General features: G+C 41.1%; 7 protein-coding genes and 1 long non-coding RNA gene across 12 annotated transcripts; 4 read left to right on the plus strand and 4 right to left on the minus strand.

The window, feature by feature from the left end:
* Positions 1 to 3,862: 3,862 nt before the first annotated feature.
* Positions 3,863 to 19,076, minus strand: LRIT3 (leucine rich repeat, Ig-like and transmembrane domains 3). 2 transcript variants are annotated; one of them, XM_051619018.1, is made up of 4 exons: positions 18,641 to 19,076; positions 16,959 to 17,437; positions 8,932 to 9,237; positions 3,863 to 8,073 (listed from the first exon to the last, which is right to left on the minus strand). In XM_051619018.1, exons 1-4 carry the CDS (start codon positions 18,850 to 18,852, stop codon positions 6,971 to 6,973), a joined length of 2,100 nt encoding a protein of 699 aa, XP_051474978.1. In that variant the 5' UTR covers positions 18,853 to 19,076; the 3' UTR covers positions 3,863 to 6,970. The 2 variants fall into 2 exon arrangements, with proteins under 2 accessions (XP_051474978.1, XP_051474979.1); XM_051619019.1 differs by lacking the exon at positions 8,932 to 9,237.
* Positions 19,077 to 19,250: 174 nt separating this feature from the next.
* On the minus strand, positions 19,251 to 35,095 carry RRH (retinal pigment epithelium-derived rhodopsin homolog). Its single transcript, XM_051619021.1, has 7 exons — positions 30,101 to 35,095; positions 25,841 to 26,031; positions 24,112 to 24,211; positions 23,202 to 23,355; positions 22,761 to 22,929; positions 21,244 to 21,422; positions 19,251 to 20,330 (listed from the first exon to the last, which is right to left on the minus strand). Exons 1-7 carry the CDS (start codon positions 30,243 to 30,245, stop codon positions 20,225 to 20,227), a joined length of 1,044 nt encoding a protein of 347 aa, XP_051474981.1. The 5' UTR covers positions 30,246 to 35,095; the 3' UTR covers positions 19,251 to 20,224.
* Positions 35,096 to 35,174: 79 nt separating this feature from the next.
* GAR1 (GAR1 ribonucleoprotein) lies at positions 35,175 to 40,693 on the minus strand. 3 transcript variants are annotated; one of them, XM_051619026.1, is made up of 7 exons: positions 40,205 to 40,693; positions 39,393 to 39,580; positions 39,158 to 39,312; positions 37,642 to 37,701; positions 37,102 to 37,237; positions 36,138 to 36,245; positions 35,175 to 35,789 (listed from the first exon to the last, which is right to left on the minus strand). In XM_051619026.1, the coding sequence occupies exons 2-7, from the start codon at positions 39,568 to 39,570 to the stop codon at positions 35,776 to 35,778; spliced, it is 651 nt and encodes a 216-aa protein (XP_051474986.1). In that variant the 5' UTR covers positions 39,571 to 39,580; positions 40,205 to 40,693; the 3' UTR covers positions 35,175 to 35,775. The 3 variants fall into 3 exon arrangements, with proteins under 3 accessions (XP_051474986.1, XP_051474984.1, XP_051474985.1); XM_051619024.1 differs by having other exon boundaries at positions 39,393 to 39,583; XM_051619025.1 differs by lacking the exon at positions 40,205 to 40,693 and having other exon boundaries at positions 39,393 to 39,652.
* A 575-nt stretch (positions 40,694 to 41,268) lies between these two features.
* CFI (complement factor I) lies at positions 41,269 to 56,134 on the plus strand. Its single transcript, XM_051619020.1, has 12 exons — positions 41,269 to 41,416; positions 42,986 to 43,304; positions 44,591 to 44,735; positions 46,046 to 46,224; positions 47,220 to 47,330; positions 48,659 to 48,775; positions 49,951 to 49,989; positions 50,471 to 50,574; positions 51,203 to 51,318; positions 52,039 to 52,313; positions 53,427 to 53,528; positions 55,677 to 56,134. The coding sequence occupies exons 1-12, from the start codon at positions 41,366 to 41,368 to the stop codon at positions 55,892 to 55,894; spliced, it is 1,776 nt and encodes a 591-aa protein (XP_051474980.1). The 5' UTR covers positions 41,269 to 41,365; the 3' UTR covers positions 55,895 to 56,134.
* A 650-nt stretch (positions 56,135 to 56,784) lies between these two features.
* PLA2G12A (phospholipase A2 group XIIA) lies at positions 56,785 to 62,623 on the plus strand. The gene is made up of 4 exons (XM_051616802.1): positions 56,785 to 57,119; positions 58,157 to 58,233; positions 59,400 to 59,565; positions 60,549 to 62,623. The coding sequence occupies exons 1-4, from the start codon at positions 56,900 to 56,902 to the stop codon at positions 60,665 to 60,667; spliced, it is 582 nt and encodes a 193-aa protein (XP_051472762.1). The 5' UTR covers positions 56,785 to 56,899; the 3' UTR covers positions 60,668 to 62,623.
* A 2,568-nt stretch (positions 62,624 to 65,191) lies between these two features.
* On the plus strand, positions 65,192 to 74,646 carry CASP6 (caspase 6). Of its 2 annotated transcripts, none has more exons than XM_051616800.1 (8): positions 65,192 to 65,320; positions 67,001 to 67,042; positions 67,612 to 67,654; positions 69,817 to 69,963; positions 70,338 to 70,414; positions 70,843 to 71,018; positions 72,423 to 72,579; positions 73,202 to 74,646. In XM_051616800.1, exons 1-8 carry the CDS (start codon positions 65,251 to 65,253, stop codon positions 73,438 to 73,440), a joined length of 951 nt encoding a protein of 316 aa, XP_051472760.1. In that variant the 5' UTR covers positions 65,192 to 65,250; the 3' UTR covers positions 73,441 to 74,646. The 2 variants fall into 2 exon arrangements, with proteins under 2 accessions (XP_051472760.1, XP_051472761.1); XM_051616801.1 differs by lacking the exon at positions 65,192 to 65,320 and adding an exon at positions 65,584 to 65,627.
* Positions 74,647 to 75,023: 377 nt separating this feature from the next.
* MCUB (mitochondrial calcium uniporter dominant negative subunit beta) lies at positions 75,024 to 113,499 on the minus strand. Its single transcript, XM_051616799.1, has 8 exons — positions 113,173 to 113,499; positions 82,852 to 82,930; positions 82,552 to 82,722; positions 79,089 to 79,193; positions 78,705 to 78,865; positions 77,693 to 77,896; positions 76,159 to 76,275; positions 75,024 to 75,226 (listed from the first exon to the last, which is right to left on the minus strand). Exons 1-8 carry the CDS (start codon positions 113,281 to 113,283, stop codon positions 75,149 to 75,151), a joined length of 1,026 nt encoding a protein of 341 aa, XP_051472759.1. The 5' UTR covers positions 113,284 to 113,499; the 3' UTR covers positions 75,024 to 75,148.
* Positions 75,222 to 83,355, plus strand: LOC127383613 (uncharacterized). The gene is made up of 3 exons (XR_007889241.1): positions 75,222 to 75,754; positions 82,601 to 82,759; positions 83,283 to 83,355. It is a non-coding gene; the product is annotated as an uncharacterized LOC127383613 (long non-coding RNA).
* Positions 113,500 to 119,696: the final 6,197 nt, after the last annotated feature.

A 119,696-nucleotide genomic window follows, 5' to 3' on the forward strand; every position in this document is an offset into this window, starting at 1 on the left:
GTCTTTTGTCCTCCAGACCAGATTTCTCTTAACTATTGAAGATCATTCCTGGATCCATTCATGGGAGCTGGTGAATTCTCACTATTCTTCCTCCTTGCAGTTCTTGCTTATGATTTTATAAGATGAAAGACTGGTGAATGAAGTTCTTTCCACTCAGGGAACGGAGTAATTTTAGCAAGGTGTTTTTATTCTTGACTTAATCTGATGACTGCTTTTCCTGTAGGAACATCTTCTTTGCTACTTATGCATTCCCCTTCACCACAGCTTTTTTACTTGTTTAGACTCTGTGTTTGATCAGGTTGACAATTTAATGCTCTCTTCCAAGGCAGACTTGCACATAAATAGTTACACTAACAGTTTTTGTTTCATGTCGCAGCAACCAAACTATCATTTCTGCATTCTGCTTGTACTGAGCACATTTCCAAATGTCTACCTGTTGATTCTGGGCTCAACTGTTTAACCATTACTCCTTTCTTTGGCAACATTTTTGGCTGATCAACCCTTAAAAGAATTTTCAGGACCATTCTTATAATTTTTTATGAAGGCCACTGAGCTATAAGAACCACCATTTCTTCTCTCACATCATTTGATCCAGACTCCATTTCTATCTGAATCTTCAGTAGCAAGAAACTGAAAACTTAATAATCTTCTGACAGGCTGAATTTTTGCCTGTATCTATTCATGTTCACGCAATCTCTCGAGCTAAGTCATTGCTAAAGACACAAGAAAATGTCACTTTTTTTTTCTATCAATAAACAACAACCTTTATTAGTTACCTCTCCTCATGAAGTCCCCACAACAGTTTCAAAGAAATAGCTCATACAAATATCGGACATAACGTCTATTCAATCATTGTGCCTGATCAGGACAAAGACCGTTATTTTTCTGGCTTGTGAAAAAACGTGGCTTGCATTGTTTCTGCTGCTGATTACCCTATCCAAAGGGAATGTCTGCTCCTCTGTCAAAGACAAAAGAATGCTCTAGACAGCTAAGGAAAAAATCAGCAGCACTTTTGTGCACAAAAATGTGCCTCTGCCATTCTAGATTCTTCCCTGATGCTGAGAAATAGTTTTGGGCAATCTTCTACTAAAAAAATGTTATGCTCAGATTTTAGGTTGAACTCAGAGGGATTGAGAACTGAGTGCTTTGTGGATACTGATGCAATGCAGACATGACAGCAAACACTACAATTGCAAGGTGCAAGTGACCCTCAGCTATGACGTTTTGAGTCCCAGAAGCAGGAGTATGGCAAGTCCTGTTTCCACGCTCCTGTTTCAGCAGAAAAGAAATCACTCCACCATGAGACATCTATGCCAGAGAACAAGGAATATCAGGTATTTTACTTTTTTAAACCAGTTAGTGAGAAACCAGAACAGGCAGCTCAAGACCTGACAGTGTCTTCTGGAAAAATACCTATAGATAATGTCATTCATGGGTAATCTGAAACAAGAAGTACACTGCAGGTTTAATCTAACATAAAAGAAGGCTCTATCCAAAGTCAAGGATAAAATTTAAAAGACGAAGAAAAGAGATAAGTAACATTAAAATAGAAAGTAATATTATTCTGAATTTAATTGGCCATGTCCTATAGCTGGCTGCTTACCAGGCTCTTAATATTGTCCTCTATCTCCCTCTGTGATTTAACTTCCACGTGACCTTAAACACAAGAGACTGAGCTATGAAGCAAAAAATATAATTGGTACAAGTTATTTTTGGAGGCTCAAACATTTGGCCAAATGTTAGCAGCATGAAATTCAAGACACATGACTAGAAGTCAATCCAATCAGCCCATGGCATTAGACTTCAGCATCATTAGTTAAATCAGGTTCTTGCACAAAAAAGGTACTTACAGGTATCGGGTTTGACTTCCTTTTCTTTAACAAAGATGTAACTGCTTTAGAGGCTGGAAAATATTACAAAGCAGACTATACACCTTGTTTCATTCCTGGTTTTCAAAAGAATAAGTGAGAAAGAGTTTTGGCAGCTTTGTTTATGAATTCACTTTTTGAAGGATTAGAGATACAGTTGTTTGAGGACTCTAAAGGTTTCGTACAACTGCATGTCTAAGTGAACGAGAAGATTAAAGATGTACCAACAAAGCTCTTGCATAGTTGACTGAACAAGCATTTAGTTTACTAGTAATTGTCATTTTTGATCGTTGCTACTTTCATGTAGTCCAGTAGCTCTCTTGAGTACCAGCATACACATAAGAAATTACTTGAACTCTCTATGAGGCAACTGAAATACTCTATTCCTGCCCTCAATACACACATACATAAAGCTCTTTTCTTCTGTATCAAGACAGAAGAAAATAAATTCCAATTTAGCATTCTTGGCTAGAAATGAAATACGTGAAGTCTCTCAGTTCCCTTAGTTCCATAAAAAACAAGACAAAATAAAAAACCCATACCACTACGAAATATCTTTGACTCTTTAAAAAGATGTGTCAAACATTTGAATATTCATTCCATTTTAGAACAGATTTTTTTTGGTCAGAGTTTCTTTTCCAAAATGTAGTAATTGACATATTGTGGGTAAACTGGTATTCCACTCTTATGAGATGTTATAGTTGTTTGTATAGTCAGCTCCTTTTGTAACATTAATAAACCAACCAAGTGTCTTTCAAAAATATCTGACCTTCATTTAGACAAAATATATTCAAAATACATACCTGAAAGGTGCTACCGAACTTGCTGCAATAATTGGAGCAGTATTACCTTCTTTTCTACATAGGTCAGGATGTTATATCATAGAACACTGAGGGGAAAGTGCATCTTTTTTCCTTAGGTGTTGGGAAAGATGGTATCTTTTTGTTCATAGTTGCTTTCTGCCGTACCGATTGAAAAGTTTCCCATCCTGAACACTGATGAATAACATGCACAGCTTAGTAAAAAGAAATCTCTCCTTATTATAGGCCAGTTCAGACCGATAATTCAGCTTTCTGTTTAGCCAAGGAGGCTTTCAGAACTATAAAAAACAGGTTTTTAAAATGACACATTAATCATGCCTCCAGTCTGATGTGAATTTTTATATTCTGAAATGCAGAGGAAAATTTTTTCAGTGATTTAAAAAGAAAATGGAAAGCACCTATTCTACTGAAAATATGTCACATTCAGTGAAGGAAACTGACTGTGATAGCCTGGAGCTTCTGCAGCTGACTGTACCACCTAGAACAGTGCCAGTCTGAGAGAAGGCATCCAAGTCAGCTTGATTCTCGTTTACACCCAGTTAAGATAATTTTTAAAAGGTTCACTCTGAAATCTCATCGTGCTCATATAGGAAATTCAATTTGGCCTACCTTCCAGCCAGAAATCTAACAAACTGGCTGTTTTTAAAAAGAAAATCACAGCTTATTATGGATTATTGTGGTATATTACATCCACAATTCACACCCTAGCCAGAACTGCTAGCAATGCATACCCCTCTTTCTTGCATAAACTACTTGCTCCCCTCTTTTCAGTTTACAGGCAATGTTCCTCAAAAAGTTCTCATAACTTTAATTGGGACACAGGCAAGATTTAAGACCAGCTTCAAGTACTTTCTTCAGATTCCCCTAGTGCCTTTGTTGTACTCTCTAATTTTATAGCTGCTCTCACCTTGTGGAAACTGGGTACGTAGAGAGCCCCTGTCTTTGCAATAAGCTAGCAGTATCTTCTTCCATCCTGCTATAGCTACCTGTCTGCACACTCCCTTGCCACGTACACAGCAGCTCAACCTTCTTTTTGTATTTTCTCTCATTTCTTCTCCGAATTCCTCTTCTCCCCATAGCTACACTCATCACATTTGTCTAAAGGTATAACAAAAATCAAACGGTCAGGCAAACACACAGTCGTGTACAAAAACAGTATTTTATTTTCACATCAAAACAACTTCTATTTAATTACTTCTTTGAAAAGATAATTAGTTTAAATGTCCTTTGTTTAGTCTCTTCAGTATAGCCCAAGTCTGAATGTTTTTGCTATTACAGACATTTTCATGGTACACACAAGAGGGTTTTTTTTCTTAATTCCCTGCCTGGGAAAAGTACGAGAATCTGATAGTCCAAGGAATACAAAGCCCATTCTGAGCAACAAGGACTAAAATAGATGCATGGATGCCTAAAGCTGGGCTTAGTAAGTGCACATTGAAGCCAGGATTGTGGTTATCTATGACAAGTGCTGAGGCCCACTAAAGCTTTAAGTAAAAATGAGATCTATTTAGAATTCAGCTCACATTCCTCAGCTATTTCATTAACCATCCAATTTTGACACACCCATTGTAGCTAATGAATAAAAAGAAGTCTAACATCTTCTTGATGAACTGCAGGATTAACTGAGCTAACAAAGTGCAAAATATATGAAAGGCGATGCATAAACATTGGTTAAATCCTCTCCAAATTTTTCTACCAGGCAAACAGATTATAGACATCACTGTTCATTGTGATGATTAATTCAGTATTGCATTTCAGAAGACAGGTGACAAAAATATCTCTCACAATGATTCTATCATTAATATTAACAATTTATAATAAGAAAATTTCATCTGTCACCAGAAGTATTTCCTAAGCTCTTTAATTAGACTAAACCTGGATAATGCTGGGCAAATGTCTTCATTTTGTGATTTGACCTTTGCATCAAATTCCTATTGAAATTCCCCAGTAAATTTGCTGTTTTGACATGAGGTACAGAAGCATGTCTGGGTTATATGACTGTTGTCTCAAGAACTGTGGAAAAAATAATGTATCTCATGTTTTCTCAAAAGAACATGCCCTTTATAAAACATTCCATCTTTGATATTCCGATAGCACACATGATCATAGAGATTAATTTCTAACTTTAGGACACGCTAATTCCACAAGGATTAGTCAAACCAAAAGGCTTCACATTTGCAAGTGAGCTCTCTCAAATGAGCTTTGCACCACCTCAGTGTAATATATTTCTTTATCATCTACTAGTCAGGTGATAGCACAATTGAAATCCAGAATTAGATTCACATTTCTTGCAAAGCTTTGAAGCATGAAATCAAATATTCTCCAGAAATTAAAAATTAAATGTTAAAATAATTGCTCTCATTAATTACAAACAGCTGGAAACATCTTCAGCAACAAATACTGGTTATCTATACTATCTATATGGAAAATAGAAGGCAAGTACTGTAACCCTTCAGGTTCTGTTAAAAATTTAGTTTATCGTAAACTGCTTTTCAGGAAAAAAAAAAAAATCTGCTGTCCCCTAAAAGATCCCAAATTTCAAAAAAACCTGCCAAGGTAAAAAATTTCCATTCAGGAAACTAAAAACATTTTCACTGCAATCAAAATTACCCAAGGAAAAAGAAGAAAGATCACTTTTAAGCACACATATTAGTAACAGAAAAAACACCAAGGTTAATTCTAAAAGCAGATGCAGGTACACTCATTTTGCACTTTTGACTTCTCACCTGTTTCCTTGCTACAGCTCCCAAGGGCTCAAAAATTCATTCTACTACTCCTCACCACTGAACACCATCACGCAGATGCTATGGAGATTTTTCACCATGTTGTTTCTCTGTCAAAACATCTCCAACATAAAATCATGGCAAAGTGTTTTCCTCTTGCCAAGCTGTGCCTTACAAGATGAGCTCTCTAGCATTCTAGCAGACAAATGTAATCCTACACTAGTGACATGAAGAAAAGACACTTTTTTCAAGTAAACTCACTAGGCTTTGGTTTGTAGCTTTGAGTAACACTTCTTCATCTGGAAAGAGAAGACTGCCAATTTCCTAGCAAAACAAATAGTTCTTCTAAGCACAGAAAGGTCCAAGAACACAATGCAGTTGTAATTTTTAGTAAAAATTGTGGTTCTCAATTTATACATAATCCTAACCATAATATCTGAACCTAAAACAATAAAAGCTGTGTTATTTACTTCAGACAATAAATAAGTAGCCTCAGAATAGAGAATTCATTATTATCATTAATAGGCAAATTGGCATTCATCATTACCATCAATGAGAACATCTGGGTTTTTTATACATTGGGAAGCAGGCTCACAATTCACTTTCACTATGCTCAGTGAACTTCATTACACAAACATGACATTCTCTGACTGTGTTTGAAAATGTATTCCATTGCTACAGTGTAGTACATGACATTGTGCAATACCTATGCAATACATAGGTATGCAAGAGTGTGTGTTGTATTACGAAGTACCACAACATTCTCCATACAGCGATTCCTAAAATTGAGGTATATAGACACATGCATCCAAGTAAATTCTAAGGCTGAGATTTTACAATAAGATCATTTGTTGTAAATTAACATTATTGATATCTAGTACCTCTCATCCCTCAGAGTTACTCTTAATGATCTTACCTGAGCTTCAGAATACTAAAGAAGCTCCTTTGCTGTAGCATTTGCAAAATGACAGCATGATGAGTGTTGTACCTCTTAAGAGTCCGTCACCTGAGGCTACCTGGTTTCAGTCTTGATTGACCTGAGGTTGCTTCCAGTCCAAGATATCGTACAAACAGAGCTGTATGACATCTCAAAGCATAAGCTGATGTCAGAAGAAAACTTGTATTTTCAAATAAAGTTTTGACCTCAACAGTAGTTTCAAGTGTTTTCCTATTTTTGAAGTACATAGTTTTTATGAAGGTTGTGATTACTGTTTGAGACATGCAACAAGCACATCATGCAGTAAAATGAGAGAAAACAGAATGATATTTTAATCAAAACAAAAACCAGAAGATATTTAACCAGGCAACCACTTCATGCTGTATTTATCTTTTGAAGAACATCATTCCTTCACATCCAAAGTCACAAGCATAAGAAAAAGAAAATAAACAGGCAACAATTTTCTCCTGTTCTCCCTCCAACCCACCACTTTACCCATTCAGAATACTGCATAACATCAGATAATATTTTCTGACCATCTAGTATCAACCTGCTTTCAGAGGCAGTAACATTGTTTTTTATTAATTTTACCTATTGCATTTCCTCCACCTTCACCCATGTTCAACACAGATACTCAGACCTAGAGCCCTCACTTTTGAAGGTCATTTGAGAATCCATGCTTGACCTTGAACAAAGGAGAAGTCTCTCTGACTCATCTGTGTACCTTCGTGCCCAAAGCTGATCTCCTGCATTCATCGGTCGAGGCTTCAGAGAGAGTGTTTCAAATTTCACATAGGTCTCTCTTGCAAGTTCAGCTTCCTTTGCAGTTCGTGGTTTCAAATGAAGTTTTAAAACTTTGTAGATTAAGAAAATTATCAAAGGTAAAAAAACCACACATGCTGCACTGCTGGCCAGTATCAGAGTAGAAAATTGAGAGCTGCTTTCATCATTTAGACTATCAGTGGAGAAAATAATGCACTGCTCTTTTGTAGGTGGCACTCCTTTAGGTGATACACATGCCATATACTGAGTACTAGGATGCAAACCATCAATTGTGACTCTATTTTTGCTAGAATCAGTGCTCAGAGGCAGCATATCTTTCTCACCATACTTTGAGTATAACACAGTCACTGCAGAGTTGCTTGTGGCATTGACAGTTTTCCAAGTTAAGGTCACTCTTTCATCAGTTTCACTGATCACTCTCAGGTCCTTTACAGTAACATCTTGCTCAGCACTATCTGTTGTATTTAATGAAGTCTCCCCACTTTTCTTGCTTATCTCCCCAGCCTGCTTTGTCTCCTCACCTTTCTTGCTTAACTCCCCAGTCTGCTTTTTGTTTCCATTTGTTACTGCCTTTGAATTCTTCCTTCCATCAAACACAGGTCTGGATTGCTTCTTGTCAGTGAACCTGGTGCTCGTTGGCCTTTCAGTGCTAACCAGTGTTGTGGTCGTTGGAGTTGTGGGAAGAGGTGTAGTTGTCCTCTCAGGCTCCTGCTTGGATTCCTCCTGAGTGTTATTCTGTTTCTCTGTATCTTGCTTCCTTCCATACTTCTGGGGTGACACAGTTGTAGTAACTACACCAACTACTGTGACAGTAACAGCAGCTTCTGACATTCCTGCTAAATTCTTGGCTTTACATCTGTATTCTCCTGCGTCCTTGTATGAAATCCCTGTCAAGCTTATTATGGACCATCTGACACCCTCTCCAGGTGTTTCTTGAATTACTACAGGAAAACACAAAGAGTAAAACATTATGAAAGGAAGCTAAAGAGAAAAACTTCTTCCCTTAAGTTATTTCTGCCAGAAGAATTCACATGCATAAAAAAAAACAAACCAAAACAAACAAAAAAACAACCCACAAACAAACAAAACCAAAATCAAGAAATCCCCAATAAACCAAACCAACAAACCAAACTCCCCACATAACCTATAGAGCTCCTTGATATTATATATGATATGATATTATACATACTTCAGATTCTTCAGACCTACAGTTTAAGATAACTGCTAACTACTTGGCATTAGCAGGAAACATTTTTTATATTTAAGTTACTACATAAATATCTATCACAGCAGCTAGAACGATATCAGACAATCAAAATCTCTTTAGTATTCAAGATGAGTGTTGCAAATAAACTATTAAAGTTTGCAAATAACAGAAAACATTATTTTGGAAAATGTTATGTTTTCGACACTGAGTTTTAAGTGGCTCAGTTATGGCCTCACTAGGATTTTTATCATTAACATTTTCAACCATAATTGAGATTCCAGTGAAAAACTCTCCTTTCTGCTTTTCAGCTTCTGAGTTAGGGCCCAACTATTCTAACCTCCATTTTCCTTTATCCTTCCCTTGCTTCATCCATTTCCCCCCTTCACACACATTGTTCTTATTACAGACCAGATCCAGAAGCAGAACAGACTGTTGGACCTGTTCAGACCAAGACGTAGACAAAAAATTTCATGTTAGGTGGATACAATTGCCAGCTTGGTGCAATACCTGGTCCATTGTTACTCATTATAATTATCTGAAAGCACAAGCAACACAACAGGCTCTCCCATTTCCTATAAAAGGGCAGTTATACCTGTATAGTTCACTGGTATATTGTCTGACCTAGTCCAAGTAAGCTGTGGTGTCGGGTACCCAGTCGCATCGCAGCGTAGCAGAACGTTGCTTCCAAGTGGGGAAGTGATTTTTGTTGCTGATGTCATCACAGATGGTTTAAGACATTGCTCTAACTCAGCTCTCTGAAACAAGATTCCTGCCAGGCTCTCAGGTCCACTACACAAAACCAATGGATCCAGAAGAACAACTGAGTTGTCCACAATTTTGGAAAATTCAATTAGCTTTGAAATACGACAGTCACAAAACCATGGGTTGTCCTGCAAACCTGAAGTAGGAAAGGGGGGGAGGGGAATAATGGTCAGGCAATATACAGATATTGTGATTATTTATTAAGCTAAACTTTTATTCACAGAAGTTTACAGGACCAGAGTAATATATTTACACTACCTTTGCTTAACTTAGCTATTTATCCAGCAAAAAACACTTTCAAAAGATGTCTTAAGACTATTGATGCATTTTCACCTGCCTGTACCCTTCTGGAAAGACAGCTTCTCAGGGCTATTGCACTCTGCACCCTCCTCTGCTCTTAGTCCTTCTTTAGGCTCTTACAGTTTGATCTTCTCAGACCCTTTTTTCAATGCTGGCAGAGAACATGATGATTTATGGTTTTGGAGCTTACATCAACATCTGTACTCCTTGAAAAAAGGATAAAGGCTAAGAAGACAAAGCTTTAGGCCAATGTAATTCTTACCTGGTTCTGAAATATATCAATATTCTTAGAAATATGGCTTCAGTTTAGGACAACCTCTGAAAAACATCCAAAAGGAATACCAAAAGAGTAGAAAATGAGAAGGACCCTGAAAAAAGCTGATGACTATAATATTTTTATGATGGCACACAGAATGATATCTCTCCTCTCCTGTTAGAGTCTGTAACATTTGCTTCTTGATTCCAAAATTTTTGAATGAGAGGCTTCTCCCTCTAGGTGATCTTATTATGGTGAAAGAGAGTAGATATTTATGAGAAATAGAAGTCTAAATCTTCAGCTGGAATTGACATTCATAGAGCAACAGCAGCTTCACCAGGTAAAACACCACACAGCTCACTAACGAGTTCAAGTGTTTTCTCATTTGACTTAGACTTTTGGGCATACCTTTTTCATTTATTTTTTTTTAGCCTTAAAATAAACAAAATTCACAGTCTGAAATGAGGGATGTTATGCAAGAATGCCTTGCTATTAAATTTACTGATTGGTGCAACAGACAAGTCACAATAATTAAACCAAAACTAAAAGAAAAAAACAAACAAACAAAAAAACCCACAAAAAACAACCAACAAACAAAAACACTAAACACCTGCTAATATTGTTCAGTGTGTATTTTTAGGAATTATCAAAACAGCTATTGGAAAAATTTGGCTTTTTGTTCTGGAAGAAACCTCTAGGTGAAAGAATACAAGAATAATTTACTACTGCTTCCTTTTATCACCTGACCTAGATGAGGTTATTTTAAGCACAATGGCAGCGATTGGTTCAAACTGTGGTAAACCCTAATTAATCCCCACTCTTTAAAGCAAGACTTGACCTGAAGAGATTCCATGACTTTGACATCACAATCCAATTTCACCCCTGCCAGACATAAAATATTTTACATCTCTTCACTACTTATTGCCAGCTGGAGCACAAAAGGATAAATGAGGGGAACTGTATCAGCACCTGCTTTTCTTAAAAAAAAAAAACAAACAACCCTATATATTAAAAGAGTAATCTCCAAAATACTTTTTTTTTTTTCCCTGTGAACTTCACACATATATTCACCAGCAAAAGAGGTACCATCCAAATGTTTTCCATATGTCCTGGCACATCATCTTCTTGCACTCATGAAACTTCTGCCCAATCATGCACATGTATGTAACTATTTGTGCTCATCTTTTAAATTAGGCAAGATTTAGTTTGTTGTTAGAGACAACACTCCTGTAATTTTTTCTCATTCTTACTTGTTTATAAGGGGTCAATTTTCCTCACTATGTTAAGAAAGAAAAATAAGGCATCAACATCCAGAGCTTCTCTATAACAAATGCTGCTAAAATGCATGTGAACATCCAGCCCAGCCTCTGTGCTATCTAGGGGACAGAAGCACAGAGCAGCAGTGCTGCAAAAGTAGGTTGCAGAGCAGGAACTCTGGGTCCACAGCATTAATCAGGACAGATCTGCAGCATCAGTAGGACTGCAATCCCACATACCAGGCAGCAGATTCTCCTCTACATTGACTACTGAAGCTATTTTTTCTGTGACCTTTCTGCATCCTACAAGGTTTACTGCAGGAAAGGATGGGGTTTATTATTGTTTCTAATACTACTAGCAGCACTCAAAAGCCTTTCAAATTGAATCATTTTGGTGGAAAAGACCTTTAAGATCGTTGAGTCCAACCATTATGAGGAATGTAAGCCTAAATCCAAGTCCACCACTAAACCGTGTACCTAAGCACCACATCTCCCCATCTTTTAAATACCTCCAGGGATGGTGACTCCACCACTTCCCTGGGCAGTCTCTTCCAGTGCCTGACAACTTTCAGTGAAGATTTTTTTCCAAATACATACAAATACCATCTTTCATATTTTTCCAGTGTCCCAAAGACCAAAGTTGTTACAGTAAGTATTAGAAATTGACAAAACAGAAGGAATGCTGAAGCAAAGATTTGATAGTCCTTAGATTGAATGGTTATTTAGTCCAGTCTGGGACACAGGTTTGACCATCTCAGATCACTCTGAAGGCCTGGTTTCAGCTAACAGAAGAAAGCCACAGTCCCAGAACACTCTGTACTCCTGTACTTTAGTGCAAAGACAGAGTTATTTCAGTTAGTCACTTAATCTCCCCCATAAACCACGCTTACCAGTGGAATTGGCAAAAGAAGCAGGACTTATATAAACACATCACATATACAGCTACAGAATTTCCTTCCTTGCTTCTACAGCTCATCCCTTCTATTTGTCTGTGTCTTGCCAATATCTGGCAGCATTCACGTTATGTTTAGCAAACTTGCACAGCCATTGTAAGTCATTGAGTCATGTAAATTCCCAAAATGAAAAGATGAAAGCACTATTGAGTTGGAAGCAAGGATAAAACACTGAATTTGATTATACTTCAATTAGCTATTGAAGAGAACAGAAATGGGAATGTAAACCTCACTTCCAAACTACAAAGGGCATTCTGAAATTTAACAGCTAGTGTTTACAAGATGGTAAAAGTGAGAACAAACACATGAAAGAATAAAGAAATTGTTTCTAAAAAGAAAAAAAAAAAAACAATAAAAAATGGGGAGCTTTAACAAAATAATGAGATGGAATCTCCCCAGGAAAATAGTTTCCTAAGAAGAGAAAATAAAAATAATTATAAGTCTGCAATGGCATATGTATCTGATGGAACACCAAGTGTCTATAAACCCTGGATTCTTTTGTAGAAATATTGAGGCAGCTTTTTAGGCTGAGAAAGAAATACTAACCGAGGCAAAACAAACACTGATAATTACTTATGCATTACAGTACAACCAATGCAGTGTATTTTAACATTAAATATGGATTATAAATTGCTCTAAAAACCCTTATTTATTCTAGATTTACCATATTTTAAGTTTACTTTCACACACCTGGTAGAGTAGGGTTAATGGTTGGACTTGATGATCTTAAAGGTCTTTTCCAACCTAAGTGATGCTATGATTCTATTTGTATGCATGCTTGCATGTACAATGGCAAATATGTGTATATTTGTCTGTGCATGCCCATTTTTGCAGCCTTTTCCATAAGCAGGGTTTCCCTGTGCTGTGTCAATGTGACTTCAGCATTTGAAATAGCTACAAGCAAAATTTCTTTAGTAAATCAGCAACCAGTCTCAGACTATAACTTCTATAATATACTTCATTTTAGTGTCTGTAAAAGAGCAGTTTGTGAAATATTCAAGTTTTGGGCTGATAGAAATATTCACCACAGCTTGGGCAAACCTACCCTAGGCTCTCTTCCCAAAGAAGCTACAAAATTTTTGATCCACGGTTCTAAACAGTAAAGTCCACTTTTTGGATTGTGTCCCAGTGATTACCACAGACAGTAATTTCTAGGGAGTAATTTCAGGAAAAGCAGCATCTGCCCAATGGCACAGTATAACAGCTGGGAGCCTGACAGATCTGCAGCATTTCAAATTTTTGGCATCTCTACATACAACAGAGACAAGATCTCGTCTAGCTGCCACTCTATTAAATCCTGGATTCCTCTGCTCCTCTCAGGGACTCACTAGCTGCCATTTTCCATATGGAAAATGCTACTGCCATAATTCATGCCAGAAATTTCAATCTCTGTGCAGCAGGCAATGCTGACACTTGGCTGTGATTTGGATCGAAGCATTAGGCTATAGCTCCAGTGGTAACCAAGACAGGGCCAAATGAACTCACACACTGGTTTCTCAATCATTTCCACTGCTTAATTGCCAGCTCACTCCACAACTTTGTTTTGAACTGTTCCAAAGGGCACTCTTCAAGACAAAGTCAGATGTGGCTCCAAGGACAGTTCACACGCCAGGGATTGCTCCCTGAAAGGCTTGTGAAGGCCACACCAAGGACAGCTCTCTCCATCCTGTTCTTGCCCCTGACATAAGTGCAGCAGGCTTTGCACCTGCAAACTCTCCTGCATGCCTACCAGCCCCTCAGGCATACAACACTTGTCTTTTATATTACAAAAGCACAATTCTGTGGGTTGTCATGCAATTCTTACATTACTTCAGGCAGTTTGAACTGAAGAAAAAACATCTACACCCACAAAGTTACACTTTAGATTCATTGCAGCATCCCACCGAGCCCACAGAAATCCAGGGCTAAATCTTACAAAGTGTAGAACAAACACTCAGCTTTAAAAAAAGCAGATCCTAAACTGTGTGGAGATAGCCAGAGTGAACACCTCATCACAGAGCCAGGAATCATTCACTGACCCTCTTCTATTTAGCATAGCTTCCACAGAGAGGAACATCATACAGCAGCAGGTAATAAAAAAATCCCAAACCTTAAGCACAGAGATTATGAACTGGAATGTGATGCCAACCTGCCAGTCCCTCAGCAAAAGTAGTCCATGGCTCCTCCGAGAGTCCTTGAAGTAAACATGGGGAACCTGAACTTTCTCTTACATGTAACCTTCTTGATGCTCAATCAAGACACTGAAGACAAAGTTGCCTCCTGGTGTTAAAAAATACATACAGAGGAAGCACATAGGACACCCTTGAACACCAAAGTGCGCAATTGTGGGCATCACATTTTAAGAGATACATTTTTTTAAAACCTCAAGGAGTCCAAAGGGAACCAATGACTACAGTAGAAAATGCAAAAGAACACCCCACAGTCTATAAGAAACTGGTGAAAGAAACTGTGTGATTAGTTAAAGGCAGCAAACAGGGAAGGAAAACTTGTGAAAGGTTACTGTAAGAGATGATAATTAGTTTTTCTGTATGAACGTCTCATGTAGGACACAAGGTAATCAGCTTAGTTTTCAGTAAGGGAGATTGAGGTTAGATATTAAGAGTAACTTTCTCATTATCCTGACAGATTAGCACTGGAAGATGTTACCAGGGAAGGCCCTGGGATGGTCTGTCTGCAGGCTTTAAGAACAGCACTGACTTAGCCAGAATGGTTCAGTTCATCTGGATCTGTATCCCAACAGGCTAGGGGCCTTTTCAAAATCATTCCTGATCACATACCTCTGTGATCCTTATTTCCAGGTCAGAGGAGGAGGAGAGTATCTATGGGATACCCTTCTCCTTCTTCAGGCTCTAGCAATGCAGGCAGAGACGGGATGGTTGTCAGAGAAGAGACAATGGCACAAAGGACATCTTGCTCCTGTCATTCCAAGCTGACATTTCCTATGGTTGGAGCATTATAGAGACATCTAAACTGCTAGGTCTTCTTTCTAGACCAATAGTTTCTATTAACCATTCATTCCTGAAAACAACTGCTTTGGAACAGCCCATCAACAGCAACCTAAGGACAAGCCTCTGGCAGCAAGTGTGAGTGGTGAAACTACAGCTGTGCAAGCTCCAGTAATACAGATAATAAAATTAACACTTAGTGGAGACTAAGTAAGCTTGCCAAAATATCCCATGACACAAAGAGCACTGCACTTTCTAATCTCCAGAGGAAGGGGATGTTTTCTTATTCACTACGGAGTTTCTTATATAGCAAGCACTGTCTGTCTGCATTGCGATATACTCATCAGAGGCTATGACATCAATGAAAGAAAATTCAGCAAATTATTCACATCTTACCTGAGATATATTTAGTCAACATAATAAAATGAAAGCACTGCCTGGCGTTTTGCATTCTCAGCTCCAAATCTGTAATGACTGCACAGAGCCTCCCTCAGCACATAACACCCAAAAAAGAGAAGCAAGGTGCTGTTTGAGCCCCATGTGTGTTCTCCTCTGGAGGTCTGTGTCCAGGGCCAGTTGTATTTGACAAATGCAAATTATCCAAAGGTCACATCCCAGTTCTCTAGATAACTCAATATTGGCACCAAAGGGTTTGCCAGGACTAGAGGAGGCTGGCAAAACACCTGCACCAACAAAGTCTGCAGATGGTTGCCAGATGGAATGGAAGGTGAGAAGAAGGGGGTGGGAATGGGCTTTTTTGGTGTTCAGTTTCTGAGGTGTGATTTTGGATTTTCTTTTGCTTTTGTTTTGTAAGAGGTGAGGGCTATGTAAGACAACAAAACCAAGGAACTTCTGGGACTCCCACATGAGGTCATCAGAAGGATTAGATCTAGCACAGTCAACTCCTACTTTACTGCCTCCTGTAGTCTTCAGTGTGGGGACAGGGAAAGGGGTACCAAGCTGCTTTTACAGCTTTATCCTGTTAATCCTGCAAACCTACAGTTGCCATGCATGTGAGGAGCTTGTTCAGCCTTATAATTTACTTATATACAATCTCATCTGGATTAGAGTTTCAAATTGCAGCTTCTGCTGCAAAACAATGCAGCCAAAAAAAATGAACACTGAATACTGGGGGTTTAGATCAAGAAAATTGATACACTGGCCAGTACAACCCAGAGCAGATCTTTACCAGTGGGTGTAGAACCACCACAGTAGAAAAAGTCAGCTGGTTTTCCTCTCTTCCACCTGCTACACTACACAACAAAAACATCAAATGTGCACTTAAGTATAAACAGCAACAGAAGAGAACACTATTGATAGAGCTGTTCCAGCCATGTTCTGAGACCTCAGAAGATAAAGGGGTTACCTGCAAAACTAGGAAGTGGAGAGAAAGTATAAGATGAAGCACAGACTCCCAGACAAAACAGATGTGATGGTGTACTAGAGAAATGGAACAACATTATGAGAAAAAATATAATCTGGCCAAACTATTCTTAAATACTTAGCTTAAACACAATTAAAAGTACTGTGAAATCATAGGGCTTAGATTCATATTCTCTCATATTTAGCATGTAAATTGGGAGAAACTTCAGGATAATCAGTCAGCCTTAGACCAATGCAAGATCAACAGGAGTCATGCGGAAAACAGAGTTGCTCTCTTTCAAGCCACTGACACTCTCTGCAGCACTGTTGCCCAGGACAAGCTTCATATGAGCATTAACTCTAGTTACTTGTTTGGCTTGTGAGGCACTGTAAAATACAGTTGCAAACAGACATGCTTACAGCTGCAACCACATACAGTGATGAGGAAAACATAATCAGAAACACAATTTTTGGAAGCCCTGAATTTATATGTATAACTGAATAATACATCATATGGCCTGTCTTCCCGTAGACTGGAATCTCACAGTTTTTACTTCAGTTTCATAACCTTGAGATAACAAGATATGTGGACATCACTATCTTCATTTTATAGTTTTCTGTCACCAACATAAAACAAAAAAATAAATAATTGCAGAGCAAGCCAGGACACTGACCCAGATAAAACTCACACTCCTGAATCCCAGGCTGGTCCCCTACCTGCTCTCACTTGCAACTTACCATGTAGGTACATTTTTTAAAGGAATGACATAGGCTGTTCAACATACCCAAAATTACTCTCTCGGTCACCAGAATGTCTGTGGTCTTGGACAGAACAGCTTCCAAGAAGGGGGGCCAAATGTCCATCAAATCTGATGGCAAGGTGGTTAGTTTGTTGCTGGATATGTCCAGGTAGGTGAGGTTTCTCAGGTACCGGCCAGCATCAGCAGGAATGCTAGTCAATTTATTGTTGTGTAAATCAAGAGTCCGTAGGTTGGGCATCTCAGCCAGCGATTCCCAAGGGAAAGTCGAGAGCAGATTACCATCCAGCCGTAGCTCATGCAGTAGTTTCAAGTTATAGAAACTGCTGATATCAATGTTTGCTATGCAGTTGTAAGTTAGCCACAGGTATTTGAGGTCTACTAGGTAGTAAAAGGCTTCAGTTGGAATCCTTCTTATGACAGTTTTCTCTATACGTAGTTTTACAGTATCCACGGGAACATTCACAGGGATCTCATACATGTCAGGATCATTACAGAGCACAGACCTAACATTAAAAAGAGAGAGAGACACACATCAGAATTTCTTTATCAGAAACTTGTATTTCAGATTTAAATGCAAATGCTATTGCTTTCTGCAACACTCCTAGCAGAATAAAGAATGTCAAATCAAGAACAGTCCACTGCACTTAAAAATTGAAAAGACAAATGTTGAGTTTTTAAAGAGAAAAAGAATATGAAATAGCAATGATACTTTCAAATGAAATCTAGATTTTTTTTATACTAAAGCATGTAAGCACTAGCTTCTGTTCATCATTCTACAGACAACTGAAAAATGGAAGCCATTGTATAAGGAATAATATATGCATGTCTCTCAAATGGGAACTGCATGTCATCTGTCTTACTAAAATTCAGAATATTGGATTACTAATTTCTAATTCTTCTGCATTATGAAGATTCAAGGCATTTGTCTCTACTTACCTTTCAGAACAGACTGAAAATTGAAAAAGTTAGCATATTTCTCTAAAGGCAACCTTTCTAGCTCTCTTTCTGCTGTCTATGTAGAAAAGATCTGCATTTTAGAGGTGCTAAGAACTTTCTGCTCTCATTGATTTCACAGTGAAATGAGATTTCTCAGAATTCTCAAGAAGCAGTAGGTTTGCATTTCTCTGGGGTACATTGTTTGCACATATTAGCTTAAAGATTCCCCTCAATGAGCCTGTCTTTAATTTTCTCTCTCTTTTCTCTATATTCTTCCTCTATTTTACTTTCTCCTAATGCAGCTTTATACTAGATACGTTGTGACACTAAGTAGAAATGACAAACAGTATCTCCCCAAACCAACATGAAATACCCAGATAATCACATCGCAAATTAACCTCTTTATTACAAAAAAATGTATGCTTTCCCTGCAGATTTTAAAAGAAGAAATTACTGTATTTATTTAAGCCAGAACTACCTTACAATAGATACCTAGTTTGTAGAACAGAAAGGATATTACAATAGTGGGAAAATCATGGAGCAAGAAAGAAATTGCCTTCTGCAAAACCTGACGATTCAGAGAGGCTTTTTGGTAAGTACAAGCCATAATCACCATCTGGAACACTGATAGCCATAAAACACTAGTATAAAATATCCTTTACTTTTCAACTATGCTAGAACTAATTTGCAATGGATGAGAATGTGTTTTCCAATTTCTCCAACCCTTTTCCTTATAAATTGCCTTGTATAACAAATAATAAAATACATACCTTGTTCCAGTGCCATCACTTCTGCCATGGTAAACGCATGTGCATTGTGAAGGACAAAAACCATGCACTTCTTCAAAAAAGCTCATTAGGAGGTAGAAACAAATGAACAGATACATGACTTCCTCCCAGCAGAACTGATATGAAAAAAAAATTGAAAACTTGATTCCTAGGCACTCGTGCAGTGTGCTACAAATGTGAATGTAGACAGCCATTTAGTAACAGCAGATTACATCAGATTAGCTGAGATCTGTAGTTGCTTAACCTTCAAATGTATCCTGAAAGGGGTCAGTTAAACCAGCTCATTCTTTGTTCTGCCAGAAGAACACACTCTGTTTCAAATAACATCCAGCTATTTAAATATGTAGCTTGCAGGGTTAGTAGGTAATGAAATATCTTTTTGCTCCCTCTAAGAAGCAAAGCATTAGTTACTGCCCATAAATAGTTCCAAGGCTCCTGAAGGAAATCTAGTACAGAATGAGAATATTGCATGACATTCTTCAATACTGAAAAGAAGAAATTAATAAGAAGCCAAGATTCCAGAGCTTTTTAAAAAAATAATGTAAAAGAAGGTTTTTACCAAAAAAAAAAAAAATTCTTTAAAATAAGTTGCACACTGCAAAGCCAAACTCCAGATGCATGCACACATAATCATAGAAGATATTTATTCTCAAAACCTGAGAATCATCAAGAGTGCATATACCACCATTCATAAATAGATGTATACAGTCATCTTTTCCATCCTGAATAAATCCATTGCTCACATCGCCAAAGGTATTTTTTGAAAATTACACAACAGACCAACATAGCCATGAGATTTACTTTGAAATTATGAGAAATTACCATAAATATTTACTCTGTTTTATGTGCCTCCCAAATGCCAAACTTTAGGGTGCATTTTGTCTCATTTTGAGGACTTGCTGTGCAGTCACAAGCACTAGAAATGTACTACTACTAAAACAAAAGCTGTCTTTCCTACAAATTCATTTGGTTGTGTGAGCCAAAACTTTAAAAATGCATTAAATACCCTGAAATTCCTTCAAAATCCTAAAAGCTGATAACAGGTTCTATAGAATTAGGCTAGATATTTTGAAATCTTAACATATTGACAGAAACAGAACTTTGTAAAGCTTATCAACACGGACTCTTGGTATAGATACATATTCACACAGGAAGAATCCAGAATATTCCAAGTCTGGAAAATTTTCAAGGGAAGTTGAGGGAAAGTTATTCATGAAAGGTACAAAATCTACCTTAGTGAATATAAAATTTCCTGCTTCAGCCTCTCCCTGCCCCTATGTCACCTTGTCCAACACTGTCTGAATCACAGTGATGACTTCACTACCTTTTTTTTTTGAGGACAGACATATTGGGCCAATAAACCTCAATCTCAAAAATTAAAGTCTTAGTGGTTTTTGTCTTTTTGTTTTCTTAACCTATCTAAAAAGATTACTGTGATTAACAGAAAACAGCTGGTCTGCTGGGGTGGATTATTACTCCAAAAGATTTATCTCCCAAAAGATTAATTAACTTTAACCCTGATTTCACTCCTTTCCATGTAATTTATTCAGGCAAATGACATGAGCTCTATGGTCTCAGTGCATTTTGGGATGCACTCATGGGCAAGGCATTGCTTATAGTTATCTCTTGTCTTGTCTGACACCGCACCATTGCCAGGATTGCCCTCCGAAACCTGCAAATGATAAGAAAGGGACAGCAGAAAGATGGTTAGCTTGGGAAACAAAGAAAAACTGGGTAAGCTAAACTTAAGTATTACAACAGTTTTTAATTATAGTAAAACTTACTTAATAGAAAATGGTGTATTTTGAATTCAGAAGGGCCTGAGTCTTATTCACTTCCATGTACAGGAATAACTCAGTTAAGTTCACTGTTTCTTCTACAAAGGAGGCACAGCAGCTTTTGCTTATCCCACAATAGGGTATAGCAATGATGAAGACGAATTTACAGAAGAGGGAAAAATGTGGTGTTTTTCCTTGACTCAGCAGGATCAGATAAGTTCACCAAGACAGAGATGACAGGCTCTGCTTCTAGGTTAGCAGTAGAGAAAAGGAGGCTGCCTCTTTGCAAAACCCAGTTCTCAAGTCAGAGTCTTGGTTAGAGCATTTGATATGCTTGGTCAAAACAGAAGAATAGTCTGAGCTTATTTACTTCGACAAATGTGTCGATCCATCCAAATCAGTCAGCATATGACATATCCCAAATCAAGCAAGGAAATCTACAGAAGTTACATGTCACTAAGCTGCCACACATTTTGGCCATGGTCATTAAAATGAGTCTACTGTTGATGCAATGCAAATTCCACAATGAGCCCCTTTAGGAAACCACAAAGGGACTTTCCTCATTGTCTTACAAAAACTGTGGTAATGTGCTCTCAAAAATCTGTAGCAATTCAGTATGTTCTGATGATGTTTAAAACAACTTCTTTTAGACTTTCCTGTCCAAAAGGTTATCTTTGGTAAATCAATAGTGGCTTACCCTTTGATCTCTTCACTAAATGGTTCAACATATTTTACAAATGATCCTTTTATAGTTAGATGATATGCTAAAATCATGAAATCAACTGGTACTAAATTAAGAACACTTACTTTTTGTTTGCAACAACATAAATGCAGGGATTATAGAATGTGGAAGATTTTGCGAAGAGAGGAGCTATGATGGCCATTGCAGGAGAAATTTTCTTTGGGTCTCCAAAGGAAGACCATAAACACACAATAGAATATGGAGACCATGCCACCAAGAACATTACAATCATCACAACAGACATCTGTAAAACAAGAACACCACACACATAATTAGTATTACCTGAAGAGGATCACCAGAAAACCAAAAAAACCTGCAGGGCTCTTTGTATGTAGAAGATTCCCTAGTGCTGTTTACCTATACCCTTATCCAGTCTTTCAGTGATAAACAAAAAGAGAAACAAGAAGTACATGGCTTCATTGTATGAGCTGTTCTAGAGCATCCCCAATAAATAGTGACTCTCTCCATGAAAGATTCCTATTTAAATACAAATGCAATACCTACTGATAATTAAAAAAAAAAAAACAAAACAAACCTTTTTCATTTAGAAGTTTGTTTGGTGCACAGAAAGCTTAGAAGATGTTAATTTGTGAAAAAGCAAGCAGTTCAATTCTAAAGAAGAATCTAAAGCTTTGGGCTTTGTTTTTGTTTTTTTAATATAATTCAGCATCTTTAACAGCAAAACAGGAAAAATGTCTTCTCTTCACAAATGTGAGTCTATATTTGTAACTGAATCCTCAGTTTCAAGCATTCTAAAAGTTCTTCGGAAGAGTAAAATGCTGAAATTATTATTTTAAGGTAAAAATACCATTTCTTAGAATTCAGCAATGAGAAAGTTTTCCAAGGAATGTTAAGTTTGCTTTTGCTTAGTAATTCAAAAGCATAGGTACATACTCTTCAGACAACTTCCCTCTCACTTTTTTTTTTTCCAAGCCCAACTATATATCATATCTTTACACAAAATCAAAGGACCTAGTGAATTTCAAACTTTCTGAAGCACTTTTATGCATGAAGAGAATGTCAGCCTTCCAGGCAGGATATATCGTTTTATGCCATAACTCACATACGCTACTGTTTACATAAGAAAGAGATAAGCCCAACAAACTGAAAAGAACAAGGGACTGGAATCACACAGCTCAGGAGCTTGGAAATATGCTTTCATTTCTAGGCCATCAGTTCAAATCAGAGTTAATCAATTCATTTAAAACCAGATACACTTGGGAACCTAGCAGAAAGCCTAAGGACTCTGCAGTGCTTAGGAGGAAAAGGCCTCCTATGACAACTCTGAGGTACATTTCTATGTAATGACAGAGGGCAGAGGCAAGGAATATTCATGTTGTTCCCAGCCTTCAAAGTAACCATTCATCTGGAAAGAGTATTAGGCCAAAAGTAAAGAGTCTAGTATTACGTAAGTCAAGTCAAGTGTTATCACCAAGACTAAATTTAAATTAACATTCAGTATTAAAGGAAAAGGGGGAATGTGAGAAACAAAAATGCGTAAAAGACTGCACTGTTTCTTTTCCCCAAAAACCTGGACACAAAAGAAAATGCATAAAACAAAACATGTGCTCATTGACCATACCTTTGTCACATCTACTTGGTCAGACCAATCTACATTGATGCTCTCCAGGCAGTTACTACTGGCATACTGTTTCATTGTCCGGGAAACATTGTAATAACAGTAAAACATGACTGTTAAGGGTACAACAAAATTAACAGCAATTACACTCATTGTGTAGGAAACAAAGGACCTGACAAGACAGAAAAACAAAACACAGAAACTTACAAATAGCCTTCCAGGAAAAGTTACTAAAGAACTAGATAATTTGATTTGGTTCTGTGATTTTAAAACAAGCTTTTAAAGAATCAGGAAATTTTTCTTTAGCTTTATTTTTTTATCAGCAACTATAAATCTCACAGTTTTCAATTCAGAAAGAAGTTATGCACATATTGAGGTGAATCAAATAAACTTAGCCTTCAACGAGACAAAAAATGTAAAAGAAGGGGTGAAAGAGACTCTTACATATCATTCTTCCTCCAATTTACTGTGCATGTTGCTCCAGTGGGATCCGGAGCATAGCTAGCCCAGCCTACAGTGGGCATGGAAGCCCAAAAGACTGCATTTATCCAAGCAGCAAGGATTAGAATGGCATAGGTACGGGTAGTCATTCTTCTTCCTGTGGCCAAGCACAATCACAAACCATTGTCATCTTTTGCTTCTTTATGGTGTTTAACTGCAAGGGCAAGTGGCTTCCAGCAAGCACACACCAGGTTAATAATGATCCTTTCAAAGGCCTACACTCCCAAACACCGTAGCATACCTGTTTCATACTGCTGAACAACTCAAGCATTCCATCCTTAAATGCCACTTAAATACCCATTTAAACACCTATTCCAGCTCACAGCATATAGGCAATACCTGATCCTAACCCCGTGTGTGGAGAATGGCCTTCACGACACCATGCCCAAAAGCTTATTATGCAACAGTGCATTCAAGTACATATTTGCATGATTGCAGGGGGAGGAATTAACTGTTAGAATACAGCTGTAACAGAGAGGAATGTAAAACAATCCAGTACAGTCTTAACACAACACTAGAGGCATGCACCCGCTTGACATGGGTCAAAACCTCCTAGAGTCAGAGGCTTTTAGTGTGCTTCTGTATATGGATGTGGCCCTCTAAAGACTGGAAACAGCCATGAAAACACAACTTATAACTGAATAACAGTCTAATTGTGGAAATCTTGGCTTCACAAGCAGTACCATCCATGCCAACTAGACAACTTACTGAATCAAATACTGTAAGATCATGTCCTATATTCAAATTATGCCCAGGACTGTAATTATGGAGTAATTATTGAGAAAACAATACCCTTACACTCTTATTTTATAGAAGCCCAACAGAGAACAATTTTTGACCTGAAGTACAGTACCTATGTCAGGCCTGCAGATTGTCAGATATCGGTCAACTGCAACAACAGTGAGCAAACCAATACTCGCCATTCCAAAAAAGATATTTAACGCAGCATAGATCTGAAAGTGAAACAAACAAAAAAACTCTCCCTAAGAGACCTTTCAGAGGTATAAACACAAATTTGTTGACTGAATCAAAAGCTCTAAGGTACATTACAGTCAGCAAGTGTTCTTTTCCATAAGCAAGGTACTGAAGGAACTAATTCAGTGCAGGGAATTTGGAGCTGGCTCATTTAAAAATAAACATTTCAAAAGTGAACTACTTGTGTGCACATCAGAAATCCTAAAGACTGTAATCTAAAAAGCAAACAAACACCATACTTCACTAAGTAACTTTTGAGATTCAGAGATAAAAGAGTGTGGAGGTTGGGAGGTTTCAATTAATGTTTTTAATGTATGTTAAAGAAAACTGAAAAGCATTAGAGTAATCAAAAAAAGTTACGGCTTTAGTAAAAGTGAGGCCCTACATTGAATTGTGACTCTTTCCTCTGTTGTATAACTCCACTTTTGTCACAGATAAGGTACACCGACTTTCTCCATCGGCCCCAAACTTGATGTGTGTCAGATCTACTGCACAGTGACATACGCTGCAATCCCAACATGCTCCAAACAGACCTGTCCAGTCAGCATCCCGTGGGCAGCCCTATCAGGAAGGATGACTGGGAGCTGAGGGCTGTGTTACCATCGGCACCCCAGAAATACAGAGCCCTGTGCCAGACCACATGCCACCAGCAGTGATAGTAGAACCACATGACATTCAGCCTTCTCAGTTACAGGATTCACTTGGTTTGGGTTGAAATGAGTTATGCTTCAAGGGATCCTAACTCCCAAAGCATTGGCAGTGAAAATTCACAACTTGAACCCACTGCAAATCAGTCTAAATCTAAAGATGTTAAAAGTGAGGCTTCCTGTCAAACAGTGACTGAATTTTGAGCTTCTGTACTTCGGCAAGGGATGTCAGATTGTTACAAACATCCATTATATAAAAGTTAAAAATGTATAGAGTTACTAGTATTTTACTTGAGTCACATTCTCACTATATATCTTCACATTACTACTGTTTTTTCCTGGCACTTAAGCCCAACAGTCTCTATAAAAAGTAGATTAAAATCACAGTACACACAAGCAAAGGGCACCATCTCTGCTACAGAAGTATATTTTTTTCAAGCAGTTTATTGTTAAAAACAGACAGTTTTTAACTAGGCTATTTTTTTTACTGGAAACAAGTAGTCTTGCAGGCCTTCATTTTGGATATCCTAAGAGTTCCATCCAAAAGAACATATTTGCCAAGCAGAATTCATTTTAAATCTGTCAAGCTCATCACCAAAAGTGCAGCCACATCCAAAGTCTTCTAACGGTAAAATAAGTCATCAAATGTGCATGTGCACTATAACTTCCTTCATTTGGGGATATAATTTCCTAAGTCTTTCTTAAAGCTATTTTAAAATCTCTAGTTGATAAGTATAAGGTTACACTTCAATGTTTTTAGATTATAAGTTTGGAATGAAGTTCACAAAAAATCCTACATCCAAGAATGGTTGACATTGCAGAACATCAGCTTCAGGCCTATAGTCAAGTTTTACATCTCCATCTTATCTCTTAAAAGAACTAATATTAGGTAGAGCTACTACTTATTTCTCAGTTTGCTTTTAAGTGCTCAGAATTTTTTCTCTGACTGAATTGCAATACCTGGCACCCAGTATATCCAAATTTCCAGCTTCCATGCAGGTCGGAGGCAGCAGACATGGGGTAACCAATGCCACTAACACCAATGTCAGTAAAAGCCAGGTTGATGATAATTGCATTTGTTGCTGTCCGAAGCTCTTTGTACTTAACAAAGATGCTTAACACAACAATGTTACTGAAAATACTTATCACTCCTGTAAAAACAGAGAAAGGAAAACTTTACAAAAGAGACACAACAGCCAGTTAAATACTTGCAGAAGAAAAGGCAGCCTATTGTAATATCCACGTCCTAAATAAGTTTTGTTTTCAGTCAAGTGCAATTTTGCAAAAAGGATAAACACCTGGAAAGGAGAGAAAAACTTTGCCAATTAGGTTAACTTTCACTTGGATGCACTAAGGGTCAAATGTGGAGTGTTTGCTGAAACTGGAACTTCTGATACACTGACAAGTGTAACAGAAATTCAAAAGCATCTGGGATTACAATTCAAATACTCCAACCACTGAGTACAGTGCTGTCTTCCACGGCAAAAAAGAGAGCAGGTTGGTGACTGGCAAAAAAAAAGCAGGGCTTATGATGCAATGCTATGCAATCCATAGCTTTATAAATACCAGCACACATGCCAATGCAGCAAACTGAGGCAGACATTTCTAGAGTCAAATACAAGTCAGAAGTACCATTTGAATGCCTGTGCTCAGCAAGAGCTACGTTAATACCATGAAAGATATGAAAAGGGCAGAAGGAAAGCCAGGGCAATCATAACACCATGCATAAAAATGTAACAAGGATGACACTTTGGATAATTGGACACTAGGGACAACACCAAGTCTTCAGCTTCTAAATGGAGCTTCTCCATTTCAGTTACATAATTTTGTACCTTTTTTATCATACCCGAAACTCATGCAAGAAGCTTCACTGCAACATTTTATTAATCATATTACAGTTTCATATTACAGAATTCTCTTAACAGATTCAGCAATTTTAAAATTCTAATTCTTAGCTATGTCTCTTTCCACTCTTTTTAAAATCTTCAACTATGTCTGTTCTCAGGTGCAAGTCTCCTGCTCAATACATTAAAATGACATTATAGAAGTTGGAGGTGCATATTAATATAGATGCCACCAGCTATTATATTAATATAATCACACATTTCATGAATCACACTGGGATGCTATGAGCCCCTAAAATGAACAAAAGCAGGGAGCTGGGGATCTGATCTGAAACCAAAAACACAGTAAAAGCACTTGCAGTGCCAGCTCTCCTGGGAGAGAGGAAGTAAAATAGAGTTACAAGTTTACAAAACAATACAGGCTTCTTATGAGGCATGCTTTTACAGGTATTACAGCTATCATGAATGAAATCAGAAATACAACAGGACTGTAAACTGATATCCTCAAGGTGAAGCAAGGATCCTGCTAGACATACTTACATTTAGTGCTTCAGAACCCAATCTCAAAATGCAGAAGGGGAGGAGGGAGGGAACTGAACCAACCCAAACCGGGGAAGAGAAAACGGAAATTCCTACGCCTAGATTAATTAAACATTTTAGTACCATTGAAACAAATTAATAATACAGAAAAAAAAAATATGTGGGGAGCAAAATATAAGAAAAATGGATTCTAGGATTCTATCTTGAACAAAGTGAGAAAAAACACATACATTCCAGAAATACTCTCTTCACTGTTTCTGATAATCAGGCCAAGTGGAAGAACAAAGTTTCTCTGGGCAGCAGTTAAGCAGTGACCATTAGGAAAACAACAAAGCTGGTGAAGAGTCTACAGCACAATTCTTATGAGGAGTAGCCAAGGAACTGGGCTTGTTCAGCCTGGAGAAAAGGAGGCTGAGGGAAGACCTTATTGCTCTCTACAACTACCTTAAAGGAGTTTGAAGTGAGAGGGGGGTTGGTCTCTTCTCCCAAGTAGCAAGTGATGGGATGAGAGACAATGGCCTTAAGTTGTGCCAGGGGAGGTGTAGATGGGATATTAGGAAACATTTCTTCACTGAAGGGGTTATCAAGCATTGGAACTGGCTGCCCAGGGAAGTGGTTGACTCCCCATCCTGCAGGTATTTAAAAGGTATGTAGAGGTGGCATTTAGGAACATGGTTTAGTGGCAGACTTGGCAGTGTTAGGTTTACAGTTGGATTCAATAATATTAAAAGGCCTTTTCCAACCTAAATGATTCTATGATTCTATTATTTCTTAGAGGGCAGGGAGTGCAGACCCAGCCCAAGACTTGCAGTAACCTCAACTTGTCAGCTGGGATGAACTCACATCATGCAGAAAAAGCACACGGATGCCCTCACTTCGTCTGTGAAGCATCGTAGGGTTAGATAACTATTCCCGTATTTCCTTAATTAAACATTGTCGTTTTGTGAAGATGAAGATAAAAACCTCATGACCTGATGAAGGGAAGAAGACTTACTTATTTTCCTTCTTCTCAAGGAAGCAACAAAAACTCCAGGCAGACCAAGTGCAAACAAGCCCAAACAGAGTTGAGCGAGACAGGGCTAGTAGCATCAAAACAGTGATGAATGGGTCTGTGTATAACATGGAATTTACTTTTCCAGTTAGCATTTTAAAATTACATGAGAGCATTTCACCATTTTTAGTTGAATGATATCCATGAGGCAGTATTGCTTCCTGCAATCTGAGCATCCCTGTAAAATTAATATACTGACTGCAGAGTGCAATATGTAACAATTACTTCCTTCTCAGAAAACAAAGCAATTATTTGCAAAAGAGAGAAACATTCAAACCTTTTAAAAAGGAGCATAATAATGAACACTATACCTGTACTTCATTCTTATTCTTAGACATCTGCTGATTAACACAATTTAAATTTTCCAGATGTGAGATTTGCTGTGGTAAGGCATTTGCAAAGCAATCAATCATACTTTCTAGATGCAGACCTTATCAAGAACAACCCTCATTAAGAAAGCAAAGGTCAATCTACAGGTGAAAGATTTACTAAAATCCCTCAGTTATAATAATATGATAGCTTTGATGCCTAATACCAGGTGGTCAAAGTCTGAAAAGATCATCTTGTTACAGACAATGTATTATATTTTAATTTAAATATAACAATTACCATGCATATTTGCAGCACCTAATAGATCCAGTTACATGCAAGTAGTGTGGCAGCATTGTAGAGTGTATCTAACCTTCCAATACTTGACCATCTCCTTCATCTTCACCCATCATCCAGCTTCTTAACAAGTCTATCAATCTGTGTAGCTGTTCTACCAATTTCTCTAAAAACCTGAGATAAATAATTTATTTTGCATTTAAAAATACTATTTTTACCAGAACAGCAGCTTGGTACTCCCCACTTACTCACCACTTCAAACAGATACACTAAATAAAAAGTGACCATCAGCAAAACAACTTCATATAAAACTAAAATACATTTCTATTTTAAAATATCTTAAAAGCTAGTTATAACACAGAAATGTATGACACAGTTTATTAACAAAGTATTTATAAATGGATTTAATTTTCCATAATAAAGGCCTATTTTTAAACACAATAGGTTTCAGGTTTTGGTCCGGTTGATATTTAATTGCTACAGCACTCAATGATTAAGGAAAAAAAAAATTTTTAAATCACTGAAACAGTTTTGGTTGTAACAAACAATTTTTCAAGGGAAAAATAAAAATAATTCCATAATCATTCAAGGTTAGCCAAAAGCCCTTGCAGTCATTGGGAACGAAGACTATGTCAAGCCTTCCAGCATGCTTTTTCTAACGTGTGTCATCAGTGAAAAATACAGCTGCAACTGGTGTCTTCTCTTCTCTGATTAATGACCGGCTCCCTCCCTCCAAGCCACATTCCAACCCTTCCCCTTACATCCCCCTAAGACACCCGCTCACATGCTCAGACTACACATATAATTACTACAAACATGTGGCTCAGGAGAAATCTCAAGATAGCTTCAAGCGCATCACAGAAAAATGCAAGATGTGACAGCTATGCCCTATTTTTATCTCTTTTGCAAGCTGGCAGAAATGAGTTCTCACTCTCTTCTATAATTACATATCAACAAAATGTATTTTTCAAGACACAAGGCTGCCTTCAAATATAGAGCAGAAAACCTAGCTGTTTCTGCACACTTCAGTCAGCTCACTTGTCAGTAGCCTATGGAGAAAAGCCCTTGGACATTTCTGTAACACAAAATGAAATACCATCGCTGTTGCCATACAAAATGAGCATTCAGATCTACAGTTCTATTTTAAAAAGTTATGCAACAATTTGTCAATGCCCATACCTGCAGTTATTAAGTAAGCTGCAACTATGTTGTGCTCTGTCTGTGTAAAGGCTGAATGAGCTTCATTGTCACTTTCTGAGGAATTGGATGAATCATTCCAATGCATTTTGGACAAAAGAGACTTTCGTCTATCCTCCGCAATCATTCATCGAGGCGACAAAACACTACAAAACCTGTCAGGCAAATTCATTATTCAACTCACTGAACAATTAAAAAAAAAGGGAGGCAGGGGGGAGTTCCCCCCACCATTGACAGCCTCCAAGCATGATTTAATTGGACTAAGGTGTAAAGAAGTTTACACTCCCAATCTATGCAGGATATTGTTAATTAAAACAAAGAGCAGCACAGAAGTAAGTACATTTCCAACAGTGTGCTTAAACTTCATTCTTATTGCTAAAGAGATTAACTGTCACATGCCCCCAAACTTTTTTCCTTCAAGCCTCTTGTGCAACGCTTCAGAAACCTCAACAAAAGTTGGCTCAGGTCAGTTGGTCATCAGCCTGGCTTGGAATTAATTCCCATCACCACAGTGAACACACAAAACTACAGCACAATATAAAGACGCAAATGTCAATTTCTTTACAAAGCAGGATACACTTACTCTAAAGTCCATCCCTTTTTTTCTAGAACACTGCAGTTCATAAAACAAAGCCAAAAAGACAAAGCAAGGAAATAAAGCATACAAATAATCCAGAAAGTTGGAAGCAGTTCCTAAGCCAGATAAAATATGGCTTAACACACTGTTTTTTAATACTGGCATACAAAAAAAAAAAAAAAAAAAATAAACCTCCAGCTGTTTTTATCCTCCAATAACAGAATTACTAGTATTAGAAGAGCACTTTATAGCCTCAGTAGATGCTTTTTCTTCCCGCTTGTCTCAGACCAGCAGCAACAAAATGCAACTTCTCAGGCCAATGGCACCCTGTGGTTTATTAGAAAGGGTGTGGTTAGTAGGTCAAGAAAGGTTCTCCTCCCCCCCTATTCTGCTCTGGTGAGGCCACATTTGGAATATTGTGTCCAGTTCTGGGCCACTCAGTTCAAGGACAGGGAACTGCTTGAAAGAGTCCAGTGCAGAGTCACAAAGATGATGGAGTGGAACATCTCCCTTGCGAGGAAAGGCTGAGGGAGCTGGGCCTCTTTAGCTTGGAGGAGACTGAGGGGCGACCTCATCAATGTTTACAAATATGTTAGGGGCAAGGGTCAGCAGGATGGAGCCAGGCTTTTTCCAGTGATGTCTAATGATAGGACCGGGGCAATGGGTGCAAACTGGAACATAGGAGGTTCCATGTAAACATCAGAAAAAACTTCTTTACTGTAAGGGTGACAGAGCACTGGAACAGGCTGCCCAGAGAGGTTGTGGAGTCTCCTTCTCTGGAGACATTCAAAACCTTCCTGGAGACGTTTCTGTGTGATGTGCTCTGGGTGATCCTGCTCTGGCAGGGGGGTTGGACTAGATGATCTTTTGAGGTCCCTTACAACCTCTAAGATACTGTGATTCTGTGATTCTTTAAGTCCATTTTTCAATTGGTAGGTACCTGTATAAATATGGGGCAATGCAAAATTCATTACAGGGTTCAGTGTATTTCAGTTATGTACAAAGTACATTTCAATCCACAAGTGATGAGAGCAGAGAAACTTACCGTTTGCATTAAAAAAACCCACAAAACAAAAAAACAAAACCGCTTTCCTATTTTCAGTGGTAAACACACTAAAAAACAAAACAAATTCTAACCCTCCCACATTTGTTACACACATCACCACGAGAGGGCTCTGTAAGGCAGAAGTTCCCTTTAATCTTATTTTCACAGGTGCAAATGGTTCAAACCCAATGGAAAACAAATTATTAAATTATTTTCTTCCTCCCTCACAGAGACTTTTACTAGATTTAAACTGCTGATTAGAAAAGTTTTACTCTAAAGTGATTTTCAGCCGACTGAAAACATCCTGAAACATGTGACTCCACAAAGCTTTTTACTTATTAAAGTGACTATCCAGCATTGTTTCAGGCAGCTGCCCACAAATCCATGTCAGTGCTTGAGAGAATTCTTTCTGTTCAACTACAGGCAGTACTGCAGACATGCATTACAATATCCCAATTATCTTCTGCACTTCATCACATTTCTGTGTCAAAGTAGCACAGCAAATCTATTACCTATACTGAGCCATCCTATACCAGTAACCACAAAAAGCTAAGGAGAAAAAACACCCCTCCAAGAAGGAATGCAGGGGCACTGAAGCCATTCTCAATGGGTAACAGTTGAAGCTTTACAATGCACCTTCATATATTACCCTATTTAGCAAGGATTTAGATCCCATCTAGAGAAAATATAAACCCAGAATGTTAGTGTGGCACAGGCAAAATGCTTAAGGTCTTCTAAACACCTTAAAGCAATCTGATCCCAGTGGTTTAGCAGCTGTCGTTTTCAAAATCAGCTGAAAGACAGACCCCATTGTACTGGTCAAATATTGCAGGGGCTGACACACTCATTGTGACCACATCTGGGAAGTGAGACTTGCTCGCTGAAGGCTCTGCCAACAGTGAGGACATGCAGACACTGACAAGTGGATAAGCAGACAGGTAGGTGACACCACTAGTGCTGTGTCCTGGGTAGAAACCCAAGCACTCTGTGGTGCACTGAAGCCTACCTGGTTCCTGAGCTTCACAGGAGTATTGCAGGACAGCAATCTCTTTGTGCTGCAGGAGTGGGTGGCAGCTGAGGAGTCCCTAAGGTGGCCCAGCCATTTGCCCCAAAGGCTGCCAGGGAGGGGAAATCCAGCAAACACCAAACTGTCATTGAGAGCTAGGCTGCCACTAACACTTTCCCTCCATCCCCTCACTTCAGACTGCACTGTGCCCTTTTTCCCCAACACTACAGACACTGGAAACTTCCCGTTTCTGCCAACATACCTATTTCTGTCAAGAGTGCTTGTGAGCCCACCTTTCCTGTTCTCTGCAGCAAAAGCCTAGGGTTTCTGTAAGCACATATATAAAACACACTTAACTATGATCAGGAGCACAGTGACAGAGTCACAGACCACATTTAAATAAAAAGTTCAAGACAGAGAGGAAAGTGTTATAGAATTAGAGAACCTGTATTTTAGTTCATTGTAGCACTACACTGCAGGCAAGACATCTTAATTTTTTAAGACACTGAATTTTCATCTATTACAGCTAGCAACTACTTGCATTTGGAGGGCAGGGTCCTGCCATGGCACAGAGAAGACAATGCACAACAGGGACTGGATGGGCCTTGCCAGAACCAAAGCCGATCATTCCCCAGTATGGGCAAGGGAAAAAAGAAAAATAAAAGGAATCGCTATATGTTCAGGCACCGCTTCCTCATAGTGGTGGCTCATTTCACATCCAATCACTAAGGCTGCTCTTCCATCAGCATCTGAACATCCCACAACCTCCACAATGAATAAGATTATAAATTTTCTCTGGATATTTGTGCTAATCCCGCCCAACATTGTTTCTATTTGTAGGGCGTGCCATAATGCTCCTCACGCATTTCTCAGCTGGGACTGAAATCCAGCTCCCTAAAATCAGGAGGACGATCTTCCCTCAGGAATTTCAATGAATATTGTTCTTTAACTCCTCTGCACACAGATGTAAAAGTCTTTCCTCTGGCCTTGCAATGGTTTCACGCTGACTCTGCTCCATTTGCTGTAAGATTCCAAGCATACTCTTCTTGTCCTAGGCTGCAAGATGGTACTTCGTGGAACTGAAACATCAGCTGCCTCATCAGGCAATTTAAAGTTGATGGCAGTACAGTGTTCTGTTATCCTGGGAAAAAGGATGTCCCTAAAGCATACAAGTGAGAATAGCAATGCAGAGGATGTTTTCAGGTGTAAGAATGAGGCCTCTCTCTTACAGGTTAGTCTTCCAAAGCCAGAAGAATAAGATGAAAGGCACAACTAGTTAGTGAAGCATTAGTGAAGAAATAAAGCACAGCAGAGGATGCAATTACAAACATGACAAAAGTAGTGACAATTCAGCTTCACTGCAGATTGGTGGTGTTGTCCAACCACAATGTGAAGTGCCAGAAACACTGCATAGGATTTTGTCTAGATAAAGAGCAACTCTACAATTCCCCAAGTCTGAGCTCTTAGGTCACTTAGGCCTAGTAATACACAGCAGCAAAAGTCTAAATATTTTCATTAGTCTGGATTTTACTGTCCTGGTTAAAGTCTGCAGCAATACCAGGACAATAACTGGTATCCCTCAGTTCCTGAATGTGCTCCAGTTGAACAGCAGACAGTCTGTTCTCAGAAAAGCAGGTCTAGCAGAAATTCCAATGTTACGTGAGTTTTGTAAGCTGAAGAACTTTTTATCTATTATCCTACACATACCTGTTCAGACGTAATTGAATTCTCGAACATTTGTTTTGCTACCTTGTTTCAAGTCTTGTTCCAGAGATTATTTAAACTACTAGTCACTTTTGTTAAAATAACCAGTAACTGTCCCATCCTGGTGCTGACAAATTACCTGTTTTCTTTTTGCTAATGTTAACATAATTCATTTGCCTGTTACTGAAATAATTAATAAAAAGGTGTAACAGTATGATCAATTCTGAAACACATGTCTTTCCAAATTGAGCAAGATGTTCACAACACTCACGTAAATTACTCTATAGATTCCTTTTCAAAAGTGCTTGGTATGAGAGCCTGTGAAAACTCTCAGCTCTGGATGAAATCCAGAGACATTCTACTTTTCTATTCTTATTTTATTTCCAAAGTTAAAGAAAAGAGAGGCACCCTGTTCTCCTCCATCTTCAGGAAGAGAGAGTTACTAGCTTTTCAACTATCTTCATAATCCATCCAATTAATCAGACTGAAAACTTGTGCAGATTTTTTGGTACCTTCTTTCAGCACCACTTAACTGAAAGCACTGTGTGCAGAGGAGTTCTACAACAGGCTGTCTCATCTCAGCCCTATGCAGGCTCAGAGCACCACAGAGGTGTGTGGCCAGGACATCAAAACCTCAAGAGAAACAGGTTAAGGGGGGGTGGGGGCAGTTAAAAAACCCTTAGCAATTTTAGTATCAGTATAATTAGGTGACCTAAGAACAGTATTAACCTTGTCTTATTTATTAGATAGCACCTTCTAAGAAGAGTATGTCTTAATGTCTTTGGCTTTCATTGAGATTTATACAGAAAAAAAAATAATCAAAATAACCTTTGCTATCTTCCTTTTTTATACATTATTACTTACAAAAAACTTTCCATCAACACAAAATTGTGAAGACTAGTTTCTAAAAAAAGGTTCACAAAGATTATTTAAATTACATGTCTACTTAGAGCAAGATACTGATGATGTGCATGTATTGAACCCAAAGGGCTTTTTGAAAAAACATTGCAATCGATTGCTTACTCCAAACTCCCACAAGAAGTCAGGCATTGACTCTGTCACTTCTCAGAAACAGTTTAAGTATAAACTTAAATCCTGGCTAGTTTTAAAAGTTCAAGTATATTCTGAGCAGTCTTCAATTCTTCGCCTGGGGCTACGTTCTGCTCATATGTTGCCCAACAGTCAAGTGAAAAATAATTGTCATTTTACAGCTTCAAGTTCTTTACAAAAAGAACTTTTTCAGGGTCCTTTACAAAAATTTTTCTTGGTCTTCACTTTTGCAGGTGATATGGTAAGACAGCGGGGAGATACTTGTGGCTCCATTTTTAATGTCCTCTTCCTATGTTAAGGGGGAAGAAAAAGACACCAAATAATTCACATTTTAGGTGCATTTAAAGCAAATAAACGATATACACCAAATGAGTTGATAGAATAAAATAATTTACCACAAGTATCTATTCTCAGAGCCCTTTTTGAATGCAAAAAGCCTAGCATGGTCTTAAACAAGCATCAAAAAATGCAGAATACTGTGCTTTGGTTTAAGCCAGCTACTGTGATACATGGAAGCTTTTCACATAAAACTATAAACATCTATAAGAGATTTAAAAACACAACACTGTTTAATGTTTAAAAGCTTTAGAAACCAGGAGCCATTCTTATTACTGAAATATAAAAACCTCACGCTCACCCCGAAAGCCTCCTCCACCACCTCGTCCTCCTCTGAATCCTCCTCCACCTCTTCCTCCTCTGAATCCTCCTCCTCCTCTTCCTCCACCTCTTCCTCCTCCAAATCCTCCTAAACACAAGAAAGACATTACACTTTGAAGAGCATGTAAGTTCTTTGTTATACATAACAATTTAAAAGAACAAAAAAACAGAAACCGTCAATTGCTGGACAGTTACAAGGTCAACTACTGTACCTGATCGCTTTTAGGGACCACCTGCAGCATTTCAGGCATTGCTTAGTATCTGATATACCATGTCCAAAATACCAAAGACACAAATAAAACTCCACGACAAACTTACTCCATGAGAGCAAAAACTAATTACAACTACGAACTAATAATTATTAATTACAACTCAACAGAACATGAAAACAAACAAAACAAAAAACTTTGCAACACTTGTGCCCCACTGCAAAGAGGCAGAGTAGGGAGAAGAGGCAAGAAACTGCTTTAATTGAGGAGCACGTTGCAGGTGATGTTCAAAAAGCGAAGGATGATATCTACCAGGTCACTCATCTCGCTCTCAAACACTGCATCTCAGGTATTTTGCCCAAAGTAGTTTTTTAGAACATACTAAAAATACTCTTTCACTGACAATTTTGAGTGTGTATTATCTACAACATCCTACCACGAGTTTGCTCAGCGGTCACACTTTCTGTCTTTGTTACAAAGCAGCATACTCTCCTCCCTTTGCTATGGAGCTGTTATTTAGCTAGCTATAGAAGCCTAGGTCTTGCCGCTGGATAGGTATCAGTGTCTCTTCCACTGAGTCATCAAACAGAAATAGGCATAGCATTTTTCTTTGCAATGTAACTGTTGATATCCAAGTATTCAACTGAAGCTTTTTTTTAAAGAAAAAAAGGAAAATCTGTACAACTCACCCCAAAAATCCCCAACATTCTGCAGCTTCCATTTGTGGGATCTTACCTCTACCACCGCCTCTTCCTCCTCCACGTCCACCACCACGTCCTCCTCTACCACCTCCTCTAGGAGCACCTTTTTCTCCAGGAGGCCTCGGCAAAAACCTCTGAAGGGGAAGCAGCTTTGCTGGATCAATGTAAAACTGTAGGAAGAGAGTTCCATTAGGCTTTGAAAATACCAAGGCTAAAGAGGACAGTAGTATCTCCCTTTACAAATAACCACAAATTTGTCTTAACCCTTTAAGGCAAACTGTCCTCTGATAAAAGCGAATTGAAAAAAGCACATAAGAAGATACAGTGTTGTAGTTATTAAAATATAGATGATATTTGTATGAGTTTTATTTGTTACTTTTGGCGGGGGGGGGGGTGCAGGGAGAAGAAAGAATGTGGCAGATACAAAAGTGAAACAGGAAACGAATACTTCAATGTACAAAGGACAACAAGCTTTTAAAGTTAATTAAAAAAATAAAGCTTTGATTATGTGATGACATAGAGATTTATCTAATTGATGACATAAATTAGAATTATCTTACTGAGAATGGCTAACCTTTTGCATTTTTTTAAATGAAGAGGCCTTCATGTTCTCAGACAGTTTCACAGAAAAATACTGTTAGTTTCTTTAAGGAACACAGCAGGAATAAAACAATTGACATGGTAATTTTGATTATTACATGAAAGGCACATTTAGACATTTTCTAAATTAGTATTTTATAAATGAAGCTAAATATCATCACCACAAATGAAAAATTACAATTAAAAGATCAAGAGAAACTATTTTAAATTTTCTCAAGATTTTTTCCCAGCTACAAATATAGTGGTTTTTTATGGTCAAAATATTTTTTTTCTTCCACGTTATAAGGCCACAGGAAGAACACACCAGTGGAGGGAGTACGTAAAATCAAAATTGTAAAGAAACAAATTTGTATAGCAAGTGACAACCCCTTTAGGCCAAGGGTGACATCAAGGCTTATCTGGAACAATTTACATGGTGCAGGGGCTCAGCTAGTGCTGCTGCTGCTGGGTGCTACAACTGCCTGGCTGTGGAAAGGCAGGAGCCAGCAGGCACTGCTGGACCAACCCCATGCCCAGCCTCATCCCACAGCAAGGAGGCAGACATCCTAACCCCACATGCAGCTTTGTAAACAATCCTTTAGCTCTCCCATACGCAGGAACTTTAATATGCAGTTTCTAAGATCAAAAAGAGCTCTTGGCCTACTCTGCTTAATTAAATTGGTAAGCAAGGAGCTTAAAAATCCAGTAACATATTTTCTTAGTATGCTATTGTAAGAAGAAAATTTCTGAAATTGAAATAATTCTGATACAAAAAGCAAATCTGCAAGTTAATATATTCAGAGCATGAGAGTGATTTAAACCTGCAAATTTTACTTCACACAGTGGGAGGGGAACATGCATGCAGCCAGTTACTGACCTGCAACCAAGCAACACAGGCTGAGCCTTACTGCCATGTTACAGGGCTACTCCCTCAGTTGTGCTGCTTTTGACATGCATTCTGTCAATCAGCCACTGATAACAGAATGGACTCAGTGCCTCTGTCTCAAAAAGCTTGCTTTGCAAGAGCACATCCTAGCATAAGACCACTTGTACTGGCAGTTTGATGAGCTGGACAATGAACAACAGAACATTCTATCACAAACTCATCTTTATAATTAATAAACTGGAGCATGAACAAGGTCCCCTAATGCATAAAAAAACCCCACTCCCTTGATCCAACTCTGTTCCAGGCAAGTAACCTATAGCAGAAAATTAGACAGGTAGAAAAAATCACATCTTGAACCACCGTGGATCCAAAAGACATCTGCCTGTACTGGTACTGACTGGAAACCTCTGCCTGACATGAGGTACTCTGTCATACTGAAAAATTCTAGGTTGGGCACTTAATGTGAACAAGGCACCTACTGACAGCTAGTTACAGCCAGACTTGGGACTGTTTACATCAAATGGGTAGCCAAGCCTTGAGCTTTTTAAAAATTCTAGAGAAATTCCACTTAAAGATCTATCAGGCTTTAGGAAACAGTGTATGTCACACATCTCTTGAAGGATACAAAGTCTCTCAGCTGCCCAAAGATTTCATCCACTTTGCCAATCTGTTCCTTATTATCCAAATACACTGGGGCGTTGAAGTAAGGCACCTTGTTTTCTTCTGTTTTACATTTACAAACAATGTCATCTTCACACGGATGCATGAACTCTCCCAATACTGAAATAAAGAGCAAACAAGCTAAACACCTGGAGCAGTCATTCTGATTTCAATAAATCCCATCTCCTCACGTAACTTACAGACTACCCTTTCTGGAGGCCCCTGGTCATATCCGCCTCTGTTGAAGCCTCCTCGTCCACCTCCCCGTCCAAAGCCACCTCGTCCACCTCGATTAAAGCCACCTCTGTCACCGCCACCTCCTCCGCGACCGAAGCCGCCTCCTCTTCCTCCTCCGCCTCCTCTTCCACGAAAAGACATCCTCTACTGCCTCCTAGTAGTAGGACAAAAAGGAGCTGTGAAAGACGTAAAAGATACTTTACATTTTATTTACTCTACAAATTAAAGCCAGCCGCTTCAGTCCTCGCCAACAACAACATGTAGGCACATGAAAAACCTGACGCCCAACACGCCCCCCACTGCGGCGCCCACCGGTCAAACGCGGCCTGCCGGGACGGCGCGTTTTCCGCTCACGCGTATCGAGGGCTGAACGGGACAACATCTCCCGCCCCGCGGACGAGCGGCGCGCACGCGGGGCACACACATGGGGGGGCACACACATGGGGGGGCACACACATGGGGGGGCACACACATGGGGGGGCACACACGCGGGGGCACACGGGGCCCTTCCCGGGCACCTGAGGGGCGCACACGCGGGGCGCTCACACACGGGGGCGCACACACACGCGGGGGGCGCACACGGGGCACGCACACACACACACACGGGGCACACACACAGGCGAGGCCCTTCCCGGGCCCCTGAGGGGCGCCAGGGGGCAGGGCCCGCAGCCCGGGCAGGGGGTTCCCCGAGCCCCCCGGCGCCGCCAACGGCCACTAACGGCCCCTAACGGCCCCCCGCCCTTCCCGCCCGCTCCACGCGCGTCTCGAGCCCGACCTCCTCGCGCGTGGCGGATCCCCACGCGCGCGCCGCTCCCGCCGCCGGCCGCGTGCGTCAGCAGCGTGCGCCGACACCGGGACGCCGCCCGCGCCGCTGGAAACGAGGCTGCCTGCCGTAAAGCGAAAGCGCACCGCCGCCGTCGCAAAAGGCGCGCGCAGCCGGCCGCCCCCCGGGCCGCGGGGCTCCGGCAGTCCCGGCCGGGCCGGGCCGGGCCGGGCTCCCCTGCCGCACGGCGGGCTGCCGGCCGGAGCCGCGGCGCTCACGGCTGCCTGGCACCACGCACGGCGGCCTCCCCCGGCCCCGCCGCTCCGCAGGCTCTCGGCCGCCGCCGGGGCCCGCCCCTGGTAGAGGCGGCAGCCGGTAACGGCGGCCGGGCCCAGCGCTGGTGCCGCCGGCCGCCCGTGTGTCACAGCTCGGCTGGCCGCGGAGGGCCGGAGCGGGCAGGCCTGGGGGGCAGCTCTGCCGCCCGCCTGGGGCTGCCCGGCGGTGCGGGGAGGGGAGGCGGGGCCTGCGGGCTTCGGCTGGCGTGGCCACGGAAACCGGCTTTCAGCAGACTGCGACAAGCGATTGTCACACACTTGAGAAGTGTCTGGACAAATAGTGTGAGATGAGCGTGTAATCCAGCTGAGTCTGTAATGGATGCTACGAGGACAGGGAGGTTTGTGTGTATATATATTTGTGTACATATACACACAAATGTATATATGTGTGTATGTATATACATATATATGTGTGTATATCTATATATGCATATATATGTGTATATATATATATATGAAGACATATATCTCTTACATAAAAACACATTTATCTTTTGCAACAGCCTGGCAAAGATGAACTACTACAGCTTGATGGTTTGATCAGTCTCCTAGCAAAAGAAAGGACGCGTGTCCTTAATAAGTGCTTCCTTTTCGTCATTCACTTGAAGGGCTTTTTGTTACCTCGTATTGTGCTCACAGTACAACCAGTTACGTTGAGGCGGGATCCTTTTGGAGAGGTCAGACTTTTCGGTTAGTAGTTGAGGCTCCTGTACTTTATTTCTAAACACATTTAAAAATACTTTACTAAGGGTTAAAAATTAAACACAAATCTAACAACTGACGTTCAAAAGAATCCTAGCCAGAGGAATTAGCCTGCCAAGAAAGGGAAGCTTTCATCATGCGAGTGGTCCCAGTTTTCTTGACTCTCTTTTGGTTTTGTGGATTAGAGGTAAGAATTTGTTTTGTTGTGGCAGCAGTAATTATTTAACAACAACAAAAAAAAATAAAAAGCTGTTTATTGTTGTCAGGGTAAAGCTAGTTGATTTTTTTTTTTTTTATGTTTCCTTTCCCTTTGTGTTTTGTACGTTTGTTTTAGTCCAGCTTAAATGTTTGAAGTTTGCTATTTCTCTTCGATGTCTTGATTCTATCTGGAATTTATGCTAACAGGCTTCTGGAAAAGAAGGCTGACCACGGAAAGGTGCTGCAATTTTCTCTGCCCTCCTTTTTTGAGAAAAGACATGACTGTCTTCTAGCGTGGCAACACCACAGTGCAGCAGGGCACTGCCTGAAGGTTTGCTGCGGGTCTCTTCTGGCAGAAGTGTCCTGGAAAGCCCATGGGGCAGAGCGTTCAGCATGCCCCAAGTCTTTTAGAGAAACCCTGAGATTAAAGTCAGCACCTTTTGCTCCTGTTCAGGTGAAACACCTGGTACAATATGGGAGTTATGCCAAGCCGGATCTGGCTTACAGTTTGGATTCTGCTGACCTGGGAACAGCAGGAAGAATTTAGTAAGATTATAAAACTGGTAAAAGGGGGTTTGTTTTATTAAATGCTCCAACAGTGTCTCCACTGACTTTACTATGGCCAGGATTTCTTCATGAGAACTTTAAACTTCAGCTCTGTTGATTCAGTTGGCACAGTCAAAGCTAATAAATCACATTTGAGGACTAGCCTTCCTCTCCCATTTTTATGCAAAGTTCATCCATATTTATTTTTCATGTTTCAACACCCTTCCTACCCATGGATCTTACTAAGCACTCAGCCAGCAGTGAAGCCACCAGAGTGCTGCACACAGGTGCAGAGTCACTCACCTGGAGGCAGTTGGACAGAGGGACAGGATCTGTACGTGCAGTCTAGTGATGACCAGCAACCACACTGCAAATCCACTTCTGTGTAAGATAGAGGAAAAGAGCTGATAAGGAAGACACCTAATTCTCAAATTTCTTCAAGGTGCTTGTTATTTTAACAGTCACATAGTGAAACAATTCATTTTAGATTTCCTTATTTGCTTCTAAGTTATTTGTAAACATTTACAGGTGATACTTAAACCTAAAGCAAACCAAGCAAATAAAAAATGACCAGAAAAAATGTGAAGTTGTTATCTTTTTTGGTTTTCTGGTGTTTAAGTCAACTTATGTTTTGATTTGCTTGCAGTCCCATTGCTGTGGTGTGTTATAAACCGATGGCTTAAAAAATGTTTATAATCTACTGTGCACTTCAACTGATGTTTGAAGAGTAAAGAGTATAAAGTTTTTGGGAGACCAGTAAGAGTGAAGATCACACCTGGCAAATGATCAACAAAGGAAAAAAAAAAAAAGATCAGAAAAACTGAGAAAGATGAGGTGGCCAAAGACAAGGGAATAAACACTATAAGTTATATTTAGCACCTTTGTGCTTGTAAGATAGGAAAAGCCTCATGAATGAACACTTTGTTGAGATCACTAAAGGAACCTGCAAAGCTCTTGGTACAGTTTCTAGGCTTAATCCCTGTTTTATTATTTTGTATTTTGTGCCTTGCAGAATGTAGCATCTAATGAGGAAGGAAACCGGTTTCAGCAGGTCGAGCCTGCCCAGCCAGCTGAGCAAGACACATACCTCATAGAAGAATGCTTAAGCAACAAATACACACACAAGTCCTGTAAGAAAGTATTTTGTCACCCATGGGAACGATGTGTGGATGGAAAGTGCCTTTGTAAACTCCCCTACCAGTGCCCAAAGAATGGCTCTTCTGTTTGTTCTACCAATGGGAAGTACTTCAATACTTACTGCCAGCTAAAGAGCTATGAGTGTCAACGTCCTGAAGCAAAGTTTCTGCACAAGGGAAAATGCATGTCTGAAGGTATTGACACCTCATTTTCCAAAATGTATCAGTCATTTGTGGCCAAGGAGATGCTTACTCTTTACAGATCAAAAAGTCTGTTCATTTCCTTGCACTAGTAAGAACTTGAAACAGAAAATAAGAGGTCATTGAAAATGGGTGGTATTTGTTGATTTTCATAAAAACACAGTAACTGACAAGCCCAGTTCACCCTGCTGCTGGTTCATTGCTCAAATCATCAGAAAGGGAAGAAAGAGACACAAGAGAGTGCTCAAACATTTCCAAGTAGGGTGTTGGGCATGGTGGGAGGCACAGTGGGAGAGGAATGCAGAGAAAATCTGTAGTGAGGATATCTTTTAGAGAGGGACTGACCTCAGGAGCAAAGGTCCAAGGAATGGAGTCAAGCTGCTAAGGTGTGTGTGGGAGCGCACAGGGAGAACGTAAGCTCACCTCAATCATCTTGACACTGGATTTCATCAAAACAGAAAGCACTGCAAACCAGTGATGGTTTGTGCACTGACAAGCAGCTTTTTGTTCTCACCTGCTTTTTAGGCTGCACTAAGCTGCTTTGTCAGCTCAACTCCAGTCTGAGTGCAGGGAGAAATGGTTCCTACTAATTAGGCAGGTGCCCTCTTTTAGCAGTAGCAGTCACTGTTCCTACCTGTCCTCCAGCCCCACCTCCCCTGATCCCAACAGGAGCCATGAGTCAAGCTGGGTTCATGGCTCTTCTGCCCAGTCTCTGTCCAGTACCATCCCTCCCTTTCCCTACAGAAGCAGCAGCTCAGCCCATTGCCCTCAGGGTCACAAAATTCAGTTCTGCCTGTTCCACTGACAAGGATCAGAGAGCCTTTGTGTGTTCCAGGTGTGCTTTCCATATGGCTTCACAAAATTAAGCTGAGGGCCTTGACTCTGCTGCAAACAGCAGCACTTTTGCTGGACATGTAATAGATCAGGATCTGGCTATCTCACTTGTGTTACTGGTTATCAAAAGTCTCCTACTGAACACTGGTATGCTAAGAAGCTTTCCTCAGTAGACCTACAGGTACTCTTATGTGGTAGGAACCATTACCCTAATTTTTCATCAAACTGTTATATTTTGAAAAAGTGGCAGGCTCAAAGCTATTAATTCAATTCTCAAAAAAATCAAGAATAATACCTGAAGCTTCTGATTCTCAGTCTACTGTTCTTTCCATATTAACTTTGTCAATACAAAATTAGTCCTGATTTGATTCTGTGCTGTCTTTACACAAAATACGTCTATATAATTTGGGCTTGTTTGGTTTTTTTTTTCTCTTTGATTTTTTTAGAAACATTTTCAGTCTCTGTGGGCCATGGAGGTTCAAGTTTGCTTCAAGTAAAACCTGTGAATCAAAAGAATTACGTTTTCGTATGTGCTACTGAGTGGACTATGAACGAAGCAAATGTGGCTTGCAAACACCTAGGCTTTGAATTGTAAGTTTGGGGAATTTATGTCTGGATAACCACAAGGGATCTGAAAACAGAGCAATGCTTCCATAAGTGTCAGTCACAGTCAGCAGTTAAGAGAGAAAACTCACAAACAATGTATCCGTTACAATATTCTGATAAAAATTCTTAAATTTACACCGAAGAGTGAAAGCCAAAATATGGATTTCTGCATTCTGTTGCAGATTACAAGTATATAAACCATACTTGTTTATTTTTAAAATAAAGCTAAAGACCAATGCAGAGGTTTTCTCTCAGGTCTGTGTAAGGGAAAGTGCATACATAGCCAGACCATCCCCAAGTAGCTCTGAGCAATAACCTGTATGCAGAGGAGTTTTTTCTGCTGGCAGCTGGGCACAGCTCTGTCTTGCCACTTGCACGAGTAGGTCTAACAAGAACCAGAAAGATTTGGTTTTCTTCACCCCGTGCTCTTGCTGCCATTGCTTACCTTAGCCCCAGGGATGGCTGAAGCCACACTGAGCTTGTTCTTTCTCCTATGACAACACTGATGACCTGGGTTGCACATTCATAAAGGGCCCCTCATAAAGAGTCAACTCTATATCCTATACATAATTTACACTTACACAACAAATTTAACTTAGTTGAGTTGGGCTGCCTCCCCAAGCCTACCTGAAGACTAAAAATGCTGTTGCAGTGTCCTAAATTGTCCCATCGATGTGAGAAGCAAATATTTCCTGATCCTGATCAGAATCTCTTTAGATTGCAGAGGAAGGTTTGACTGAGAACAGAGCAGTTAGCCCTGGACTCCCATTGCAAGCCTCTCTAGTTACTTATTTACTCAACCCACATTTCTTGAAGGTAGGGGACACTGTTAGGAGACCGCTCAGGTAAAACCGAGGGAGAGAAAATTTATTAATCCCAGCCTTACAGTGGCCTGAGCTTCCACAATGTGCATTGGTTTTGATGACATCATGGATACCTGACTTCATGCAGGATGGTTTCCAAATGATGGCTCACAAAGAGAGAGCTTACAAGTTAAGCTGCATAAGCAAACCTTTATATGCATCATGATAAACAGTAACTGTCATAGAGCTACATAAGGAAATAGTGGCAGTTCTATGCAGCACCCTGCAAAAAATAGCACTTTGTTTTACTTTCTCTTCCAAAGTAAACATCTCCTACTTACCCCTAGATGATTCCATGGGAAGTCTGTTCTTAGACATCAGCAAAATTATTTAACAATGAGGAAAATAATAGAAATTCTAAACAATAAAAGTGGCAGGCAATCCATTGTGAAATGATGTAATTTGTTGTTATTATTATTTGTATCTTCACAGAGGTGCTGAGTATTACCAAGCCAATTCCAGCATCACAGAATCTACCTTAAATTCATTGCATTGTCTGCAAATAACTTGCAGGGGTCTAGAGACAAGTCTTGCTGAATGCCACATAGAGATGAAATCAAGAGATAGTAATGAGGGATTTGTTAGCCTCCAGTGCCATGAAAATCGCAGAGGTTAGTAGGTTTTTTAGTTTTGTATCTCTTCGAGGTTCTTACATTTTCCGTTAAAAAATTAGGACCTAGTTTGCTGAACTCTCAGCCATAGCAAACCTGCATTGAAACCTTTTGATTTTTCAAAACAATCCTTTTGCAGACTTTAATACAATGGGGAAAATCTTGAGTCAAGACAGTTTTGAGTTTATGAGTTTGGAAAATCATTGTTGCTCCTAAAGCATCTTCACAGGTATTTCCCAAAAGTAAATATATTTCACCAGTGGTTCCGATTGTCTCCCATCCCTTCCAAGGGTATCAAAGTACATTGTATCCCACAAGTGTTGGCTCACCTGTCTCTAACTGGTGAAGAGACAGGTGACAACCTTCCTACTCACCGCTTTGTCTATGAGGGAGATCCATTAGGACATTGCAGCCAGACAAGCAGAACTGTAGAACTACTCAGGTTTTCTGGGGAGTTTTGGGACTCCACCATTTCTCACCGACATAAAGGGAATCAAGTCCTTTTGACTTCTAACAACTTTCTATTCTCTGTAGTGGCCTTTCTTTGGGACTGATAAGCACCAGACCGAGATGCTGCTGGTTAGGAGAGCTATCAACTGTCTCGGGTTTTTCTTATGCCACAAAAGTAGGAGTTCACAGACCCTTCATTACTTCCTTCTAGAGGGGGAACATCCATCATCCTAATCTCTTGCATAATTTACGGTGGGTTTGAACCAATCACTTTTGCTTTAGTCCTTGTCCAGAAGAAATGAAGTTCACTCTTGCCAAGCTACTGCAAGTTGGAGGAGGAAAAGAAAAGGTCAGATTGACAGCTTGATGAGAAAGCAATTAAAACAATAAAAAAGATTCCCTATTATATTACTGGGCCCCAGAATGCCTACTGCTGATAGGCAAAACTACTGATAGAATAAAATGTGCAAGCAGAATTTTTCTGTGGGCAGTTTGTGAACCTATAGACATTTCCTCACTAACTTAATTTTCATTGTGCTGCACAGCATGTTCAGATGGTGAGTTTCATTGTGTCAACAAGAAGTGCATTTCTCTGAATAAAATCTGTGATGGAATCAATGACTGTGGAGACCTAAGTGATGAACTGTGCTGTAGAGGTAATAATTTCCTTTCCTGGCTGTTTCAAAATAATTTTAGCAGAAACCACCCCCAAATAATTTTTTACAATTATGTAACAGCTAAAGTCTCTGTTCCCAAAAAGTCAGTACATAGAAGCAATCAAACCATAGTTTATGTGTTTGCAACAGCAAAAAAAGTAGGCATAATATAATTTATTGAGGCAGGCAAGTGATCTCTGAGAATCTGGATTTCCTCAGAGGATGAGAAAATACAATAAGGCTGTTAAACATTGATTTAAAAAAAAATGCGCCATGTTAGAATGAAAATATATTTTTGTTGGGAAAAATCAATAGTAATTAAACAAAGACACCATTTTTTCCAATGAACTATCTTTAAACCAAAATAAGATCTCTCTTAAATGTATTAGTAATGTAGATTATCCATATAATAATATCTGTGAACAGTTCCTGTCACATTGCTTGTTCATGAGCAGTCATTTTTTCAGCATCTGCAATTCCAGCTGTAACAATTTTTATTAGAAACAGGGAAGCCATTCAGGTCATGCAGAATACCTCCAGAGGTTGGGTTACAGGTGCCAAATGGTAATGTGAGTTGCAAATCCCATCACTATCCCTAAATAATTTTAATTTTGTAGTTTTACAATTTTCAGTAAATTTAATCTGATAATTGTGGAAACACAGTCACAGGCATTTTATCCCTAAATAGTAGATTGATGTAAGATTAGAAAGTAGCTCAAAAAACACTGCTATACATTTAAGCTTTTTATAACATATAAAGTGATCACAAGAATTAAAAGGAAAGGGGTTCTCATTTTTGTAATAAAGTTTCATATAAACAACAATTTTAGAATAAATAAATTTTTAAATCCAGTATCTTCAATATATCCCAACCCTGCATTTTGCCATTTAGCTTGTTCAACCAAAGGCCAGCTTGGACTCTGATTTGGGGGAGAAATTTGACCCAAAAACCATATTCTTCTAATTTGATGTGATCAGTAATGCTGGCAAAAGTGGAGGTCCTTTGGCTAAGGTTGAGCATGGGCATGTGTTGTGGATAAAACTGGTAAGGAGTGATACCAAGTCTAGAAGTACAGTACTGAACTGGTAACAGAGATCCACATTTTTTAAATCTTAAAACTTCAAGACTGTAAAATGAGGAGAGACAAGTATTCATTGTATTTTAGAGTTACAGAGCCTGCTTTTGTGATCTATTTATGAACAGCCAGCTCCCCATAACATGGATATTATATTATATTGTGTTTGTATTTTAAAAAGCTTTCTAACTATGTGAGGTTGCTGATTCATATGATCCTGTGATTTACATTTGTAATTCTCCTGTTTTACAGAGTGCAGAGGCAACAGTTTCCACTGTCGGTCCAATATCTGTATTCCAAATAAGAATGTCTGTAACAAAGAACGTGACTGTCTCACAGGAGAGGATGAAGCTCGAGTTCTCTGTGCAGGTTTCCTTCTGAAAGATGTTTTCATTTCTTTTATTTCATTCTGTTCAGTTATAACTAGAGACTACACAGTGCATATTATTATTTAATAGATTAGCAAATCAAAAACACATGCAAGAATTGGTCTTCCCAATGTTATGTTATGGGCAATAGGAAGAAAAGGTTATGCAATTTTCCTCCCTTTCCTTCTAGAAAAGAACAGCAAGAAAATTAAAGGGAGGAAGAAATAGATGATGTTCTAGGGGGCTTAAGACAGATTATGTCTTTTGCTTACATGGCCATCTGTCAAACTGCTATTCCCTATTTGTGGAGAAAGCATAGACAGCAAGGGCAGGAATATTTTCCTCACAGATGAGGAATTCAACTAGTTTGTCAATATAATAATCCTTCTGTGCTGTTTCCCTCATTGTTGAAAGCATTTTTTGCTTTGAAATTGGAATACTTTTCCTTGCTCTGAGACAAAGTCTAAAGCCAAAAAGTAAACACTATTGGTAAATGGTAATTGGTAAAGGTAAACTGAACTCTTAAGTGTAAACATTACTGTCAGTAACATGAGAACAGACCCAATATTCAGCTTCCATTTAGGAACTTAATTCAATGGGCATATTGTTAGAATAAAAGCTGACAAACCAGATTCCAGAAGCATTTAATTTACCTCTCAAGTTGAATACCCTCCTTCACCCTGTAAAGGAGGCACACAGTACATAACAGCATTATCTAAACTGGGGGAAAAAAATAATAAAATTTTAAAAATCCTTTTACCTAACACTGCTTTGGGCTTTAGGAAGCTCCAAAAGGTCGATGGAGCAGGAGGAGGCATTACTGTTGTTTCCTGATGTAGGAGAATGTAATATCACCATAAAGATGAAAAACAAGCAAAAAAGGCCATTTCTTAGGGATTGTTTGCAGAAGGGCTCTCTAGGTGTAGAAAGCAGAGAAGATGTCATGTAGTTACTAATTGTTATCTGCTGGATGTAGGTCATTTGTGGGTTGAGGCACCCAGAGAGCATCTAGTAGGAAAGCCAAGAGCAGGCACCAGGCTGGACAAGTAGTGCTGTCCATGTGAAATGGTGTGCCCTTGTGAATTTAAAATATGTACCACAATTTTGGTACACAAACATACATTCAACTGAGAGAACAAATTTAAATGTATTTATTATTTTGTTATTCTACTACAGGCAAAGACAAAGGTGCTGAAAATCACAGTATGGATGAAGGTAAGCATAACTAAACCTCCAAAACAAACAGTATATCCTCTTATTAGTGGCTTGCTAGCTACCAGCCAGCTGATCAGATCCAGAACACTCAGATTTTGGACTTTGTGATTTAGTCATATACACTCTGGCACTTATTATTTGTTTTGTTTTCTACTTATTTCAAGAATGCCATAATAAATTGACCTAGCTGAGGACCCATGTTCTGGCAACTGGTGGAGGTAAACTCTCAGCAAATCTAGGGGAACTGTTTATTTGCCTGAATGCAAGCAGCAGTGAAAAACAAAAAGAAGTAATATCATGCTAAGGCATAAGCAATCTCAAAGCAAAAACAGAAGCCAAAAATTTTAGTCTTTGCTTTCCTGCTGCTTCAGCTACTGGCATATTCACAGCACTCAAATTTGCAGGATAAAGACAAACCTGTCTCCAAGTAGAGAGAAGGGGTACTTGGATTCTGAGACACACTTTTCCTTTTTTTTTAAAGAAAGAAAAATGATAAAGACAATTCTTCCTCAAGTATACTGTGGTCTTACAAATTATACATTAACTCGACGGAAAAGAATCGTAGGAGGACAGATTGCAAGAAAGGTAAAAAAGCACATTAGCAGATACGAGTTAATTCAGCATCAATTTAAATGGGCATTATTGTCATTCTGTTAAAATGTATGGAAATAACAAAATCAGCTACAACACTAATGTCAGGTTTTGCAGCAATCATGGCATTGCACTGAATGCAAGTAAAGGACAATGTATAAAGTAAAATACGGAGTTGCCAAATTAAGCAATACAGTACTAGTACATGTCAAAAATTATTCAGCAAAATACTTAATGCTATAGCTAGAAATAAGAGTTCAGACAAAGCTGAATTTAAATTTGTGCCTTTGAAACAGAAAACAGCAAAAAATGCTATACTCAACCATATCAGGTCAGATTCTACATCTGTTTCTCTGGCTACAAAGGGTTTTATGACAGAAAGTGAAAGGGAAGGAGGCATCACACAAAGTCAGGAGACTAAACACAATTATTGCATTTTAAAAGATATGTCCTTTATATCTGATGGAACCCAATTCGTAATTTCTGGATAGCAGATTTTTTTATTTACAATCAGACAGTTGAGGAGATGAGGTGATACAAAGAAGTGTGTTTCCCTTTATGCACTAAAAAAAGTACAGTTATTACTATTTCATTATTATGTGGATGTTTGTTGTTTGAATAGGCTGAATTCCCTTGGCAAGTGGCAATAAAAGACACGGGCAGTGAAGGTCCAACAGTGTACTGTGGAGGGGTTTATATTGGTGGCTGTTGGGTTCTGACTGCTGCACACTGTGTCAGGTAAAAACAACAAACTGGGAAATTATTTTCTTCTTGCAAGGCAGAAAGATTGATTTGGGTGTTAATGCCCTTTCTAGCCACCTCTTTGCTAATTCCTATTTGCTTCTTGAATAAAACAATTTGAAACACTGACTCACCCACATTAATGATGTGGAAGATTCACAGAAAGTAGAATAGAAAGATGAAAATGTAGTGACAAGTTGGAAGGGACACAGCATTTTTCAGTCAGATAGGAGGCAGGCAGGAAAGGTTCACCATAACTGCTTGGCCTGAAAATGAGATACAAGGGACCTCCTCTCTTCCCCATCTCTACGCTGGGGAAGTCTAGGATCTGTTTCCTGAGAATGTCGCTGAGGTCATATATTCCCCAGAAAAGCAAGAGTAGACAGGGAAGATTTTGCAGTCCCAGCATCCCATTCACATCTGCTCACTCTTCTTTTACTTGAAATCAGAGAGGCATAAACACCTGCTTTCTCTTTGTCACAGCACGAAACACAGAGGCGGGCCTTTAATATCTGTGTTAGCTGCAATGCTCAGCAGTGTGTCATCTGCCTTGCATTTGCTACACTTCAGAAAAACCTGGATATGAAGTCCAGAAAGAAACTATCTGTCACTAATACGAATTTTTATTCTAGAGAAACTTTGATAAAATGCAAAAGATTATAGCCAGTTGAAATGCACAGTGCTTGTGTTAAGTACCAAAGCATACTGTATTTCCAGGGCAAATCGAGTTCATCTGTACCGTGTCTGGATCGGACTGCTGGATACAATAATGTACGACAGAGAGACAGAGACTTTCCGACTAAAAAAAGTGATAATCCATGAAAATTATAATGCCTCAACTTATGAAAATGACATTGCTCTGCTGGAGCTGAAAGGTTTTGGGAAAGGAGACTGCTCCCTGACATACAGCACACCTGCCTGTATCCCCTGGTCAGAGTATATGTTCAAGGCTGGTGACAGATGCAAGGTTTCTGGATGGGGACTAGAGAAAGGTATTTGCTTTAGTCCTCACTACAAGAATGTATTATTTATGACTCGTTTTCTAGTTGTGGTGAGCTTTTGTTTTGAAAAGGCTTGAAGAGTAGTTGTGCACAAAGCACTCAGAAGAGGCTGAGCACAGAAAATGAAGGCTGTGGTTCAGCATTTGGCTCTTTTCTGTACTACTTCCTCTCCTGTTTCAGCCACTTAAGCAAATGGATCTAGAGGACACTCCTGTTTTAAAACTACCCTGACACTAAGAAATGTTTAATTTTTTTCCAATCTAAGTTAGCTGTGGAGACTGGTGGCAATAATTAACAAGCAGTGGTTAGTAGCTCAAAGTGGCCCATAGTCACAGCCCATCATCTGTCCCCAGCCCAAGAGGATCTGAGCTGCAGCCAGCCATTATGAAACTTGGCACATCTTGTCTTGGTCATGTTTGAGTTTAGCCCAGAGAAGGTTGCACAGAGATAGATAAACAAAATGTAAGCATGCTTTCAAAGATCTGGGAAGTATTTGTTTTGTACCACAGTGGCGTGTATCACAGCCTGGCATTGGAGCAACTCCATACTGGTTATGAGGCTTCTCCTGTCCGTACTCAGTAGCAGTCCATAAAGCAAATGTGAAGTTGGGAATTACTGGCAAATGGACAGAGAACAAAACAGAAAATCTCCCTAACCTTGTGAATACATAGTTCACTTGTATCTTCAATAGCTGGTCCACTCATCCCAAAAAGACAGAGTAGAATGGGAAAAAAGGAAACAAGGATGATCAGAGCCACATCTCCATTTCATAGAAAACAATATACCAGTTTCCCAGTGTTTGAAAATCTTGATATGGAAAATAAAGAAAAAAACTGAGGAAGATAAGGAAAGGGTGAAAATGTCACAAAATGAAAGTACTGCATTTAACACTGCAATTAAACCACTCTGCTTTTTTTAAAAAATATATGGCCAATATACTGCAATTCATATGTGATGTCCGAGGCAGTTTAAGGTATTTGGTTTATAATATTGAAAATTATATTCTGGAAATAAGCAAATATATAACTTTCAATTTATTATATTAACTGTCTAATGTGGACTTACCAGTTTTAATTTAGAAAAGTTTATTCTTTTCTTTTCTAGATTATACCAAGCAATATATCCTCAAGTGGGGCAACATTAATTTATTTCAGAATTGTTCTGAATTGTACCCAGGACGATTTTTCAAAAAAATGGCATGTGCAGGCAAGCATCAATTTTCTTACTATCATTTCTCTACTAGCAAACCCACCGTTTATAAGGTCAGACATACTGGCTGGGAATCTTTTAGATTTGGGAAAGACAATAAACTGATTGCCATAGTATCACCATTAGCCAAATGCTAGCCATAGGACCTTAGATCCATCCACCATTGTTTATCTATTTATTAACAGAGTTAGGATGACACTATGCCAAGTTTCTATTATTATAAGGGCAAATTTTGGCATGCAATTTGAGTTTTGTTTTCTAAATGTGCAAGCCCTTTACAGCCCACTGCGCTTCTTAACTTTACTATATTTAATTCTTATTCAGCAACATACTTAACCAGATGCTTAAATATGGCACTTACAGTATCACATGGGACAAGATCGAAAAAGGCGTATCTGGGGTTAGCTTCTCCTCCCTGATACAAATACAAAGTTTGGGATTAAGGGCTAGTATCCATGGGAGTTAGTTGTACAAGCAAATATGAAACTGAGTAAAGGCCATAAAATCTTGTTTTATAGAATTAGTAATGCCAGCTCTGAAAAGCTGATAAACTTCTTAGTAATGTAGAGATTCAAGAAAGAGGTGACATGTTTAAAAACTTGGGAGGATACATGTTTAAAAACTTGGGAGACTCATGCTTAGCAGGGGTTCCTTCATACTAGGTCAATCAACCATGCAGAAAAGTGTAGTGAGGGTGTTAGAAATTACTTCACTTTTACTGAGTAGATAGGTGTTGCGAGCCAATGCCAGGGGGGCTACCGGAGGGCTTTTTGAATGAGACTCAGGGCTCACACACAGCACTCGCCTCTCACAGAGGAACAACCGCTGCGGGACCATGTTTTAGAGTGGAGGTTAGAATACCAGCCTCAGCACACTCACAAATTGCTACTGAGACCAATGTTTGTTTTACGAATTAACTGGTTTAGGCAGCCCCCGCTTCGGCTCCTCCGGACAGTGGTGCCGGGGTTCCAGGCAGCTTCTGGTGCTGCAGCAGGGCCTCCTCCCGGGCAGGCAGAGAGCCGTGGGCCTGCAGAACTTGCCTTCTTTTATAGATCAGAAATCACTGTTCAAGTAAAGTACCACTGTTCAAATTAGACAGTTAGCATTGGCCAGATACGTACTCTGTCAGAGGCAGTTTTTAACCTATTGTCCATTTTTCTGCCGGTTATCATAACCCTTATGCTCTTTTCTTGTTGTGGACTTACCTGGTAGAGCAAGGGGCCTGTTCTAGTCCTTCCTTAGCTAAATCAGCAAAAAGACACCACAGTTATTTTGCTGGCTTGAAAGGCATTTTGTTTAGTCTTACGTGGGGTGAGAGAAGATGGACCGTTCCCCACAACAGGACAAAGCGCAAATAATTTTCTGACTCTGTAGCATGTTTCTGTCATATCCTTCACTCTTAATTCATTTTTCCGAGACCACTATATGCGCTGAACTGCAAACAAGTAATTATGTGAGTACTGAAACTTACAAAGCACACTGGATCCTACATACACTCTTGTGTCTCACACCTGCTGTCTGGTGCTGCAAAAGGTCCTCGCTGTGACCAAGACCTTGCAGTGAGGGCACTTACAGGGAGATGCTTTCCCTCTCATCCCAGCATTTACATGCCCTCCTTCTTGCACCTGCCCACCTATTTTCATAAAGCTGGTAGAGAAAATAATTTTGAGGCCTCTGAATTTCTGTACAACTCTGATGAAACGGCCAACGAATTATTGGATAGAGAGGATGCCACAGGCTGAGATGTAGGCATACGCATGTTACGATACCTTCCTTTCTATAGGAATCAGCCTACAAACCTTTCTAGCTTTTCATCCTGGTTTTGTTCACTTTTTATGAGCTACGCCTAATGATAAAACAGGCAACGTGGCTGAATTCTTCTGTTGCACAGGGTAAAACCAGACTCACATCACTGACGTCAAAACAAATTAGGTGAATTTGGGCCAGCCACAAATGTACAGAAAGGTGCTGCATTTAACAAGAAATAAGAAGCAAGGGACTTAAGAGGTTATGAACCTCCTTTACTGGTGACTATTAGGCAAACATCTGTCAGGACATGGACCTAAAAAAACCTCCTGAGCTCTGCTTTGTGTGCTAGCTTGTATATGAATTTCTTTTTGCTTTTTTTTCCCTCTTTTGCTTCAGGTACTTACGATGGCTCCATAGACAGTTGCAAAGGTGATTCAGGAGGACCCCTGGTCTGTTTTGATGCAGAAAATGTGGCGTATGTCTGGGGTATTGTGAGCTGGGGTGAGAACTGCGGGGAGGCTGGTCACCCAGGCGTGTATACAAAAGTTGCCAGCTATTTTGATTGGATTAGCCATCATGTGACAAGAAGTCTAATTTCACGGTATAATATCTAAAGCCTGGAAAATTAAATACTTCCTCTCATCCCCCATGTGAAAATGAGCACAAGTATTTTTTTACAATCAGCAGCCGTGTGACATAGCAACTCGACTATTAGTGCAAATCTTTAAATAATGTGTTTTTTTAATTTTAACACTCTATGAATACCACAATTTTGCAGAAGCCTCTAGAAAGACAATTTTACAGTCACATGAATCCACGCAGAAGTCTCTAATAAAAGCAGGGAAATTAAAGTATCTTTTTGTCTTGTTGTAACTTTGGGGTTTGTTCCACATTTCACATTGTATTTCAATACCTGCCGTTTGTTTATTTAAAACGGGCAACCATACAGAAAGCAGTGGTTGGAAAATGACTGCATTGGCAATGTGTGAACTTCACAGGAAGGCAGCAACCAGAATAATTCAAGGAACATCCACCATCTCAAGGTGCATGTTGCTAGAAACCCTCAGGATGCTGCCTTGCCTGGCAGTTGACTCTTCAGGCTTAGGGTGAAAGCAGCCTTCAGACCGTCTATTAATTGGCAGATGGACTACGACAATGAAATTTGCTGTAATACAACAATCACACAAATAACTGTTTGGTGGTAGTTTTTTCAGCTACAAACTCCATCCTTAGCTAGTTAATATACCTCATCTGATCATCTAGCATGGGGCAGCAGCCCAGGAAAAGCCCTTCTGGCCCTGACCAAGCGACCCGCACCCCGCTCCCCCCGCACCTTCGCACCGAACCGCCCCCCCGGGGGCTCCCAGCGGCCGCCCAGGGCCCCTCCGCCCGCGGGGCGGGGCCGGCGGGGCGGGGCCGGCGGGGCGGGGCCGGCGGGGCGGGGCCGGCGGGGCGGGGCCGGCGGGGCGGGGCCGGCGGGAGGTCCCTCCCCGCCGGGCGGGCAGGGCAGGGCGGGGCCCGCGGGGCCGATGGCGGCGGGCCGGGCTGGGCGCCCCGGGAGCTGCCGGAGCGGGAGGGCGGCCGGGGCTTAGCGGGCGGCCGGCGGGGGGCCGCTCGGCATGGCCCGCGCACCGCCGCTGCTGCCGCTGCTGGTGCTGCTGGGCTGCGCCTGGCTGGGCCCGCGGCCGGCGGGCTGCCCGGAGCCGCCGCAGACCCCCGACTGGCGGATGACGCTGAAGACCATCCGCAACGGCGTGCACAAGATCGACCTGTACCTCAACGCGGCCCTCGACCTCCTGGGCGGCGAGGACGGCCTCTGCCGCTACAAGTGCCGCGACGGTGAGGCGGGCCGGGGCTGGCGGTGCGGCCGACACCCCGCCGGGCAGCGGCGACCCTTGCCCTGCCGCCGGGCGGCGGGCTTCGGGCGGCTCGGCGCGGCGGGGCTGGCTTCGGGCGGCTCGGCCCGCTCGGCGCGGCGGGGCTGGGCCGGGCTTGTCACCCGCGCTTCAGCAGCGCCCCGGAACGGGAGGTTGACGCAGAACCTCCTGGTCTCTTTCGGCTGAAGCGACTCGCCCCCGGTGTGCCGGGTCGGGTTATTCATTACATCGGGGAGTGAGGGTGGTGCTGGCGCCCTGAGCGGCGGCGCGGGTGGCCAGGACACCGTGACATTTCCTCTCTCTACTACCACTTTTCAGACGTGTTTTTTCTTCTGCATTGCTTTTTACTGTGGCCCAGTTAACTGAAACAAGGTGAAGGGTCATTTCTCAAATTAAATCCATGATCTTCCTTAACTTGGGATACAGAATTCCCTGTCTTGCTGCACTAGCGTGTGTTGAGGTAAACAAGACTTCAGCAGTCTCTCCGAATTTAAATTTAATAAACATTGCAGTTGTAGAAACAACAAAAGATGTTTCATTCCAGTTAATTTTAAAGGTGAAAGTAAAAAAATCAGAGAACTATTGTTGATTGCATATATAGAAGTATTAATGAATTTAGTCTAAAGTACTCTGTTCTTTAATGTAATCCTACACCTTAATCCTAAATGTAATCCTACACTGAACCAACACATTGATTTTACCAGCTCTAGGGTTTTTGGGGTTTTTTGTGTTGTGGTTTTTTGTGCTTTTTTTTTTAACTTGGGAAGCTTACATTAACACTTGCTCAGGTGTCTTGTCTCCCTTTTTTAGAAAAAATACTTAGTACCCCTAAGTTGTACTTCGGTAAGAATGGTTGATATTCAGGTTCCCAAATGCATGTTTAAGTCAGAAATATAACTGACAGTCCCTTAAGCCAAACAAATGCCTGTGCTGAGTTTTAATAGGACTAAAATTCTGTGCAAAAACATCTATTTGAGGCATAATGAATTACTTTTTCAGGATCAAAGCCCTTTCCTCGCTACGGATATAAACCATCGCCACCAAATGGTTGTGGATCCCCTTTATTTGGAGTTCAGGTAAGTATTTCCGTTTGAGGGCTTCTTTGTGTGTCTTTGTTACATCAGCTTTCCTCAAAGTGGGTGGTTTTTTCCTCCCCCATTCTAAGGATGACACAGCAACAGCATCCATGTAAAATGACTCTGCTTTTATCAGCTCCAACACATGCTTTGGTAACAACACATGGAAAATGTTAGTATTATAAACAAACACAGCATAAACATTTTTATCATTGATGTAAAGTAGAGAGATACAATGGGAAAGCTGATTAATTTCTGATTATTTTTTTTTTTAGTATTTGGTGTAGTGTTTTGTTCTCACAATCTTGAAAGTGATGAATAACCCCTCGCATTGCCCTGTGAGACTGAAGGGTTTGGCTCTGACTCTTGCTGTCCTCACTGATGCCAATCCATTTTCCTTAATGCTAAAAAGAAAATATGAGCTACTTTATGTTCTGGGTCTGGCTGGGATGGAATTAACTTCATAGCAGGGTGCGTGATGCTGTGTGTGGGATTTGGGACTAAAACAGTGTTGATGGTTTTGGCAATTACTGAACAGTGATTGGGTGGCTTTGGAACTTTTTTTTTTTCCCCAGTTCTACCCACCCACTGCCCCGGGGCACAGGTTGGGGTGGGGGCTGGCCAAGAGGTTGGGAGGAGACACAGCTGGAGTAGCTGACCCAAATGGACCAGAGGAATATTCCATATTACAGAGAGTCATGCTAAACAATAAAAACTGGAGTAGTAGAAGGGGTCGGGGGGTAGTGTGTGCATTTGGTTTCCAAGGTGACTTGTTCAGAGACTGGCTGGGCATCCATCTGCTTGAGGAATGTGGTGAACAATTGATTTTGCACTTATTATTTTGAGGCATTCTTTTCCTCTTTCATTTATCTAATAAGCTGTCTTTATCTTGTCCCACAAGTGGTTTTTTTTTGCTTTTGCTCTTCCTATTCTCTCCATTCCGTGGAGGAGGGTGAGGGGTCAGCAAGCAGCTCTGCGAGTGTTTGGCTGCTGGCTGGGGCAAAACCACCACAGCCTAGTAGAAATAAACAGAAAAGTACAAAGATAAGTGAATGATAGATGGATTGATTGCATTAATTTTAAATTTCTGTTACAGTCTATAATAGGGTATATCTTTCTTAACTGGAGTACCAATGGAGTGTGTGTGTGGGGGGGTTTCTTTGCAGTTTGACATAGGTATCCCTTCGATGACAAAGTGCTGCAATCACCATGACAGATGCTATGATACCTGTGGCAATAATAAAAATGATTGTGATGAGCAGTTTCAGTCCTGCCTCTCCAAAATTTGCAGAGATGTGCAGAAAACACTTGGAATCTCAGAGAGTGTCCAAGGTAAGTGTGAAAAAGCCTTTTTTTTCCCAGGTTTGATTGAGCTTACTTGGCAAAGAATTTTGGTACTGTTGGAAGATGCCTTGTTCTGTCCCTCTTGTCATGTAGCCTAGACACTTGCAGCAGAGCAAAGACACAGCATAGGAACATTACCAGGGTTAAAATAACCTTGAGGGTAAAACATACTGCTTCGCAATCAGGAGTATGAATATGGGAACACAACTTGGTCAAATTGTGTAATTCTTGTATTTACTGTAGCATAGCTGATTATTCACTGTTCTGCTGGGTGGTGTCTTGATGTCTACTACAGGTGATTTTTAGTTAAACGGTAGGAACACACTGAACAGTTTCCTTTTATGAAGCAAGACCAATAACATTGCCTTAGCAGAAGTAGTTAAAACTATCCCGTAGTCAGTACATTTTGGGGGTTTTAGTAACAGGCCACACGATACTCTTGATTGTTGGCCTGCATCTGATGAATATGTGACTTAACCACACTTTTTAACTGCGTCAATGTCACTTTTAGAGTAAGTAGTCCCACTGAGAGCAATACATTTGTACAACAAGCTTGTCTTTGAACTTCTCAAATTCACTTAACTGCAAATAAGCCATTAGTGTCAGAACTGGTGAATATTTATTCAGTTCTGTTGAGCTGCTGTTAAAGATAGCAGCCTCTGCATAAACTGGGATGCAAAAAGTGCAGAAGTAAAACAGCTTTTTCATCTTTCCAAGACTAAGTGATGTTTCTAATGCTGATAACATTCCATATGCAATGACTTTTCTTGATAGTTTTGTTTAGCATATGAAAAACCTTTACTCACAGCTTACATTATTCTGTATTTGTTCAGTCTTTCATGTGACAAGCTATTTGCTATGTGCAGAGAAGATTGCTTCTTTCTTGGAATCATTCTGTTTGTAAGAGTAATTTCTCTTAGTTTCATATTCCATTCACAAGTACTTTTAACTGAACTCCTTTTTGCTTGCAGCTTGTGAATCAACTGTTCAACTGTTGTTTGATGCAGTTATACTTTTAGGATGTAAACCATACCTGGATAGCCAGAGAGCTGCATGTATGTGTCGTTATGAGGATAAGACAGATCTCTGAAAGAAAGAAGATACTGACATTTCATAGTTAAAGACTCAGCTGGAATGAAGCAAGTGGTTGGTTGCAAAGCTTTATGCTTTTCAGACAGCAGTATTTTAAACACTGACATGAATATTCTGGTTTGAAAGTCGCTGTGATATTCTTTCTAATGTAAAAAAGAAACAAGACTTCCTTCTCTTCCCTGTTGTGCAAGAAGCTTGGAAACTTAAATTAAATTTCCTTTGGTGAATGTCTGCTCAGGATATGTGATCATAAACCACTAGTGCCATTTTAAAGTTTTTAAGAAAGCTCCACAATGGATAAGTGGAGGCACAGAAGACTTGTATTGAATTCTCCCATTATTCTTAATATAGGTCAAATTTTAGGTTTATTAGCAGTCGATGCATCTGATCCAACAGGAAAGAGTGTGTTAGTACTGCATCTCAAATAACCTGTACTTTCATGCTAGTGGTAAGTTGCCTTCAGTTCTCTCTGATCTATGCAGTCCTGTGGGTTTTTGCTTTTTTAAAACCAACCAACGAAATAACTCCAAGCCCTTAGCAAGGCTATACATCTGTACTGCATTTTCTATCTGATTCTCTATCAACCTTACTTCTGTAGCACTTTAGTCTGAAAGGTTGATCCTTTTAAGGCTTGACCACTCAAATGAACAGTTTGCAACTTAAAGATATACTTTTGATTTGACAACATGGTTGAATGTAATTGCTATTTTAAAAATGAATCAACTGTTTATTTTTCAAATAAAACATTTTGCGTTGTGTATTATATGCATAGAAAGGTTTGTTTCAAATAAGTTGATTTGTATTTGTCTTGCGGCACAACTTTGTTACTGCATTCATCTTTGCTTTCATTTAGTCCATTCTGATGAAAAGTAAAAGGAAGTTCCAGAGTTACACAGTCAGTATGCCCAACAAGCCTTTTTTATTTAAAATGTCCTCTGTGAGGCTGACAGATATTTGAGCTTGTATTTCTGTCATCTGTTCCTGTGACCTCTGTGAGGCTGAGAAACCTCTGAGCCTGTACTTCTGTCATCTGTTCCCTCTCTGACTTCTCTAGCTGATATCACCTGATGTCTGAATTATTTGGGGTTTTTTCTCTGTGCTGATCTTCCATTGCTTATCTCCAGTCATCAGTCCTGAGTTAACTTTTGCATTAGGTTCTCTGTCATAAAGATTTTAATTTGCTCTCCTGCTGCCCTGATTATGCCTTAGGAATCCACAGGAGGACTGAAAATCAAAATACAGCATCTGTGAACAAGGAAGTGGATATAACTGTGCTGGTTTTGGTGGGAATAGAGTTGATTTTCTTCCTAGTAGCTGGTATAGTGCTGTCCTTTGGATTTAGTATGAGGACAGTATTGAAAATACACTGATGTTTTAGTTGTTGCTAAGTAGTGCTTAAACTAGTCAAGGACTTCAGAGCTTCTTATGTCCTGCCAGCGAGAAGCTGGGAGGGGGCACAGCTGGGACAGCTGACCCAAACTGGCCAAAGGGATGTTCCATACCATATGATGTCATGCTCAACTGGGGGGAGGTGGCTGAGGGGGCACTGCAGCTCAGGAACTAGCTGGGCATCAGTCAGTGGGTGGTAAGCAACTGTGCGGTGCATCACTTGTTTTATATATTGTGTTATTCTCTTCCTTTTCTGTCCTGTTAAACTGTCTTTATCTCAACCCACGAGTTCTACCCTTTTCCAGTTCTCTCCCCCATCCCCACTGGGGGAGGAAGGGAGCAAACAGCTGTGTAGTTGTTTTAGCTGCCTGCTGGGTTAAACCACAACATATGCTAAAATCCTAAAATTTATCAGACTCATGGATTATAATGTGATTTCTCCTCTGAAAAAAACTTCTTTTTTCTTTACCAGTTGTTTATGTTTTGTTGTTTTTTTTTCACTAGAGCTTACTGTACATGACAGTGAATGTAAGTGCCTTGTAGAATAAAAGTTCTGCTGAAGTTCTTTGGCCATGCTTCATGGTTTCTTTTCATATTTGTGGATATGAACTGGCACTGCAATAGAAGTATCACTACAGTGTTTTACAAAACCATACTTCAAGAACATGTGGTTCCTTTAAATTTAGTGAAATTTATTTTTTGACTCGGAATTACCCTGGAATTCATGGTTGGAACCCTAAAGTCTTTTAGCACCAAAGCTAAATGGTAATGGCATTGCTTGTTTAAAACAAAAGAAACACAGTAAATCCAAACCACTAGAATTCAACTAGATTGCTGTTGAGTTAGGTAGAACTGAGCTTAAACAAGATGCTTTAATAAACACACAAAACTTTCCCTGTTGCAAAGAGCTGGCTTTTGTTCCCTTCTGTATTGATGTGTAATTATACCATGAAAGCTTTCCAGTTTCCTTCAAAGCATTTGTAACACTAAGAAGAGCTTCAACTTCTGGATAGCACAACACATGACACGTTGATAGTTCTGCTTGCAAACCAGAAGAAGCATTTGACTTCAAGTGAGTCTTCAATTTGCAAAAGCTTTTTCTGTAGCAGAAATCCTTGATTATAGTTACCCTCAAACTATACAAAATGCATTTTACAGGTCACAGCCCCAAAATGAAGGCTAGCGATCACCCCCAAGATTAATCATACCATTTAACAACTGACATTTATAAATATATGCAAAGAAATATACTACTAGGTATAGCAGCTCTTTGCATTTGACTCAATACTGCATGCTTTTATGTAGTCAGTAATACTCTTTAAATATTGGAGTTAATTTACTTATTTTTTACAGGTTAAAGTTTTATCACAATTGCATTCCTCAGGCTATCTTGCTTTTCTGGGTGATCTGAGTAACGGCAGCGTGTTCACAATCGAACTTCCTCCTTTGAAGTGCAGTTCTGATGCATTCATAATAACTTTTCAAACAATACCCACTTACGGTGGAGCTACTGCAACAATCTGAAGGCGTTTCAAAACATGCACATGCATGTATAATAAAAGCATCCATGTATTAAAACCGGCTGGAAGTGCACACCAGTCAGAACACGCTACCTTAGGCTTTCCACATAGTGATCAAGTTACTGGTGACTCATCTGAACACAGTGGCTGACCAAGAAAGCTCTTAGCCTCCAGCAAAGCAACGTGGAAAAGATGTTTTATTGTCTTACTAGGATTTAAGGGAACTGTTGGACTGAGGAACATGGCTGATAAGAATTCAAACGGCTAACTGGAAAGCTGTTACGGAGTCCTAGATGTAGGTTCCACAGCTGCTACTTCAGACAGGATTCTTGCTGCCAGTGGCTTTGGGGGCAGCTGTAGTACAAGCTGAGAGATTGGGGATTTGCAGTTTGCAAAAAAATCTGCTTGACATAAGTCTAAATATTTCACAGTGGAAGATGCTAAGCTTTTACAATAGTATGTTCTGTCTAAAGTACACAAGGACAATTTATGTTTCATCTTGATCTAGCTGCCTGCTTGCAGTCTGAGGATAAGGGAAAGCAAATAAAGATGATTAGAGATGCCTAATAGCTCCTTTAAACAAAAGGGAGACATCTTGTGTAAAAGATGTAGTCGCACAAGACGATTAAAATTAGGATAAACAGACTGAATAAAAATGCCTTAAATTCCCTTCTAAATCTACCTCCTTTTGAGCGCATAGCAGCAAACTCTCAGAACATATTCACACCCGAGTTTATCCCAGAGCCCACCTAGAACTAGGACACAGGAAATTCAGATCCATCCATGGAACAAGTCTGCAAAGCTCTTAAAGACAGAAGGATGTATTTGTTCACGGGCCTGTTGTTTTTCACACAGTGAGTGTAAAATAAGTGCGGTATAATGAAAAGGCTGGGAATATCAGCGTTTTTAATGATACCTTGGCACTCTTCAATACCTTAGTGCTCTCCTTAGAATTCAAAGATCATCAAAGAGAACAAATCGAGCAAAGCTGCAAAATGATACAGTTTGTAAGCGGGTGCCCAAATGAAAATGAATTTTGAGTTACTGAATCTTAACTGCAAACAAAACACTACGTGCCTTCATAAGGGACTTTAGTACAGTTTTGAAAAATCTCCATTTAGTAAACAGTAGCTTCTCACCATTTTTCAGGCCGATGCCTTTGCACAAAACAGTGCAGTCAACGAAACGTGGTCACCCAAGTACACCCCGCAGGAGCACACAGCACGCACCACACTTGAACAGCAACAGCAGACGCTTTCACACATTTCCCCTTCCACGTTCCCGGCCGCCGTTCGGCCTAGGGCAGCCGGCCCTGGCAGCCTCCCGAGCCGGGAGCTGCCACACGAAGCCGCCGCCGCCACAGGTTTGCCCTGGGGGGCAGCGCTCTCCCCGCAGCCCCCGCAGGGAGCACTGCTCCGCGGGGGGCTGCTGCCGCCACCTCTCGCCTCGGCCACCGGGTCCCGCAGCCCTCACGGCCCCGCAGCACTTACCCGCACCTCCCGCCCCGTTTCTTCCCGAGGCCGCGGCGGCAGCCGGAGGAAAGGGCGATAAACGCCCTGCCCCCAGGGGTTGCCTGGGCCGGGCCGGGCCGGGGAGGGGGCGGGCCGGCCGCGGGAGGGCCAGGCTCGCACGCACGGCCCTGCGCGGCGTCCCGGTGCCTCTGCCCGCCGTCATGTCGGGCTCGGCGCGGCGGCGGCCGGCGGGCAGGCCGGCGGCAGCGGGGGAGCCCAGCGGGCTGGCAGGTAACAGCGGTGCGGGGGCGGCCGGTGCCCGGCGCCGGCCGGAGCCAAACGTCGCGGCCCCCACCTGGCCCGCCGCCGGTGAAGGTGCGGGGCTGCAGGAGCGCGGCGGCTCTTCGGGCAGAGCCGGCGCGGCAGAGGGGGCCTGGCCGTGCCTGCGGGGGCCGTGCCTGCGGGGGCCGTGCCTGCGGCAGCGCTGCCCGGAGGCGGCTGCCGGCCGTGGTGCGGGGCGCGGCCTTCGCCTCCCCGCGGAGAAGGAAAGGGAGCGGGTAAAGGTGGCGGGGAGAGCAGCTCGGCACGCCAGGCGGAAGTAGGTTTGCAGATAAAGTGCCGCGCAGCCCGCCGAGGGGACGGCCGGTTCCCCCGCCGCAGCTGCGGGAGGTGCTGCGGGGCTGACGATGGGGAGCGCGGCCTCTGCCTCCGGGACAGCCCGGCAGGGGAGCGGGACGGGGCTGGTGGCTTTGCCAACACGGGAAAGACAGCCGGGCCCATAAAAAGGGGGGAAACGCCGTGGGTAGCCAGGGTTCGGGTGCCCGTGGGGAGCGGTGGTGTTTAACAGGAGGAAAAGGTGAGAGAGGAGCAGCAGAACTGTTGGGGTTTGGTCCCTGGAAATGGCCTTAGACATTTTTGTGTGTGTCATTTGGTTACTGGTGTTTTCTAAATGCCCTGTCCTTGGGCCCAAAGGGTAGACTTGCTGAGATAAAAATGTATCAAAGGCAAAGATGCTATCAGATCCCAGCGCAGTCCAGTGCATACCTGATCTTTGATTCCTTTGTAACAATCCAGCTTTGTGAGATTTAAGACAGTCCCACTGACAGCAGTCGGTTTTTACAACAGGCCTGTGTTAGACAAGCAGAAAGCTTTTAATAAACCATAATAATTTAAGTAGTATTTACCTGAATGAAGCTGCAATATGACAATGGCAATGAAAAGCTAAAGACTGGGAACAGACAAAACAAGATTAAAAGAACCCATATTTCTCTAGTTTCCTTTGGCCCAGGAATTCTGTTCTACATGTGGCTATGTGACAGCATTTTCTGTCTGATGACTGCAACGTTTTTATCTTCTATTGTGTTTTGTTTGGGGGGTGGCATGTCCCCCATCCCCCTTAAGTTGAGGCTGAAGCATCATGCATGTTTCAGGTACACAAGCAGAAACAGTGTACATTGGAACATGCAGCTGCACTCTTAAGCCTCCTTTTACCAACAGTCACGGGTGGTGCTGCTGTGTTCTGTTGACACTAATTTTTCAGCACTATCATTAGACGCGTGTGTTATGTTTGAAGCACACTGAAATAGCTTTTTTTGGGTGTGTTTGGGTTATTAGTGATAACTTGACAACACCTGAAAGCATGATTGATATTTTGCAGTGGGAAGTTGACATGTCCATTCTCAGTAACACTGAGAAGCAGGTGACCTCCTCTGGGCCATTCCCCTGCTCTCCTGTGCTATGGTGTTCAACATAAAAGCTTCCAAAGCCAGATCTTGATGTCTACAAGTTTTTCTTCTCCATCAATATATAACTAGGTTAGGGTTGTTTGGTTTTGGTTTTTCGGGGGGGGGGTGGTTTATTTTTTTTCAAAAGGCTTTAATCGGATGAGAAAAACAGATGTGAAAAGCTAGTGTTGTGTATATATATACAAAATAGTTTGTAAAACATATGTGACCCATCTTCTATTTGCAGGCCATGTCCAGTTGGATAGCAGACCTTCATTAGCCACCACAGGTACAGTAAAGTACTTAGTTTTCATATTGTGGTAGTTTAGCAAAAGAAAAGGTGTAAATCTTGAGTCTGCTTGATCATTGTTAGCTATATATACTGTTATACTACCTGCTGTGATTCAAATGCTGTGTCCAACCTCAAAGAGAATGCTCAGCTTTGCATTAGTAGCATTACTGAAATAAAAGAAACACCAGTGTAATTTTAGATTATGTAAAATTATAACTATTGAGTTAGATACTCTGTTTAAATAAATACAGCCAGCTAGTTAGTTACATAAAATCATGACATCTGACTATGTCTGTGCAGATACAGACACACAGAGACAGAAAATATGCATATCTTGATCACCTAACATTCAGACTGTTGGGACTTAGAACTTTTAAGAACAGCCTCCAAAAGTTGTGAGTGCAGACAAATGCTAATGAAGCTGTTTAACTGCATGCCTACTTGCCTGATGGTTGAACAAGCTTTTGGTTCACGTTAACAGCTAAACTTTAAGGCTGGATGCACAAGTTGAAACAGTTAATTTTTAATGAATTATCTAGTGGATAAATCACATTTTGTTCTAACAGGTGGAAATGAGAACATCACAGAAGTGGATGCTCTTGATATAAGGTAAAGTTCTGATGGCAATGACAGACAGCTGCCCATAGCACTGAGGTCAGTTCAGAGTTTCCTGATTATTGTTAAGAATGTGACTGGATTATTCAACTCAACTCCACCCACTTACAGAACACCTTTCTAGTTTTAGCTACACCAGATGTAGAACCACCCTTCTTATCATGAAGGCACGCAGAAGGGACTTTTGGGAGTGGACTCCTTGTATGTTAGGTGCTGTGCAGAGACAGCTGGAAAAATACCATCACAATTTAAGGAACAACTGGGCAGAGTATGTGGTAGAGTGTAGCACAGGGATATATTCCTCTAGAAGGAGGGTAAAGGTACCATGGGATAGTGATCCCATGAATTTTTTCTACTGCACCTTACAACATCATCTAGCCCTGGAAAAGGGAAACTACCTGCCTGATAAATTCATTTGCCTCACCTATTCAGCAAATACAGCTGAGCAAAGGAAGAACTATTTAGGAAACCATCCTTTAATGGACATTGACAGGATCCAGAGACCAAACTGTCCAAAATACCAACTAGGTCTATGTCTAGCTGAATCCTAAGGAAGGTCATAGAATCATAGAATGCCAGGTTGGAAGGGACCTTAAGGATCAAATATTAATTGCCAAAATCCAAATAACTTCTGGCACACTGGTATAGGTGAAACATTATTCATAATTACAGGGCTGAAGTATCATCTTTGCATTTTGTCATGTTAAGTACTCAAGTTGGAGAGAATGTGATTGGTTGATGGTTGGACTGAGATCTTAGAGGTCTTTTCCAACCATAAAGATTTTGTGTTAAAGCACCTCACTTAACTTTTCTTATTTATTATCTAGCCAACATTGTAGACTATGAACAATCACCTGGAATGCTATTCCCTGATTGAATTCTTGGTATCTGTGTATCCTATTCAGAGGTTACAAAAAGATGTTTTCTTAAGGGACTGCTCATGATAAAGTGGAGAAGTAGGAATAGTTTATGCATAACATTAGTAATTTTGTAGTGAAACAAAAGCATTCTGCTGATGAAACTGCAATTGTTAAGTAACAACTGCAGGCAAATATTCTAAGCAACTTCTTCCACCAACTGCACCAAAACTGAATATTCCATAATGGGGAAAAAAACAGTAACATGCCAAAAATGACAGCTCTGACTAGAGACTGTCCCAGGGCAGCATGCCCTGAACTGTCATTCTGTGTACCTGTAACCAACAGCCCTTGGCTATTGCCAGGGCTACTGCCAGAAATGTTTCAATTTCTATTTTCTGCTCTGATGCCTCTGATACTGATATAAAAAGCAGTAAGAGTGTCTAATTTGTCTTCTGAAATACAGTCGTGCCAGCACTTGGAAATGACCTTTTTGGTCCAAGTGTACAGTCCATAGGGTGCTATCAGAGACTTCTAGGTTGTGTTTTGCTCATAAAACAATAAAATTGATTAATGCTGCTCCAAACATACAAGCACTCCATATGTTTGTTGCCATGATGAAGTACTCTACTTAGAAGCTGGGTCAGTCATTTGTTTCATCCAGCTTTAGGATTTTGTTGGCTGGCTGCTAAAAACTTAGATTAACAGTTGCACTGTCATATCTTACATTTTGCTATGGTAAATAACACACATCAGTTTTCTTTTTGCAAGATACACTGTGCATATCACCTTGTCACCAGTTTAGAGTCCATTGCTTACAATGCAGCATTTGTTTCAGTTAGAAGAACTTGAAGCAAATCACAGACAGCTACAATTCCATATAAGTACATGTGCACCATCCAATTATGTCAAAATAGTATTTAGCTGAACACATAACATGGACAAGTGGAGCCGAGTCTAAAGTGGACTCTTACATGCCTTACAGTGTTACTAATAAGGCAACCTCCTGACAAGAGAAAATCCAAGTACATTGTAGAGAAACTGTTCATTCAACCTACCTAATAGAGCCTAGTACATTCCCAACACTTGTTTTTACTGAATTGCTTAATATGCCCAAGTTTTTCAAAAAGGCCCAGTCATGTAGGCTCTTTCTAAAATATTGCATACTTTGAGGTCTTGTCTTCTGAAACTGGATCCTCCAAGTCTCATCAATTACAAAAATCTCAGCCCAAATACAGGAAGAGAATTCAATTAGTCTGTAACTCATTTATGGAGAATGTTTTCCATCTCTGGCAACAGACAAACACTTGATCCTGCAGTGCAATACAAAATGAACCATCAAAGAAGAGGAATTGCATTAATCTTCAATCATGAGCACTTCTTTTGGCATTTAAGGCTGCCAGAGAGACGTGGGACTCTTGCAGACAGAAACAATCTGAAACGCAGGTAAGAAACTTGGTTTCTCTACCAAAGCTTATAAAGCTAAACTTCAGAGATCATGGTCAAATAGGAAGTCATCTAAATATTACATCTAAGTATAGAACGAGAGATTTTGCAGACAAACACCTATGTAACCTTGGCAAAGAAAGCCATAATAGAAAAGCTTCAAGGCACATTCCTTTAAATCACAGAAACTGCTGGCACACTTGACACTGGTTTGAGTTAAAAATCATCAACTTTAGTAGTTGGTTGTTTTCTTTTTCAGAAATAATGCCTAAACATGAGCATTCATTTTCTCATAGGGAAAGTAACTGAATCATTATCAACTGACATACAATTTGAGCAAGATTTTTACTAATACTGATGTGTTTAAACAATAGTTTGACAGACCTTGGATTTGAAGTCAGACACTTTGATGATCTAAAAGCAGAAGATGTACTGCAGAAAATTTATGAAGGTAGGAGACTATATATTGGTTATGTCTAACCATGTATTTATCTTTTCTTCCATTCTCTCTGTTCATCTAACTTAAAACTCTCCTTGTGTACAAGGGAGCTGTTTAACATTAGAAGGACTTAAGGGTTTGACAAGATTGTTGCCATGTAAGTGATTTTTTTTTGGTGGAGAGAACTAATGAAGTTGCAAAGAGCTGAAAGCAAGTACCTGCAGCTGGGAGAAGTTAGTAACATTCTTCTTTTTACTTGTTATGGCCCTTATCTTTGGCCATGTCGAACCTTCCAATGTCTGCAGTGTTAGGCTATCTGAAAATAGGGTTCCTTGGAAAAAGGACTGATCAGAGACTAAATGATAACTATACAAACATACAGGGTTTTTTAAACCTGAAGGTCACTGTTTATTCATCTAAAAACAATGTCACTTTTTCAGCCTCTAAGGATGACCACAGTAATGCTGACTGCTTTGTTTGTGTGTTCCTGAGTCACGGCGAGAATGATCATGTTTATGCATATGACGCCCAAATCAAAATTGAGGCAATCACAGACATGTTCAGGGGAGACAAGTGCCAGAGTCTGGTAGGAAAACCGAAGATCTTTATCATCCAGGTAAGATGTCTGTTTCTGAATTCAGTGGTGTTAACACTAACCTGTGTCTTCTTGTAATACAGAAGTCAGTTTTCCTGATAAAGTCTTTCCACAAAGGAAATTTTTTGCATCTTTAGGAGAGAAGGTGTTGAAAACTGTTCACTAAAGGCATTTAAGATGAAGATTCTTCTCTTTTTTGAAAATAACCTTTATGTACACAAGTGTTAGTATTATGATTCCAGCTGGATTTAATAGGATGTAATTTTATTAAGAGTAATCTAAATTATGGCCATGTCAGATTGACTGTCAGTGTATATTTAATGGTAAAGAAGACAGTAGCATTTTTCTGAGAAAGCTGTGTACAGTCTCAGCTCAGTTAACCCCTCCCAGCCCGAGGTTAGGCTGTAGAAGGCTATCAAGCCTCCTTATCTTCACTGTTTCCTTCCAGGGAGGTCACTTTACTTGATCCTTACAGGACTTTCTTTTTGTGGGATTTGTTGGTTGGTTATGTTGTTGGTGGTGGTTTGTTTGGTGTTTTTTTTGTTTGTTTTGTTTCTCTTCTGCCCATAACCAATACTTGGTATCTCTGTAGAAGTTAAATGTAAGGTTTTATTGTCTCAGAAATACTTGTTACAGCATGCAATGATGCCTGTGCTTCAGAGCATTTATTCAATTCTGCCTTGCCACCGTGTCCAAGGGAGGTGATTCTTCCCTGGTGAAGCTGCATCTGTCCTGCTGTGTCCAGTTCTGGGTTCCCCAGTACAAGAAAGATATGGACTTACAGTAATGAGTCATGCAAAGGGCCACAAAAATGATTAAGGGACTGGAGCATCTCTCATATGAGGAGAGGCTGAAAGAGCTGGGACTGTTCAGCTTGAAGGAGATGGCTCAGGGGAATCTCATCAATGTTATTTACAAATGGTGGGAGGGAATAAAGAAGAGGGTGCCAGGCTTTTTTCAGTGGTGCCCAGTGAGAGGACAAGAGGTAACTGGCACAAATTAAAACATATTAAATTCCATCTCAACACAGGAAAGCACTTTTTTATTGTGAGGGTGGTCAGACACTGGAAGAGGTCATCCAGAGGGGTTGGGGAGTCTCTATCTATGAAGATGCTCAAAAGCTGACTAGATGTAGTCCTGGACAACCTGCCCAAGCTAACCCTGCCTGAGCCAGGGGGGGTTGAACTAGGTAATCTCAAGAGGTCTCTTCCAATCTCAGTGTTCTGTGATCATCTCAGAGTTTTCAATGGACTTCATCACCAGTATTTTAACTGATAGATAAGTAAATGGGTTTTTAGGAATCCAGACTCATGGTAGTGCGGAATACCTTACTGATCAGAAGTCCCCTCAGGTTATTGTCAGAAGTATCATGAGCACAGGTAAGCTTGGCCAAGGTGAAAGCATAACAATAGTTCTCACCAACAGGCCTGTCGAGGTGATAAACATGACAATCCGGTTATTGCTCAGGATTCAACAGATGGTACCGATGAACCCACTGTCAATGAGACTGAAGTGGATGCAGCTGGTGTCTATACCCTGCCTGCTGGTGCAGACTTTATCATGTGCTACTCTGTGGCACAAGGTGAGTTCTAACATTTTACATCTGATGTCTAATACAAATCTAAAAAAATACTAATCTCTAACAAGCTTGAACACTTCTTAATTTTGAAGTGAAAATAATGACTACAGTTCCAAGTCATCTGTTTTGCGTGTCTGGCAAGTGACATCTCTCCTGGGAAACAGCCTCACATTAAGGAAAAAGTGAAAATAAACCACCAAGTTTGCAGTTAATTTGCCAAGGACAAACATTCTCATCATAAGCTTGCTGCTGAGCTGTCTGCTGACAGCAACCATTCCCTTGTTTTCCAGTACTGTAGGTTTCTGGTGGTCTATACGTTTCCTTGTACTATATGGCTGTCCTCCATGTATCTTGTCCTCAGTTCCATCTGCTCTCTGGTAACATGCAGATACAAGCCCATAAGCTGCCAGTCCCTGAACCACACTCCTCTTGGCTGAGCACTCTAAGTGATCTAAAAGCTGTTTTCCATCTGCGATTTCCAGTGAAATTACATAATCGCCAAAGTTATATTTACACTTATTAGTAGTCCCTTACAGATGCAGCTACCAGGCAGTAACTCTCATATTTTTCAAGTGGTATCGCTACTTATACTGGGATAAAATGTTATGTTCTCTTTCTACAATAGGTTACTTTTCTCATCGTGAAACTGTGAATGGCTCCTGGTACATTCAAGATTTGTGTGAGGCACTTAGGAAGCACGGCTCTTCCTTGGAGTTCACAGAACTTCTTACTGTCGTTAACAGGAAAGTATCTCATCGCAAAGTGGATATGTGCAGAGACATTAATGCTATAGGAAAGAAACAGATTCCCTGTTTTGCCTCCATGTTAACTAAAAAATTGTATTTTCATCCAAAATCTAAGTAGATCATTATTTCACAATGACAACCATAACCTAATACCGCAGAAGTGAAAACCACACCATCTTAGTTCAGGAGACTAATATTCTACAAAACTGCAAAAAATCTGGGATCAAACGTTGTAGTTTGTATATGTAACAGTTTATAAAATCTTCAAGCAATTTAAAAGCTAATATTACAGTTCTCTTCATCTCAGGGAATTTGGGAAAAGTTGACTGGTACAAAATTGTGAAGAGGTGCTTATATTTTATGGAAATTGGTATTCTAAATTACTTTTTAAGGTTTTTGCTTGATTGCCATCTAACTATGGCACATTTTACTATTTCCAAAACATTTCAAATGTTGCATTAGATGAGCTTTTCCTGCTCCACAAGCACAGTTTACAGGTGCTATATTTGTAGGGCAGCTTTTTTTAATCTGTGGACAGCAGCGTCCACCTTCCTATTTTTGTGGATTTTTAGCTTTTTTTGACTTTTTTTTTACATGTTGTCAACACTAAAAAGGAACTTAGTTCCTTAAGTAGTGTTAATATAGACAAAGGGTTTATTTTTGCTTGCACACCATTTACATTTGGGGCACAATTAAAGCTTGCTGGTGCTTTGCATTCTCAGGAGAAAAGCAGTAGTGAAATGAGACCATGTACAGCTTGCTCAGTGGGGTTTGGGGTAAGCTTGCCTAGTACACATCTTTGAGGATAAAGAAAATAATGTCCAGACTCACGTAGAGCTCTCTAGGACATCTCTAGGCAGCTCTGCAAAATACAACATATGCAAATCTTCAAACTTTGGTGTTGGGATCACCCTCTTCCTCCCCTTGGCCCCAGAGATCAGCCATACTCTGCCACTGTGTACATAAAAGTGATAGTGCATTTGCCACTACAGGACATTGCACCATAGGACTGTTACTTTTGCAGCATCAGTAATTTCAATGATACTGACTAGAAGCAAATCTTTCTTTTATTTTTTACATTATTGGTACCTATGCTTAACTCTGGGGGACAATGGAGAACTCAGGCTGAGAAAAGTGTCTTAATCCACTTTCATGGTTATAAACTAATTGATTTACTGGCTCTACTTTAGTTAAATTTTTCCATATTCTATGTTCTGAGACATAGATATTAAACCTTACTATGTCTACTTTTAAACTTTGTATAAATCATGTATGTTTGAATGTTTTCATAAATTCTTTCAATAAAATGCAACAGTGAAACAAATGATTTTATAGTAAAGAAATTTGATGTATTTCCAGCAATATTTGCTAAAAATCTTACTTTGTGTGCAAGTCTAGCCTCTACCAATGGTGTTACACCAACAGAGTCAACGAACAGAGCAAGAGAATAGGAAAGTAATTTCAGGAAAAAAAATCATTAATAATACAGAAATTAATTACTCTGTGAGCTACTTCTGTGCTACAGTAAATGGTACTAAAAAGACAAGCCATTGTTCTGTAAAATATCCCTGTCATTTTACCAGCAGGCAGAATGCCTTCATTTTACTCATGAGATCTGAGAAATATATTGAAGAACTCTCCTTCTTCAGCAGCTCCCTTTATAATATTAAAAAAACAACAACAAACCATCAAGTGACCAAATACTTTTTATAGATATTTATTGCAACTTTCAAAACTATAGTGGTCAAAAATATCCAGTTTCTATAGTGTAACTAAATGTTCATATTGGCTTTCAAAGGGTAATTCTAATATATACAAAACCAACGTCAGCCCTTGTCATTGATTTCCTGGATTGGAAGCCTCAGGTGCAGAGGTTGGCGCAGACGCCTCAGGGATTCTTCTGCCTGCCAGTGTAAGAAAGAGTAAGGGTTGATCCTCCTGCAGCCCTCTGTTTTCTCCTCCTCTTTCACACATCCAAGTAGCTTTTCTTTCTCAGAAGACATTGGTCTTACAAAAGAAACTAAACTAATCAAATGGAGGATGCTGAACGTCTACAGAACTGCTCAGGGCATTCAGCCAGTCTCCAGAGAGAAGGATGCACCCTGCCCACCCATCCACTCAATCACACCTCATAGTATTATTTTCCTGAAATTACAGTTACAAAATTAATACTCACAGACTACTGAAAAAGCATTTACTTTCTAGCCTTCTGTCAAATGTGGCTCATTAAATGATACCCTGAACCACAGGTCTTGAGCTAAAATTAGGGGTAGTTTCAATTTTCTTTTATGTGATATTGAACACAGGTCTGGAGAGATGGAATGGGGAAGAAGAATGAGGAGTGAGAGATCAGTTACACCTTTTCATGAAGACCACAAACTTTCTTCTAGGCATGCACACAACCACCTTTTCCATCCAGTCATCCATATTCTGTAAGTCTAAGCTTTTTACTTAAGGAATAGGATTAAGAGGGCAAATACTGAACTCTGCAAGACAACATAAGTCTCCAAAAGCAATGCAGCTTTTCTATTAAAATGGTCAAATATACAGCATGTTAAGAGTATGCAAAAAATGGATGTGTAGGACTGATAAACTGGCTTATTTGTTTTAAATTAAATTCTTGAAGATGTTCCTTTCTGACAACTTAATGAAGTACTTGATATGTCAGTGGCAAACATCACATGATTGGCTTAAACAGCTCAGACTGGCTGATAAGCAATACACTGTTTTGAATGTAAGTAACGAACCTGGAGGTCAGTTATCTGTTAGCTTAGAGTTTACTGAAGAAGTCTTGACCCAGAGGCTACCTCATTACTTAAGGACTGTATTTACATACCTCTGCTAGGTCTTCCTTGAGCTTGTTATATCGTTCCACATCAAAATGCTGCTTTTTGGCTTTCCGATAGAAGTAGTGGAGGAACTGCCTGTCTTGAGCATCAGTGTAAATGTAGTCCTGGTGAAGAAAGCAGGGCACATATTTGAGGTTAGCAAGAAAACTGCATAGAGGTCTGGAGATTATCTGCACAAAGGAGTTTTGAATAGAAATTCAGCCTGTTTCTGGAAGATTTTACCTAGTTCGACAACACAAACACATGTTCTGTTAAGAGGCTGCATATGCCCTTACAGGTCATAACTGTCTTTCAGACATATGGTAAGAATAATTTCTATTGTGTCTAAAGGAATTTTCAATCAGAGTAAAGACATACACAGTCTTCACAACTGAAGCTGTCTGCATCAACAGACACTATTTCCAAGTGAGTCAGAGGAAGTTCAGCTACTATTTCTCAAAGACTTTATTTGAAAGTCTGAAGCAATGGTGCCAGCAGCTGGTCAAAAACTCAAGTAGTAACCTCTGGATCTACTCATGTACAAAAAGCAGGAATGCCTTCCTTCACTCTTCTTAAGTATCAGTGAGGATCTTAAATATCAGTGAGGAGTAAAACTCACATCCAGAGCCAGCTGTTCATAAAACAGACACATCTCCCTTTTCCACTAAAAGAACCTGACATCTCAGGTGTCTGCAGATCCTTTGGTATTATGGAAGGAAGTGTTGGTTACTCTTCCACATACCTCCCTAACAAAAAGTTTTGCATCACATAAGTTCAACATGGCGATGTTCACTTTGGGAGTGAAGTACAGAGCTAGAACTGGAAAAAGAAACATTCCTCAAAGTCTTAGAGGATTTCAGGACAAGTCTGCATTGTGCAGCTCAGTTAAGATCTGTTTTTTTCATTACTCAGCAAAATTTTTTCTTCCAAACCCTGTTTCCTGCCCCATTTCAGCTATCCCAGATTTACTCAAAGCCAAGGAAAAGCAGTCAGATTATTAAGAACAAAGCATTAACTTTTTTTCGGGCACTAGATTGCGTACATATCAATAATACAACTGACAGATTTCCAAACCCTTTGGCATCCTGCACCATTTATGTGCCAACTCCAGCAAATAAAAGCTTCCGTTCAGTGATTTGCTTCCTGTCCTGCTGTAAGGCAGTGCACAAACTGGCCCAGCACTACTAGCTGTTCTCCCTTTACAGCGATGAGCAAGGCACCCTTTACTATCCAAAGTGATCTACAAAAATTTAAAATAAAAGGAGAGACTTCTTTGCCCACTTTTCATTCCCTAGGTTATGAAATCTTACAGACAGTAGTTCTGCTCAACAGGTGGTCTGCAGTTCAAGTGTAACAGTACCTGACTTGACTTTGCATAATGCAATGTTCATATCCAGCCCCATGAGGAATCAAAAGAAGTCCCTATGTGATAGCAAGGCTACTTACTGAATTATACTTTCATCAGAGTCCAAACATTGTGATTTTTAGAGTCAGTTTTTCTCCTCTGCAATACTCCAGACATTTACAAAACAAGTACTTAACCTGTTTAGTGAGAACAAAGTAGGCGTAGAAAGCCATGGCACTCCCGTAAGTGATGAAGTATGTGACTGGCTCCATGATGTCCCATGAGTAGACCCACCACGTGAGCCATGCCAACGCTCCCCCTTGTGTTGACATCAGAGCTAAGCCAACCCATAGAAGCCTGGAGGTCTTTGCACCTGCATTGTCTGCAATTCTGGCTTTCATCTAAAGAAAAGAAATACAGAAACCTGTTCAAGCAAACATGAGTGCAACTGATGAGTGGCTCCTCAAATATGTTTTCTCCTGCTGGGCTAGATCCTTTTTCAGGATCTTTTACTAAATCCTCTTGCTGACTTACTCTACTAAGAAAGAAAACTGAAATCCAAGTGCAACCAGATCTTCTGGCTGTTGCACACCAAGAAACACTGCTTTTAATCTCCACTTCACACTACTAGCAATTTATGTCTACTGGATTTCTATTTACCATTCAAGGCAGCAATGGTTAACACAGAGACTAGTCCTCACAAAGCAGGTGAAGCCAAGCAAAAGTTTGTCCACTTTGTACAACAGTCTCTTTCTGGCTTCCTCCTGCCACAGATCCACACCTTCCCTTCTTGGATTATAGCAACCATTTGTCCAAACAATTTGCCTTGCTGCCATGGTGATACAGAAAATCCTAGCATAAGCCACAGATGATTTCTACCTCACTATTCTTTTTTCTATAATGGGGATTCAGAATTCGTAGGGCAATGGGTGACTAAGAGGACTTTCAATCCCAATGCTAGCCATGCTGAGGCTTGTTCATGACAGCTTTCTCCAGGGATTGTGGCTTCTAGCCAGGAGGGTAAAGGACTGAACTGAAAATAGTTTGAATTATATATGAATTGACCCTTGTTTGCATAACAAATAAACACACCCTAACGATTGATGCTGGTTTTTGTTTGGTTTGGTTGGTTTTTTTTTTAATCACAGGACTTACTTTGATGAAAGGAAATGCTTTGAGTTAAAAAAAAAAGTAACCCCACTTTCCAACCTGTTCAAGAGGCAGCAGCTCTCCTTTCAGATGGTCTAGTTTCTGTAGCAATTCTCTCTCTTTCCTGATCTGGTGATCTTCTAAATGTAGAGCCACAAACAGTCTGTGAACCAAGGATTTAATATCTTCCATTTCAGTAGCATGCTCACTACTCAGGTTATCTGAAAAGAAAATGTTTGCCATATGAAACATTTCAAGAATCTATCCTTCTTTATTCTCTCGCCACCTCCAACCACAAAAAGCAGGACCATCCAATGGTAAAAAAAAACAAAAAAACCCAAAAAACCGAGAAATTCCTTTCTCCAGACTGATCCAGTTTTTTGAGACTTGCAATGCCTTTCACTAGATGAAGTTAAATAATTGGTTATTAAGCATTGCTCTTACCTTTTACAGGAGGTGACACACTGTATGCTGTGTTGTTGATAGCAAGTTTAAAGTCATTCATCAGTAAGACTTCCATCAAGGTTGCATCAGAGACCTTGCTACCATCTGCAGAAGAAAGATTTCAGTTCAAACTCATTTATCACAAGGAATCTTAAACATTGGGTGATATCCCTTTGGAAAAGTGCTAGAGTTCTTTATTAATCATGTTTGAAAGGGAACCATACTTTCAGTTAAGTCTGGTAACTGAGAACTGAACAGTAAGGAGGAACATGTCAATACAGAGTGTGCCTGAATGCTTTCTCCAGCACTGAGAAAATGAAGTAACTTATTTTCAATTACTTAAAATGAGAGACAAGGGGGAAACTGTGACACACAATCAGGAAAGCTGGTTGTTGAAGATTTTATCCTGCTTTTATATTTGTTCCTTCTTTATATTCCTTCTCTACCACATTTCTTTGCCAAAGACCTTTAACCCAAAACGCAGTATCTGTGTCTGCCTAGGGCTTAGAAAAGATTTGACACTGGTAGATGGACCACAACTTCAGTATATGGAAAGGCTCTCATCCAACAGCATGGGCACAGTGCAGGCCTTCTTAGGGTGTTCTCTACACAGCAGATCTTGCGAGATTACTACTCTGGCAACATCTCCCATGTCTCAAACAACAGGAAAAAAAACTTGATCCAAATGAGAAGTTAATCCCTTCCTATTTTGCATTCAATACAGAAAGGCACATAAAACCTCTGCTGAAATGTAAAAAGATCTGATTTGTCCCATTTCTGCTTCTCGTTTCCCTGTTTAACGGTGCCTGAAGTTTGTAAATGACCTCTTTTCTTCAGTGTATTACTGCTCTTCCTGCCTGCCTGCTTTCCTATCGCCTCCTCATTTCACCATCCACTGCCCCTCACTGCAGCTAGGAGGCAAAGTAACACAACATATCTCACAGGGAGCTGAACACACCAAAAAGGAGCTCCTGGAATCATTAGTAGCAACATGTAATGGTGGATCCCTACAGCTTTCACTGCCTCAAATCCAGCACATCCCAGAGCCACCCAGTAAATGCAGCCTCCCCAGGGGGTTCAGGTGGCCCAAGAGTCCCCAGAGCCACACACCACTGCTAGTGGACACATCACTGTAGCATGGGGGGCACAGAAGCCACAGAGTGGCTACTCTACAATATCTGCTTGACCTGGTCTTCATTTCCTATACATAAAAAGGGCACCTTCCCCTGCCAAGGGGTGGGCAGTGGCAGAGAACAGCAGTTATATTCCTGAAATGAATAATGATCAAGCTACAAAATATCAAGATTTTTGTTTGTAAATATTTGTCACAGTGCTACTGCCCCAGCTCCTCTGTCCCCATGTGCCCACTGCGGAAAGGCACCACAGACAACCCCAACCTGCAATTATATATTCACCAGAACTCTGTTCTTGGGCCCCAACTGCCAAGGCTGAGACTACTGAACTCTGTAAGCTAATGCACCAGCTGGCTCCCCAGCCCACTTTGTGTTGGCAGCAAAGCAAACCTGGAAGGCTATCACTTTCAGTCCAAAATCTAAGATTTTAATGTGCCCATCCACGCATTCATTTTTTTTCTTGCCTTTTGTTTTTTCTTTTAACAGTGTATTAGAACATCCAAGTTCATTTGCATGTAAATTATTAAGGTGACATTTATTATTTAAGCAAAAGATGCTGCACAAAGAAGTGCCAGACAGGCACTTTGTTCTTCATGTGATACACCACCGATTTATTAACCTGTCCAACCTTTTATTAACTGAAAAGCAGAAGAGCTGGGGGGGAAGGGAAGTGCTTTATTTTAGAAAATCTAGGCTTTTAGCAAAAATCTACTCTTCTTCCTGTACCTAAGCACAGTGTTGAAATGTGGACAAAGGGCCATTTTTTTGTCTACAGGAGTTTTGCAGGACCAAAACTGAATCCACAGAAAATGAAAGTGAGTTATCATACACAGCATTAATACTTTCAATTAAAGCTGGGTTTCATTTAATGGCTAAATGACACAAAAGAAATGTCTGCACCCAATCAAGGCTTCATAATTTTTCTTTAATAATAATGTTTAAATTCAACTCTTGGTACTTGACTGATAGTTTCTCTTTATAGTATCAGTTTCCTAATAAATTAAACATCGAAGCTGTTTTCTAACATTACAATTGCCCATCACTTGAAAAATACAAAGCAGAGATCTGCTTATGTCATTGTTTTTATCAAAGTAGACGTTTCTGTCCCTAAGCCAGGGAGGCGGGATGTGGTGTGTGTGTTAGATGAGAGGAGGTGAAAACAGCTCAAACTCCTTTCCACTTCGGCACCTGCTGCCCTTCCATGCCAAAAATGCCAGATTTGTATGTTTTTTGCAAAAATTACCTTATGCTTCACAAGTGACTGATGTTTGCACTGAAGCAGAACTGATAGTTAGCTTTTACTGACCCACCACAGAAGGACAGGATTCAGCAGTGAATCACAAAAACCTGTCTCATGGATGTATCTGCAGAGAGAGCAGTACTTGGATATTAACTGTTAGCTGCGTATGTTCTTGGCTAGCCTTGCCTCACCCCAGGAATAAATCCTTTTTAGTGAAAACTTCCATGCTAAGGGGAAGACCAGTTGCTGACAATGACCATTTGTTACAGTGGCTACCGAAGACATGAGTCTCTTATTAAACTATCTTTTTTCAAGAGAATTTTCTACCTTTGCTGCCTAGCAGACACATCATTAAAAAAAAAAAAGCAAAAGACAAAACCCAGTGCCAAAGTTCTTGTGTACACAAGAAGTCCCTAAGAAAATTGTTGAGAAAATTCCCTGAAGACATAGGACAATGGGACAAACAGTATGCTACAAGGATAAAGACCACGTCAATGTTAACATACCAGTACACCTTTTTCCTTTCCAACTAAGGGCTCCCAAGTACTGTACTCTAGCTGATGACTGAAACCTCCCAAAAGTATAAAAAAGCTGTCTTTTATCATTGCACACGTTATCTGTTTGCTTAGCTATTATTAAGTTTTCCCTATAAGTTCAAGCTTGTATTAAGGCAAACAGATTCTTCCAGCTCTGGGTAACACAGAGAAACTGGAAGACATCACATTCAAGAGCCTGACTGGCTGTCTTTAAGAACGATTATGGACAGCAAGGAAGGAAAAATACATCGAGGAAGCCAAAAGACAGACACTTAGCTAAGGCCAGCATTACAAAAGAGAGCAACCTGTAAAAGAGAGGATGCTACTGGATATAGGGGAGGCTACAGTAATGTGTTGAATTCTGAATTTTTAATCAGCCTTCCCAAGAGGACTCAAGATATTAAAACACCAATAAATCCCAGAAGCATTCAAGAGCTACCCCAATAGCAACAATGCTGAACCTGATGGATGGACCGAGTCCATGTGTCAGGAGAGAAGTACATTGCATTTGAAAAGGAATGTATTACTTTTGAGGAAGGACAAATATAAGATACCTGTTGCAAAGACTTGCGCTCTGTGAATTCCTTTGTCTTCTCTCTGCAGGTCCTGCAGGAATGCCCCTACGGTGGTCACCATTGGCTTAACAGTGAACCGACAGCGTTCGCTTCTTGAGGGCAGCGTGAGAGTTATCACAGGAAGACCATGTCTGTAATTAATAGTTACTTCTGGGCGAGGAAAAAAAGAAAACTCCATGAAAAAGTCGTAAGTTGTGTTTTAATTTAAAAGCTGTTTTTTAAGACAAACACAAAGCTTGTTGGCAGTGGTGGGAAGGGGATCCCAGCCAGGCAACTCACCGTCAGATGGCCGCAGCGTGCTGTGAGGCGCTGCTCCCCCCGGGCCCCGCCGCGCCCCGGCCGGGCCGCTCCGCAGCACCTGCAGGGTGACACAGGGACCCCGTTAGGAAGGCAGGGGTGCAAGGCTGATCTGATCAAAGGCAGCACACAGCCCCTGGGGGTGATCTGCTTCTGGGCGACCTGATAGCAGACGTGTTCTTCTGAAAGAAACCCTCTTGCTTACCAATTTCTATTTAAAAGACAGAACCATGCTTATAGAAAGCTAAGTGTGGCCAAGGGGGTACTAAAGTACTGCCTATACTTTAACTTTTTGCCTAGCATGGTGTAAATAGGGAAAAAGGGAAAGGGGAAGGAAAGGAGAAAAAATGCTGTGTTTCTGAAATGCTTCAAGCAACTCCTACATTAAACCCTCTTGTCTGCCCCTGAAACAGCCACTTGAAAGATCTTGGCATCGTGGTGCCCAAAGGCAGAAGTTCTGCTGCAGTTCAGAGTCCACAGTGTCCCTTAAATCTGTGTGCAGGGTTTCAGTGAAGTCTTTTATTGCTGAATCATAAACAGAACGGCACTCTTCGTAATCTCAAATAAAATAAAAGCCAATGCAGACTGAGGTCACTCCCCTTTGTTTCATAACGATGTATCCTATACCAAAAGTTAACTCTTGACATTCATGGTGTTAAAAGACAACAATAATAACATGACTTGCCAAAGTATGGAAGATATTTTATTTCTTTATTTTTAAACTTCAACTGGTTGTTTCAACTGCAATTGAGATGGTGCCGCTGCAACCAACAGCACCACCAGCTGCTGGTACTACACTGAACGAGGTGCACCCAGATGCAGGTCCCTTGTGCCATGGGACTGTGCTGACAACAGGTTTTTGAACCTGCATGGTCATGCTCCCAAGCCCACCTCTTCCAGGGGCATTGGTGAGAACCATCGAGACGCTTCGACAAAGCCATGTCATGACAGAGAAGGCAAACTGCTCTGATGAGACCCAATGTACTCAGTGCAGTCCAGTCATGCTGCAGAAGATGCGACTACTCCAACACAAAAGTACTCTGCTTCTACAGCTAGTCCCTCTGTGCAAGGAGAGGAACAATGTCATTGCAGTGACTCCCACGAAGCAAGCAGTACTGCTGTAAACTAGGTGCAACAGGCAGAAGTAGGAAGGGAAATCACATACCTGACTAAGCTGGTTACAAAAATTGTGCATGAGCTGGAGTAAGGCATGGGGTTTGAAATATGATGGCTGGGGGAAACAGAAAACAGTGGAGGGAGAGATGACAAGCACTGATTCTCCCTCTGGTGAGCTTTATAGCTCATCCTCCTGAAGGCCACAACATTTCAAAGTCTGCAAGCTAATCTCCTTCAACAGGGCAGGAAAAGAAAGCTACAAATGCCAGAGGCCTCTGCCTGTTCACCATGCCAAGCACTATTCACCATGTTCATGTGATTTATTTATTTGTTTTTAAAGAATCACAAGCTTGACTTTCTGGGCAGCAGTCTCCAGTTTCCTTCTGGAAAGGGTTTTATTCATGCTATTTTAAATGTGGATATGGAGAAGGCTACGGTACTGAACAACTTTTTTGCCTCAGTCTTCACTGGTAAGGGCTCTGGCCACACCAAGTCACTGAATGCAAAGGAAGACCAGGGAAAGGAAGATCTACCAGAAGAAGAGCAGGTTTGAGACCATCTAAAGAACCTGAAAGTGCACTAGGCCATGGGACCTGACAAAATCCATCCACTGTTGCTAAAGCAGTTGGCAGATGAAGCTGCAATGCCACTTTCCATCACATTTGAAAAGTCACGGCAGTCTGGTGAAGCTCCCACTGACTGGAAAAGGGAAAACATAACCCCCCTTTCAAAAAGGGAAGGAAAAAAGACCCAGAGACTACAGGCCAGCCAGTCTGACCTCTGTGCCCAGCAAGATCATGGAGATCCTCCTGAAGGCTCTGCTAAGGCACATGCAAAATGTGGAGGTGGTTGGTGGAAACCAACATGGCTTCACCAAGGGCAAATCATGCCTGATTAATCTGGTATGCTGGTTAAGAGCACTGTGGGCACTATCCTCTAAGCCATGCTATTTAGTGCCTTTTTTGGAACAATCAGCTTATAAAAAAGGTGCTGTCAGAAGCATGGAAAGGATGTGCAATCCAAGGTGAGAAACCACTGTTCTGTAGGAAAATGGCTTTATAAACACCTTAAAGCATACATGGGTACTTCCTATTTGATGCCCTTTTGAGTAGTTTTTCCTGCAGTCCTAGCACAAGCTCTTCCCAATCCAATCTGTGTTCAGCCAGGGACAGCACACACTGTTCCAGGAGTCTATTAGAGCAGTCTATCTTTCTCATCTCAGCAAAGGTACCAATTTTAACGTCCATAAAAGCAAAAGAACCACACTGATGTATTCTCTGCCATCTTACAGTGCAGCAATTTTCTTCCTGGGGAAATATAAGCAGGTGACTTGGAAGTCAGACCAGGGGTAATTCTGGTTCTGGCTCACCATGCAGACGTAGCAAAGACATTCACATCCAAGTTTTCAGATACAGCACTAACCTCAAGGTGTTTCACACTTTAAACACCTGAGGTGTTTAAGCCTGACATCAAGCCCTCAAAAGTTAACATAGCTTTCAGCCTCAGTCACAGCTGCCTTCAAACTGAGCACCCCAAATCTGTGTGCACATCATAAAATGTTGATTTTTCAGTCTCTAAACTTGAGCTTTACAGCTGAAATATAGCTATTAAGACTTTAGCGAGCCAAACATAACTCACCACAACCTGTAATGCACATCCACTTCACATGAGGATGAGATTTAAGGAGACTTGTCTGATGCATTTTGATCTAGCATAGGGCGAGTTGTACTTTTCCAAGAGAGTAACACAGTGTACTCAACACAACATAGCTAATGGCTGGCTGAGGGGAACTGCAGGATGCAGAACAATGAAAGGTCAAGTCATAAATGCCTATCAAAAACCACATGTTGGTGACTTTAGAGTAGTAACCAGAGAGCAGAGGTGAAACAGAATACAAATCCACTGGTACCCCTCCATATCGTTCAGAGTGACAGAACACCACTAACAATATCTTCATTTTTTAATTTTTTTTTTCTTCCCCACATTTAAAATAGCATGAATAAAACTTACTTTTTTAATTAAGGTTGAAAACTCAACAGCCAACAAGCACACAAAGTAATTTGTTCAGGCAGCGCCCAAATATGATATCCTATATATACATAAATTAAAGTTCATGTAAACAACCACACACAAAGAAATATCAATCCATGTCTTTGCAATAATAAAAAACTGAATATGATAAAATACCTGAACTGATCAGCTAAACAACACATGAAGATAACAAAGAACTCCGGTTATTGTTAGTTTTTATCTTCCAACATTTTTATTAGAAAAAGAATTGTGTAAGAAGTGTCACAATGTATTAGTATTGTTTATATATTTCCAATACACATGCAAACAAGAGTGTAATCTTATTTGAACTGCCTCAACATTTTTTCAGCTCAGGGATCTCACAAGCAACCAAACCAGCAGAGAAAGGCAGGGACACTTATTTCCACAGAAACATACTTGTTTGGGAGAGGCAGAAGAGCGAGATGTGTGAGTAGTGCTGCACGACAGAAAGGAGCCAAGCAGTGCCCAGCCAACAGAGCTAGTGCTCAACTCCCAGGTCTCTGCAGCACACGCTGGGATACTACACTGCAGAGTCCAGGTCTTCGGCACAAGTAAAAAACTGATGTATTTTGACACAGAGCATTTCCATACAACACCATTTGCTGGAGATTTATATTGGTAACTGCATCATATGGGAAGCAGAAGAGTTAAGAGCCTTGGGGCCTTTTTGTTCGGTTTAGTTTGTTGTTGTTTGGGGTTTTTTGCTATCCAGTTCAGGAATTATAAAGAGCTAGGGAATCAAACCTGCAACAGTACAGATCAGAAAACACACCCAGAGATATTACGGAGGGAATGGGCCAGTGGCATCGATCCTATCTGATGTACTGCATAATGTAGCAGGGCGATTTTTGAACAGACCTCAGCCTAAGCCGAAACACATTTTTCAGAAAACATATTTTCCTTGATGTAAGAGATTTTAATAGAGGGATATTGTAGATGCTCCATAAATCTGAGACAAAAATGATAAACTAGCATAGCAAAAAAAAACAAACCACCAAAACAAACAGGCACTAGTTAATGGGTTAAACAAATTAATCTCTGTAGAATTTAACCTGCTTATATTAACAGCTGCTGAGCCTCATAAACGTCTCTCCTTTGTAGGTACCCACAGACTGCAAGAAGCTACTGAAGACTGAAAGTCTTGTTTTTGTTGTTGTTGTGGAATATTTTTCCACTCTGGAAACAATTCATGTAACTTATTTAAAGGAAACTCAGACTTTCCATTTTTCCAGCATTCAGAATTCCAGACTGACTAACATTATGTGGGAGAATTACACTCTTACCTCACTGTTCCGTCCCCATACTCACCTGCCCAAAAATCTTTTGACTACAGGCTCATTTCTGATGTCCTATTACATATACATATATTTAAACATATTCAAATTACAACACGGAGTAAAAGCGAGACACAAAAGTAAAGTTTCCAGTGGATTCCAGATTACTGGACAACCTTGAACATGTGACTGCATCTCAGTTCCCCGTATCTCAAAACACAGGTATCTTAAAATAGAAATAATGACATAACCCAATTTCTACCAGCCTTTACAAGTTAAGAAGGATGAAAATTAATCTACCTCAGCAGGCACCCAAGTCATCCATCACTGCCCTCTCCATTAATCAGTCAAGCAACTGGTAAGCCATATTGTTTGGGTAATCTGTACATTTTACCAGTAATTGTATTTTGCTCTAGATGCTCAGGATAGTCAAGTAGCAGCAGATGTGAGGTCTTACACAGCCACCCTAAACATGTGGCAACACTGCATTCACAGTTAATTTTGTGCTCTGACTTTACTGATATCTGAATTGAAAGACAAGTACATTTTAGTACTAATGGGTATGGTGGTAGCCCAGTTAGGTCTTACTGATTCCTACTTCTGGTTTGGCAAACTATGATTTAAAATGGATTACTGTACCTCCCACGGTGCCAGAGAGATTTGTTGTACAAACAGGAGAAAAACAAGTTTTAAAGTTAAGTTGCATAAAGTAGAATTGGCTTCAAGAACATAAATTAAAGATGAAATGCAACAGACACAACAGAAAAAGGTTTTAGACAGTGCAAGCATAAGCAGTGCTTAAGGATTCCCTGCAATCAGAAGAAACTGCCTATTTTTTTCCTTATGTTCAAGCTACCCTGCCATCTCGTATCTCTGTTACATTATGTATGATCACCTATTTCCTTACAAAATTGCATACCAGCTGGAGCCTAGTCTTTGTCAAATGGCAAGTAGCTGAATTCCTTTCCTTTCTGTTTTGGAATCTCAAGCTGTCAGCCACAGGCATTTTCCAGGCAATCAGTAAAAAGTCTCTAGCATCATAATTAAAAAAAATAGTTCACTTTTGTTCCATAATTATGTCTTACAAGTAAGAGCAGAGCATTCACATGTAGGTGAAACCCAGTCAGAAGTTTCTAAGAAAATCACTTACTGTCTTTAAGGAACTTAGTGACTCAATTTTTTTTTCCAAGGAAAGGGAGGCAAGGTCAAAAGCTAAGCATTACATCTAGAAGATTAAAGCAATACAACAAGGAATACTTATTAGCCAGAGTTTCATGTTAACTGGCAAAGGCAAATGACAGGTCACTCTGCAGAGGCTCATACTCCTAATCCATCTAGAGCCAAGATAAGCACCCCAAGCCCTGAGCTCCGGGAAAATGACATCAGAGACATCGACATGACCTTCACTTAGCCATTTCATATTTATCTCCTTCCTGTCCTTGGCTTAAATTAGAAAAGCCTGAAAACCAGGTAGATGTGGTCAGTAGACTCCCTAGTTAATTCTGAAATTATCTTCTGGTAAGGAACACCAGTATTATTTTGGGTTGATCCAAGTTGATCTATTTCTGTTTTTGCAGCCAAACAGTGCTCACTATTTGCAAAACCTTAACATTTGCATTCTATTCTCACCATCTGGAATCACAATCCTGAAGCCCACAGCAAGGAGAAAATCCTGTTTGTTGTTTCAGGTCCAGTAAGAGCAAGGCCACCAGGCCAGAGCCACCCATGTGGCAACATGGGGCTGCCCATCCTCACCAGTCAGAAAGAGCAGCTGCCTCCCAAGCAAGACTTCCTGGATTCGCTTTTTGATTGGCATTGATAAATTGTACATTACACTGTATTTTCATGACACTTTCTGTTACACCTGGCACCCAGTTCTCTAAAGCTAGCAGAGTATTTATTCATACAAACCAGAAATACAAACATGGACTTTGAGATCACTTTAATGGAATTCAAAAAGGGCTTTAGTAGTCTAAAGATTTTTTTTTTAAATCTTTAAAGGAAGTCTCTTACATACTTATCAGGGTGCTGACAAGCGGCATGTGGGGAGAGATCCATCACATATCCCAGCACTCAACCAAATCAACATGACCAAGTGGTCAAAATAGTAACAAAAAGTTGACAAAAGGACAAAAATAATCTAAATGTAGAATTATGAAGACTTCCATTTGCCATCTGTTCTGCCTTTCTAGCATCCTGCTGCACTCAGCAAAATGGATTATTCTCCTCGCTGCCTATGAGATTAAAAACAAAAAAACAACCCTGTGGCTAATCAAGTTTTCTTCTGAAATCAACAATATAATTTTACCTCCATGTAAGGAGACACTGGAAGACAGGCTTGAACACAAAGTTTTAAGGGCACAGAATTGCCTGTGATCAAGCCAGAAACGAGCATTTGAAGCACACACCGACACTGAGACACTGAGACATCGCTCTTCCTCCTTGTCCAGCCACCCCCTACCTGAGACCACAGTGTCAAAACCCCTCCAGTAGTATTTCTAAAGATAAATTATTCACTTTTTCCACTCACTGCATTGTACCTGTGCACCACGTGCAGGGTTTGTAAGGAAGCAAGGCTTCTGTAAGAGAGGTGCCTGTTCTCCTTAATCCCAAAGGGCTTCTGAACCTGCTAGTGAATTTCAACTCAATCATGGGAGACGGTAGAGGTCTCAAGGTTATGTTCTTGCATGCTGCATGGAAAAATTGGAGGCTAAATGGGAGATATGCAAATTAACACCCTCAGGGAGAAAAAGGCAATGGCTTACCCACTCCCACAGGCAGCCCCACTGACAGCCCTTGCACTACCAGCCAGGGACCTTCCCACTCCCCGCCCAACAATGCAAGTCCTGTGAGCAAGGACAAGGATGACTGGGGGAGTATTTGTCACACATCTGCAGAAAACCAGAAAACTAACAATAACCAGAGCCACCCAACTATGACAGCTTGTCCTATGCAACCTACACATCACTACAGGCTACTGGAACGTAAACAACAAGAAAAGCTGTTCCAGGATCTTGAACCCTGCATCAGTTTTGCACATACCTCAATTTTACACAGAACGCAGCTCCCACAAGGCAACACTCATGTTTCCTGGTGTTCCAGAACAATTCAGCCCAAAATAAAAAAGATATTTAAGACAATGTATTAACCAACTACCCTTCCCATATCAATTTAAATAAGGAAAATCCCCCTTCCTTGTATTCCAAAGAATAAAACCAAACAACTTGCAGGTTTAAGAAAACATTCTGTAAAACAAAGTAGACAGAGGAGGGAAGAGGGTTGCTGTAGCTATAAACTGGCTCAAGATTTCCCAGCATGTTGCAGGCCTGAAGGTAGAAAATCTAAGTATATTAGCTATAAAGCTGTTTTCAGAAATTATGTTTATATTTTCTGTACTGTTTAATTCTATCAGAGGGGAGCTCAGCAGGGCAGACATCACTGGCATCACACCAAGCTACAGCACCTAAGATTTGCTGCCTTTCCACCCGTAACTCCTTATGTACCTTAATCCTGCATCCTGCACCAGTGCCACCATTCCAATAGTGACACTTCACTCTGACTCTCAATTTGCATTTTAATAATCCCTTAGATCTCTTCTGTATTTTGCTATTACCATCTCAGTGTTACAGGTCTTAGGTACAGCTTCTGATTTCTCTAAGTATGCCTCAGATGCCTACAAAAATAAACTGCAAATTATGAGTTTAGTTTCTTTGTTTCTATGTTTGACTACTGAGAGCAATCCAGGATGGGCAGGCCCTCTGTAATAAGGATAAACAACCTTTCTGCTGGAGCTCTGCAGGGCAGGAAGTACAGATCTTCAGGCAAGGGAAAGAATTTAGGCTTCAAAGAATTTCTGTTGGGAGCACTACTCTCAATCTCTGATACTCTTGCAACTCCCTCAGCTAGCCTGGAGGTGCTTACAAAGCTGTCTCCTTGGCTGAGCATTCAGGAACATCAGGATAATTTTATGATCACCCTTTGGAGATGCAGAGTGCAGGTCACGGCAAAACAGCTTGTTCCGTCTTCACCATTAATACCAGCTGAACAACCAGACCAGGAAACTGAGCCAACTGAAATCCAGCCCAAAGAGAGGCAAAACAGTAAAAGGATAGAGTAGGGAGAAGAGAGGCAGGAGAGATTTCAACTGGATTCACTCTAATCTGACCACAAAAAAAACAGGCAAATGAAAGTTGGATTTAGAGTGCTGGAAAATAGAAAAATACAGGAACTACAGCAATACCCTAGAGCAGCAGTGCTGACCACAACTTGCATGCTGCTTTCTGACCTGACACATCTGCTTTCTCAGGAGCTGGGCTTTCTCCCTAGTGTCCCTGCCCCTTACTGCTTCTCTCATCCTTGTAACCTTTATTTGAAGCTATAGAAAAAGAGCAGCTTTGAAAGTGCAGGCAAAGGAAATTAAAACTACTGCAATGGGACAAGAAAAGCAGTCAGAAGCTATTTTTGAGGTGGACACTGCACAGCAGCAGAGAAAAGCACAGTTTGTCCATCCTTCCTATGCAGAAGGGTGATGTTCAGTTTGCAGCTTTGGCATATTTCTCTAAGTTGTTCTCTTTTTCAGTCTGTTCTTGCTTTTGTAATACACCCCCACTTAAGATTCCAGATGAGACCATTTCCACATCCTGTTCCTATTTACCTTACAGTGGGAAAGGAAGACCTTCCACACAAAACCAGTACAACAGTACCATTTCCTTTCATTTCCTCCATCTGAAAATAGACCTGTGTTTAATGAGATGGAAAACAGTTGCCCTCAACTGCTGTGTTTCTACTTGTGGGTACTTATCCCACACTATTATTAATCTGACAGTCCCTTTTGAAAACTGTAAAAAAATAAGCTTCAGCCACTTGCCTGCAGACAACACAGTCAGGCAGTTAAGCTGTGTAAATTCATCTATCACTGTGTATTTTTTTACCACCCACGCAGTCATTCATTCATCTATATATCCTTTCTTTCCTTCTTTGCAAGAAAAAATAGTCAAAACCCATTCAAAACAATAGTCAGATGTCAAGTTTGGACATTTCAAAATCCTTTAAAATAACACAACTGAGAAAGAACTTTTATTTATGCATTTCTCAGAAATGATACAAAAAGAAACATTGCTGCAATTTCTAAAGTGGAACACTTCAGCCCGGAAGTTGGCTGCCACTTCTCTGATAGCTACTTCTTTACCAGGCTGGTTGTTTTGACAGCCTTGCCTCTAAGCCAACTGTAAATCTGTGAGTATTTCACTGATGGTTGAACTGGAACAGCTACCGACAGTATCTATCAGCTCGAAGCATGAAGATTCAGTCAGGGTCCAGTAGCCAAAAACATACTTGTATATGAGTCAAAGTGCTTAAAATCTGTATTTACTTTGCACTGTGTAATTAGCTGAGATTTTATAGTTATTGTTAACTATGTGACTAAATTAACAATGTGCTTATGATTGCAACCCTTCAAAGGACAACTGCATTTAAACAATAACAAAACAACTCAAATTTAGGAAAGAACAAGAGCTTTCTGAAAATTAAACTGTCAACAGCAGCAAAAATTTTTAAGGGCTGCAGGATTCCTAGGTCTCTGTGGGGTGCTCCTTCTTTACACCAAACAGTTAGCTTTAGTCCACGCTGCTGTTTAGCGTCTATCATGGAAAGAAAGTCACGTTCCTGTCTCACTACAGCCGATGCCTGAGAAGAAGCTGCTCTGCACTTTCAGGCTGTGACAGTCAGGAGCTGAGTGACACCCACCAAGAAAGGAAAAGGGGGTGCCCTGAGACAGCCCTTCACAGCTCCTTGCATCATGTTCTCTGAAGGATGCCTCTGCTTCATCAGCCTGACTCTACATGGTAATCACAGCTGGCATCCTAAATACGTGACAGAATGAACACCTGGCATCTTAATCCTTTCCAATGTTTTATTTTCAACTGCTGGGTGTTCAGGCAGAAATAGTAAAGAGCACCTCCTCCCAGCACTAACAGCTGTCAGTATTTGGTGCTCAACAACAAAGCAGTGAGCCTGCCAAAAGGTGCTTTTTAAAAATGAATTTGGAAAAGAAGGAAAGGCTGAAGGCAGGAAACATGTTCTTATATTTTAGAGAGCTTGCAGCTAATTTGATTAAAAGTCTCTTCTTCCCATTATAATTGAGCATCTCTGTCTGATCCTCAGGCAACTGCTGCAGGCAGTGAAACACAGTAACTACTTTACCCAGATGAAAAAAACAACACAGGTTAAGTGACTTGCCTAAGGTAACACACAAAACTTATGGTGGAGCAAAGAACAAAACCTGTGTATCAAAGTATCATCTCTGTATCACACATGAAAGAGTACCCTGTGCTTCCCTCTTCTAGTACTCTGCAGAAAAAAATCCCTACCAAGATAAACATTACATTTTAAACTATCCACCTACCACTTTTAAATTTTAAATCTATAATTACTAAATCCTACCTTTTCATATATGTGCATGTTTTTGTTGATTCAATGACTTTATTTTATCAAATGACCCCAGGTTTTTGTGATGCCTGTATTTTGGGGGCATAGGAGATCAGGTGTCAAAAAGAACAAACCACATTGAAACCAAGAATTGATCTCAGATCCTACAAATGGCCATCATGGTCCAGACAAGAACCCAGCTAGCTCAACAACCCCCCACTGGGGTAGGTAGATAGATCTCTTAAGGACACTCAGGGAAGACATAAGGACAGGTCAAGAATGTTTTCATCGCCTTCCACAGCACAGTTTACATGTCTCCTCTTGAGAAGAGCGAAATAGGAATGCATTTAACAAGGGTTTCACAAGGCACAGCAGGAGTGGAGGAAACAGGCCTTCCATTAGGTCAAAGAGCAAGCTGTTGGCAGGATACAAAAGGTAGGAAGGGCTAAAGGTCACTAGTCAGCTGTTACCATTTAGCAAGCTTGCTGTCTCCTGCAGCCATCATCCATGCATTTCAATTGTCTGGTGTTTTTTCCAGAATCCACCTATGGAAATGCTGTAGACCCAACTTTCTCAGCTACCCAAAGAGCTTCTGAAGCAGATCAAGCAGCAATCAGACTGCTGAGGCTTTCATGCTTCCCAAGGTGACACAGGGATGCCTGAACCACACAGGAGGAGGAAGGATGAGCACTCTCACCTTCAGCCAGGAAACAACTCTGCTCACAGGTGCAAGAGTTACAAATCAGAGAATCAGGCAGTTAGAATCCTCATGAATTGAGGGATGAATTAGTGAATTCACACATTACACTTGTCTGTACAAATGGGACTGAGTGAGACCTTGTTTGATATGTTTGTTCTTTTCTTTCCTAATGAGCTCAGTAAACAAAGTTTTATCTAGAGTATGCTGTCCTGTAAACTTGGGAGATCCAAAAGGACTGCGACAAGATTCTTCTCCTCAACCTGGTGCTCAAGGATGAGCAGAGTTTGAGGATAATGTCAGGTTTATAAATGCACATTTGCCTGCAGATTCCAAGATAGCAGAGTCTACTCTTGTTGTTTTGCATGTCCTTCACACAAGATTCAAACAATGCTGACAGCTAATGGGACTAGTGTCACAGGATGAAGCCAGACTCAATATGTACATCTAGTCACCCTAAAAGGACAGCATTTTTCTTGCTACATATTGATTAGTTTTGTCTAGCGTAGCTCTGTGCACATCAAATAATTAATTCCTTTCTTCTCCCAAAACAAGGAGACCACTTCACTCCCAGGAAGCCATGCATACAATACTCAAAGTTTCCATTTCAGCCTTGTCCCTAACTATACACTTAGTTATTTTCTATTTTCTGTGCCTGCACCTCTCATGCTTGTTAGATTTATGAACCCCTGTAGTCATGGCTCAGGGAAGTTATGCATATTTAATTCTTAAATTTTTCCTCAAAAATTAATCTCTACAGCTTCTACCCATTTATACTGCTTTTGAGTTCACTCAGTATCCTTGAGGTAATAGGAACCCTGAAGCCTAACAGTGTTTCAGGTAATGTCATATCAGTGTTCTTATTCTTGTGTCCCCTGAAACAATTCCTCCAACATATGCAACACAAAATTACACTGGGGTTTCCTACCACCCTAGCATATTCACATGGTTCCCTCATCATTAAAACTTTTTTTTTTTTTTTTTTTTTTTTTTTTTTTTAAATGAGTGCCAAAATGTAATGGGTTTCCTCCCAGGGCGACAGGGACAAGCACAACAAAGAGGGGTTTTGTCTTTCCTTTGGTAAGGAAGTAGCAATTGCTGAGATGATACTCCATTTTACCAGGCATTAAGCAAATTCAATTTTACTTCATTACAACAACAATTACAAAACAAATACTATGTCAAACCCCCTAAAGTCAGTTTCTTTTTGGTTGCTCTTGAGATGCCTTTAGGAATTTTCTCTCTACATCAATGCCATTGTATTTCACCGGGACACAGGAGGAATTTGTAGCTATTCCCCTCTGTCATCAAACGGCTCTATTTTTTCAGCATCATTAAGACTGCAAGGCCTGGAAAAAAACAAGACCACCCATTTCAGAACTTCATCTAATGTTTTGTGTGTGCAAACATAAGGTATGCATAAGCATGTTGTCTCTAGTCAGTAGCAGCAGCAGCTGCAGGATGATGATAGTGATGGCTGTGTTAAGACTGCTGTTCTCTTTCCAGGTAACACAGATTCTGGACCTCTGCAGAGGCATTATGGATTTCAGTCCAGAGGGAATAACCAGGATGAGCATGAAGGGAGCTCTGAAGAAGGCAAATACGTGACCATGCCTGTAAAAGTGATTTGAAGGAGAGAGGCCTTGGATAACTGCTGCACCCATTGACACAACACTAACACCAATTACCAACGGGATGCCAGGCTTGAAAACTCCTTCCTTTATAAACAGCAAGGTGAAGAGAGGTAAGACCAGCTACTGAACTTGCAGCTGATACACAGCAAAATCAGACCCTATCAAACCACTAAATTAACGTTCACTTTAACAGGTACCCTATTACAGCCAGCTTCTGTCCTGATATTCACAGATGTGAACTCAGAGGCAGAAAACTCTCCTACTTTATGCTGCACCAATTCTGCAGCACAAGCAGAAATTTTGTTTTCCAGTCACTTTCAAGAAATACTCAATATATCCTAGCTTCTTTTTTTTAAAGGAGCCAGACATTAATTGTCCTTGCCCAAGAAGCAGGACACTTTGCAGCCATTTCCCCGGAGAACTACAATGTATGTGAATGGTTAATTACCTTATTACACCAATGGGTGAAGAAAAATGAGACTCAGAGAGCAGTCTACTTCTGGTAAATGTTTAACTACTAGAATCATGCCAACATACTTCTCTGCTTGATTATCTTTAACTTCAGCATCATGCTTTCATCCTCCCCTATGGTCTGAAACTGACAGCGTTATCACATTAAGCAACGTAAACCTACTACCCCTCTGGGATACGAGATTACAACAGAGTTTAATCTGAGATGAACTTCAATCACTCCACTTAGCTGTTCAGATAAGGAATCATCTGAATGTTTGTTCCACACTGTTGCTTTATGAGCTTCAGTTTTGCAAATTCAAAAAACTTGCTCTCTTCTCAACTATTAACTGATCAGTGAAAGATTCTTAGTCTCTAAAATTATTTGGAGGAGACAGCAGGGTGACATTTCACAGATCAACTGTTCTTCAGCTGTGTATAGACCGGGCTGGGGGAGGGCAGATGTAGAAAAAGACATCACCAATTCCAGGCTCCAGCAGCTGCAGGGAAAGGTTAGTAGCAAGCACAGAGAAGCCCCAAATTCTTGTACCCTCCCGAGGATGCCAGCAAGTCTCGGTCATAGTCTGTTCCAGACAGTGAGTGCCCACAGCTCCACACAGCAAAGATTACAGCACCCGGGTGTATCCTTCCCTAGGGAGTTTGAAGGAGGGAGGGGATGCAGTTACAACTCTCACATCTCACTCTTCTTTGCCTCTTTCCTTCTGTCTTGAGCCTGCTAAAATTATACTTACAGGAGCCAGCACATTTGGATCTCCCTAGGAATGAAAATCAACTGAATCCTCCAAAGCTCTGCTCCTCCTGTCAGCATCCAAAATGAAAGGGGATCACAGCTTGCAGAAAAGAACTGGTTCTACCTAAAAAAGCCTGAGAGCTGGAGTTAAAGGGTTCCAATCTGTAAATCTATTTGCTAAGCAAAACACTACATTCATATTGATTAAAATGCTGCAAAGGTTTCAAATCCAAAGAGCTAATCTGGAGTGCCATTCTGGACACATCTGGGGGTCTAGAAACAATGTTGCAATTAGGTGCCACTGCAAAGACAGGACAAAGCAGCTTTCATTCCTATCTGTGATAGGCAGCAAAAGCCCCTAGTTAGACCGTTTTCATCAGAATAAATGAGTTTTTAATGAGAATTTAGTACATCACTTATTTCTGTAATTCCAGCTCAAGTGTCACCAGCAGGCACCACTAGAAGAGTAATGCCAGGACTGCATTCCCAAATATGCCTTCAGATCCATAGCAAGCAGCAGACCCATCGATACTCCAGCTGTTTCACTTCTGTGTTCCACTAAGAACACAGGACTCGCTCTGCAGGAATTTCATTAGCACGAGTCAAATTTACTTCTTCAGCATTAGTAGCGACAAAACAGATTATTATGTTGCATTTGGCAGTGGACGAGAACAAACAGCTTCCGCTTTGGCCTCTGTCCTTTCTACAATGAAGGGATCAGTATCCCATGGTGCTGATGCAGAAAGATGCACTATGGCTAATGCTGAAGACCATGCTGACAGGCTGGCACAGGGCTGGCATCCCAGCATGTGGAGAGTCATCAGCCCCCAGCTTCTGACTCCCACAGAGCTCTTCATTGAACAGCAACTGTCACCGATTAACTGGCTGACAGCATCTTGCTTCTTTGAGAGACAGCACTTTCAGCTTCCACTGAGAACCTATCAGTACCAACCTCTGTTTTAGCAAATAAAAAGGCAATTTCACATGTTATTCTTGACAAGCTGCTCACCTTGATTCACAGCATCACTGGACAGATGTGATTAGCACCCAGCTGGCTCAACAAATCGTTTCTCTCTTTCCTCACTATAATTAAGACCTTAAAGAAGGAGTAATATTTGTAAAATGCTTTGGCTCTGATAAAGCACTGTTAACATTAGAGAGAGCTTATTAATATAGCTATCATCAGGAAACATCTCAACAAAGCCACAGGATACATAGATGTAGATGTAGATATGGGAGTCTTTTAGCTACACTATTAGCTCAGAAATGTCTAATAAAAACCATTCAACTTTTCTCTCCCATTAATTATCAAAGCTATCAGCTGCAACATAGAAAACAATCAATCAACAGCAAAACCCAGTGGCAATTACACAGCTAAGTATCAGGTTGAGACTTGCCTTTATGTTTATCAGAGCATCACTCCTCATATTGTTTCATATTCCCTGTAATTTTATATATCCTGCCACAAATTAAATGTGCAAGTATGCTAATATTTTGATACTATGCTAATAGAAGTATTTTGCATTTACAACTTTCAAAGCAAACAGCTGACTAGTAAAAGGTGTAAATTAAACTCAAAAACATGCTTACAGTGTTGTGTCTCCTATTTATGGAAATTTCAATGTCCTAAAATAGGATTATTCCTCTTCTACAGATAAAGACATTTTGTACTATAGTAACAGCAACAAACCTCTCAGTATAGAAGCATCTCATGTATGCAAAACAGGTAAATAATTACACTGATTCATTTTCCTTCAAAGATCTTCTACTAGGATTAACACCTGTCCCTTGGATTTCAACAGGTTTAGGACTCTGACTAGAAAATCCCTGCTGGTTACAGGTTTCAAAAAGCAGAATTCCTACTGCAAATGGAGCTATACCAACAAAAATATTCTTTTGACTGGTATGTCTTTCTTAATTTGAGCAGAGTTTGTAAATTCCACTAGCAAAACAGTATCTGCTTGAGCAGACTTAATGTTAAATGATGCTAGTATAGATTAACTGACTCTCTCCTTAGGTAGGAGAGGCTGAATACTAAAGCTGAAAAGTATTTTTAGGCTTTGAATGATGCAAAAAATACTTGACAGAAAATACCTGAAACATTATCAAGGCAATAATCACACTTTCTTCACTTGGAAAACCAGTTTGATGCTGAAACTCATTCCCTTTTGAAACAACACCCTTCACATTCTGTCTAGTCAATCTTTAACTTAGGGCAATACAGCTGACCAAGTTAAAAAAATAAATTTAAAAAGTCCAATCCCAGACAGCAAAACAATACCCATCAGCTACTCACAGACATACATACACTCCAAATTCTCAGGCTGTTTTTTTCAGATCTTCTGTAATGGTTTTCTAAAGGTAAAAATCTCAGTTTTCATAAAAGAACATATTATCGTCTTGCCTATGAGAGAGCTTGAAAAAAAAATTCAAGCCCATCTTAAAGGCTCAAAGCACAATGAAAGACAAGCACACAGCATCATATCATTTGCTTACAAAGTAAGTGCCTAGTGTTTCTGAGAAGCTGCGACATTAAGAAAAAACCACACTCACAAAATATTCAAGGACTACTTGCTGCCAAGTGACTGAATGTGGACACAGAATGTTGCTAGAACTACAGAGGGAAAAAGTCTTCTGTACCCTACAACCTACTTTGGTTAAGGACATATTTTGTTTCAAGTTACCTTGTGAATTTGACACTCAGACAAAAAGTGGCTTCCTGAAGCAAGAACTTGAAACAAGCTCTGGCACCACTGCTCTCTTCCCAATGTAATGAGAACACACACACTAGACAAACACTGCCCCATTATAAAGGGGCTTTCTGGTCTAGGTGCACCAACACACTGAGCAGCTACACGCTGCTTCCAAGATCCACATGGAGACACGGTGTTTCTGCATACAGCAGCCCACTCAGAACAAGTCACAGTGAAAAGCATAATCATGCCCACAGAGCCCCATCTGCATCCAAGACCATCTGCAATATGAAATGCCAATACCCAGGACTATCAATTCACCATTCTTATCAAAATGGAGAAAATGGGATCAGCCATGGTCTCAGACTGTCTCTTGCTTTGTTGTGAGGCAGAAAGCCAGTGGAAGTTGAGCTGAATTCTCCACAAATACACAGTAAAAGGATTCTTGTAAATATTTCTCACATCATAAAACTTGAGTATTTTTGAGAAAACTGCAGTTTGAAGAAGATGCAGTAGCTTTTAAAATCACCTTTAGGGCTCCAGAAGAGTTTTCCTAGAGAGCAAAATAGTGTCTGATTTTTTTCAGTGATGACTTATTAAAAGTCTAGCAAATTAAAAAAAAACCACCTGATTAACAACAGTGAGCAATAAAGACTCATACGCATGTTCACAACATGTCAACATGGAATAAAGTAGAATGGAAAATACAGTCACAATCTCTTTGACACCACCATATTTTGCTGCAATATGCTTTTTCAGTGTGCCAGTTCTGAGAGTGAGGATTTTATATGGATTAATGAACGTACAGAAAAACCTCCTTCCTCACTTGTTTTGTGGCTACACAGACTACGATCAGTCTCTGTATGTTCCCCCCCGCCATCAGAATAAGATGACTGAAGTTCAGTTAAAAACCTACCATCTGCTGTATTTACCCATTGCACCTGAAGTCTCTGAAGCAACATGCAAACTACTCAGATTTAAACAGAGGCATAAATTAACACTATCAAACAATAACTTACATGAAAAGAGATAGCTGAAATAGTTTTAAACTGATGAAGGGATATGAATACCATATGGTATCCAGGCAGAGCATGCTACAATGGACCACTAACATTGTAGGCAAACTGCCCACTAAATATTGATAATTTGGGCTAAACAGGAGTGCATAAATTCTGCATTTTCACCATTGCCCTTGAATAAATGTTGTCATTGAACATGTCCATCCCTCAGAAGATGCGCCGTTGGGATTCAATCATAATTTTCCTGAACTCAGACATCAGATTTTTCTGCTTTCATGAATGGAGGGGACAGAACACGAAGGCAGGGAACAAACCGAAACAAGTTCCTCCAACTGCAGCTTCCCCCAGAAGTGGATACCCTGAGGATACTGAAAACATGTCTCAACTCAATAGTGGCCAAGAAAGCAGCGCTGCAGCAGCACGACCCTCACGGCTCCGCAGGGCTCAGCTGCACAGCCGAGGCCTGGAGCAGGAGCCAGAGCCAGACGAGGCCCAACTGCATCAGGCTGGGCTACGTGCGGTCTCAGCAACACTAGAGAAACTGTTGGGGTTTTTTTCTTTTAAATGACATACATCAGTGAATTTCTAACAGCAGCAACAGAGCCCCTCTGACACCTGATTTAAGTATAATGTCTGACATGCCATCCCACTTTTGAGTTTGCCTACAAACAAAACTAAAAAGCACCAAAGAAGATAGTTCCCCTGCCAGCTTCAAGTCCAGGAATAGCTACCTGCTGGTTAACTATTTTTTATGATGGCCACTCCCAGACCCTTGTATTGCTTGTGCATATAGGGTACTTCAAATTTGTGTTGCAGAAATACATTACTTTTCTCTCGCACACTTACAAATAATATTAGCTTATGCTACCAGAGCATGCACTGACCTGTGAACCAGCACATTACCGCTGGCTTCTTCTAGTGGATCTTGCTGGACTGACTGCTGCCACAAAGTGCTGTGTGTTTTTTCTTAAAGTTCAAGACCTTGAGTCATGGGATTACACAACAGGCTGACCCACCACTGCAGAGCCTCATCCAAAATCTAGAAACTATGAGGGGCACCACAAAGGCCAAGAGCAGTATCTAAGGGCTTGTATTCTATATGTTATACAACATTTGAAATTATTAGCAGCATATGAATAATCAACATCAGTATTTTTGTTTAAGCATGTTAATAACTTTTGATAGCATCTGCCTTATTCAGTTTATGCAGCTACTCCTTGCATTAATTATGACTATTCATAACTTGCACAAAAGCTGTCAATAAAACCATAAAGTATCAGTCATTAATGCCAAGTAAAGCAAGATGCGCTGTAATTGTTAGCAGCAGAGTGCACTGCTGTAACAACTTACTTCCCAGCAACCCAAAGCTGTATTTATATATGAATGCAAATGAGATTACAGCTTTCATCAGCTGGCTCAGGGGAATCCTCAAGGAAGATCTCTGCTTACAAGAAAAGCAGTACAGCCATTGCAGAAGAAAAGGTAAGCAACTCACAAGGAAACAAGCTACAGTATATGCAGCATTATGAAATGCTGAACATCTGCATCTCTGTGAGGGTTTTCCCAGATTAAAGTTGCATCAGGGTCTGATCTATAGCAAAATATACTCAGTTCACACTTCCACTGGCAAGAAGAACAGCTTGGGTTGGTACTTCAAGGAGCATGCAAGCTTTAACAGCTATAATTCAGTTTTAGAACCTGGACTATTTGATGTCTCTTTATATTACTCCAGCTCAGTCCCATTTCCAGTGTGCTTACAGTCACAGGTCATTGTAAGACAAAGCCTAAAACTTCAGCCTTTAAACTGCAATCTAAGCACACCTGATTTTATTACACTAGAAAGGCTACCAACACTGAGCACACACCTTTGGCTTCTGACTACAGCACAAACAGCTAAACATGAACTATAGTTTCATATCCTATAGCATGCCAAATTTCAGACAAATAATGTGTAAAATTGCTACAATAAAGAATACTGGAGAATGCTCTCACAAACAACAGATTAAAGTGAGGAAAAGAAAAAGTGGTAGAAAATACTGAACCTTCAGTCTCCTCGTGCTGCAGCTATAGCAAGGCTTACGCTTTGGGATAGTACAGGGAATGCACTAGGGCTTCAAAAGCTTTTTGCAAACCAACCAGCAAACTGCCAGAAGGAGTGCCACAAACACAAGTAACATGATGCCTGAATAGGTCAGGACTGACACTAAAAAGCAAAGTCCAATGTAACACGGATGCAGTGTAGGGTTGATTGATGGCAGTTGGTTACTGAGGAAAAAAAAGCTCCTCACAAAAGATCTCCAAGCACTAGACTCAGTGTTCAGTTTAAATGAAATTCAGGGCCATCTAGCACTCAAATCAAAACAGAGGAAGGCAGGAGAGACACACCTACCCTCTCACGTGTGGCAGCAGCAGAGATTGCTCAAGATCACTATCTGCTGCGTCTCCATTCCCTCCCTCCCCAAGTTTAAAGACTTCCTGCCTTTGGTTAAAACTATTAGCGTTAGTAGTGCTATGAAAAAAACAGTATTATTTACAGAGCTGGGGAATTAATCTCCCTCGGTTTTGTCAGTTCTTAAGTTCAGTGTAAACTTTAAAAACTGCTATTGTCTTTTAAGAAGTTGGTGAGTCGCCAACAACTTCCTCGTAGTTTTATCTGCGATTTAAAGTCCTGAAAAGCTGCGGGGGTGGAGGTGGTAAATGGAAGCTGATGCATTGAGAAACTAAGATAATAAACTCCTAACCTTGCCATTTCACAGGTATTCATTCTACTTAAAAACAGGTAAGATATACAAATCAGATACACAGCTCTTACGACATAGTTGTGAGAGATGACGGCCTTTAAGTTTCAATTTTTTAATCTATGTTAGCAGCATTATGGATTTACCTCAGCCACAGATCAAGATCCTTGACTTCCAACACTCGGTTGATTCAGAATTGCTAGCCTTTGGTACGGCATTCAGGACAGCAACTACTCACATAGTGTTTATTTTATTACAGACGTATGCCTTGCACTGGGCTTATATTTTTGTAATTGCTTTCATTTTACTGTTTACAAACACTTCTTTCAGTTTGTTTCCTTGTCTTGGGCAAGGCAGACACAGACAGTATCTGCAGAAAAGGAAGCTGAACTACCTTGTGGTTATGCACTGGGTTTGCCATCTTCTCAAACACTTTTAGACAGTTAAATTTCTCTTAATTTATTGCAATTAACTTAAAACACCCCAGGCTAGCCAAACTCTCTGCTCCACTCCCAGCTGAAGCAGGACTTTGGCACCCAGCCTCTACCTAGTTCTGCCTGGCCATCAGCTCCCAGCCCACTCTCTGCCCCCGTCACTGCAACCCTCGGAGTTGCCCCAACTGCTAACCCAACTTTGCTCCCTGGATCAGGAATCCTGTCATGACCATGTTTCCTCACATGAGGGGCTCCAGCCCAGTGGGGCCAGACGAGCAGCAGCTGGGCCCACAGAGGTCCCTAGGAGTGCAGATGCTGCTGAATCTCAGAGGGCTTTATTCTTCTGTTATTATTTACAAAAAAGTAAATGTGAGGGATATGATTTATAAAAACTTTCTTCCACAGATAGCACCATGGAATATGTCAACAGCTGTGCTGTCAAGAGCAGACAGAAGCTGGTTCAAAAATCAAGTCCAGAATATCAAATAATGAAGTCTGCATGAGAAGGTACAGAGGTCAGGTCAGGCCACAGAAAAAAGAAACCTCAAACAAAATCATAGGAACGTTGTTCTGTGAACAGTATGGCATAAGCACTTCAGGTACACGGAAAGCACTTGTCTTTTCCCCATCATGGCACTCTGACCAAAGTGATATCCTCATGATACATTTAGTTTGATTTGCTAGGAAGAAGGGCAATGCATTTTTTTTCCTCCATTCTGGCAAACATACAAGATATTTAAAGATGCTTCTGTGATCTCTAAATCAGCTTTGCAGTCTCTTACTTTATTTCTAGGTACCAGTGGGGAGATACCAGGAAAATGAAACTGCTGCCTACTCTGCAGATAAACAAACCATTTCTTAAAATAAGACAATTTATTTCTCTCCATCTGACTAGAACGTGAACAGTGAAGTAACTTTGATCTAAAATGAGCAGGCAGTAAATGTGAAGATAATTGCTTCTAAATTGTTTACTTGAAGTAAAAAAAAAAAAAAGTAAATTATATCTTGCCTGTGTAGAATGTACTCAATTTTTCTGTCCTTTTCAAAATGCACTGCCTGTGCTCATCATGATAAATGCAGCTTTTAAAAGGTATAAATTTCCCATTTCTACAGTAAATATCTTCTTTCAATTTCAGTCTGAGGGAGTACTGAATGTTTCCTCACCAGTTGTCATCACACAAGCACAAAGCTGTTTGTTTATCCACCCACTGAATGCTGACACCACTGACACCAGACACTTTTGCACAGAGCTGTAGGCCACTTACCCCAGCCACCCACCTTGGATAAAGGAGAACTAGTTTACAAACAGCAAAACTTACCACCTTTAGTAGGCAGCCAGCCAACCAAAGTTCATTTAGAATTTCTATTATCTTCTTCAGCTGTTGTCTTACACTAGATAACTGTGTCATTGTCTTTGCAGATGACACCAAATTGAGCAGGAGTGTTGATCTGCCTGAGGGTAGGAAGGTTCTGCAGAGGGACCTGGACAGGTTGGATCTGGGCCACCTGTATGAGGTTCAGCAAGGCTGAGTGCTGGCTCCTGCACTTTGGTTACAACAAACTGAGGCAATGCCACAGACTCAGGGCAGAATGGCTGGAAAGCTGCCCATAGGAAAAGGATCTAGGGGTGCTGGTTGACAGCCAGCTGAATATGAGCAGTGTGCCCAGGTGGCCAAGAAGGCCAACAGCATCCTGGCTTGTAACAGAAATATGTGGCCAGCAGGCCACACTAGGGCAGTGATTGTCCTCCTGTACTCAGCACTGGTGAGGCCACACTTTTGAGTACTGAGCCCAGTTCCAGGCCCCTCACTACAAGAGGGACATCGAGTTGTTAGAGCACGTCCAGAGAAGAGTAACCGAGCTGGTGAAGGGTCTAGAGAACAAGTCATATGAGGAGTGGCTAAGGGAACTGGATTGTTTAGTTTGGAGAGGGCTGAAGGGAGACCTCATTGCCCTCTACAACTGCCTGAAAGGAGATTGGAGTGAGGTGGGTGTTGGCCTCTTCTCCCAAGTGAATAATGCTAGGACAAGAGGAAATGGCCTAAAGTTGCTCCAAGGGATGTTTAGGTTTGGTATTAGGAATAATTCATTTACAAAAGAGTAGTCACGAACTGCAATGGGATGCCAATGGAGGTGGTGGAGTCACCATCCCTGAAGGTATTCAAGAAATGTGTAGATGTGGTACTTCAGGGTATGCTCTAGTGGACATGGTGGGGTTTTTGTGGCTTGTGTGTTTTTGGTGATTTTGCAGTTTGGTTTTGTTTTTTTCCTCTGGTTGGACTCTGTGATCTCAGAGGTCTTTTCCAACTGTGACAATTCTTTGTGTGTGATTCTGTAAATAGAGTCACTTTAACGTGAAGGATTTATTTTACTAGTGATGGACCTGACCCTCGGAGTCTAGATCTGCACTTTCCCAACGCTACCTGGGGATCATGGACTTTGGGTCAAGCATTCCCCATAAGCCATCTATCCTCACCATGACCACACCACAGATTCCTCATACGCTTTATCAGTTACAACCAGGCATAGAGCAGTACTTCTATAGACCAAGCCACTCTCCATATATCGCAGGAGTTGAAGAGCAGTCTGCCTGGCAAGCACAAAGTGTATTGAGGAGAGCATGTAAGAATACCCACATTGGATGCCATTTCAAGATGATCCAGAACTCATGCATCAGCTGAGGATGAAAAATGTCATAGCAAATAACTTGCAGGCCTGAAAACTGTCCTCCTCCTAGCCTCCCCTACACAAGCTCACAGAACAAAAAGCTTAATGTCATTGTTTGTTGGGCTCCTCAGATTAGCTTGGGATACCAGAAATGACACAGTGAGTAGTTGTAAGAGTGGCAGAAGTGACCTTATAAAAAGTCACATCTTCCCCCTGTAAACCTAATCACCAAGTTATTAGTCAACATCTTGACAGCAAGAGAGGACAAGGCAGCAACATAAAGAACCTGTCTCTCCCTTTCACCTTTCTAGAAAAAAGCAAAAAAGGAGTTAACAACCCAGAGCAAGAACTGATGTTACATGCCCTTAACAGACAATTAACATCACATTATAGCAAAGCACCGAAGTGACTGTGAAACACCTCCAGGCTCAGAAGAGCTTACTGCCTTCCCACCTGGCTGTAGGAATTCTCCCTGCCCATGAGAAATTCACCTTTGCTGCTGACTTCCAAGCATGCCATCACGGTGAAGATGGTCCTAGAGAAGCAAGCCTAGCTCAAGCCCAGCTATTCCATTTGTTTTCCTTCAGCTCATTTCCCCTCAAGGTGTAAGGGGGGAAATAAAGATTTTAATGTTTTGAGAGCAAGTGTACCATTTGCTTCCTCTCTGATGCCAAAAATCATGCTGTCTAAGACAGACTTCAGAAAGTGAAATCTTCACCACTAAAGAACAAAACCCAAATTAAAAAAAATCTTTATTTCCCCTTTCTTCCTCTCCCACCCCTTCAGAAATGAAGATATTACAAGCTCTGGAATATAGTCTACATTTTTGCCCTGTATTTTAAAACATAAAAGTGTGAAAAGAAAAAAAACACACATCATCAGAAAAGACTCATATTCTTAAAACATGCACTAGGTTTGTAAACAGCATTAAGTACTCAGCAATTTGGTGATTTGTGGTGAGTCTTCAGAGCATCCAAGACATTTGCAAAGCAATTTTCTCAGACATTCTCTAGAGGTTCAGTACATTAGTCTCTTTAAAGGTACACAAAAACTGAGTAAGAGCCTTGCCCAGACTGCTAGAAGCAACAGTGCCAGACTTAGATGTTCCTCATCCCATAAGAAACAAAAAAATTACTTACACTTACAGAACTGTTTATATGACCACAGCACCCATTTAAAATTAAATCACAGCATCATTTTGTGTCACTTGTTTCATTAACTATAGGCTACATCATACAGCTATCACTTCATGGTATGACTACTCCTATCCTCACTCTAAATTGAAAAATATATATAAAAAATAAACAACATCATCATCATTATCAAAAGGAAGTTATGTAAATTTTTATTTTCCTTTATGATAAGCCTGTTGTGTATATTTGGAGTAATTTACTTCCCAAACTTTGGGAAGCATAGCCTATTACTCCCATATCACATTTGAGAAAGCTCTTCAGGAAGTTTGCTAAAATATCATACATAGTATAATAGTACATAGATAATAATGTTAGACAAGCATTTCAGTTTTAGAGTTTCTCTAGGTTTTCTGCAGTACCACACAGCCTATACTCAGCACACAAAAGTTCTTCTTTAAGCCTGTGATCCTGAAAAGCAGCACAGTTGCACCCTTTCCAGCTCCGCAGGAGCTAGTTTTCTTTTACTTTCTTAGGAACTGCCACATTCACACAAACATCAAAAACACACACCTACTGACACTCAGAAAAGGCAAACAATTTCTAGTATTCTATCAACTGATTTGACATACACACCTCAGTTTGTCTCTCTTCTGTTACCTGCCCTGTTGGAAAAAACACACCAACAATTTTGGGAAGTCACACCATTGACACCAGTTTCAAAGACTGAGTGAATGTGGTTGTTAGAAATTTCCAAAATCTCCAAAAGCAATTAGTGTTTTGTAGGTAATTATATATGCACATACAAGAGTAACTCACAACCCACTGAGTTACTACAGAATCTGTGCTGGAGAAAAAAGATGCAGAAGAGCAGTATGAGACTACCTGTTGAAGTACAAAGGAGGGTGAATTTCTGTGCTACATATCACACCTCTCCCCAAAAGTGTATTTCTCAGAGCAAATGTAGTCACGTCCCGGCTGCCAGATGAGAAGACACAACAGCAAACAGCTAGCAGTCATTCCCAATGCCACCCTGTTATTCTGGGATACTGTTATTCAGTATTAAAGGCAAATAAACCAATTTGCTGAGACAGGTACCTGTCCTACAGCTCCTGCTGCATATCTTCTAAATGGCCTTTTAAAGGCATTTATAAATCAGTAAGAGTGAATAGCACTTCTATAAACAAACAGTTTAGCAGGCTGTATGTTTTTGTTGATATACGCCAGTGCAAACACAAGGTTTTTGTTTAGAAAACATTACTTGGGTCAACAAGCTAACTTCTGTTGTGCAAGGCTTTCAAAGGGAAAGAAAGATGGCCCAGCAGCCACAAATTACTGCCAGTTCTTGGCTCCAATCAGATCTCAATTTCCAAAGGACCTGAGTAAGCAGAAAATGCAAAGCAGGAACTTAAAAACCACATTTATTTTAAATACTCAGCTGCACAAGACACTCAATAACAATTTACTTCTCTGTAGCTGCCTGGAGTGTCCTGGGGTTGCTGCTGGGACAGAGTATCTTAGAAATCCTGACAGCAGAGTACGTGCAAAAGAGAAAGGGCTAAAATTAAAAACCTAGATTAAAAAAAACCCCACATTTTCAATTATCCTGCAGTTATTTGGACACATTTAGACCCTTAGAAGACTGTTTAAAGCTGGAGGCCAAACCAGATAGATATAACACTGGGAGCACTGTGGTATTTGAAAGTACGAAGAATAACTAGAAAAACTAACAGGAAGAACAGGAAAAAAATTTCAAGCCAGTCTGAGAAAGTGGGTAGTTGACAACTTATCAGCTGAAAGCATTAAAAAAAACATTTTTGACAGATGTGGATGACAGTGGGAACTGAAAAAAAAAAAAAAAAAGAATCCCAAAATAAACCCCCTCTCTACTCTGCTTTTTGCAGATAACAAAACCGATGACTCTCCTACTGGCTGCAATTTGCAGCTAGGAAGAAAACTCCCTTCAGCAAGAAGCATAGGTGATACCCTAATCAAGGAAGAACACAAATCCCTAATGTTTTTCACAGAAGCCTTTGCAACTTGATCTTGCTAGCTTACACACAATCTTTCCCCTTGGTCAATGTATTCCAGAGGCACACCTTTAAGAGAACTTCATACAGAAGTTCTGAACGAACTATGTTAAATAAATTCACATTTTGAAAAAATCTGAAGTTTCCTCATTATAGTTCCATCACTCATACTTGTTCAAAACGATTCTTGCCAACATCACCACTCCAACATCTTCATATAGGACAGAAACAGCTTAACATGGAATGGGGCTGCACGAATGCAAAGAAACCTGGTTTTAAGCAAAGAGAAACTGCGTAATTCAGGCTTCATTTTCCCTAGTTGCCAACCATCCCCAGTGATACAGGCATGCTGGTACAGATCTCCATAATATGGACTAAACTGGGAATCTCCAATATATGAATGGCCATAAAAAGCAAAACAACTTCAGATCAGTTGGATTCAGCACTAGAGAAACTAACTGGGATCATCTAAAAAAATAATAAAATTAATCTAGCCTCTTAAATGTTTCCTGGCTTGGGTGGTTCATGAATAAACAAAGAGAAAAAAACACCAAAAAAAACCAAACAGCAATTTTAAGCTTTGATTCTGTGTTAACACATCTGTTCTCCACTGTGATATGGTGAGGGAAGCTCTTCCTCCCAGGGAGCAGTGCAAGCAGGGCATTTCTCTCAGTAGAACTGCAGGAGTCAAAAACATGCAAATAAAGAGGAAGTAGAAGAGCTGGTAACCTTTAGGTTTCACCACATGCAAAATAACTGCAGCATTACAAATCTGGAACTCTAGCAAAATGAACTGCAACCTTTTGGGAACAAATTACATGTAATTTGAAAGCCTGCCCGAAGAACACAATATAATATAGTTCACTTAGTCTGAAAAACTAAGTGTCTGCCTAAAACAAAATTAGAAAAACTTCACATAACCAAAACTCAGCATTACAGAATTGACAGGAATTTGTATAATCACTGCTTCAAAGGCAAAGCAGCTAATCACAGCCACCAGAAGAGCTGTGGATTTTGTCTAAAAGCAGAGCCAAGAAGCTAACACTTAAGAATACAGCTCTTTATGACAGCAATTCCTGCTTTTACAGACTAACAGCAAATTAGCCATGCAATAATGATTCGTTAGTCCCCACAGCAGTGTATTATTAGTCTAAAACACAGCACACAAATACAGTGTGTACTTGCACACCTGCCCATCAGCAGTTATACCTGAACATCTTACAGTATGTGATGCGTAAGTACATGTGCTACAACCCCACATGGCCCCTGAACTATCACCTCCACCTTCACAAATGGAAACCTACAGTTGATGCCCAAAAAAGCTATTGGGCAAAACAAATTCCCATCACCAAACAATGCATGAAACAAGCTGGAGAACAGGGCTCTCTATGGCACCAGACCACGACAAGTGCAAAGGCAAGAAGTGACCAAGCTCTGCTTTCCTCAGCCCTGTACAAGCACTCCAACCTTTCCTTCGAGGGCTAGAGGCAAAATATTTGTTCACCCAGACAGCAATGGCAAGCTGTAGAGCTAGCTAGAAAGAAACAAACACCCAAATAATCACAACAGTGTTTGCACTGGACAAGATGTATGTAATCTGACATTCTGTATTACACTGACATCTAAAGAGCTATACAACTGCAATAACAATTAATTAATGTATTTCAAGCACTTCTACTTCAGAAATACACAAAATCTCGCATTAAACATTTTTCTGAGAATTTTCCTCAACATTACAACACTCCTTAACCTGCTCAGTGCAAGAATTGAATTGTTGAAATGTGTCAGTTGTGTTCCAACCCACAAAATAACAGGGCTGATAATTTTTCTGCACTTTCTTGAACAGCAGCCCTGCCAAAGCAAGAGCTTTTCCTCCTCCCCTCCTTTGCAGTGTCTCTTCTTGAAGCTTCATCAGCTTCCAGTTTCATTTTAGAGCCTTAGACATGCATGACAGTTGTCTGCAAAGCAATACTCTGGAGAAGCTAAGAGGTGACAAACCGAGTATGTAATATCAGCGTGTGCTGAATGACAGTGTAAACGCTCGCAGTGAGGTGCAAGATGTTTTTAGCACACTGTGTTTGAACCTGAGGAGGCTAAGTCAATATTTATCTTAGATTTCCTTCTTACATGTCCTCACATACCATTCACATTAACAAAGGTGGGACAAATGAATAGCACGGAATTATGTAAAAGGGTTTCTGAACAGCTTGTGCAAAAGCTCTCAGCAAAACGTATGCAGCTCGTTGTGCACAGCTCTTCAATTCCAACTGCCACCGCTGGTTTCCAGACCCCAGCTGCGGAAGCTGCTCACGAAGGAGCGCCAGAGGGCCCTGCCCTTCCTTCTCTGGATGTCACCTCACGTCTCAGCAACTTCCTTGTTCTGGATGGGCCCTGGACGCAGGGACGGGTTTTGCTGGGTTTCATCACAGCAACGTTTGCAAGCGTATACAGCACCTCTGTTGTTAAGAACAGCCACCAAGGACTAAACTGACTCCTCTCCCAGCAGGCACGTGCACGGGACTCCAGAACCGCGTTATCCTCCGTCCTGGCAGATCTCTCTTTTTGAAGTCACGGTGCTGCCTTGTTTTCCTTCACCCTTCCTACTCCAGGATCTATGAGACATCCTGAAGCCAAGGGAAGCTCAGAAGCAGGCAGACTTCGTTATTTTTATACCTACAACGCAGTTCCATGAGAGCACAGCCGGAAAACTTTTTTTTTCCGCTCCCACAGCATTTCTCACAGTTCCACACGGCGGCCCATCATCCACCTCTTGCTCTCCAACCAGGTCGGAGTCGGGAAGGTTCCGCGACCTCTGAAAAGCGCTTCACGACGCCAAGAGGCGGACGGAGGCCCCCGCCGAGGCCCCGGCCCCCGCCCCGCGCTGCCCCAAACCCGCCGCCGCCCCCGCCCCGCCTGAGTCACCGCGTCCCTCGCCAGGCAGCGACGCCCCGGGGCCCGTCCCGCACTCGTCCCCTCCCCAGGCCCCAGGGAAGCGAGGCAACGGCGGAACGGCCCCGCGGCGGATCCCTGGATGGAGCCCCTCCGGCTCCAGCCCGGCCGAGTTACCGCTGTCCCGCCGCGCCTCAGGGGACCCCGGGCTGGCAGCCGGAGGGAGGGCAGGCGAGGCGCCGGGAACGCCAGGGGCAGTTCCGCCGCTGTCCCGCAGTGAACCTCGCCCGCTCCCCGTCTTACCCGAGGCGCTGAGGGTGGCGGGCAGCCGTCCCACCCGCCCGGCAGCACCGGGGGCTGCCGCTTGCCCGGCGGCCAGCCGCTCCGCACCGCCCGCCCCAGCCCCGCCAGCATCGCCCTGGCCCTGGCCCTCCTCCTGCGGCGGGAACCGGGCCGCCCCCGGGCGCGCTGGGCTCGGGGCGGGCGGCGCCGGCTGACACCCCGGGCGTGGACGAGCCCGAGCGGAGGGCGTCTCCTCCGGCGGCCGGGGTGGTTTTCTACGTTGTTCCTCTTCTTCCCGCCAGCCGCCGAGCAGGGGCTGGGCTGGGCTGCTCGCTCCGTGCTGCTTGGCGGGGCTGCCCCCGCGGCGGGAGGGGCGGCAGCGGACACGCCGGTGCCGGTCCGTCCGCTGGGCGCCGGGCCGGGCTGGCAGCCGGTTCGCGGCAGCGGCGATGAGCTGCGGGCCGGGGGCGGCTCCGCCCGGCCCTCCCCTGCCTCGGCTGAGCGCAGCCCACCGCCCCCTGCACGCAGGCACTGTGCCCCGTCCCCTACAGCTCGCTGCTTGCCATTGACAACTGATTTAATTGACTATATTTATAAATGAGATTAAGGGAATAATACATTTCTGTCCTGCTCGTATACCTGCCTTTCATGTAGCTGAGTATTAGAGGGTTTACCTTCCAAATGGCCTGCTCTTGAGGAACAGGACGCTTGTTACTCCCCGTGCTTCAGTGGAACACACACACTGTGGTACCACAGAAATGAACAGCAAAGCATAGAGGGAAAACACTCAGAGTTCGGTATTTTACTGTCAAGTTCTGCTTACAGCAGTAGAGCCATCAGCGAGGCTTAACCCTTTTTGTAGTCAGTCATTTGTTGGATATCACCTTATCCTACAGAATCTCCACTCTCACAAACGTAGGTCTTTGTGTTCTGTACAAACCACCGAAGCACGTCAGAGCCACGGTGTTACATCATGGAAACATCCAGGAAAGTGTTGTATTCCTCTGCTTTCTCTGCCCTTTATTCCTCCAAAGCAATGCTGCACAAAACAAAACTAACCTTACCAGATGATGACACAAGGACCTGAGAAACTGGGCTGTTGCAGAACTGCAAGACTGTCATGGAAAAACTCCACAACCGATTGCATGCTTGATGGTTCTACTTGATGGCTCCAGGAGACTAAGCAAGATCCCACTTGTGTCCATCTTCTGAGCTGTGGAAGGGAAAGTTTATGCAGCTGAGATCACTGAGCTGCTCATTCCTGTTTCAGGATCTGTTAAAGTGAGGATGGTCCCAGGGAGGAGCAGAAGAGAAGTTGCACTGTTAACAGGCAGTGGCTCCCAAAGGCAGTAACACATGATACAATCACAGTCCTTATCATATTAAAAAATCCCCAAATTTGATTGGACTAATTTTCCTTTACCCAAAGTAAGAGATTTCTGGACTTACGTATCTCATTAAGTAAATTATATTAATGCTTACAGAGTTGCTAATGGTGAAATAAAGGATTGAAGAGTTAAAAATATTTATTCAAGATCGAGTATTTACAGTTTCATCAAGCAGAGGTAACCAGGTCATGATAACTGGCTTTTTTTTATATACTCCTGCCAAAAAGTGATGGTTGTCTCTGAGGAGGAAAAATCAGTATCAGCACTAGAAAACGTATTGCTTCGTTTTGGTTGTTGCAGTGCCACATTTACTTTCTGTAAGTCACTAAGGAGCAAAGAAGCACTGCCGCTTCCAGCGGCTTGTGGATATGAGCTTCTGCAGGGGACTAGGAATGAAAAACCTTTTTTTTCTACATGCCACGAAAAACAACAACATTTTACTAGCTGTGCCATGTGTCACTTCCACATTTAAAATGATGACTTTGACTCTCTGAAAAACCTACCCTATGTTTCACACCCTTCAGATTGCCTCATGAGGAAACTCTGGCTTTGTGAACTAAGCAATGTTTTGTGTCTTCCAGTTTCCACTGTAAGTTCTCACTGTCCATTGTAAGGTAGGTTTTTTTTCAAATCATACCTCAAAACATATTCATAACATATTTCACTTCTAAACTAACACCATACATAATTAACACTTAACAAAGAAAAGCCTACATAAAACTGTCATAGTATGTAGCTGTTCCTACTCATTGAATTCAGTAAATACAAAAAATTGTGAAACATCACTACAGTCACAGATACCATTAAAATAGATATAAAATGCAGTAAATGGCAACATTTCTTGAGTGCAACCACTAAAACAAGGTCTGGACCTGAGGGCTGTTCAATGGGGACAGCTTTTGGGATAACTTGCTAGTCACCAGACTTTTGTCTTGCCCCCACTGTGCTTACAGTGCAGTTGGTAACAAGGAGTTAGGTTACGTCAACTTGAAACTAGCTTGGAATCAGCTTCCTTCTTCTGTGAAATGCAAGTTAATCTCCTCCCTTCTGGTAGCTACAAGCTCTGCCAATAAGAAATGCCATTTCAAGGCGAGTGATTTATGGATGCAGAGCATCAGGGTTCTTGTCTTCATGTTATACAGACATGACTGGCCTCAATTCCAGCAAGAAAACTTTTAGCAAAACAAGCAAATTATTACAGACCTCAGATTTATGTTTCAAGTCATATTCTCAGAGGCATTTTTAAAGAGGAAATTATTTACTAAAATAAAACCAGATGAAGCTCTAGGAAAGTGTGAAACTAAGGGGTAAAAGAGGGGACCCTGGCCACAGCGTGTCCGAGTACCGAAATGTCTGTCTCATGTATATTGGGACATTCATTTCAAATCTTTGTCAAGGATAAAAAAAAAAAAAGAACAAACTTTCAGGAAAGACAGAGGAACATAGACAATCTTCTGAATTAAAAACTTCTTCCCTGGGCAAGATATCAAGCTCTAACTCCAGACAGGTCTCACCAACTCAGTCGTCAGAACTCTTAAGTGCAGAAATCTCTACCCTCACCACAGGGAAGAATGTGATTGAAGGTGCTATGCATCATATTCCAAATGTGTTCAGAAAGAGAAGGTACATAGCCTACTTAGAGGGTAATGATCATCTTCTTTAGCCAGCTATAGGACTTGGATGACAAAATTAATCAGGACCCTAATTAGAGGATGATGTTCCCATCGCTCAAGGAAACAAATACGCACAGATGTATATGCATAGACCTTAGAGATCATCTAGATCCAACCCCCCTGCCATGGGCAGGGACACCTTCCACTAGATCAGGTTGCTCAAAGCCCCATCCAACTTGGCCTTGAACACTTCCAGGGAGGGAGCATCCAAATGGGATGTATGCTGGCAAACTAGATACATGCAGCTAGAAAAAGGCAGATTGATCCCACATGCTTGCTTTAGCTACTTTAAGTAGTACATTTCCTGCTAAAGACTATCTAAAACCAAAAGATAGACCTTATAGTCCTAAGGACCCATGAAAGATGAGTATGATCTCATGAGATGACCAAATGTGACTTGAAAAGTACAATCCTATCAAAGAGAAAGTAAAAGACAGTGAAGCTGGCCTTGTCCTACCAGATGCTCAGCAAGATGTCCGAGTTGCCTTTCTCCCCATTAACCATCACCACAATGAAAACAGTCTTCTTGAAGGTGTCAGCTAGGTGGAGTTTGCAGAAGTGGGAGAAGGGCAGCGCTGTTACCTGGTAGGGGGTTGACACAGGGCTTTCCTCAGTGCATCCTCAGGGTGGTGGAGGAAGCACAGAAGGTTCTCCACCAGCCACTCCTTTGTGCAGGTCCACTCCAGCTCCACATGGACACAAGAGTCTCTTGCCAGCACCTCCTGTGTGTGGTGCCCAGGTCCAGGTGGAAGGCATGCCCGTGGAGGGGCTGCAGGGGCACAAGCAGGCATTAGGCAGCATCATCCTCACGGAGACACCAACCTTTGAAGGTGCTGCCCACCCTCATTGCTGGCTGCAGCAACAGGATGAAACAATTTGATGAGAGAACTTGGAAGAAGCAAAGAAGGTTCACCCACCAGCTCCTCCACAACCCAGCTCCTATAGGCCAGGTTCTGCACTGGCTACTGGATACACCTTGCAAAAATCCTGGCCAGATCCCTGTCATCATCGGGATCTCCTCCTGCTCTTTCTTCCTTCTCCCACTCCTCATCCTTCTCCTGCTATGAGTTTCTGCTGGAGTTCCCTTCTTGACCATTGCCACAGGGCTCACAACTCCTTTTCCTGAGCCACTGGCAAAGTCCAAAGAGCAGAACCAGGACTCTAGCAATGGCCTATAGCTGGCATTGCTGCAAGGCAGAAAAGAGCAGGACCCACAGGCAAAGCTGCTCTGCTCCTGGATCCTCTGTTCCACACGGTGCACTCGAGTTATGTTGCAACACAAGTTATGTTGTACACAGCTGTGAAGGGTGAAAAATTATTCCGATTGCCCCAGCACACGAGCACAGACAAAGGAGCCTTACTGAAGGAACTGGTAAAAGCAGAGTCCACCACGTCAGTTCTTCCTCAAAATGCTCCCCAACTCCTTGGCAGCTGAGCAGGCAGCACCCTATGCCCGCATTCCCCAACCAAGTCAGGCACAGATGCAGCACTTGGTCAAACAGGCAATTTATTTGCAACTTTGTACAAAGTAAAGTTCCCAGCAGGAATGAAGTCTGTGGAAAGAGTGTTGGTGCTGTCCAGGTAGTAACGGGAGCAACACGGGAGCAACACGCTGGCCTCTGCCTTCTTGATGCTCAGCAAGGTGTCCGGGTCACCTTGCTGCACCCCAAACATCATGTCTGCAACTGCTGTCTTCGCTGCTGCTGGCTGGCTGACAGCTTCTCGTCCTGAGCCACCAGTAGAGCCTGAAGAGCAGGATCAGGACTCCATCAACAACCCAGAACTGCCACTGCAGCAAGGCTGAAAAGATCAGGGCCCCCCAGGCTAAGCCGCTCTGCTCCTCGGCTTTCTGCTCCATCTTCTGCAGCAGCTGAGTCACCTCCCGGTTTGGCATCTCCTCGTGCTTCTGCCAGCACACACGTGTCTCCTCATTTAGGCCATCACCCACTATCTGCGGGCGCTGGATGAGGCTTAGCACAAGCAGGGCAAGGAGCTTTATGGCATTCATGGCCTGTAGGAGAATGGAGAGCACGGCTTCAGTGGGGCTGGGAGGGAGGGAAGGATTGTGGGCACTGATATTGGAGTGAGTGTGGCCAGGAGGGGCAGGGAGCTGGGAGGAGAGGGGCCGAGGCAGCTGGGAGGCAGCAAGGCCTGTGCCCAGCCCTGGCAGGGGCAGCACCACGTCTTGCCCAAGGCGTTTCTGCTAGCAGCTGGGCTGTTGGTGCAGGGTGAGAACCCATCCACCCGGGGGCCACGTTTCTGCCTCCATCCTGGTCCAGCCTCCCCCTGGCCTGCACACTCACCGCTGGCCCAGGCTGCAGTGGGGCAGAGCTGCCTGCTGGCGCCTTTTCTAGCTGCTGCTGCTGTGATGTCACAGGCAGCAGAGCACGTTCAGCAGCCACGCAGCATGGCAGGGAACAAAAGCCCCAACACCCCCAAAGTACAGACCCCCCTGACAAAGTACAGATCTGTTCCGCATTCCCCCCAGTTCACAGGTACCTTTCCAGAGTTGGAGGGTGAGAGGGAACAGAAAAACCTGATGCCAAAACTCAGTGTCCCCATCTGTACAACAATACCAATCTCACAGCAGATAGCTTTAAGCTCCCCCACTAAGGCAGTTCTATGCTGTCCTGCTTTAGTAAGCAGGATTTCCCACTTCCACTTCCAGCACCTCTCTGGAACAAAACTTTCCAATGGATCTTATTTGAAAGCCAGCAGCTAGAGGTTTTTCTTTTAACTTTTGCATAAAACAGAAAATAAAATGGAATGAAATTATGATACATCTTTGAAAGAACATGTCTCTACTGAGAGATTTATCTTGAATCTCATGATGAGAAGTTACTGCAAAATCTCCCCTCTTCAGCAGCAAATACAAGTTAAGGACTCATACCTTGCTTGCAGAATTCTAGTTGAGGCCTTTGTAAGTCTATACTGAACAGCCTGAATTTTCCCAAAAGTCATAAAGATAAAACCCAAACTCCTATGTTTTCATGAAGAGGGGAGCATACAAAGTTATTTTGCTCCTACACCGTACCAGCACTGTGCCCATTCAATGTAAAGACAAACTTTTTCACCAGGGAAAAGTTATGTTCCCTTCCAGTGCAAAGACAGCAAAAAACTCTTTTCAAAGTATGGAAGAGCTCAGTGCAACAAGTTAGCTCTGCCAGTGCTAATATCCTAATTCTCCTGCTCTAGTGACAGCAGGGTGAGATAAGACCTATCACTGACTCACACAGAACACAGACAAAAGCTCTGGATTTTCTATAGAGAGGGGTATCATGCCTATAAAATTTCCTAAATAAACTGCCGGAAGGCGTGACACCACATGGGAAAAGACCTGGACTGTTAATTACAAAGAAATTCTCACTCAAGGAATGAGAAGTGACTAGACTGGGCAGAGAATCAAATTACACTCTTATTACAGAGTCGCCAGGCTGTATAAATTGCACTGGAGCATTATACCAGTGGAGCAGAGATCCAAGTC

Source organism: Apus apus, chromosome 4, assembly GCF_020740795.1.
Source record: "Apus apus isolate bApuApu2 chromosome 4, bApuApu2.pri.cur, whole genome shotgun sequence".
NCBI classification, from domain to species: Eukaryota; Metazoa; Chordata; class Aves; order Apodiformes; family Apodidae; genus Apus; species Apus apus.

Coding starts and splice junctions, on each gene's coding strand:
- LRIT3 (XM_051619018.1), bottom strand. CDS start 18,852: ATGGCTGTCTACATTCACATTTGTAGCACACTGCACGAGTGCCTAGGA. Junction 17,438..18,640: donor AGTGATGGCACTGGAACAAG/GTATGTATTTTA, acceptor TTTTAATGTTAG/GTCTGTGCTCTGTAATGATC. Junction 8,074..8,931: donor TATACCAGTGAACTATACAG/GTATAACTGCCC, acceptor GTTTTCCTGTAG/TAATTCAAGAAACACCTGGA.
- RRH (XM_051619021.1), bottom strand. CDS start 30,245: ATGATTGCGGAGGATAGACGAAAGTCTCTTTTGTCCAAAATGCATTGG. Junction 26,032..30,100: donor AGCTTACTTAATAACTGCAG/GTATGGGCATTG, acceptor CTGTTTTTACAG/GAGTGATAAGTATTTTCAGT. Junction 22,930..23,201: donor AATTGGAGGAAGAATGATAT/GTAAGAGTCTCT, acceptor CTGTCTTGTCAG/GTCCTTTGTTTCCTACACAA.
- GAR1 (XM_051619026.1), bottom strand. CDS start 39,570: ATGTCTTTTCGTGGAAGAGGAGGCGGAGGAGGAAGAGGAGGCGGCTTC. Junction 37,702..39,157: donor TTGGGCAGCTGAGAGACTTT/GTATCCTTCAAG, acceptor AGAAACTAACAG/TATTTTTCTGTGAAACTGTC. Junction 37,238..37,641: donor CATTTAAAAAAATGCAAAAG/GTTAGCCATTCT, acceptor CTCTTCCTACAG/TTTTACATTGATCCAGCAAA.
- CFI (XM_051619020.1), top strand. CDS start 41,366: ATGCGAGTGGTCCCAGTTTTCTTGACTCTCTTTTGGTTTTGTGGATTA. Junction 41,417..42,985: donor TTTGGTTTTGTGGATTAGAG/GTAAGAATTTGT, acceptor TGTGCCTTGCAG/AATGTAGCATCTAATGAGGA. Junction 46,225..47,219: donor GTGCCATGAAAATCGCAGAG/GTTAGTAGGTTT, acceptor TGTGCTGCACAG/CATGTTCAGATGGTGAGTTT.
- PLA2G12A (XM_051616802.1), top strand. CDS start 56,900: ATGGCCCGCGCACCGCCGCTGCTGCCGCTGCTGGTGCTGCTGGGCTGC. Junction 57,120..58,156: donor CCGCTACAAGTGCCGCGACG/GTGAGGCGGGCC, acceptor TTACTTTTTCAG/GATCAAAGCCCTTTCCTCGC. Junction 58,234..59,399: donor CCCCTTTATTTGGAGTTCAG/GTAAGTATTTCC, acceptor GTTTCTTTGCAG/TTTGACATAGGTATCCCTTC.
- CASP6 (XM_051616800.1), top strand. CDS start 65,251: ATGTCGGGCTCGGCGCGGCGGCGGCCGGCGGGCAGGCCGGCGGCAGCG. Junction 70,415..70,842: donor ACTGCAGAAAATTTATGAAG/GTAGGAGACTAT, acceptor TCACTTTTTCAG/CCTCTAAGGATGACCACAGT. Junction 72,580..73,201: donor GTGCTACTCTGTGGCACAAG/GTGAGTTCTAAC, acceptor TTTCTACAATAG/GTTACTTTTCTCATCGTGAA.
- MCUB (XM_051616799.1), bottom strand. CDS start 113,283: ATGCTGGCGGGGCTGGGGCGGGCGGTGCGGAGCGGCTGGCCGCCGGGC. Junction 79,194..82,551: donor AGCGCAAGTCTTTGCAACAG/GTATCTTATATT, acceptor TTTCTTCTGCAG/ATGGTAGCAAGGTCTCTGAT. Junction 78,866..79,088: donor TGTGTCACCTCCTGTAAAAG/GTAAGAGCAATG, acceptor TTTTCTTTTCAG/ATAACCTGAGTAGTGAGCAT.